The sequence below is a fragment of the Symphalangus syndactylus genome, chromosome 2 (genome assembly GCF_028878055.3).
Source record: "Symphalangus syndactylus isolate Jambi chromosome 2, NHGRI_mSymSyn1-v2.1_pri, whole genome shotgun sequence".
Lineage (NCBI taxonomy): Eukaryota > Metazoa > Chordata > Mammalia > Primates > Hylobatidae > Symphalangus > Symphalangus syndactylus.
In genome coordinates this window covers 75,556,658-75,700,836 of record NC_072424.2, presented here as the reverse complement: position 1 = coordinate 75,700,836, position 144,179 = coordinate 75,556,658, and the positions used below count along the sequence as shown (strand labels likewise).

Sequence of the window (144,179 nt, the reverse complement as noted above, 5' to 3'; positions counted from 1 at the left end):
AATCAAAATGCATACATTGCAGAATATTTTAATGCCACCCCAGTGGGAAAAAAGATGGAATAAAGGGATACATGTAATACTAACTATTTGACAATTTTCAAAGAAATTGAATTTGCTTTGGCTTTTTCAAGGGATGATTCTCTAAGGACAATCATGTAAGAATCAATGTAAATGGTCACTAAGGCTGTTTTTGTTCTGCATTTCAGGCTTAAAATATGCTAAGCAAATAGAGTAAGATGCTGAAAAAATATATACTCTATCCTGATTAATGGATGCTATAGATATCTTTTTGCTTTGTCTGCTTGGTTAGCTTTGTTTCAAATATGATACAGATCTCATGCTGCACGGCAGATCCAGAAATAGTCCATGTTCCTTTAAATTCAGTCAATGCATCATTTTCTATTACAGTGTGTCACACCAGTCTATGACTGTAAAGCATGACTTATGTGGATATGGACCAGTAGGTGAACTGGTCCCAACAAATGTACAATTTGAAGATCCAAGTAAAATAGTCTCATGAAAAAATATTTTTTAAAATAGAATCATAAATAATATACAAGACTTCTTAAGGGCGGTTTCTTACTTAAAAAAAACAATATTCCACATAATATTTTCAAAATCTCTAAAAAATACATCTTGACCATATGCATTTATATGATCTAGTTCTTAGAAAAACAGAAACTTTCCTATGTCAAACCTCACCTTTATTTTATTCAAATATTAGTTATGAAAAAATAAATAATGCAGGAGAGTCTCTTCACATCATTTATGTGTAACAAAACAATAATGGGAGACATTAAAATGGAGTCAGAGAAAAGGCTCTCAAAGATAAGAAATTGCGTTGGTTGTAAAAATCAATATTATTCCAGTGAGGCCATAAGGGCAATGTGAGCAAAGATATAAGACAGTTAAATTGCTACATCATTATTATTACCATGATCATTAATTAATATTTATTTTCCCTGATCTGCTAGGTATTGCAGAGAGTTTCAAGATGGACATAGTTTCAAGATAGATATCATTCCAAACAAGAGAGAATACACAACAAATTTAAAACAAACTTAAGGATACTATAAAGGAACAATTAATAAAAGATAGAAATAATAGGTGGCAATTTAGAATGTTGCAAAACTAAAGTTTTCTGCAATACTGAAATCTGAGTATTCAGAAATATTTAACCAAATCAAATATTAGAAGTGTGCTTAAATAAAATTGAGAAGAAAATGAGGGAGATTCCAGGAATAGAGGTAGTAGGGGAAGTAAGTCAGGGAAACTGGCAGTTTTGGTAAACTATTATTATAAAATTTCATACATAGTGTGTTATTCATGAGCTTTTACAACAGCCTTCTTTCAGCATCCAGATATCTCTAATCATGCCCCTAAAACCTCCCTTGCCAATTTGAGGAAGAATGTCAGATGTAGAAAGCCCATAAATTATGCAGCAAGAAGAAAAAATATACAAGCTGGAAGGGACACCAAATATTAGAATCTTAGTAATGCATATTTGGAGAAGAAGATAGCCACATTAATTCATTTAACCGTTTTTCATTCAATGAACATCAATTATCAACTATGTATTAGGAAGTGTTCAGCACATTCCAGTGCTGAGACATATTGAAACTTGAGGCAAAAGGAAAAATATGCCCTTCGGTATACACTTATTATTAAAGTATCTTCCCATATTTTGAACTCAGTGGGAAAAGTTAATGAAGTCTCTACAGTCACAAGCAAGATTATATACAAAACTCCACATTGCCCAATCTGTTTGCATGCCATGTTCAACCCTTGTAAACCTAACTGGTGAGGGTTGCAGCACTTGCAGGACTCAGGGACCATGGCCTGGTTGGAAATGACTGTTACCACAGTATATATATAATAACGTAGGGTTATAAAAAAAAACTTGTCTTATTTTAAATCTAAAATATTTTAAATTTTAAATTTTGGTATTTTATTTACCATGAATTTTTTGCATTCATTTTTATTTTTAAGATGTTGTATCTAAATATTCTTTATCTTGACTTTTGAATATTTTCGTGCTTACTTAAATTTTACATACCTTTGGCTTCCCGATAATCCAGATTTTGGGTTCAGACACAAATTATTAATACAAAGTAGAATACAACATGGTGTCTGCTCTTAAAGAACTAAAGCTGTAGTATGCATTTCATTTCCAAATGAATATCCACTAGCCTATAGCCTTTTTCCTCTCACTGTAGTATTTATTTTGATGTTCACTTTTACCTCTTCATTTTCATTATTTTCTATCTCCTTTAGTTGGATTTTTCAATTCCTGCACAATTTTTAAAATATTAAGATCTTTAATTATTCTCAAATAATTTCATAATACTACTTTGATATCTTAAACATAGTATTTAGAACACGAGTTAATTTTACTGATAAAGGCATCTACTCAGATGCCTTAAACATAGTATTTAGAACACGAGTTAATCTTATGGATAAAGACATCTCATTATTATAAGCATGAACTATTGTAAGGCAATACCTTAAAGAGCTTTTAAACTGTTGCACTGGCTCCTATGCTAAACAATCATAGATTTGTACAGTCCTATTTGCCTACCTACTTTTGCTACTTGATTTCTGTTTCCCTACTACCACTTTACTCAACACATACTTACAAATCATCAACTGTTGTAGGGGACGCCAAGCTAAGCATTACTAGTGATACACAAGACTTTGTAGTTATATCTGCACCTAAAAGTGCCCTCTTTTTTTTCTTTCTCATTTGATATTTTGAATCTGCAACCAGCCTGGAAAATGAATAAGCATAATAACGAATCCTGAGTGGGAGTCTGGGGACCACCTCAGAGTGGCATACATGGACTTCCATTAAATGGGCTTTGTGATTATTGCAACTGTTTTATAGCTTTGGGTAGCCCATCTCTGGATGTACAACTGTTTTTCAGAAAGTTGAATAATGAGTCAGTTATCGGGATGAGTGAAATTTCATAAGCATGGATTCTATGAATAGTTTATAAATTTAATTGATCATTTATGCCATTTCTACTATGTATGGACAACTACATTTTCAGAAAATGTCTAGTGAACTTAAGTTCAAAGATTTTTCATGAAGCATTCATTATTATAACCAAATATAATTCTTTTAGACTGATAGTTCACCATCTTTGTTATCTGTATTGTACAGCCCAACAATGATTTTTATTAAATTAACAACTGAAAGTAATATTGTAAATTATTTTCTATTGGTTTTAAATAAACTTATTCTTTACCTGATTTTTAAGGTGCTGATTGGTAAAGGTCTTGAGATAAATTTACTTTGCATAATCAATAGTAGATACTGTGATAGGGCTATGGTAAATGCTGATGATTTATTGAATATTCGGATGTGATATATTATTTCAAAAAAAGGGTATGATAAACAGTGAACATATTTGCTCTAACAACTGAATTAAACACTTGAATATACAATTCTTCTTTAATAACATGAATACTTTAATATTCAAGTCACAGAAGTTGATCACCGATATCTTACTCAACATATTAGACTTCAGTGAAGGAAAGAACTGGGGTCCTAGTGTTTACTGAATGTATACTGTGTACTTGGCGCAGAGGACCATACTGCAGGAGTTAACAGCACAGGATTCTTGGCTTGATTACCAGCTTTGCCACATACTAGTGGATGAATTAACCTCTCTGTGCTTCTGTTGTACCAGTCATTGGGATTATGATAGTAATGTATATCTCATAGAATTATTGTGAGGAGTAAATGAGCATATGTAAACAGCGCCCACAGAGGCAAGTGCTCAGAAACTATTAGCTACTGTTATTTTATCTATAATCTCACTTATTACTTATTTCAATACTTTGAGATTGATGTCATGCCTACTTTGTTTGGAAAAGGAAACTCAGATCCAAACATATATCATTTATCTGTCCCAGTATCCCTAAAACTGAAACTTACATTTGATTATTGTGAAGTGTGACTGTAGCTAATTCAAGGATATTTATGCAGTATCTTTGTTTTATGTTTTTATATTATTCAAGTTTCTAAATTGAGAGAACTGTAAAAATAAATAAAATATGGTTTATCTGTTATTTCTGACCATAGCCTAGAATTAATCAACTTTAAGCAAGGAGAAAAAAATATCCAAAAAACAAAAAAGAAATTTAGAAAAAGATAAAAAGATAGAAGAAGCTGATCAAACAGGCTTGCTTTCATTCCAAAGTTAAAAGTTCAAGAAAAAAGCGAGAGCATAGCTTTTATTTATATTTCTTGCTCACTTTCCTAATCTCACTTCTCTTTTCCACTGGTTTTCTTGTGACTCTTCATGTGCTGTTTGCTATGCATATTGTACCTCTCTTTTCCAGTATACCTTAATTTCTAGTCTAATGCATCTTATTGGTTTATATCATAACCTTAGCATCATGGCAAAAATGGATGTAATGGTTTCCTGTACAATAGGAAAACAAATTAACCCCTTGAAAACTGCCTCTTTACTACGTTAATCAACAATTCCATTACTAACAACTGCACATCCACGCATTTTAGTTGAGTGAGCATCTGTCTCCTGGTTTGTTTCTTGTCAAATTTACAGATTATTCTGCATAACTTTTCACCCTGAATCTCCACTCTACATGACACAGGTAAAAAAGCACACTGCCAAGTGCAACACTCTTTCTTTAGAGAGTGAGCATGCAGTGCAAATTCATGCCGTGCGGATCTGCAAAGCTCCTTGAACCTATGAACAGGTGTGAAAAATGTGGTGGCAATCTGGAAGAGCATCTTTTAGAAAAGCATTTTTTAGACTATTGTATTATGTAGGCAACAATGAAATTGTTTACCCACAAAACAGCCATTCATAATACTAATATTTTTAATGTGAGGATATAACTTTGAGAATTTAAGTCTATAAACAGTCTCCATTAGAGAATGCACAGGTAAGTAATTAAAAAGTCAAAATCAGAATACCAACAATAGCCACATATTTTATACATAAAAAATATCTGCCTTCTTCAGTTTGCCTCATGAAAAGAAATATTTCCTTGTAACAGCTGAAAACAGTAGAATCCAGATCCTGAATATTTAATAGAAAATAAAATGATATTTATTTTTAAGTGCATTCTACATTCAACACAACTGCATACTCACAACAAATCTATTGTGTTGCCCTGACATAGTTACTGCAAAGGTTTTTCCTTTGCTGTCCCAAGGGCCCAATTGATTTATCTGCCAGAAGCCTAAAGCCCAAAAATAAGATAGCTTTGAGTTTACAGAGGTCATTTTTCATTGTCTAAATAAAAATTTCTAAACAAAAATCTCTCATCCTGTTAACCGCAGGGTCCTTATCTCCCCAGAGGCTACAGCAACCTGAAAGAAGCCATTTCAATTCTTTCATGAAGAAAGATAAAAGCAAGTTTTCGATTAGAAAGCCAAGCAAAACCTTCTTATTAAATGGTGGTAACAGTAACTAGTTGAAAAGGCAAAACTATTCTAGAATGGAATGGGGCGGGGGAGTAGGAAATTATTATGCATGAGACAAACTTATGAAAAGATTGGGAAATCAGAGGCAGTGACATTGGAGGAGGCAAAAAGAAGTTTATGAATCCTTGTAACTTCTCACAGTTGTTTTACCCAAGTCCTTAATAAACTGCCTAGCTTTATCAAGCATGTTTTCTTAATTGTGTGTGCCTACTTTTATCAACCAACATTAACTACATGTCACAATAATTATGCATTCAGGCCCATCTTCTCTGATCTGTCATCATTCAGAGTGCTTATGCAGCACAGGCAGAGGTGGAATGTGGCATGTTATCCAGCTTTAGAATAATAGATTTTGTGAGGCTAAGCCAAAAGGAAAATTATCAAAAATGACTTTATAGACTAAGTTTTGATAACGAAGATAAACACAGACACTAATGCTGATGCCCTGGGAAATAAACCAGAGCCGTGAAAGAAAAAGATTCTGCTACTTGGAGAAGTCTGCAATAAGTGAAAGAGAATTTAAAAACATTGCTCATATTTTAACTTAATTCTTTCAGTATAATGTTGTAGAAATGAAATAATTTGGCGGTATGTTTTCACGAAAACATAAACTAGTTTATCTTCCCGTTAAAGAGCTGGGGTATCATTCTTAACATCTCTGAAAAAGAGACATGGTAGGGATTTGGGGGGAATACTTTAATTCAGTAAGCTTAAATTTTAAAGTCTTTTCAGTTTGTCCTATGAATGTATATCCTATTGATTATTTAGGTTTTTATTAATTTTACATCTTGATATAAAGAGAGATACCCCCACATGAGAATAAACACTCTGGCATAAGCTATAAAGAGTTGGGCTTTCCTTATCAGCCTGCTCTTACCCTAAGGTAGTATCTATGAATATAAATTTATTCCTCTCAGTCCAGGTATATATTTTGAAAAGCAACTGAATGTGCTCTTTATTCTGTACCACATAAAGAACATACTTTTCCTCCCTTCCCCCAAGAAAATATGAAAATAAGATTTCTATACATCGACTGTAAAATTTAATTGTCACAAAGCAGAGGTTATCCAATGAAACACTATCAGAAGGCATGGCTTCGTATTAAATATTTTAATGCTAAAATTATTTTATCTGACAGGGAATATCTAAATTTTTTAAAAGTTTACTTTGCAAGGAATTCATCCCAGTGGATTCAGACAAAAGCCATGTTGCTCAAAACCAGATAAAATATGAGAATATAACATAAGGAATTTTTGTTTGTGCCTGTATGTATGTGTGTGTATGTGTTAATAATGTATTGTGATGGCACTGTACTATGTTTTTGTTTTTGTCCTATAGTTATGATGGGTAAGTGTCAACAGTGGCTTTAAATATTTCTAGGTCAAAATTATCTTTACTATTTCCTATAGGCTAAAACTTTGAAGACCAATTTGTCACTAGCTCATGTGTTACAAAGGGATCCAGTATTGCCTCATAAGAAAACATGTGCCCATAAGGCCACCTTCAGGCAAAGTGTGATGGTTCTCTATCCAGTGATGAGTACTTATTATATGCCCCAAGTATTTCATATAGGTTACCAAACACAGGAGCAGTTTTACTGCTTCTTAAACATATGAATCTGCCCTCGACCAGAAATACAAAAGACTTCCTCCCTGGGCTTTCATCCAAGAGTAGAATGTTGATCTCTCAGATCTTATATGCCCATCAAAATCTAAACTGTGTGAACTATAATGCTTGGGGAAAAAGAAATCCCCAAAACTGAAGGCCATTCTCTCTCTTATAAATTATAACTTCTGCTTTGAATCAGAATGTTCCACAAGAGGGTATGATATATTGCATTTACTGGCCCCACACAAAATTGATGTCACTGAGTTGTGTATTGATGCCCCGATCCACTCTTTTGAAGGATGCATACAACAAACAACTCTATAAAATTCCTATAAATAAAATTGCAGTTCACATAGCAAGGTTGCAGAAGAGGTTACACCCTGCATCATCTGATGTTCTTCATATCAAGATTCACATAGGAAATGTCATTTAGAAATCAGTACTCAAAAAAATCTATGCTTCCCCTGAGAAACTATTACAGCTTATCTTTGTTGATACTAAGTTTTAGAAAACCAATTTTATCTATTTTATTCCCATTTTTCCTGTATTACCCATAATTTCAACTATTTTTGGGAAACAGGGTGTGACGTAAATAATAAAAGAAATGGTTAAAATGAATGAGCTCATATTACAAAAGTCCTACAGACTAACTAATAGGAACACCTGACTCACATTGGCTTGAGTAGCACAGTCATGTTCTAGAGGGAGGTGGTCCATGGCTAGTGCTCAGCAGTGTCAGAAGGACCAGGTTTGCTCCACCTTTCTGCTTTCTGCACTGCTTAGACTTTTTTTTTTTTTTTTTTTTTTGTCTCTGTGCTTGCTGACTCTTGGTTGTAAGATTGCTGCCACAACTCTGCATAATAAAACTATATTCAGAGATGCGATGAACAAGGAAGGACAGCACTAGCCACACGTGGGTCAGAAAGAAAGTATCACTAGATGCTCGCCCAGCAGACTTTTCCTCATGCCTCATTGGATATGATGAGAACTTATGGCTCCCCTATTGCTGCAAGGGAAGCTGAGAAAGAGCATGCTAGGCTTTCCAGAATTTACAGTAGGGGTGGCATGAGAAAGGGCAGTGGCATGAGAAAGGGCAGTGGTGTGTGGCTGGTAGATTATCCAGAACAAAACAAAACAAAAATTATGCTCTGCCAGTTGTTAAGAAACCTCAAAGGAAGTTTCTAAATACTAGTCATTAAGTTCAAAAATAATAAATTACCATATGAGTATGGCAATACTATAAAATAGCTAAGAAAGTGGTAGAGTTTTGTTTTCATAATCTGGATGGTTACTTTTAAAATGTGTTCATTGTGATGGCATTGTACTATCATTAGCTGACTTCTCAAGGCCCCAAATAACATGAAGTTCACTTTTAGGATAGTGGATGTAAATCCTGCATCAGAATGAATTCTTAATAATGTCTAACCATTTTGGCCAACTTCTTGTGAAACCTAATAGACCATCACTGTTTTTATACTGTGTGAAATGTGGCAAAGAATAAAACATCCAATCTGCCTGTATCCTTTTTTGTACAATGTTCCTGCATTATTAGTATTATATTTGATTTGTCTTTTCTTAGCAAAAATCTTTTCAAGTCACTTATTCCTTTCATAGGGGTTCATTTAAATGGGTAATATAATTCATAAATCCACTTACCTTCGCATGTAGAAACTGTAATATTTGACATTGATTAGTATGCATCAGGCATAATTCAAAAGGTTGTATTCATATTTTCTGATTTTGTCATCATAACAGCCAAACAAGATAGGCAATGTTAGTATCTCCATTTTATGGATAGACAAAAGGCTTAATGTGGGTTTAGAGGTTACTCACCTAGTAAGTTGCTGAGCTTGAATTCAAAACCAGGTTGGTCTGATCCCAAAGTCTTCTTTCTTAACCACTCTACCAATAAATCAGTTAATTGAGTAATCAATCAAAATTCAACCACGCACACTCAAGATCTAAGAAAAAGAAATTAAAACAAAACAAATACAATGTAATTAGTTTTTGTTTTTGTTTTACCCTCATGGATCTTATGCTGACAAATTTAAGCTAGAATGTTTTTAAATGCATCTTATTTGACCTTAAATTATGGTTCCAAACACTATTAAGCTTTTTGTTCTAACTCAGATGTAGTAATTAAAAAATAATTAAAATGCTACTATCTAATAAAAGGAAATTTTCATCCAGTCTGCTGTTACATTTCATTTGAATCATTACAAATAATCATTTTGTAGATATCATCAGCATTTCCAGATCATGTTATTAAGAAATAGGTTGTTTGGTTCTTATCAGTCTCTTATTTTCTTTGAGAAATTAGGTATTTCCCCTGTTTTACCATCAATCTCTAAAGTGATAAAGTTTATTTCTAATTATTTAGATTTGGGTGCATAATCTCATATAAATCGGGTTCAAACTTATTTGATGTAGGGAAAACAGTGAAAAAGTTCTCAGAAGCACGAACTGATGCTTGGGTATAGTTGTTACGGACTACAAAACACAGATGCTGTTTTACCCTCTTTTCCCCAAACCAGTCTATGTTTACATTGAATCACTTCCTAGAGCTTGAGAAGTCTTGTTTAGCTTTTTTTGTGTGTTAGTTTTCCAGCTCAATGTCATCAATTTTTACACTCAAACAAGTATGTGTCTCATTCTTGAGGTTTGGTGGCATATATTGCCAAATCAATTACATTCAGAATCATTATCCAGTCCTAATTTAGATAGGTTTGAAATTTTATTTAAAGGCCTTTTATCCATGCTACTAGGAACATCGAATATGTGATATGCTCTGCCAGATGGCTTCACCTTCAGTCTCACCTCACACATGTAAAAAGGCTTGCCTGGTACAGAAAGTGCCCAAACAAGTAAACACAAGCATCTTTCTGAATATAAATAAAATTATCTTATATAAAAATAATCCTTTCAATTGAGATACTTGTATATTCCTGAATTTTTGCCTGTATGACCCCTTGCAGGAAGTTCAACTCACTCCACAATTTATTTGCCACCCTTCCCAGTTAAACCTATTAGTACACAAACGATAGAACTGGCCAGAATCTTATAGGGAAGTTTAATATGGTCTCTGTCTTCAAGAGAATAATCATATAATGTAATCTAATTTTTACATCCTTTCAAGCATTCTGGGAATATAGTGATTTACATATGCTGTTAGGCCTGGAGGTTTTCAGGAAAGGATTCCCTGGAATAGGTGATGTTCTAACTGAATCTTATGAGTTTAATTTGGCCAGGAAAAGATAAAGAAAGCGTCTAGTCAGAGAAAAGATCCCCAAGACAGGTATGCAGGATGGTCAGGAAACAACAACCAGATTTTTATGCCAGAATATAAGGCATGAGACATACTAGTGGGGCCTGAGTCTGGAGACTGGATATAAGTGCCAGGTAAGGCCATTCTAAGAGGTTCAAAATGTACCATAGATCAAAAGGAGTCAACAAAGGGATTTAAAAGGGAAAGGGATGGTTTAGGTTTTAGGTCTGCATTTTTGAATTATTGCTCTAACTGCAATCATTGCCACTGGTTGACTAAGGAAGAAAAATGAGAGGCATGATCTCTCATTGGGAGAAGGAGATTCTCCTAATGAGATCTGCCTCCTCACATGCAGAGACCCTTGAATCTGTGAGTTCCTTGTGCACATCTAATTCTGGACTTGCATTCTACAGCTACTTTTTCCCTCCCCTTCATGAGCTAAGCTTCATATACCATTCTCTTCCCTATATCCTGATTTTACTTCCTTAATTCTACTATTCTCTAAGACTCCAGTCAACTCCTATCAACTTCCTTCTCCTGCAGAAGAGAAATAAAAAGAAGCAAATAAATTGCATTCTTCAATGAAACAGGCTTCAAATGCATAAAATTAATCATATGTTTACATATTTCACATACCAAACTATTCTAAAACCAAACAGCTACAGTGTGGCTCTATATAATTAGTTTCCTTATATTTTATGTTTATCCAGTGATATATCCATTTTTTGATAAAAATAATTTTCATAGATACATATACAACACCAGCCAATGACATAAAGAATACAAGTAAAAGTTATATTCCAAGAAAAAATCAAATGATTAATTCCTAAGTGTTCAAGTAGAACATTAAAAGAGAAACAAATAGTACTATACACATAGGTATGTGTGTGCACATATACACAACTATAGGAATAATTATTTTTCTATTTTAGGATATGTTGTTAAGCTTACTTGGTTGCTAGAAAGATCTTTATAAAAAGCACCCTGAAATAGCACCATGGAGACTTAAGACAAAAAAAAAAAATTCCACTACTACATAGCTTTCCGTGTGGAAACCATAATGCTCTTGATAGAGACCATCATGTATTGGGACATATACGCTGTTTTCTACTATTTCTTTGATTAGCCCTCATTCTTGCTCTTCAGGGTTTCTATCATAATACAAGAAAATAAAATTTTAAGCCCAGAAGGATTTTTACAGTAATGCAAGCTATTGATCGGTGCATTTTTTTCAACCAAAGCTTACTATTGCATCCAGATTCCTTACAGTTCCAATATGCCCAGTGGGTTAATATTAGGTAAGGTACAAGCTGTTAGAAAACTACTAGTACATTTTTTTCCACTCAGTGTTGCTACATATTTCAAGCTCCTACGGGGAAATAACGAAAACTTTCTTTGTTTTATCCAAACCTCAGAATTCACATATGCTTTGAGTGACAAAGGTCATAAAGTACTCATTCAAACCATGATTTTCCATTGTGGGTTAATGCTAAGTTTTTTGTTCTTTATTATTTTTTTATTTTTCATAATTTCAAGGTAGTTTTTCAGCCACATCCCCTGCCCTGCCTACCCCCTCTGGTAGTCCCAAGCATCTCCTCTTCCTATTTTTATGTCCATGTGTACTCGGTTGAAACATTTATTTTCAGGGTCATGATCATGCTTGTTGTCTCACACAGAATGACATCCTAAATAGCGACCTCTCCCACCACAGAAGACGGGGGGGTAAACTATAGACATTGCTATTGTCTTCTCTAATTGAGCATCTTATTTTTCCACAATCTGCCCCTTCCAGTCTCTGCTTGAACCTTCTTCTTCTGACTTCTGGTCTCAGGTCCTTTGGCTATTATAGCTAGATGCATCCTATGCCTAATCTCTAGAGACTGGCCTTCATTCAAAGGCAACTTTAGGAAAAGCTTAAGCTTCAGGGCCCCTCCTTTGCACAGACCCCTTCTGTGGCCCTGAGTGTGACCTAGCAATTTGCCCACAAAGTCTTTCTTTATAGTTATGTTGAAAAAGTTACAATTTTTATATTTGTTTGTTTTTCCCAAACAAGACTACCCCTCCCATATTTTATAAGCGTCAGGACCCACAAAACCCAGAATTACTTTTAACTTCAGAACTAAGCTGGCTTTTTGGTTGAAGTTCTCCTTGCAGAGCTGTTTTCTCTCCATCTGCACCAGCTGGGTTCTGCTCACTGAGGCCAGTAGGCATGTTCTGGCTTGGCCCCCCACTCTTCAAGACTTCTGGGATCACTGCCCTGCCAGGTTCAGCTCTGGGTCCTGCTTATCAGTGTAGCAGAATCAGCATAGGAGAATGAAGTACAGTAAATAGTAAAAAACAAAAATTGCCCTAAAAGCATATATGTGATTAAAATGCAAAATTCAAACCCCCAACATAGGATAGAAAACAGTTTATTTTCATCATCTGCTGCCAATTTTTCTGGGACTTATCCTAGAATCAGATGAAAACTGAGAAAAAGAAAACTTACTTTGAATGCCAAACATATCTAAATATCTCTGAGTGACAAGGTTTAGCCACAGATCTTGGGTCTTGAAAGTATGTTTGTTTCCACCTAAATGCCTGGCACCATCAGAGACTACAGAGCAAGTAGATGATGCTGTGCATGTGGGGCTGTCCACCTGCAGAATGGCAGGTGGAAAATTATTCAGGGGAAGGAATTTAATTCGTGACCTTTAAAATAATGACTCATTACCTTAAAAGACTTTTATTATGTCAGCATTAGTACTTCACTTGAAATTAATATATTTAAATCAAAAACAGTAGGTCTTATTTAACCTATCTTTAACCAAAAAGTACATTTTAAATAATTTATTGGGATTCTTTACCTTCCCCCTTCCCTTTTCCTCCTTTTCCTTTCCTCTTTTCTTTGTTTCTTCCTTTCTCCTTCTTTTCTTTCTTCCTTCCTTTCTTCTTTCCCTCCCTCCATGAAACTCTCCTTTTGTTTCTTGGGTGGTTTCCATTTGCTCATTTGCAAATCAAATAGTAACTGCAGAGTAGATTCTAACTCTAAATAGTCAAAGCCCTTTCTCCATCTCCTGGATGCTACTGACCAAAGCGACTTCAGGATTAACTCTCCTAATCAGGCAAATAAGTCAGGCAGACCAGCATTCAATGTTTGATTTGGCTCCTATTAGCTGCTACATGAATTTACCTGGACATAGAAATGAGATAATACATGTAAAGCACCTAGTAATGATCTGGGCCCTTAACAAAAGTTAGTTAATTGCATTCTTCCTCTCAACTTAATACTTTTCTCCTAAATGACCCAAGAAGAACAAAGTCATGGCATATACTGTATGCCCAGCCCTTAGGCAGCCATTTCAGTTCTTATATTTGGCCTGCAATTTGCCCAAAAAGAATGACTGAGATGGTTGGAAGCTCATTAACCAATATGCTGAATGTGTTATATGACCCACAAAAATTAGATTCCCACATGCTAACATGGATCTGAACCTAGTGCAAACATATACAATCAGGCAGATACTCTAGTATCAAGAAAATATGCAGCTGGGCAGAAGCTGTATTTACTAGGACATGCTTGTGATTTTCAAAGCAAAATTTTGTTACCAGTTTTCATTATATTCTGGACTATGTAACTTTATGGCATACACATTTATAAATAAAAGCATGAGAGCCTCTAAATCACTGACTTAGGCTGAAATGATGCCTCTAGGGTTTGGGATTATAAAAAAATAAAAGGAGACCTAGCAGGGATCATAAGGCAATATCCTACAGGAAGCAAATTGATACCTGGGATTACAGTAGCAATTCCTTTCTGGCATTCACGAAGGAACATATTTTAGATAAACAAATAGGCAGAACATTTTGGATCTCTGTAAATAGATCTGAAAAGTCAGGCAAGAGCCTTTCCCTATATGGGTGCAAATGACATCATTCATAACCTTTTGAGCAACTGGTGCATTTGGAAAAGCTGTAATTTGCAGATATGATATTAAAGTTGAACTATTCACTCTATTTTACATTATAGCCCTATTGGCAGGACATGAGAAAGTCAATCTATGACTATATTTTTCATGACTGTTTTTATTTTAATAATATAACTTTACCTGTAATGCTTCCATATTAATATAAATATATGTCTTTATGGACCTGAAAATAATAAATACTGATTTATGCCCATATCAGTCTTTTATTATAAATACCATGATTGCTGTTTTTTTTCTAATAGATATACACACACATACAAAGTTAAGTGCCACACAGAAGAGATACTAAATCATAGTTATTTTATATTTCTCAGTTACATATTCAACAAGTATCAGTGTGCAAAGCACTAAGGAAGGAGTTTGGAGGAGCTTGAAATAAAAAAGGACACATCGTGTTAATTTAGAACTAATAGGAGAGAGGAGATGCTACACAAATGCTTATAATGCAAGAGGAAACTTAGTTTGCTCCATGAAAAATAGACAAACACTGGGCCATAGGATTGCAAAGGAAGGCAGAAATATGTCCAAGACAACACAAAAAAGCTAAAAATGTCATTTAACTATTCCTAGAATTATAGACAGAATTTTGAAAAGAAAAATGTTGGTGAGATATAGTCTAAGAGCCTGGTTTTAGGTAAACTTGTATTTGTTCCTATCAGATAAAACTATATGAATCTAAAAAGTAGGATTAAATTCTAATAATTTACTTGACTTTAGACTATATAAATTTCACCAATTATTTGTAATCTGATGCAAAGATCAAAGTATGTTAGAGATAAGAAATAGTGTGAGCAAAAACAAAAAAATTACTAACTCTTTACTAGTTATTTTATTTGAAGCTCAATGACTAGAGATGGAAGGATGGAGTAGCTTTACTGACATCTTCTGGGAAAACTCTATGGCATGTCCAGGGAACACTGCAGCTTCAAGTAAGACCACATATACTCTATCCTATTTCGTGGAGCACTTACTTTAAAACATATAAAAATCTGAAACATCAATAACAAAGTATTACATGTTGGTTATAGTTTCTTTTTAGTGCATTTTTTACATTTAGTTAACAATGAAAACATATTATTTCGATTTTATTTGAATATACATACATCTGGATAGTATATAGGAAATAAATTGGTTGTGCCTGTTTGATAAAGTACATAAATTACTCTCCTTTTTATTCATGCCATTCCCTTTCATTATTTATAGTTATGCTCAGTGAAGAGAACAAATAAATCGTATGACGACACCATACAAACCTCTGTTGGAAATATTATGTGTTGGCATACACTAATCCCTTTCACAGGGTGAAGGCATTGCAAACAGCTCCTCATGCCCTGAGTTTCCACTGTGCACCTAAGGTCACTCCTGGGCATGTGTATAAAACAAACGTTACTACTGATGAAAAGCAAGCACTCAGGACCTGGAGAAAAGCACAGGGTAGGAGTGTTTGATACATGAGTAACGATAAACAAGAATTCTCACCTACTTAAAAATTAGTTGCAGGCCATTACTAAAACAACTTTCCCATCAACTAAGCATATGCTAATAACTCCTGGGTTTGAAAAATTACCTTAGATCAGTACCAGGATATTTCACATTCTCGAAGGTAATAATTCAAGTATCAACGAATGCAAGATATATCTGACTATACTCCTTTGCATAAGCAGTGTAAAAATATTCAAAACCAACAGAAAAAAATGCATTTGTATACTCGGTTCGAATAGAACTAGTGAATCAGGACCATGCAAACGAAACTTAGGTGTGAAGGAAACACATCCAGAGAGAAAAGGAGCAAGATGAGCAAGGACTGCAGGAGGATGGGGGAAGGGGGAGTTGAGGAGGACCAAGCAAATAGCCTCTTTTTACATTGAGATGGTTTTGAGAATAATAATGTGCTAGTTTCTTTCTTTCCTTTTTTTTAAATCCAAGTAGCTATTGAAGATTGTAATGATTTCATTCTAAAAAGCAATGCTGGAAAGGCTCTTCGGAGATTGCCAACTCCCACTGTGCAGAAACACTGTGTCCCTGCGTGCTGGTGTAATGGAGACAAACAAAAGAAACACTTCAAGAAAAGGGGAGGCAGAACAGGGAAGGCGAAAAAGCACAGAGAATGTGGTTCCCAGAGAAACAGTAAGAGTTTTAGCAATGACCAAAAGCAAGCGTAACTACCCCCAAGTTTGAAACTGATGAAAGTTAAATAAAAGGCTCAACAATTTAAGTAACATATTACATGATGATATTCTCAGTCAAAATAACAGTAACTTGTCATCAACCATAATGATCTAGTCCCAGTTGCAGTGATACCCACTCCCCACTTTAAACTGGCCCAATTTGATTCGATCTTTTCAGGCATCTATCTGGCCTCCTATCAGAGCCAATATATCTGTGAAAGATTATTAGTTATGGAAATGTGTTGCTCTATTGCTTCAGTCTGCCTGCATCTCTACCATTCTTTTCCTTTCTTTCGGCAAGATCAATGTTTTCAGAATCAACATATATAACTACACAACGAAAACATCCTAATTAGGATGAAACTCCTTAGTTACTTCAGTTCCTATAAAGATTTAAACAGAGTTTATTACTTCCAGATTCTGATCATTATAAAAAGGTCAATAATAATTACTGTTTATTTGCTTTCAATGCTCTTAATGTGAAAGTTTTTGAGATGGTGAAAACTAGTATTCATAGAAAAACTCAAGAGTCAACATTTTAGGAAAGGATTTAAGTTTGTTTTCCATTTCAAATAATTTTAATTACAATGTGTCAATTTTTAACCTACTGAAAGGAGAAGGAATAAGTTTGCTTAATGCCATTATTTCCATACCAGGAATTGATGCTTCTTTGATATCCATCATATATCTTTGCATCCTAAACCAACTTATCATCTCTGTGTTATTCATCTTTCTATACGGTTTATCTGAGGCTTATCTGAGGGATTTTTTTTTTATTGTTTGGTATGAGTACATTTTGTAAATGGTGCAATGCAAAAAAAAAGGGCATCTGTTTCTTATAGCTAGCAACTGACACTCTGATAAAAGAATTACACTGAATCTTTTTGATGGAAGATCCTCATATTTCTATTCAGAAAGCAAATCACCAAATCTGAAAACTTTGAGGAAAGGCATTTCAGGCAACAAAATGGGGAAAACATGGTAGCCAAAACCACAATACCACAAATGTTGCCAAAATTATTTTTAAGCTCCCCAATTCTGAGAACAAGGATCTTAAGCCTTATTTAAGGTTTTAGGTTTTTTTTTTTTTAACAGACATGATCTTGATTATGTTAGCATTATCACTGTGTTACAAAGCCTATTTCTAAGAGTTACCAACAAATAGAACTTTTATTAATTATTATATAAAATATTTTACTAAAGGGCACAAAATTTGGTTGAATAAAACTCTTTCATATAGGTCACTTACATAATCGTTATTTAAAATATACTTAATAACAAAGTAGCTATTAAATATAGCTGCTATATGAAAGGAGAGTAACAAAGAACAATATAGGAATTCTGTTCTCCCTGAGAGTCGCTATTTATGATTATTGAATAAAGAAAATCTTTTTTGCTTAAAATGATTCAAGAACTTGAAAGACCTAGCTGTTAACAGACATATCCATTCTTACACATTACACTCAAATGTTTCATTTTGATATCTCTTGTCCTTTTCGATTTAATTATTTAGAAGTAGTAGTACTAGCATATCATATATAATAAAATAGTTATTATTACATAATAGGGAATATTTTTGGAACATTTATCATGTTCTATACACTGTTATAAGAGCTTTAAATATACTGACATATCTAATTCTCACAACTTAAGAGATGTCTTTTATTATCCCAATTATTCAGATAAAAGGTTAAATAACTTGCCCAAAAGCAATTGCATTTTAACCAGAAGCCCAAATTAAACCTAGGCAGTTTGACTTGTGGATAACACTTCTAGTATTGATAACTCAATGCTTTCAATGCCTCAATATATATTCATTTGAATATATTCCAATTGCATTGAATTTTTTTTACAGTATCTCCAAGCAGATAAAAAAAAAAAAATTATATATATATATATATATGATTTACCAATAAAATTGTAATACACCATTCAGAGGAAATACCATGATTATCACACATGTATGTCCATTCTCTAGAAAGTAAGGCTTTAAAAGGTAGGCTGTAGAAAGAAAGGCAAAAGCAACTCTGACTGACTTCAAGAAAGGGGAGAAAAAGATGGAGGCCACCCCAAACTCCAAGGAAGGACAATAGATTTCAGCTATTTCCTTTCTTTTCCTTTTATTTCATCAACATTAACAGGGTTAAAAGAGGTTACTGTTTGTGTTATCCTTGTTACCTACTTCTTATTTTTAAAAAGGGAAGTAAGAGAAAAGGAAGTGTTGGTCAATTAAATGTTTGTTGATTATGGGGCATGGGCTTTTATTTTCCTCTTTCCTTGCAAGAGCCAGACAATTATTTTTTCTAGAATACCATTTTTTAAGAAAATACTTTAATAGCAAATGCTGTCTCTTTTCTTTCATTATGATGCTTAACAAGACAATCTAGGCAGGTGGCCACTCATCCCCAGCTTAGCAGTGGGTTGCGGGTAAACAATTAGTAGGTCAGCCTGAAGAAACAACTTTGCTAACAGGAGGGAACTCCAGATGACGATGGCCTATGGTGGTCTAACCCTCACAGGTAAGTCATCTGCCTATGGCCGTTCGTACCTGGTACTGAGTTTCTATTTACATCTAGGTTAGAAGCAGTGGAATTAGAAGTAAAGCAACCAGGACGGTGACACACAAAGTTGAAAAGACACAAGTTGTGTCCTCTAGAAGTTCACAACTTAGGGAATGAGTGAGTAGCAGAGACTGAGAGTTTACTATGAGAAGCTCTAAGGTATTGTACAAGTTATTAGGGAGGATAATGCCACATAATCCACGAAGGGGCAGGGACCGAGGCAGTGTAATCAAGAAGGCTTCACAGAAGAGATGACTTGTTTCTGGGTCTTGCAGAAGGTTTTGTCGTCAAGCCAACCCAAGAAAACAGGGAGAGGAATATGCAGAGATGAAAAACATTTCTTGCCAGAAGAAAAATAAAACAATCCAATCAATTTCACTTGTGCAGAAATCAGCCCTTAGAAACTACTTACAAACTCCAGCAGAGCAGAAGGTTTCTCATCCATTTCCAGCAAGTTTGTAATCCCACATGGGGCTCTCCTCATTCATTTAACGAGAGTATGAATATGGGGCAGTAGTGGTGAAATCACCCAGCAATGATTTTAACCCCTCAGCCTTCCTTCATTTAGTCACAGCACCTTCCTCCCATTTTGCTACTCCTCTGTTTGGAGTTCTGTTCAGCAGGGTGCTTGTGGCTTTAAAAATGCAAAATGTTTGCCAAAAGGAACAGTTTTGCCATGTAGCAAATGTTCATACTGTGTAATGCTAATTTATGTCCTTTCCTATAGTTATACAGGTTGCTATGTGCAATGAATTAAACATTAATGAAAATTATTTGATGATGCTATTAGGGAATATATTGAGGAAATAGATGTTTGAATGCAGGTGTTGCCACTCTAATGTGGTAACATTTTTTTTTTTCCAAAAATTGAAAAGCCACAGAAATGAAAGCATTTGGAAAATGCAACTATTGAAAAACTTAGCACGAGGAATTTTCTGTTCCTTAATCTAGGTACTAGATACATGGATGTGTACTATTTGAAAAAATTCAGCAGCTTTCAACTTATGATAGGTATACTTATATATTAATATGTTTAAGAAACTTTAGCATCAACAATGAAATATTTAATATATTCACAATGCAGAAATATAATCATACATTTTGGTTCCAAATCTAAAATAAAAGCACCAGATAAATAGAAGAAAACCCTTCTCCACACAGGAATACATTGTTTCAACTCTTGAAGAAATGGAATCAAACATAGTAGGAATTCTGGCTATATGATACTTGGGGGAAATTTGTCCCATATATATACTTATGAATGAAGTATGAAATACTATTTTTTAACTTGTATTTTAGCTCACTATGTTGCTGCTTTTGTTTGTACCTTTGTGCTTCTCTCTGTTTAAGAGAAGTGAACTGCCCTAGAGGCTGACAGATAGTTTATGTGGCATTTAACAATAGGGAGGTTCCGAAAGTGGCGATGAGCTGACTGACTTCATGGAATACTATAGGTGGGAAAATTACCTTGATGCTTTCTACTTGTGCTGATTTTTCCTTTTGCTGACACTTCTGATGCTCTGAAAGTTGCTTTGCTCACATCCTCTGCTACTGGTGTCAAAGCACACTCTCAATCTTCACATGCCAAGAGAGGAGGAAAACCTTATTTCAATGCCCAAAAGACTTAGCTCCTGTCAAAGATATTCATTTAACACTCACAGTTGGTCTATGGCAACTTGAAGATGTTGTCTTAAAGTGTAGGGTTGGTAGGGGGTGGGGTGGAGAGGAAAAGGCCTGGTTTTCTAAGGAAACCTTGTGCTTTCCATATCCTGAAGGCAAGTAATAAATGAAAAGTGCATTTTCACCTGTTATTTAGAAGATCTAAGCTTCTTCAGGAGGTAGGAGGTGGTAGCCAGAACAATAAGGCCATTTCAATTGACTAAGAAAAAAGACTTTTCAACAGAATAAAGTGTATTACTTGCAAAGCTTTCTCCTATGATTGTCACACAGTCTAATTTCTTATTTAGTCTTAGCCAGTTGCAGCTAATACATTTCATAAAAAAAATTATTGCCAGAGTTAATTGCAAGCCTACAATTTTCTTAATGTGTTAAGCGCTACAAATAGCATACCAAAAACATGGTCATTCCTAAATATGTATGGCACTTTATCCTAATCTATATGAAATAGGCACATGAAACTCCAAGTTATTTATAAAAAGGTAATCAAATATTTTAGTAAAGAGTTGCTATCTGGCTAAATTATGGACAGATGACAAGCCATCCTATTTACTCTGACCACATACACATTCATATCGTATGTTCATTTCAGGTCACTTTTTCATCTTCCTCCACCCCTATCCAACCCCAATATTCTTTATGATCATCTTGCTTGCACCATTTCAAAACCTATCCCAGAACATAGTGAGGTATGCAAACTTCGTTCATTGAGTCCTTTTTTCTTTCCTTAGACTATTTTTAAAAACTGCATATTTTACACAATAAATCCTAATTCAGCCAATACCAGTTCATTCAAATAGCATCTGAATTTTAAAATTGGCTCCTTTTCAGACAATTAGTCGGGGTGCCAATTTCCCAGTCAAATAAAATCATTTTCCCATTAACATTTTTGGTTATATAATCTGCTATACAAATATAATACTATTAAAACTCAATGTGCAAATTAAGTCCCTAGAATATCTCAGTTGCTAATTTGGTCAGATAACTCCAAGCATACATTTTGCTGTCATTTAAATTGGAGATTTTTCTGCTGGCTGATTGCTTTCCAAGGGTGAGAATGTGGCTGAAGAGCCCAGTGCATGTCTCAGATTTTCCACACTTCATACACATGGAAGCTGTCTTTGGGCTGGGACTCTCTCCTCTGTCTGTAGAGCATATTGTACTTGCAGCCCTGCCTTTCCTCCTTGTAGGCTGCCAGACACATTTGCCCAAAAAGAGTCACTCAGTCTTTGATTTTTTGCATGTAAGTTTGGCCTGTCTGATGTTGTTTGCACAGCCATGCCACATTGTTAGAAGTTGTGATTCAATGTGTCCTTGGAGCCTTTCTTTTGCCAGCCCTGCCTACTCCTACTCACAATGCCCCCATTTCGGCTCACTGTTGAGCAGCTGACTCAGGGCCTTAAAGTGAACCATCCCCCAGGTTTGCCCAGTTCCCATGCTTGCTGCTGTGCTGATCTTAGCTTCAGTTACAGGCCCAGCTGGGGGCACACTTTTAGTAATCCTGCTTTCCCATTTATGTCACATATGTCTTGCAGGTGATGCGGGAAGCTGCCTGCGACATCTGTGACAGATCCAGACCTCCCAACCATATGGAAGGTTGGACAGTACCAAACATTTGATTGGATCCAGAGTTTGGTGCCACATTTGACTGCCAACCTCCTAAAAGGCACACAGGCCGTCTTGAGTAGGTTTCCATTTCTTTGTTTCCCAGAGCTACAATTCAGAGTTGTTTGATTTCCAACCAGATCAGTAATACAACACCATTATCAGCTACAGGTTAAAGATGAAGGTTCTGTGGTATCAGACAAACTGAGACATAAATCCTGTTTATAATACTCTGGGGCACTGCTCTTAGATAAATTACTTGATCTCTTTAAGTTGAAGTTTCCTTATTTGTAAAATTATGATGGTAATTGTTTCTATTTCATGGAGTTAATAAAAGATACAATTATGAGAGATGATGCATGTAAATAGTTTAATACACACAAAATATACACAAGAACTCAATAAATGTTAGCTATTAGAATACATATGATAAAACTGGGTTCTTTAGGCATTACTATAGCATACATGGCTTGCAAAAGTTGTATGTTATATTTATTTGATTAGCTCTAAGTTTATTTCTTGATTTTATTGTAACTTTCATTGACTCTGTCTTGGAGAATGTCAAAAGATAAGTCTCCAATTCTTGCCCCAGTCTCTAGACCAAGTAAAATACTTCAGTCCATTTCATACTTCCTTCCAAAAAAGCATTAACATTAATGCTTCTTCCACCCTATGAAGGAAGACAGGAATGTCTTGAATGTCAGGAATGTTTTGAATGTCTCAATTCAACAAGATTTCTTGAAGTCACCTGGACTTCTGCTCACTGCTGGTCTTTCCCTTGTGTCTGTCTTTCTGCTACTCAATTCAGAAAATTGCAGTATAGAATTGGTTGCCCAGACCCTCATTCAGTTTCATGTTTGACCTTTGAGTCCGGTTAATTAAACCATTATCTTTAGTTCTGTTTCCCACACTGACTTGTCACTGTGATATCATCTAACCTCACAATATCCTCTAGTAGGAGAAATGAAAGAGATCTTAACAGGCATCTTGTCTTCCATGGAATAAATCCATTTCTGCCTTTTGAAGAGTCTGCTGAAAGACTTCTGCTGAAGAAGACCTTACTTGCTTAGTTGAAAATCCTTTCCAATTGATAAATCAATGCCCTTTATACAATCAGAGACTGCCTACTTGGCAGTCTACTATATTATATTGCTTACTATGAACAGAATACATCTTTGCACGCCTGATCTTCAGAATATTGAAAACAACTATAATGGTATCCTTAAATTTCACCTTTTCTAATTTAAGCATACTCAATTCTATCATTCTTCATGATTTCTAGCCCTCTCCCCATAGAAATGGTCTTTAATTAGTTCTTAATTAATTACAGTTTATATATGAACTGAAATTTCTTTTGTAGAAATAACTTGTTCCTTAAACGAGCACAGCAAAGCAACAGAGGAATTGAGTAAATTTTTTGTTATTGTTCATAAAACATTTTACCAAAGGCAGTGGTCCTATTCCTCTTCTTGCCCTAACTTGCCCTAAATTTTGCTCCCCAGGGCTCTTTTTTTAAATCAGCTTCCTATGAAGATTATAATTTTTTGTACTAGTTTTGGCATTGCTTTCAGAAATGTGTTATGTATTTGAACTCATTCTTGGTTCTAAACTCCTTATACCACCTCTTGTGTCGATATGCTTTCCAGGTGTGGGTAACACATGGAGCTGCACACTGGTAGCGTGCCACCTCTCTTGCCTTTCTCACTACAGCTTTTTAAAATTATGAATCAAAATTCCTTTTTTAACCCTCCATCATTTTCTAACTATATTCATCTTAACAGTCCCTGAACATGGAATTATACCCATATTTCTCTGAACGCTGAAATCTACTGACTGAAATTATATGGTGATCATATTTGGCTATGCATTTATGTAACTATTTAAAATTCTAATATAAAAATATTATTTTCTCAAAAGGTTAACATCACTTCTACTTTATGTACAAGTTCTTGTACAAAACAGTAGAATTTATCACACTGCTTCCTTACCTTTATGAGAAATTATGAGAGTGAAAACACATCAAATGTATTTTAGACTACTGGTATATAACAAATAGTGCTGTTCTTCATCACTGCCTCTGCCTTTGGACCAGTCTTATTATTGATAATAGGAAAGTTTAAAGCACACTTTCCTTCTGATCAAGCTGTCAAATTAAATGCCGATAACTGCTTCACTTCTGTTTCTCTCTCAAATAATTTCTACTTACTTCCTTCATTTAGACCTGTGGATTCATACACACATAGACAAGCATACACTCTCACCATGAAATACTACAAATTAGATTTTTTTGTAAACAAGTTCAGTGATCTACTTAATCATTAATCTCATCTGATCAATTTCAGCGATACCAAGACTTTTATTGCTTTTTCTTTATCATTTTACATTTATTTTTAAAATGTATATGTAAATGTATATGTAATGTATATGTAGATGTAATAAGGTATATGCATTTACATATACATAATAAAATGTATATGTAAAAATTATTACATATGTGTATATGTGCATTTATGTATATGTGACTTATGTGTATTGTTTTCTCCTTAGAATTACTGGGTACTTATCTTTTTTTTTTTTTAATTTTTTGTAAAGATGAGGTGTCTCTATGTTGCCCAGCCTGGTCTCAAACTCCTGAGCTCAAGAAATCCTCCCACCTCTGCCTCCCAAATCACTTGGATTACAGGCATGCACCACTGCACATGGCCATATTAGGTACTTTCTTGACACAGTTTTATAATTTTTATTAGTTTACCATACAACTAGTTAATGCTTGCTTCCATGACTTCATTATTCTATGTATGTTGCTTTTATTAAACTGAGTAGTATCCAGTTTCTTTAAATTTTGATTGGAGTTATTATTCTTTTTCAAATTTTACTTTATGTTCTTATTGAATCTACTTCAAAATATACTCTTCCTGATGTCTAAGAAATGTGTCACCTATCAGGTGGCAAATCATCTGCAACTGTCAGCCACAGAGCACAAAAATAATAATTATAGGTTTTTATTTCTCGAAAACTAGTATATTGTCCTTATCTACCCCAAATCAACGTCTCATACTGAAAGAAGAGATGAAAACATTACTTATGTCCTCAAAGCATTCTGTTTCCTTCCCAAGAAGACATATTGCATGACTCTTCTTCCAGATTTGTTCAATTATTTAACAAATCTTTACTGAGTGCCCTCTCTGTGTCAGCCATTCTCCTATCTAGACAGGCAGGTGAATCTGTTATAATAGGAAGAACAAGTCACCTAGTCAACACACTGCATTGAAATGTTGTGCATAATTCACAGACAAGACTTCAAATCTGAAACCAAATCCTACTTGGTATAGTCCGATACCTTCAGTCTTTACAAATGGCCTATGCTTCAATTCAGCCTACAGAATTTTCTCTGGAATGTGTTGGAACTATTGTTATACATGATCAGAAAGATGTATTCAAACTCTCCATCCATTCCATTTGGTTTGTTTAGCCATTTACATTTAATATGAAAACCGATATGGTTGGGTTTAATTTAACATCTTGCTTTTTATTTTCTGTTTGTTACATCTGTTTTTATTCCCTATTTCTTTTGTTACTTATGTTTGACGATGTTTTATGATCTCATTTTGTCTATACTATTTGCAAAATATTTGGCAAAGTATTTTGTCTATAGTATTGGAAAATTAGCTATACTTCTTTTGAAAAGTGGTTGCCCTAGGGTTGAAAATATGCATACTTCAGAGTGTTCCTTTCAATATTTTACAACTTTTTAAATAACTTAAAACTCTAACAAGTGTATATTTCCATTTCTACTCTTTTCATTTGTCTACTGTTAGCATGCATTTTTGCATGTTATAAATCACCCAATACATTGTCATTCCTTTTTTCTTTTGAAAACTCCATTATATTTTTAAACATTGTAAATGAGAAAAAGGACTGTTTCATTATCTATTTACTATTCTCAGGGCTCTTCATTGCTTTCTATAGATTCAACTTTCTAGTTGTCTGTCATTTTCTGCCTGAAAAACGTCCTTTTGCATGTTTTGTAGTGCAGGTCTGCTGGTGATGAATTCTCTCATCTTTCAACTTCCTGAAAAAAATATTCTTTTGCTTCTGAAAGACACTTTTACTGGGCATACAAGTTGATAGGTTGTTTTTTTCTCATAACATTTTTTAATATATCATTCCACTGTTTTGGCTTCTTTATGTTTATAACAATTCTTACTGTTTTTCTATAATTTTTCTTTGGTTGCTTCATCACAAATTGTCAGCAGTTTGATGATGACATTCATTGGTGTGGTTTTCATTAGACTTACCTTGCTTGAAGTTTGTTGCATGTTTTAATATGTGGGTTTATATCTTCTTAAATCAAATTTGAAATATTTTTAGTAATTACTTTTTCAAATATTTTTCTGTTCCTCTTTCATTCTAGAAATCCAATTGCACTTATGTTAGACTACTTCATAATGTCTCACAAGTTACTGAGTCCTTATTGATTTTGTTTTGTCTATTCTTTGTTTTGTCTATTATTGGGTAGTTTCTATTGCTGTGCCGTTAAGTTCACTGACTTTCATTTTCCTTCAGTCTCTAATATGTTAATCCCATCCTGAAAGTTTTGGTTCAGATTTTATATTTTTTCTTTCTAGTCATTCTTTTTGGTTCTTTTAATATTGTCCAGATCGCTTGCTTCTTCTCATGTCTAGCAATTTGATATCACATACCATAAGTTTTATATTATTGAGTGCTGGATTTTGTTTTATTCTCTTTAAGTATTTTGGATGTTGTTCTAGAAGGCAGTTAAGTTATGTGTGACCTAGTTTGATCATTTTAAAACTTCATTTATTAATATTTTAGAGTGGATCTCAGCCCACCATATTTCAACAGAATGATTTCAATAATGTTACTTTATGCTAGCTGATGGGAACTTAAACAATTCGCATCCTTTTATGAGGTCTAAAACAATTTTGGCTTAACATTTCTCAGCAAATTTTTGTCCTTAGAATTTGTTTTTTTTTTTTTTTTTTTTTTTTTTTTTTAGTCAGGCTTATATAGTTTTACCCCATGCATGCACAGGTTTGTACTGGACCATATTGATTTCTGAAGTTCTTTCTTGACAGCTTTTAAATCTCTCACACTTTGCATTGTAAACTGCAGCAATCTCAGCCTCCCAACTCTCCACTGTCGCTCAGGGATCATGATTCAGTACCCATTTTCCAATCTCTGAAAATAGTTGTCTTATGTATTTTTTCTGGTTTTCCAGTTATTTTAGGCAAGAGGATAAATTCAAACCCAACTATGAGTCTTAATAATTGTTACTGATCTATCTTCCAGCTCATTAGTTCTATTTTCAGCTATGTATATATGCTGTTAAAAACCTTCTATTGAGTTATTATAGCTCCAGAATATTGATGTTATTCTATTTATTGATTCCATTTTGTGTGAAATAGTCCAGAGAGTTTTTTCTTGAGAGTATTACTCAAAGATATCTTAAAATTCAATGTCTCAATTTTTGCATTTCATCATCTGTGGACCTCTTTCTTTCGGTTATTTCTTTCTTTCTGGGATTTTGTTGATTTATTCCTGTCTCCTAGCATGCATGGTAATTTTTCTAAATTGAAATTTAAATACAGAGTATGAAGACTTAAAAGCTCTGGATGACATTATAATATTTTCTTCAAGCGGGCCATTTCAGTAGGACAGATCATCTTTGTCTTATTAGGAATCAAGATGATTTGAGACTGGGTTTCAAAATTTGTGAAACCTTTCTTCTAGAACTTTACCCTTCTGGGTTCTCAAGTTCTAGGGTTTTGAGGGGATCCCTCCTTCTTTTCAGGACTTAACCTCCTATTTTTGTCTCCACAGCATTGTAAAATTACAGACAAGAAAACACAATAATTTTTAAAAATGCTTATTCTCCTTGATTTCAAAGCTTTCTGCCTTATAAAGTTTAGAAATCTGAAAATTCCTCAAGAGAAAGTGTTACTGAATATCAATTTCACCTCAATATCTTTTCCTTTTTTTTTTTTTTTTTTTTTTTAACAGAGTCTCACTCTGTCGCCAGAGTGCAGTGGCGCAATCCTGGCTCACTGCAATCTCTGCCTCGCGGGTTCAAGGAATTCTCCTGCCTCAGTCTCCTGAGAGGCTGGGACTAAAGGGGTATGCTACCATGCCCAGTTAATTTTTGTATTTTTAGTAGAGATGGGGTTTCACCATGTTGGCCAGGATAGTCTCGATCTCCTGATCTCGTGATCCATCCACCTTGGCCTCTCAAAGTGCTGGCATTACAGGCATGAGCCACAGCACCCGGCCTATTTTCCTTTTTATTAAGACTTTAGCCTTTCACAACCTGACTTTGGTTTCTCTACAATGCCTTTAAGCAGCTACTTTTTGCATCGTGAGCTTTTATTTCATTCTCCATGCAAAGCTTATTGTTGTAATAGGATTTGTTTTATAGCTCAAGAAAAAAAAATCAGTATATGTTTTATAGTCTTTTAGGCTATAAGATAAATATTTTTATACATGACATATCTATTACTTAGATTATTAGTTTCTTGTAGTCAAAGACTCTGACTCATTATCTTTGGTTGTTCAGGGACTGAATAATTATTAATGTTTTGGTTGCACTTTTTATCCCCACTCCAGACTCCACACATACAAAAAAAGTCCTGTCTTCATAATTCTCTTCTGAACTCCTGCATACATCTCTACTTGCTGTTTTCCTGATTGCTAGTATCATCCTTCTCTTCTATCCCATGATATGTCCCTGATCTACTTAAAACACTGTTTTAAAATACTTTAGGAAGTTTTTTATTTCCTGGCCCTAAACAACTGTGATCAGAGCATAATCTAACATACTATCAGACCTCAGCAAACATATTCTTAATGTTCTGTGCCAAATCAAATGCTTTAAGTGAAGTCAGTACTATATTCTCTTCCTCAGACAGACTTTGAGTCCCTTGACAGCAGAAGCTATCCCTTAACGTCTATTCCCTTACTGATGTGAGTTCAGCACCATGTACACAACAGAGGTTTGGTACATGTGGATTTGGTCATCTGTAAACCTCGAAAAGGAGACTCAATTATTTTTTAGTTGAGTGGGCATAACATGTTCTCATTTGGCTCTGATTTCCAAACCATTATAATCAGAAAACATGGATATTCAGTTAAAGCAGTGCCTTCCAGCCCATGACACACACTTGAAAAGTTACTGTGCCACTGAGGAATTCATTAAAAAATATTGCTAACTATTTTGAAAAGACATATTGCACATCAATCAAGATTTAAATCTAAAATATTAGGTCAAAAACAACAGAAAGAAAAATTAATACTCTTCTGAGGATGCAAAAATAGAAATGGATTTGCATTTGTTAATATAAAACTCCTTATTTTTATCACCTTGAGTTTGTTCTAGAAAACACTCAATAATCTAGGTTATTATTTTCAACATGTTTATCAATAAAGAAAGAATCCTGCCTTTCAATACTTTACCATAACATAGTTAAGAAAAATTCACCAATAATTTAAGCAAAATGGAGACTTTCCAATCACTTAATCTTACCATGAATGCTTGCATTTATTTTCCTATCCCTAGAATCTGTTCTCTAGCCAGAAGATATCTACCTTTTAATACAACTTGTTGGTAATCTCTGAGGGAAAGTAATATCCAAAAATGTTAGTCTTTATGTCTAAGTATTTTTAAGCATTGAAATTCACAGTAAATAAACCTTTAATCAGCAATAACACTTAAGAAACATTAAAGTCCACACATGGAGAGTAAAATATCAGCATCACTCTCAAACCATATGTAAATACTGGTTGAAGCAATTCCTACTACTTCACTTAACAATCAGAATGTTCTGGATCTACTGAAATTCTACCTTTTATATATCAGAATAAAAACATATGGATTTTTAAAAAATTACATTTGTCTTTAATGATTAGCAAATATGCCCTTTCTGACTGTCACTTTTATCTAATTCAGCATTATTTTCCTAGCATAAATCAAAAAATAACAAAAATAAAAGATGAAAACACCTGCACAAAAGAGTGTTCAGTCCAACTGGTAGACAAAAAGAGAGAAAGAAAAAGGAAAAAAAAGTAAACATGGCACAGTAGGAGAATAAAGCTTCTGGGGAAAGAAAGCAAAGCTGTGTGACAGATGGAAAGGTCTCAATGGATGAATGGTACTACTACAAATAAGTAGCAGGCAGCCAGAGGGAATCAAATAATGATTATGGAAGAAAAATGAGGGTTAAAAAAGATGCAAAGAATGTTTTGACTCAAGCTAAAGATTCTATGTTAATAAAATTTCCTATTTTTAAAATATATTTAATTACACATCCACAAAAGATAGAAAATAATTCATGTCAAATAGGGTAGACAGCTGACAAGTGAACCAGTGTGGACAATGTAAAAAGCTCAACATGTCCTTGGAGAGGAAGGAATGCATTCCACAATTTGTACTGGCATGCCCCCAAACCTGAACAGATTACTTTCTGACGATCAATATCTGTAACCACCAGAGGCCTGTTAGAGAGTTTTTAAAAAATCAGCTTCAAAGAGACTTGGTCCCCAGCTTACATTTTATTTTTGCCAGTGGGTGCTGAGGTAAGAGTTTTGGACAAGGCTCATTTTTCTTCTCTTTATAGGGCTGTGAATTGAATATGAAGCAACCTAACATGTTCTCAGGCTCTAGTCAGCCAGATTCTGGCCCTGTTTATCGATGCTGTAAAAGAGGACTAGCCTCCCTCACCAACTTGAAATTAGCCTGTGTACAATCAACTCATGATAAAAATTGGCCACACTTTAGCTGGGTTTCCAATCGTAGATGTTGATTCTTCAATCTGATTTTAACCTAAGGCCAAGTATAAGTGGAGTGTTTTTTTTTTTTTTTTAATTAAGCAGTGTTACAGTTACTTTACTTGAAAACTAGAATACTTTCTTTCTTCTTATTTATGTAATATGCTTAAATATTGGTGAATTGAAGCAATAGTTTTCTTAACATCTTTCTGCCCATAATGAAATAATTAAAAATCTATTTCTAACAGTACAGTGAATTAAAAACAAACAACAAACAAAACTCATAATTACCCTGTTTTACCAAGTGTAAAACACTTACTAAAATCTAGAACAACTCTTTCCAAAATATATTCTGCAGCACTGTCATTTGAGATCCACTCCTATTAAAAAAATTTGCACAATGTTATATTTGGGCATTCTATATATTCTACCCTCCTCTCAGCAACTAACAAGAGAGACAATCAAGTAAATTTGAGAGGTCTCAAAACAAATGAAACTATTTAGCTTTGTTTAGTCAAGATTTTCTCAAATTCATTTGAATCGGAAGCTATTTAAAATTCTGCAGAACTTTAAGGTACATATATCTGGAGTTGTTTGCCAAGATTCTATCTTGAGCTTCATTCATTTGATAATTTCTCCTTGGCTAAAATAATTTTTTCTAAGTGTTGAAGATGAATAGTACTCCTGAGAAGGCAGAGAATGAGATTTCTCCTACATCTCATTTAATAGCCACAATTTGCCTATCTGAACAGAAGTCCACAAGATAGAGTACAACGGAGCGGGAAGAGAAAAGCCTCCCTTATTGTAAAGCTGCATCTTACTTGACTCTGCTCAATGCTTCTCCACTTCCAAGTAACAGTATTATTAAAAGCAAACTCAAGGATGATGGATGAAAAGAACAATTTGTAGCCTTTCATCACAGAGTTCTAACATTTCAACATTGTTGGTAAGTATAGAGAGTAATGAAATTATTGAAGACTTAAATACAAGGATTAGGAAAGGTTCTGAAATGAGTTGCTGGAGAAATTTCAAAATGGAAAGCTGATTAATGCACAAAATGCAAATGAACTCTTATGATCAATAAACAAAAGTATATAATATCTGGATTGTGATACTTAAAGTAGGTAAATAATGAATCTGAGAGGCTCCATATTTAAAAAAATAAAATGGCAACATTTTATAAATTTTAAATTATTTATCCTTTATCTTTTATATCACTATTCCCAGTAGATGTTTCCTAAAATTGTGGGCAAATAAAGTAAATTACTAGAACATTGAATATGATATTTCATACTTGAATATTCCTAATGCAAATTATCATAATAAAGGTTCTGAAAAGGCCTGCAATGCAGAAGGTATTTAAGTTTTGCTTAATTGAATTTTCCTCCAACCTAATTGACTGAAGACCCAAGTTTACATAGTAAACCTATTAATGTCACAGGGCTTACTTTGGGAAATAATTAAAACTGTTTCTTACAACAGATTATGTTTATAAAGCTATGAAAATGTAGAAAAGTTTACAATGTTTGCGAGAGTGATGGATGGCAATATATTAAAGCAGTATTTCTCAAAGTGTGATCTAGGAAGTCCTAGGAATCCCTAAGATACTTTCAGAGAATCCATGAGTTCAAAGATCTTTTAATAATACTAAAATGTCATTTTCCCTTTCACCTTCATTGTCTCACAGATGTACAGAGACATGGTCTAGAGCCCGTAAAACATGTAATAATGTCATCACTCTGACTGATAACGAAAAGAGTACTTGGATATTTTGTATTTTTAAAATCTTTAGTTTTGATTTCTAATACAAATATTGCTAGATATAACCTACATTAACAAAAGCTTTTTGGAGTGCTCAATACATTTTAACAGTTAAAGGGGGGGTCCTAAAACCCAAAAGTTTGAGAACACTATTTGAAAGTAAACATAGGTTTGGGTGCTATTTTAAAATGGTGGGGAGCCTCCCATGGAGTCTAAAAGTTTACTTTCAAAGGTTACCTCTTGGGATTTTAATATCCTTTGGATCAATGAAAGAAGAGTTTCTATGTATGGTAAACTTCAGCATTTCCAATATGACAATAAATTATATTTGAGTAGAATTTAAAAAGTATTAGTATGAGCAAAAAGAGAAGTGCATTTTAGCTAGCTTTTTCTTTAGTATTTTATTTTGTGTCAGGCACTAAGCTGGGTAAATCTGAATGAACTATTTTGTACTCTGACCTTATGGTGATAAAATGTATATGACCTTAATTACAGGTATAAAAATGTGTGTCTAAACCTATAGCTCTTAAAAATAACAACTTACTGATGGGTATGGTGGCATACACATTTAGTCCCAACTACAGCTAAAGCAGAAGGATCACTTGAACCCAGGTGTTAGAGGCCAGCCTGGACAGCACAGCAGAATCCTCATCTGTAATAATAATAATGATAATAATAATAATTTGATGAAAATAATTACTTTTAAAAATAACAAATTTAAATGATGAATAAGAAAGTACCATAAAACAGACTGATTTGTCTTATATAATTTATCATTCTAGTCTGACTAGAGATGGTTTAGTAAGTTTTTTGTATGTTATTATTGTCCACTATTCTCAAACAACCTGCTTCATGGCATGAGTCCCTTATGGCTACATCCTCCTTTTAGACTAGTCATTTACTTGATGAAAATTAGATTAGAAAGAAGCTGTTCTACTAAGACTACCATCTACAAATTTCTTAAACATGTATCTGATTATTAAAATAAAGTCCATGTTTAGGAATTATCAGACAACCTGTGTAAAGCCATAGAAAGAGTAGTATCACATAAGAATTCTATTGGCTATATTAACATTGAGAGATCATTCATTTGAAAAATATTAAGTAAGTATGCCCTTGTATGCCAGGCACTAGGCTAGATTGTGAAAACACATTGATAATGCACATTATCAAGGGTCCTGCTATCATTAGGTTTTAATTGAGGACACACACACAAAATTAAGTTTCACGGTCATGCTACACTATTACCTGAACAGTTAGTATCTAATATTGGGACATTAGAGTAATATTCCCTCTAAATATGACATCTAATTGAGACATGAAGCGTTATGAGGAGTTATTGTGGCATAAAACATGGTGAAGAGTGTATAAATGCCAATAAGTAAAGAGAAACATGGTATGTTCAAAGAACTGACAGAAGTAACAACAGCAGGATTATGGAGTATGTGTGAAGGCAGGGGTGGGGGCTGAAAAAAAGGTAGACTTAAGGAAAAATCTCACCCTGCAGGTCATGTTAAGGAAGTTGGATTTCATTCTGAGAGCAACTAAAGTCATTGAAAGGTTTTAAGTAATATAGTAGCATTATCAAGTTTGGGTTTCAGAACAATCACTCGGGCTACTTTTTGGAGAATAATTAGGAAGAGGACAAGATTGGAGGCAAATGAATCAATTAGAAGAGACAAAAATCATACGACCTAAACTGAGATAAGAATGGAGATGAGAGGACAACTTTAAGATTTACTCAGAATGTTGAATCAATAAAAATTAGTGGTGGATATTAAAGGGAGAGGAAAAATGAAAGAACAGGCATGTTTTGGACTTGGGCCTTTGAGAAAGGAAAATAGGTAGCAGAATATCTAAAGAAAAAGATGAAGAGCTGAGTTTGAAGTGACTCTCAGAAATGCAGAAATGCTCAATACAGGCAATTGAACATTCAGATGTAGAACTAAGAAAAGATGCTCAAATCTGCAACTAAGAAATGTGGGCCTCACTGGCATGGGAATAGTAAGCAATGGAAGTATTTGAGATCTCTCTGGGAAACAGCGTGTGGGGTGAAAATAGGGGAGGGCCCAGTACTGAGCTTACAGTACACCAATATGGTAATTGATTATATGATAATAATTTTCTTTTTTTATCATTTCAGCTTTATTTTATATTACATCAAAATTACATTTCTGAAACTTTCTGGAGACCATAAAACATTCGCTCTCAAAAAATTACCCTCGTTGCCTATAGTATCTTCTCCATAGACATATTTTACCTGTGTTTTATGATTTCTTTTATTTTTATTATACTTTAAGTTTTAGAGTACATGTGCACAACGTGCAGGTTTGTTACATACATATACAGGTGCCATGTTGGTGTGCTGTACCCATTAACTCATCATTTAACATTAGGTATATCTCCTAATGCTATCCCTCCCCCATCCCCCCACCCCGCAACAGGCCCCAGTGTGTGATGTTCCCCTTCCTGTGTCCACGTGTTCTAATTGTTCAATTCCCACCTATGAGTGAGAATATGCGGTGTTTAGTTTAGTTTTTTTTTTTTTTTGAGACAGAGTCTCGATGTCGCCCAGGCTGGAGTGCAGTGGCACGATCTCGGCTCGCTGCAGGCTCCACTCCCTGGGGTTCACGCCATTCTCCTGCCTCAGCCTCCTGAGTAGCTGGGACTATAAGTGCCCACCACCTTGCCCGGCTAATTTTTGGTATTTTTAGTAGAGACGGGGTTTCAATGTGTTAGCCAGGATGGTCTCGATCTCCTGACCTCGTGATCTGCCCGCCTTGGCCTCTCAAAGTACTGGGATTACAGACGTGAGCCATGGCACCGGGCCTGGTTTTTTGTCCTTGCGATAGTTTGCTGAGAATGATGGTTTCCAGCTTCATCCATGTCCCTACAGAGACATGAACTCATCATTTTTTATGGCTGCATAGTATTCCATGGTGTATATGTGCCACATTTTCTTAATCCAGTCTATCATTGTTGGACATTTGTGTTGGTTCCAAGTCTTTGCTATTGTGAATAGTGCCGCAATAAACATATGTGCGCATGTGTCTTTAGAGCAGCATGATTTATAATCCTTTGGGTATATACCCAGTAATGGGATGGCTGGGTCAAATGGTATTTCTAGTTCTAGATGCCTGAGGAATCGCCACACTGACTTCCACAATGGTTGAACTAGTTTACAGTCCTACCAACAGTGTAAAAGTGTTTCTATTTCTCCACATCCTCTCTAGCACCTGTCGTTTCCTGACTTTTTAATGATCGCCCTTCTAACTGGTGTGAGATGGTATCTCATTGTGGTTTTGATTTGCATTTCTCTGATGGCCAGTGACGTTGAGCATTTTTTCATGTGTTTTTTGGCTGCATAAATGTCTTCTTTTGAGAAGTGTCTGTTCATATCCTTTGCCCACTTGTTGATGGGGTTGTTTGTTTTCTTGTAAATTTGTTTGAGTTCATTGTAGATTCTGGATATTAGCCCTTTGTCAGATGAGTAGATTGCAAAAATTTCCCCCATTTTGTAGGTTGCCTGTTCATTCTGATGCTAGTTTCTTTTGCTGAGTGGAAGCTCTTTAATTTAATTAGATACCAGTTGTCAGTTTTGGCTTTTGTTACCATTGCTTTTGGTGTTTTAGACATGAATTCCTTGCCCATGCCTATGTCCTGAATGGTATTGCCTAGGTTTTCTTCTAGGGTTTTTATGGTTTTAGGTCTAACAGTTAAGTCTTTAATCCATCTTGAATTAATTTTTGTATAAGGTGTAAGGAAGGGATCCAGTTTCAGCTTTCTACATATGGCTAGCCAGTTTCCCCAGCATCATTTATTAAATAGGGTATCTTTTCCCCATTTCTTATTTTTGTCAGGTTTGTCAAAGATCTGATAGTTGTAGGTATGTGGCATTATTTCTGAGGGCTCTGTTCTGTTCCATTGGTCTATATCTCTGTTTTGGTACCAGTACCATGCTGTTTTGGTTACTGTAGCCTTGTAGCATAGTTTGAAGTCAGGTAGCATGATGACTCTAGTTTTGTTCTTTTGGCTTAGGATTGACTTGGCAATGAGGGCTCTTTTCTGGTTCTACATGAACTTTAAAGTAGTTTTTTCCAATTCTGTGAAGAAAGTCATTGGTAGCTTGATGGGGATGGCATTGAATCTATAATTACCTTGGGCAGTATGGGCATTTTCACGATATTGATTCATCCTACCCATGAGCATGGAACGTTCTTCCATTTGTTTGTATCCTCTTTTATTTCATTGAGCAGTGCTTTGTAGTTCTCCTTGAAGATGTCCTTCACATCCCTTGTAAGTTGGATTCCTAGGTATTTTATTCTCTTTGAAGCAATTGTGAATGGGAGTTCACTCATGATTTGGCTCCATGTTTGTCTGTTATTGGTATATAGGAATGCTTGTGATTTTTGCACATTGATTTTGTATCCTGAGACTTTGCTGAAGTTGCTTATCATCTTAAGGAGATTTTGGGCTGAGATGATGGGGTTTTCTAGATATAACAATCACATCATCTGCAAACAGGGACAATTTGACTTCCTCTTTTCCTAATTTAATACCCTTTATTTCCTTCTCCTGCCTGATTGCCCTGGCCAGAACTTCCAACACTGTGTTAAATAGGAGTGGTGAGAGAGGGTATCCCTGTCTTGTGCCAGTTTTCAAAGGGAATGCTTCCAGTTTTTGCCCATTCAGTATGATATTGGCTGTGGGTTTGTCATAAATAGCTATTATTTTCAGATACGTCCCATCAATACCTAATTTATTGAGAGTTTTTAGCACGAAGGGCTGCTGAATTTTGTCAAAGGCCTTTTCTGCATCTATTGAGATAATCGTGTGGTTTTTGTTGTTGGTTCTGTTTATATGCTGGATTACATTTACTGATTTGCATATGTTGAACCAGCCTTGCATTCCAGGGATGAAGCCCACTTGATTGTGGTGGATAAGTTTCTTGATGTGCTGCTGGATTCAGTTTGCCAGTATTTTATTCAGGATTTTTGCATCGATGTTCTTCAGGGATATTGGTCTACAATTCTCTTTTTTCATCGTGTCTCTGCCAGGCTTTGGTATCAGGATGATGCTGGCCTCATAAAATGAGTTAGGAAGGATTCCCTCTTTTATATTGATTGGAATAGTTTCAGAAGGAATGGTACCAGCTCCTCCTTGTACCTCTGGTAGAATTTGGCTGTGAATCCGTCTGGTCATGGACTTTTTTTGGTTGGTAAGCTATTAATTATTGCCTCAATTTCAGAGCCTGTTATTGGTCTATTCAGAGATTCAATTTCTTCCTGGTTTAGACTTGGGAGGGTGTATGTGTTGAGGAATTTATCCATTTCTTCTAGATTTTCTAGTATATTTGCATAGAGGTGTTTATAGTATTCTCTGATGGTAGTTTGTATTTCTGTGGGATCGGTGGTGAAATCCCCTTTATCATCTTTATTGCGTCTATTTGATTCTCTTCTATTTTCTTATTAGTCTTGCTAGCAGTCTATCAATTTTGTTGATCTTTTCAAAAAACCAGCTCCTGGATTCATTGATTTTTTGAAGGGTTTTTTGTGCCTCTATCTCCTTCAGTTCTGCTCTGATCTTAGTTATTTCTTGCCTTCTGCTAGCTTTTGAATGTATTTGCTCTTGCTTCTCTAGTTCTTTTAATTGTGATGTTAGAGTGTCAATTTTAGATCTTCCTGCTTTCTCTTGTGGGCATTTAGTGCTATAAATTTCCCTCTACACACTGCTTTAAATGTGTCCCGAAGATTCGGGTATGTTGTGTCTTTGTTTTCATTGGTTTCAAAGAACATCTTTATTTTTGCCTTCACTTCGTTATGTACCCAGTAGTCATTCAGGAGCAGGTTGTTCAGTTTCCATGTAGTTGAGCGGTTTTGAGTGAGTTTCTTAATCCTGAATTCTAGTTTGATTGCACTGTGGTCTGAGAGACAGTTTGTTATAATTTCTGTTCTTTTGCATTTGCTGAGGAGAGCTTTACTTCCAACTATGTGGTCAATTTTGGAATAGGTGTGGTGTGCTGCTGAGAATAATGTATATTCTGTTGATTTGGGGTGGAGAGTTATGTAGATGTGTATTAGGCCTGCTTGGTGCAGAGCTGAGTTCAATTCCTGGATATCCTTGTTAACTTTCTGTCTCGTTGATCTGTCTAATGTTGACAGTGGGGTGTTAAATTCTCCCATTATTATTGTGTGGGAGTCTAAGTGTCTTTGTAGGTCTCTAAGGACTTGCTTTATGAATCTGGGTGCTCCTGTATTGGGTGCATATATATTTAGGATAGTTAGCTCTTCTTGTTGAAATGATCCTTTTACCACTATGTAATGGCCTTGTCTCATTTGATCTTTATTGGTTTAAAGTCTGTTTTATCAGAGACTAGGATTGCAACTCCTGACTTTTTTGTTTTCCATTTGCTTGGTAGATCTTCCTCCATCCCTTTATTTTCAGCCTATGTGCGTCTCTGCACGTGAGATGGGTTTCCTGAATACAGCACACTGATGGGTCTTGACTCTTTATCCAATTTGCCAGTCTGGGTCTTTTAATTGGAGCATTAAGCCCATTTACATTTAAGGCTAATATTGTTATGTGTGAATTTGATCCTGTCATTATGATGTTAGCTTGTTATTTTGCTTGTTAGTTGATGCAGTTTCTTCCTAGCCTCGATGGTCCTTACAATTTGGCATGTTTTTGCAGTGGCTGGTACTGGTTCTTCCTTTCCATGTTTAGTGCTTCCTTCAGGAGCTCTTGTAGGGCAGGCCTGGTGGTGACAAAATCTCTCAGCATTTGTTTTTTTGTAAAGTATTTTATTTCTCCTTCACTTATGAAGATTAGTTTGGCTGGATATGAAATTCTGGGTTGAAAATTATTTTCTTTAAGAATGTTGAATATTGGCCCTCACTGTCTTCTGGCTTGTAGAGTTTCTGCCAAGAGATCAGCTGTTAGTCTGATGGGCTTCCCTTTGTGGGTAACCCGACCTTTCTCTCTGGCTGCCCTTAACATTTTTTCCTTCATTTCAACTTTGGTGAATCTGACAATTATGTGTCTTAGAGTTCCTCTTCTCAAGTAGTATCTTTGTGGCATTCTCTGTACTTCCTGAATTTGAATGTTGGCCTGCCTTGCTAGGTTGGGGAAGTTCTCCTGGATAATATCCTGCACAGTGTTTTCCAACTTGGTTCCATTCTCCCTGTCACTTTCAGGTACACCAATCAGACATAGATTTGGTCTTTTCATGTAGTCCCATATTTCTTGGAGGCTTTGTTCATTTCTTTTTATTCTTTTTTTCTCTAAACTTCTCTTCTCGCTTCACTTCATTCATTTGATCTTCCATCACTGATACCCTTTCTTCCAGTTCATCAAATAGGCTACTGAGGCTTGTGCATTAATCACGTAGTTCTCATGCCATGATTTTCAGCTCCATCAGGTCCTTTAAGTGCTTCTCTGCATTGGTTATTCTAGTTAGCCATTCATCTAATTTTTTTCAAGTTTTTCAACTTCTTTGCCATGGGTTTGGACTTCCTCCTTTAGCTCGGAGAAGTTTGATTTTCTGAAGCCTTCTTCTCTCAACTTGTCAAAGTCATTCTCCGTCTAGCTTTGTTCCGTTGTGGTGAGGAGCTGCGTTCCTTTGGAGGAGGAGAGGCACTCTGATTTTTAGAATTTTCAGTTTTTCTGCTCTGTTTTTTCCCCATCTTTGTGGTTTTATCTACCTTTGGTCTTTGATGATAGTGATGTACAGATGGGGTTTTGGTGTGGATGTCCTTTCTGTTTGTTAGTTTTCCTTCTAGCAGTCGTGACCCTCAGCTGCAGGTCTGTTGGAGTTTGCTGGAGGTCCACTCCAGACCCTGTTTGCCTGAGTATCAGCAGCGGAGGCTGCAGAACAGCGGATATTGCTGAACAGCCAATGTTGCTGCCTGATCGTTCCTCTGGAAGTTTTGTCTCAGGGGAGTACCCAGCCATGTGAGGTGTCAGTCTGCCCCTACTGTGGGGTGCCTCCCAGTTAGGCTACTCGGAGGTCAGGGACCCACTTGAGGAGGTAGTCTGTCCATTCTCAGATCTCAAGCTGTGTGCTGGGAGAACCACTACTGTCTTCCAAGCTGTCAGACAGGGACATTTAAGTCTGCAGAGGTTTCTGCTGCCTTTTGTTTGGCTATGCCCTGCACTCAGATGTGGAGTCTACAGAGGCAGGCCGGCCTCCTTGAGCTGCGGTGGGCTCCACCCTGTTCAAGCTTCCCGGCCGCTTTGTTTACCTACTCAAGCCTCAGCAATGGCGGGCACCCCTCCCCCAGCCTCGCTGCTGCCTTGCAGTTTGATCTCAGACTGCTGTGCTAGCAATGAGCGAGGCTCTGTGGGCATAGGACCCTCTGAGCCAGGTGCGAGATATAATCTCCTGGTGTGCCATTTGCTAAGACCGTCGGAAACGCACAGTTTTAGGGTGGGAGTGACCCGATTTTCCAGGTGCCATCTGTCACCCCTTTCCTTGGCTAGGAAAGGGAATTCCCTGACCCCTTGCACTTCCCAGGTGAGGCGATGCCTTGCCCTGCTTTGGCTCATGCTCAGTGCACTGCACCTACTGTCCTGCACCCACTGTCTGACAATCCCCAGTGAGATGAACCCAGCACCTCAGTTGGAAATGCAGAAATCATTCATCTTCTGCGTCGCTCATGCTGGGAGCTGTAGACTGGAGCTGTTCCTATTTGGCCATCTTTGCTTGGGAACCATATGATAATAATTTTCTAACACATCAATATAATTCTCAAATTTTTAAAACATCCTTTATGTACAGCCAATTAAATTCAAAGATTTAAGAAAGGCTTCATTTCCCTTGCTTCTTACTTGTATACCCTCCTCCCCTAAGCATGGGTACAGAGCAATCTAGGATCTTGGCGTAGGTAATAGCTGATTCTGTTGAATGCTTACTATATCCCAAACTTATTACTAAGCATATTTTATACATTATCTTGCATATGTAATAGGTTCTATTACTATCTCTATTTTTAAATGAAGGCACTGAAATATAAAGTTGTTAAATAACTTGCATATGGTCACATAGTGGTGAAGTTATGAAGCTTAGAAAAAGAAATTGTAAAAGAACTGGAGGAATTCAAAGAAGAGTAGAAAATCAAGGGGTCCCTGTTTTCAAAGGTCTATTTAGAGATCCTGATATTTACATTGAATTGAATCCTGAATGATCATCACTTTTCCCATTTGTGATTAGACTGTGATGTCCAATGCTACTCTAGAAAGAGTTCCTCCTGGAAACTTTTGTTGTAAAGCTCTCCCCAGATTCCAAGAAATGTGGCCATGTGGTTCAGATGCCTGCATTCTTTATTTCCACATTTATTTCACAGTAGAACCAGTGTTACTTGAAAGTTCTATCCATTAACTCTAGATAGTCCTCCTTATACCACTGGCTAATTCCAGAGACCACTGGAATTCATAGTGAAAAGTGAAATATAAGTGAAAAGAAATGAAGGCATATTCTTATTTCAATGTACCTACTCTGTGATGAGAGTAAGCAGATACTGTGTATCATTTTGTGATCTGATTTTATAGTTATTTTCTACTTGTGTATTTGATATAACAAAGTGTTGTATGACATTATGAATTCTCTCCACGAGGTCATTCTCTGTTCACTGTATATAATTATCCTGGAAGCAGTCAAGTTACAAGAATCTTCTTAGTAACTCTAGACATTAGTTGATAATAATGTAATGTTTATACTTAAATAATTCTTAACCAAATATTGTATACTTAACCAAAATGTCATTTTAACAGAGAAATAAATTTTTAAGCACACAAAAATTTAAGGAGTATACTAACCATGGACTCCTCTTTAAAAAATACACTGTATTTCAGTTGACTAAGATTAATAAGCATAGATGCCTCAAGAATCATCATATTAAAGAAAGAGTGGTAAGATATAATTCAGTTGTAAAAAAAAAAAAAAAAAAAGAAGTAACATTTTAATGCCAACATCTTATTAACAAAAATTGCAGTGGGTAAGAAGAATATAGTCATAAATTTCATATTAATTTTTTTTATCTTTTAAGGTGGAGATGTAGGGGACAGTTGATTGATATTGTTTCTGACTTCTAGAAGAAGAAATTAAAACATGTAGATAAAAATTTCTAAAAACAAAAAAGCAAGAGGACCTAGTGTGATGGTTCACACCTGTAATCCTGCACTTTGGGAGACAGAGGCAGGAGGATTGCTTAAGCCCAGGAGTTTGAGGCTAGCCTTGGCAGTGTAGTAAGACCTCTGTCTCTACAAAAAAAACAAAAAATCATCCAGGGGTGCTGGCATACACCTATAGTCCCACCTACTAGAGGCTGAGGTGGGAGGACTGCTTGAGTCTGAGAAGTTGAATCTGCGGTGAGCTGTGGTCATGCCACTGCACTCCATCAAGACACGGTCTCAAAAAAAAAAAAAAAAGCAAGAATAAAAGAGTCAAGAGTATAAAAAAAGAAAGTCTGAAACATGTCAGAAGACAAACATATCAGATATGATGTGTAATGACAGAAAATTTTCTCCTTAGGAAAAACTCAAAAAGGATAGAAAAAATTCAGCCATATGATGTTTACCACAGACACATCTAATCAAAAATAGAATGATTTAAAATATTAGAAAAAATAAATATTCATCCAGACAAAGGCTAACAACAGAAAATTAGGAGTGGAGATGAGAAATAGGGCTACATTTTATGTTTAAGACACTAACCACAATGCATACACTATTGTTCTCTTATTCTGGAATTCTGAGGGTAGAGCAAGTAAGAAGGTGGATCTGAAGAAGCCAAGAAGACAGGACAAGAAAAGTTCAGTGGCCATCAGTTCAAACATTAGAGAGGATTGAAAATAGCTCCCTGGACTATAGTGAGGAACATGACAACCGAGAACCCCATGCCTCTTGTCCTTGATGTTCCTCTCTCTAAATTAGACTGCTGAAGGAGAGAAGTTCTGAGCTAGAACTACAATTCTGGTATTTATTGTATTATGGCCTATGACAGAAAGTCCAGTTATGGAAAAAAGTTCTATTTATTATTCACCTCAGTTTGTAAATTATAATTAATACCATCTAAATACTAGTCTAGATGTTGCACTGAAGGTATTTTTTAGATTTGATTAACATCTAATTAACATCTAATCTAATCTAAAAAATATCTTCACTGCAACATTTAGACTAATATTTGACCGAATATCTTGGAATCATGGCCCAAATATGACATATAAAATTATATATATAATCGACATATAAAATTAACCATTACGGAAAGCAAAAAGAATTTTGCAAAAGCATCAAAAGTCAATATAATAAAACCTAGTATCTCAGAAACTGAACCTCAGAATGAGTAGTAAAATAATAATAAAACATACCAATAACACTAATAGTTCCTTGTAATTGATAGCGGCAGGAGGCAGACAAATTCCTAAGCAGACAGGGGAGGGTCCCTGGTGAAACCTGACCTTCAAGCCATAGACAGCCTGAAGCCTGAAAATCAAGCTGCCAGTTCCAGGTAAAGTCCCAGAGCAGAGTAAGAACTTCCTCAATACCTTTTGTCCAATCAAATGGTGCTTTTTCCAGGCCTACCCACAGATCAATCAGCACTCACTCCCCTCTTCTGAGCCCATAAAAGCTCCAGACTGAGCCACATGTGGAGACTACCCGTCTTCGGGTAGAGGCTACCCACTTCAGGTCCTCTCTCCACTAAGAGTTGTTCTGTGGCTCAATAAATCTCTTCTCCACGTTCTCACTCTTCGGTTGTCAACGTAACTTCATTCTTCTAGGACACGGAACAAGAACCCAGGACCTACCAAAGAAGCTGTAACACTGTAGTCTTCCCACCTTCTGCCGGTGCCAGGTGGCTGTCCCACATGACAGGAAGCAGCGGTGGGGCTGGGTCAGCCCAGGAGCCCCGGGCTGGAGTGGGATAGCAGGATGGAATGAGCTGTAACACGAGCAAGCTGAAACATGTTCCTGGCCAGCCCACCAAGCTTAGGGTGGTGACACACATCCAATCACCAGAGTGTGAGACAACAGCTGTGACCCTCTGGGGGCCCAGACCTTGGGACTCCCTCAGACAGCGCTGGGACACAATGTAACACCCCCTTGGGGCTCCATGGTTGCTGGCGTCTCCAAGTTTTCAGGCACCACCTCGCTCCCCTCATCCAGATGCTGACGCCCAAGGCGGAAGCCACTTGAGGCACACCTGGGCCAGCCACAGCCTCCCACATTGCTCGCGCCTGTGCTAGTGCTCCTGGCTGTGTGCTATGGCTGGATCCCACGCCCACTTGCTCACACACTCTTTGCTGCTTCACGTCTGGCTCACCTGCAACAGGCGTGGTAGCTGGGCCAGTAGTGTGAGCTGAGCATAGCCTGACGGGCTGAGTTGGTGCAGCCAGCCCAGTGGTTGTGAGTGAAACTCAAGCAGAGGCCCTGCTGGCCACAGAGGTTTCTGGCTGGAGAAGAGGCACAGAAAAAATCCTGTGTCACAATTATATAGGATTTTTTAAAACTTTCAAAACATTTTCATAAGTTGGTTTAAAATATCTGATAATTAGATATCTAAGGAAGAAGTTCTAACCATTTCTTTGCATACGAACGCCAAGGCTATGCATTTAATTCAACTCGTAAGAATGTGTCTCGTCTTACTTTCATAGCATGAATTATGAAGGGAAAGGTTTATCTAATTGATCAGAGGTAGAAACATAAAGATATTAGATAATATCTCCAATGTCTCTTAGCAGAGAGGATTTAAGCCCAAATATTCTGTTGAAGAAGTTTTTGTTCAACTCCACCTCCCAGTTCTCTCCATGAAAATATCCAGACATTAAAGCAAGGTAGGCATGGAAATCAAGTCAACAAAGCATTTTTGAACAAGTATTGCATTGAGAATACAAAGAATAATAAGAAAGAAATGATCTTTCATCTTGGGAACTGTGTAATCCACTACAGGAGATAAGCGGGTAACTGGGTACTAGAGATTTGAAGAGGAAAAAATGTAACTTGGCCTGGGTGGGCTCAGAAAAAAAAATATTGGAAGAGATTCTGAGTGTTAATTGTAGGCAACTGTTGGAGAAATAGTTGGAGAAAGGTAGTGCCAGAAGGAAAGATATCTAGGCAGAAAGAATAGCATGAACAATGGCATGGTGAGTATAGAGTGAGAGAGTACAATCAGTTCTAGATGCCAAAAGACAAGTGGATGTACAGAGTGGGGAAAGTGAAGGCTGGATAGGTTTGTGGGTGGGGAATGGAAATTTTTGAGTGTTATAAACTGACAGAAAGTCAGTGAAAAATATGAAGAACACAGATTTAGACCTAGCTACTTTTTTCCTGTAGCATTGCAGAAAAGATATTTGCAGGGGAAAAGACTAGAGACAGGAAGACCATTTAACAGGTTTTGCAGTTATTATATTATGAGCAATTGTAGTAGCTCAAACAGATGGAAAGCACTTCTAATCTGCTGGCTTGTATACTGAACCCAAACTGAAGTTTCCCCATCACTCCTAAAAGCTGTCTTCCTCGGAGAAGGATAGGTAGGGAGGCCAGCAGGGGAATTAAAATAGTGAACTACACAATTTCAGGCAATAACTTACTGGTTACCAACATGATGATTTTGGACCTCACTAAGAAGTGAACAGATTCTCACAAGAGAATTATCAAAAATGAGCATAGAGCTGAACAATTAAAGCTAACTGATACTTGGTGAAACTGATTTGGTATAGACATTGGGTAGAAATTTTTAAATTATAAGTTGCATTAAAGAATTAAGAGGATAAATCATTCATAAGGTATCAGCAAACTATAAAAATAACTTTAGTGAAATAAACACATTCTTAATATAAAATAGGATGAGTAGCCAAATATAAATTTTAATAGATGCAAACATACCCATCTAATTCCTGAAATAGGTCACCCTATAAAACTGGTTCCCTGTAGTCATATTCTAGACTTAAAAAATTAAAAAAGAAAAAAGAAGCAAAAGGAGGTACTTACCACCTAGATTCAACTTGGCAGTCTCAATAAGAAATACCAAAATTAGTACTAACTAATTCAGGCTACTAACTAGAAGAAACATGAAAAATTTTGAGAGGAAAATACTTGTGTCTGCTATTGCTCCCCTGACAAAATGGGTCTGAAATGACATAAACAGAGCCACAGCAAAGTCTGAAGGAACTAAATAGGTACAAATAAATGGTCACTCCTGTCTATTTTATCATGGATTCAGCCCAAGACGAATTATGTGAAGTGTATTTCTAAGGAAGCTCTAGATTCAAGAGGGCATTAAGTTAGAAATCAGGTTAACAGTAAAAAGTGCATGAGTAGAATCCCACGTAAGAATCTCCTAATACTTTAAACTTTCTCCATGAGAAAGTGCATGTGCACATAAACTTCTAGGGAGCTAACAAATATTTCAAGCACAACCATGGAATCTATAATCTGTAACCTATAATCCAAATACTCCATATTAAAAACCCACAGATGTAAGCAAACTAGGACTAGAGGGGAACTTCTTCAACTGGATGCGGAATATCCACCAAAAACCTAGATTGTCAAAAGGCAAAAATATCTCCTGTCACCTCTCTTTTTCAATGTCTTACTGGAAGTCCTAGCTAATGCAATAAAACAAAAAAATAAAATAAAGGATATATAGACTGCGAAGAAAAAAAATTCAGTTGTCTTTGTTTGCAGACATGATTGTCTATGTATAAAATTCAAGAGTCAAAAACAACAACAAAAAACTGTAACTAATAAGAGATTATAGTGGGGTTGAAGAAAAGAAAACAGGTGAAAGAAAAGAAAACAGGTAAAAATCTATCAAAATATAAATAGAATTATATGAAGGAAACTACAAAACTCAGATGAAAGCAACCAAAGAACTAAATAAATGGAAATATGTTGCATGTTCATGGTTAGGAAGACTCAATATTGTCAAGATGTCACTTCTTCCAAAATTGATTATAGATTCAATGCAATCTCAATCATAATCTCAGCAATGATAAGCCAAAAGACTAAGAATACCCATAATACTGAAGAATAAGAACAAAGTTGAAGGGCAGCCACTACCCCAACTCAGGACTTACTATTAAACTGTAGTTATCAAGACAATGCTGTATTGGTAAAAGAACAGATAACACATCAATGGAACAGAAAAGAGAGCTCAGAAAGAGATCCACATAAGTATAGTCAGCTGATCTTGGACAAAGAAGCAAAGACAATGTAATGGAGTAAAGACAGTCTTTTAACAAATGGTACTAGAAAAGCTGCACATCCACATGCAAAAAGGAAAAATGAATATAGACACAGACCTTACATCCTTTCCAAAAATTAACTCAAAATGGATCACAGACCTAAATGTAAAATATAAAACTATAAAACTCCTAGAAGATAATATAGAAGAAAAGCTAGATGACCTTATGTAGGAACACAACATTTAGATACTATATCAAATGTATGATCCATGAAAGAAAAGTTGATAAGCTGGACTTCATTCAATTTAAAATGTCTGCTCTACAAAAAACAGTCAAGGGAAGACAAGCCACAGACTTGCAGTAAATATTTGCACAAGATTGTTGATATAGTTTGGATATATGTCCCTGACAAAATCTCATGTTGAATTGTAATCTCCAGTGTTGGAGGTGGGGCCTGGTGGGAAGTGATTGGATTATGGGGGTAGATCCTTCATGAATAGTTTAGCACCATCTCCTTGATACTGTCCTTGAGATAGTGAGTGAATTTTCATGAGATCTGGTTGTTTAAAAATGTGTAGCACCTCCCCCCAACCCTGCCCCCACTTCTTGTTCTTGCTTCTGCCATGTAAGATGTGCCTGCTTCCCTTTTGCTTTCCACCATCATTGTAAGTTTCCTGAGACCTCTCCAGAAGCCAAGTAGATTCCAGCATCATGTTTCCTGTACAGCCTGCAGAACCATAAGCCAATTAAACCTCTTTTTCTTATAAGTTACCCAGTCTCAGGTATTTATTTATAGTAATCGAAGAACAGACTAACACAATTGTTACCCAAAATATTAAAATAACCTTAAAACTTAACAATAAGAAAATAAATAGACCAATTTAAAAATGGGCAAAGACCTGAACAAACACTTTGCCAAAGAAGACATACAAACGGTAAATAAGCATATGAAAAGACATCCACAACCTGTCACTAGGGAAATGCCAATTAAAACAAAAATGTGCTACCATTACATGCCTAATAGAATAGCCCAAATCCAGAACACTGACAGTAGCAAAAAGCTAGCAAGGATGTGGATCTATAGAAACTCTCATTGCTGATGAGAATATGAAATGGCAGAGCAAATTTGGAAGACAATTCAGCAGTTTCTTACAAAATGAAACATACTTTTAACATACCATTCAGCAATTACACACCTCGGTACTTACCCAAAGAAGTTAAAAACTTATGTTCACTCAAAAATAGTTCATGCATTTTTATGGCAGCTTTACTCATAACTGCCATAACTTGGACACAACCCAAATGTCCTTCAGTAGGTAAATGGATAAATAAACTGTAGTACATCCAGAAAAGGCAATATTATTCAGGACTGAAAAAAATCAAGCCATGAAAAGACTTGGAAAAACCATAAATGCATATGATTCAGTGAAAGGAGTCAGTCTGAAGAGACTACAAACCACATTATTCCAGGCATATGACATTCTGGAAAAGGGAAAACCCTGTTGATAGTAAAAAAAGTCAGTGATTGTCAGGGGTTGGTAGGAGGAAGAAATGAATAGAAGAGGAGTATTAGGGCAGGGAAACTATTCTGTATGATACTATCATAGTGGATACGTGTCAGTATACATTTGTCCAAATCCAGTATATATAATGCCAAGAGTGAACCCTAATGTAAACTATGGACTTTGAGTGATGATGATGTATCATACTAGGTTCCTCGGTTATTACAGATACATCATTTTCATGTTGGAATGGCCATGTGGAGGTTGTGGGTATGTGAGACTCTCTTTACTTTCCGCTTAATTTTCTGTGAACCTAAAACTGCTTTAAAAAATAAAATCTGTTTAAAAAGAAAAAGAACCCCATAGTCTATAAGAAAACAAGAATCACTGGAACAGTTTTAGGAGAATAAATTGTAGGGCAGGTTATGGAATATAGTGAGTTCAATAAGCTAGATACTCTATATCAGAGGCCATGCTCGACTGATTCTCAAACCATAAGATATTAATAAGATAAGATGATAAGATAAGATAGACAAGATAAGATGCACTTGGATAGAGTAGTAGAACTAAACTAACTGAAAGAAAGTAAAACTTACAGGACTGACAGACTTTATAAGACCTGACAGGCCGGGCACGGTGGCTCATGCCTGTAATCCCAGCACTTAGGGAGGCTGAGATGGGCAGATTACAAGGTCAGGAGATCGAGACCATCCTGGCTAACACGGTGAAAGCCCATCTCTACTAAAAATACAAAAATTAGCTGGGCGTGGTGGCAGGCACCTGTAGTCCCAGCTACTCGGCAGGCTGAGGCAAGAGAATGGCGTGAACCCGGTAGGCAGAGCTTGCAGTGAGCTGAGATGCACTCCAGCCTGGGGGAGAGTGCAAGACTCCGTCTCAAAAAAAAAAAAAAAAAAAAAAAAAAAAAAAAAAAAGACCTGACAAAAGAATTTTATTACTCTTTCCAGATAAACATAAATCAAAGCCATATTAAGATTTACAAAAGAGTGAACTCAATAGTTGTCCTTGCATAGCATTCACTGTAACACTTTATAAGTAAATGTTTTCTTAAACCTTATATCAACCTGGTATGATATAGTTACCAATTCATTCCCTTTTACCCTCTGTAAAATTAGAAAACAACAGGTCTCCAGTCTTTCCTGAAAATTCTGTCATGTTATTTATGACATGTTATTTAAGCTTGCCTTCCACTTTCTCTTTTCTAGTTTGAATACAATACAGCCCTATGTATAACTTTGGTAAATGAAAGAAAATAAAAATATTTTAGATAAAAGATACCCAGAACAGCCCATAATAAAAAGGAAGATCATATATAGTGAGATAATTTACTGATTAAGAAGACCAAGTTTTTGATTACTGGAAAAGTTATTTCTTATTTCTTAGCACATAGCAAGTACACAAAAAATTTCTGAAGAATGAATTAATATACGCTAATAATTTGGAACTCTGCTGTATAAAGACATCATTATCACCATGGCTATAATCAGCATCACCACCATTATCACATTATGGTGTTGATGAAAAGAGTCAAATTCTGTAAAATAGTTAAAGAGGTTTATTCTGAGCCAAATATTAGTGCCCATGACACAGCCCCAGGAGGCCCTGAGAACATAAGCACAAGGTGATTGGATGACAGCTTGGTTTTATACATTTTCGGGAGACATAAGATATCAATCAATACATGAGTATATTCAAGGTATGCATTGGTTCAGTCTGGAAAGGTGAAAGGGCTGGGCTTCCGGGTCACAGTGGGATTCATGGATTCAAAGGTTTTCTGATTGGCAATTGGTTGAAAGAGTTATTATCTACAGATCTGGGATCAACAGAAAGGAGTGTTAAGATAACAAGGGCTGTGGAGACCAAGGTTCTTAAAGCAGATGAAGCCTTCAGGTAGCAGGCTTCAGAAAAAATAGCCATAACTGTCTCTAATTAGGCATAAAAAGGTGCCAGACACTTAGTTAACCTCTTCTACATCAGGAAAAGACCTAGAAAGGGAAGGAGATTCTCTACAGAATGTAAATTTTCCCCACAAGAGATAGCTTTACAGGGGCCATTTCAAAATATGTCTAAGAAATATATTCTGGGGTAAAACACTACAGTTTCTTTCATGGACTGCTATTTGTCTTGTGATGCTATACTAAATTTGGTATCTTATTGCTACAAAGAGTCTGTTTTGTCACTCTTAAGATCTCTATTTTAATGTTAATGTTGGTCAATTGTACCTGAATTCCAAAGGGAGGAGATTGTAACAAGGCATGTCTGAACCCTCCTTTCTATCACCCTATCACCGCCAGTCTAATTTACCAGGTTTACCTTGGAATGCCCTTGGCCCACAAAAGTGATCTTTTCAGTCATTTGGGGGGCCTAGATTTTGTTTTTGGTTTACTATGCAACTTTATTTCTCATTAGATGCTAGCGTCAACACTTGGCCTCCAACTCCCACAAGAGTTGTAGCATTTTCTCCCCATTGCAATATACTCTAGGGAAACCCATACTCCCAAGAAAAAAAATGGTTTTGTATAGCAAAAATTCTTGGGTTTTTGTTGTTGTTTGCTTGTTTTTTTGTTTTTATCTTAAAGACAGTGCTTTCAGTATTTTCTCATTAAGCATATATAATATTTGCTTTGGGCTTTTATAGACCATATCAATGTTAGGAAATTTCTTTTATTCTTCACTTGCTAATAGTTTCTGTTTTATGGAATCTTACCAAATGCTTTTTTTTGTATCTGAAAATATAATCTTGTAATTTATCTTCCTTAATATGCTGATATTTTAATTACATTAATTGATTTTCTAATATTAAATTATGTATTTCTGGGACAAATACAACATGCCTTTAATGTATGGTTTTTATACATTACAGGATTTGATTTGCTTAGGATTTCTGCATCTATTTCCAGGAGTAATCTGCTTATAATATTTCTTTCTTGTACTGATTTCTCTTGAACTAGTTTGATAAATGTATCTTAAAATGCTTGTAAATTTATTGATATAAAATTACTGATTAGCATCTTAACTTATTTTAATATCTCCTATGTCTGTAGTTATACCCCCTTTTCCATACTAAATATTATGTTATTATAAGGATCACCTCTTCTTATTTGACAATTTTGCTAAAGTTGGCCTATTTTATTCATTTTTTAAAAATGTTTTATTAAACCTTTCTAGTAAATATTTATTACCTATAATATTGATTTCTGCTTTTATTGCAATTCTTTTCTCCAATCTTTTTTCTATTGTTCTTTTTTCTAACTTATTGTCAGGCCTCTGGGCCCAAGCTAAGCCATCATATCCCCTGTGGCCTGCACGTACACATCCAGATGATCAGTTCCTGCCTTAACTGATGACATTCCACCACAAAAGAAGTGAAAATGGCCTGTTCCTGCCTTAACTGATGACATTGTCTTGTGAAATTCCTTCTCCTGGCTCATCCTGGCTCAAAAGCTCCCCTACTGAGCACCTTGTGACCCCCACTCTGCCCGCCAGAGAACAACCCCCACTTTGACTGTAATTTTCCTTTACCTACCCAAATCCTATAAAACAGCCCCACCCCATCTCCCTTTGCTGACTCTCTTTTTGGACTCAGCCCGCCTGCACCCAGGTGAAATAAACAGCCATGTTGCTCACACAAAGCCTGTTTGGTGGTCTCTTCACACGGACATGCTTGAAATTTGGTGCCATGACTCGGATCGGGGGACCTCCCTTGGGAGATCAATCCCCTGTCCTCCTGTTCTTTGCTCCATGAAAAAGATCCACCTACGTACGACCTCAGGTCCTCAGACCCACCAGCCCAAGGAACATCTCACCAATTTTAAATCAGGTAAGTGGGCTCTTCTTACTCTCTTCTCCAACCTCTCTCACTATCCCTCAACAACTTTCTCCTTTCCACTCTTCAATCTCTCCCTTCTCTTAATTTCCATTCCTTTCATTTTCTGGTAGAGAAAAAGGAGACGTGTTTTATCAGTGGACCCAAAACTCCGGTGCCAGTCACAGACTGGGAAGGCAGCCTCCCCTTGGTGTTTAATCATTGCAGGGATGCCTCTCTGATTATTCACCCAGGTTTCAGAGGTGTCAGACCACACAGGGACACCTGCCTTGGTCCTTCACCCTTAGCGGCAAGTCCCGCTTTTCTGGGGAAGGAGTAAGCACCCCAACCCCTTCTCTCCATGTCTCTACCCCTTCTCTGCCATTCTGGGGGGCAAGAAACCCCCAACCCCTTCCCCTTCACCCTGAGTGGCAAGTCCCGCTTTTCTAGAGGAGCGGCAAGTACCCCAACCTCATATCTCTGTGCCCCAATCCCCTATTTCCACACCCCAACCTCTTATATCTCTGCACCCCAATCCCTTATTTCTGCACCCCAACCTCTTATCTCTGAACCCCAATCCCTTATTTCCATGCCCCAACTTCTTATCTCTGCACCCCGATCCCTTATTTCCATGCCCTGACCTCTTATCTCTGCACCCCAACCCCTTATATCCACACCCCAAACCCTTTCCTGCTTTTCTGGAAGGTAAGAACCCCCAAACCCCTTCCCTCCGTGTCTCTACTCTCTCTTTTCTCTAGGCTTGCTTCCTTCACTATGGGCAACCTTCCACCCTCCATTCCGCCTTCTTCTCCCTTGGCCTGTGTTCTCAAAAACTTAAAACCTCTTCAACTCACACCTGACCTAAAACCTAAATGCCTTATTTTCTTCTGCAATGCCACTTGACCCCAACACAAACTCGACAGTAGTTCCAAATAGCCAGAAAATGGCACTTTCAATTTTTCCATCCTTTAAGATCTAAATAATTCTTGTCGTAAAATGGGCAAACAGTCTGAGGTGCCTGACATCCAGGCATTCTTTTACACATCGGTCCCTTCCTAGTCTCTGTGCCCAGTGCAACTCATCCCAAATCCTTCTTCTTTCCCTCCCGCCTGTCCCCTCCATCCCAACCCCAAGCGTTGCTGAGTCGTTCTAATCCTCCTCTTCTACAGACCCATCTGACCTCTCCCCTCCTCCCCAGGCTGCTCCTCGCCAGGCTGAGCTACATCCCAATTCTTCCTCAGCCTCCGCTCCTCCACCCTATAATCTTTTCATCACTTCCTCTCCTCACACCTGGTCCGGCTTACAGTTTCGTTCCGTGACTAGCCCTCCCCCACCTGCCCAGCAATTTACTCTTAAAAAGGTGGCTGGAGCTAAAGGCATAGTCAAGGTTAATGCTCCTTTTTCTTTATCCCAAATCAGATAGCGTTTAGGCTCTTTTTCATCAAATATAAAAATCCAGCCCAGTTCATGACTCATTTGGCAGCAACCCTGAGACACTTTATAGCCCTAGACCCTAAAAGGTCAAAAGGCCATCTTATTCTTAAAATACATTTTATTACCCAATCTGCTCCTGACATTAAATAAAACTCCAAAAATTAAATTCCGGCCCTCAAACCCCACAACAGGATTTAATTAACCTCCCTTCAAGGTGTACAATAGAAAAAAGTTGCAATTCCTTGCCTCCACTGTGAGACAAACCCCAGCCACATCTCCAGCACACAAGAACTTCCAAACGCCTGAATCGCAGCGGCCAGGCATTCCTCCAGAACCTCCTCCCCCAGGAGCTTGCTACAAGTGCCAGAAATCTGACCACCAGGCCAAGGAATGCCTGCAGCCCAGGATTCCTCCTAAGCGTGTCCCATCTGTGCGGGACCCCACTGGAAATCGGACTGTTCAACTCACCTGGCAGCTACCCCCAGGGCCCCTGGAACTCTGGCCCAAGGCTCTCTGACTCCTTCTCAGCTTAGCGGCTGAAGACTGATGCTGCCTGATCGCCTCGGAAGCCCTGTAGATCATCACAGACGCCGAGCTTTAGGTAACTCTCACAGTGGAGGGTAAGTCTGTCCGCTTCTTAATCAATAAGGAGGCTACCCACTCCACATTACCTTCTTTTCAAGGGCCTGTTTCCCTTGCCTCCATAACTGTTGTGGGTATTGACAGCCAGGCTTCTAAACCTCTTAAAACTCCCCAACTCTAGTGCCAACTTAGACAATACTCTTTTATGCACTCTTTTAATTATCCCCACCTGCCCAGTTCCCTTATTAGGCCGAGATATTTTAACCAAATTATCTGCTTCCCTGACTATTCCTGGACTACAGCTGCATCTCATTGCCGCCCTTCTCCACAACCCAAAGCCTCCTTCGCGTCTTCCTCTCGTATCCCCCCACCTTAACCCACAAGTATGGGACATCTCTACTCCTTCCCTGGCAACTGATCACATGCCCACTACCATCCCATTAAAACCTAATCACCCTTACCCCGCTCAATGCCAATATCCCATCCCACAGCACACTTTAAAAGGATTAAAGCCTGTTATCACTCCCCTGCTACAGCATGGGCTTCTAAAACCTATAACTCTCCTTACAATTCCATTTTACCTGTCCAAAAACCGGACAAGTTTTACAGATTAGTTCAGGATCTGCGCCTTATCAACCAAATTGTTTTACCTATCTATCCTGTGGTGCCCAACCCGTACACTCTTTTGTCCTCAATACCTTCCTCCACAACTCACTATTCTGTTCTCGATCTTAAAGATGCTTTTTTCACTATTCCCCTGCACCCCTCGTCCCAGCCTCTCTTTGCTTTCACTTAGATTGACCCTGACACCCATTAGGCTCAGCAAATTACCTGGGCTGTACTGCTGCAAGGCTTCACAGACAGCCCCCATTACTTCACTCAAGCCCAGATTTCATCCTCATCTGTTACTTATCTCAGCATAATTCTCATAAAAACACACATGCTCTCCCTGCTGATCGTGTCCAATTAATCTCCTAAACCGCAATCCCTTACAAAACAACAACTCCTTTCCTTCCTAGGCATGGTTAGTGTGGTCAGAATTCTTACACAAGAGCCAGGACCGCACCCTGTAGCCTTTCTGTCCAAACAACTTGACCTTACTGTTTTAGCCTAGCCCTCATGTCTGCGTGCAGCAGCTGCCACTGCTTTAATACTTTTAGAGGCCCTAAAAATCACAAACTATGCTCAACTCACTTTCTACATCTCTCATAATTTCCAAAATCTATTTTCTTACTCACACCTGATGCATATACTGTCTGCTCCCCGGCTCCTTCAGCTATACTCACTCTTTGTTAAGTCTCCACAATTATCATTGTTCCTGCCCAGGACTTCAATTCGGCCTCCCACATTATTCCAGATACCACACCTGACCCTCATGACTGCCTCTCTCTGATCTACCTGACGTTCACTCCATTTCCCCACATTTCCTTCTTCCCTGTTTCTCACCCTGATCACACTTAGTTTATTGATGGCAGTTCCACCAGGCCTAATAGCCACACACCAGCAAAGGCAGGCTATGCTATAGTACAAGCCACTAGCCGGCCTCTTAGAACCTCTCATTTCCTTTCCATCGTGGAAGTCTATCCTCAAAGAAATAACTTCTCAGTGTTCCATCTGCTATTCTACTACTACTCACGGATTATTCGGGCCCCCTCCCTTCCCTACACATCAAGCTCAAGGATTTGCCCCCACCCAGGACTGGCAAATTAGCTTTACTCAACATGTCCCGAGTAAGATAACTAAAATACCTCTTAGTCTAGGTAGACACTTTCACTGGATAAGTAGAGTCCTTTCCTACAGGGTCTGAGAAGGCCACTGCAGTCATTTCTTCCCTTCCGTCAGACATAATTCTTCAGTTTAGCCTTGTCATTCCCTTCTGTCAGACATAATTCCTCAGTTTAGCCTTCCCACCTCTATACAGTCAGATAACGGACCAGCTTTTATTAGTCAAATCAGCCAAGCAGTTTTTCAGACTCTTAGTATTCAGTGACAGACTAAAGGTCTTTTAAAAACACACCTCACCAAACTCAGCCACCAACTTAAAAAGGACTGGACAATACTTTTACCACTTTCCCTTCTCAAAAGTCAGACCTGTCCTCAGAATACTACAGGGTACAGCCCATTTGAGCTCCTGTATAGATGCTCCTTTTTATTAGGCCCCAGTCTCATTCCAGACACCAGACTAACTTAGACTGTGCCTCCAAAAAACTTATCATCCCTACTATCTTCTGTCTAGTCATACTCCTGTCCACCATTCTCAACTACTCATGCATACCCTGCTCTTGTTTACACTGCCGGTTTACACTGTTTCTCCAAGCCATCACAGCTGATATCTCCTGGTGCTATCCCCAAACTGCCACTCTTAACTGTTGAAGTAAATAAATAATCTTTGCTGACAGGATTATGCTGAATTTCCTTAGGCACTCTAATTAGATGTCCTAGGTCCTCCCAATTCTTAGACCTTTAATACCTGTTTTTCTCCTTCTCTTATTCCGTTTAGTTTTTCAATTCATACAAAACCGTATCCAGGCCATCGCCAATAATTCTAAATGACAAATGTTTCTTCTAACAGTCCCACAATACCACCCCTTACCACAAAATCTTCCTTCAGCTTAGTCTCTCTCATTCTAGGTTCCCATGCCGCCCCTAATCCTGCTTGAAGCAGCCCTGAGAAACATCGCCCATTATCTCTCCCTACCATCCCCCCAAATTTTCGCTGTCCCAACACTTTACCACTATTTCGTTTTATTTTTCTTATTAATATAAGAAGACAGGAATGTCAGGCCTCTGAGCCCAAGCTAAGCCATCATATCCCCTGTGGCCTGCACGTACACATCCAGATGATCAGTTCCTGCCTTAACTGATAACATTCCACCACAAAAGAAGTGAAAATGGCCTGTTCCTGCCTTAACTGATGACAGTGTCTTGTGAAATTCCTTCTGGCTCATCCTGGCTCAAAAGCTCCCCTACTGAGCACCTTGTGACCCTCACTCTGCCCGCCAGAGAACAACCCCCACTTTGACTGTAATTTTCCTTTACCTACCCAAATCCTATAAAACGGCCGCACCCCATCTCCTTTTGCTGACTGTCTTTTCGGACTCAGCCCGCCTGCAACCAGGTGAAATAAACAGCCATTTGCTCACACAAAGCCTGTTTGGTGGTCTCTTCACATGGACACGCATGAAACTTATAAAGTTGGAAATTTATGCTTTCTTCATTTCTAACATAAGCATTTAGAACTATACATTTTGGTCTAAATTGCATTTTAGCTATATCCCAAAGTTTTGATATGTAGTATGTTTAAAATAATTCAGTTGTAAATACTTTCTAAAATAATTCGGGTGTAAATACTTTCTAACGTTCATTAAAAATTACTTGGAGCTTTGCTTTTTAACTTCCAAATGTTTGGGAGTTTTGTAGTTTTTGTTGTTTTTTACTAATGCAGTTGCATTGCAATCAGAGTGTGGTCTTCATGACACTAATCTTTGAAATTTGTAGAGGTTAGTTTTTATGGCTTAGCACGTAGTCAATTTTCATAAATGTTCTAGATGTGCTTAAGAAGAATGCACGTCACAGTTGTTGGGTGGTGTACTTTACTGCCCATCCCCTAGGTTGAACTTGTACTTGGGCAGTTCAAATTTTAATATCCTACTAATATTTCATTTGCCTAACATCATTTACTCCAGTATTTAAATTATTTCAATAATAAGGTAGGCTTTCAATTTATCTTGCAGTCCTGCCAATTTTTTCTTTATTATTTTGAAGTTATGTTATTAAGTACATAACAATTGAAATTGTTGAGTGCCTGTGACTTGAATTTTTTGTCATCATAAAATGATTCTCTTTATCTGTTTTCTATTTGATCTGAAATTAATATTTCATACCAGGTTTCATGTAGTTAACCTTATCTGCTGTATCTTTTCCCCTACTTTGAATTGCATATTTGTCTATCTATAAATCTCCACTGCATCTCTTGTAAACACATTGAGCATATATAGTGCATACAACTGGATATTAACAGACTGCAAATCTTTTTCCTTAACTGGGGAGTTTAATATATTTACATTTATTTTTATGTTTTCTATGTGTTCTACACTTTCTGTGTTTCTTCTATCTCCCATTTGGCTTAATTTTTCTTTTGTAACAAAAGATTATCATGATAGGTAAAAGTATGTATGTTTTACAAATTAATAATAACTGGCACCCTACATTGAGTAATTTATACTAATATATATTATTCCATTTAATCTTTACAATAACCTTGGGATGTAGTTACTATGATATTCTGAGGTATGTTTCCCAACTTGGTTCAATTCTCCCCGTCTCTTTCAGGTACCCCAATCAGTCGTAGGTTTGGTCTTTTTACATAATCCCATAGTTTTCAGAGGTTTTGTTTGTTCTTTTTTTCATTTTTTTTTTCTAATCTTGTCTGCCTGTCTTATTTCAGCAAGGTGGCCTTCAAGCTCTGAAATTCTTTCCTCCCCTTCATTTATTTGACTATTCATACTTGTGGCTTCATTGCGAAGTTCTCCTGTTGTGTATTTCACCTCCATCAGGTCATTTATGTTCCTCTCTAAACTGGTTATTCTGGTTAACAGCTCCTGTAATGTTTTATCATAGTTCTTAGCTTCTTTGCATTGAGTTAGAACTTAGCTCCTTTAGCTCAGTGAAGTTCATTATTACCCACTTTCTGAAGCCTTCTTCTGTCAATTTATCCATCTCAGCCTTTTCCCAGTTTTTGCTGGAGAGGTATTACGATCATTTGGAGAAGAGGCACTCTGATTTTTTGAGTTTTCAGTGTTTTTTGTTGATTCTTTCTCTTCTTCATGGGTTTATCTAGCTTTGATCTTTGAGGTTGCTGACATTTGGATAGGGTTTTTGCGGGAATGTTTTCGTTGATGCTGTTGTTGTTGCTTTCTGTTTGTTTTTATTTTAACAGTCAGGCCCCTCTTCTATAGGGCTGTGGTTTGCTGGGAGTTCTCTCCAGACCCAGTTCAGCTGGGTCCCTCCTGCACCTGACGATGTCACCAGTGGAGGCAGCAGAATATCAAAGATGGCTGCCTGCTCATTCCTCTGGAAGCTCTGTCCCAGAGGGACACCAACCTGATGCCAGCGGGAATGGTCCTGTGTAAGGTGTCTGGCGGCCCCTGTTGGTGGGTCTTACCCGGTCAGGAGGCATGGGATCAGGGACCCACTTAATGAAGCACTCTGGCTGCCCCTTGGTGAGGGCGTACACTGCACTCGGGGGAATTCCTCTTATTGGGAGTGCCTGGATTCCTCCGAGCCAGCAGGAGGAAAGACTAAGACTGCTGATCCATGGAGACTGTGACCGTCCCTCCCCACTGAGGCTCCTTCCCAGGGAAATCAAGAGTTCTGTCTGTGAACTCCTGGCTGGAGTTGCTGAAATTCCTGCAGTGAGGCTCCACCCGGTGAGAAGGAGTGGTCCAGCCTAAAGAGGTAGTCTGGTCACCATCTGTCATCTGCTGTGCTGTGCTGTGCTGTGAGGAATTCCTCCTGGGTCCAAACTACTCAGTCTCCCCAGCACCAGCAGGGGAAAAATGGCTGACTACAGCTGTAGTGATGGCTGCTGCCCTTCCCCGTGGGAGCTCAGTCATCTCAAGCAGCAGGCAGAGGCAATAAGGACTGATGCCCTTCCCTCCGGGAACTCACTAGTCTTAGGCAGTCTGCAGCTGAGTGGCCGCTGAGACTCTGCACAGCTCTGTGCTTGGGACCCAAGGCCCTGGTGCCGTGGGCTCACGAGGCGGATCTCCTGATCCATGGGTTGCACAGATCCATGGAAAAAAAGTGGTTTCCCAGGTGGGGTAGCACAATCACTCACTGCCTCCCTTGGCTGGAAGTGGGAGCTCCCCTTACCCGTGCGGCTTCCGGGTAGGCTGTCACTCTACCCTGCTTTTCCTCGCTCTCCATAGGTCGTGCTAACCATCTAGTCAATCCCAGTGAGAAACCCGAATACTTCAGTTGTCAGTGCAGGATTCACTTGCCACTTTCATTTTTCTCAGTGGGAGCATCTGAATGCAGCTGTTTCTAGTCAGCCATCTTGGCCCCTCCCCTAAGGATTTTTTTTTTTTTTTTTTTTTTTTTTGTAGAAATCCTAATGATTTCTTTTCTTCCTTAATAGATTATCTTGTGTTCCTTGAGGACCTCTGCCATAGTGGTAGTCATAAGAGCAGAAAAGAATTAGAATATAAAAGAGTAGGAAGAAAGTATTATAAACAAAATGTAAGCTTTGCTTGAGAGAGAAAAGTCAATGGAAACTCCAAGGATTTGAGCCTGTAAGTCTGGGTGAATAAAGTGTTAGTAACAGACAGACACAGAAGAGCAGGGAATTACAAGTAAAAATGTTAAACTTTTTTGGAATGTATTGTGTTGTAGTTTCTGGTGTAATATCAATATGAAAAGTGGCAAACAATTGGAAATTAACACTTGGAATTCAGGTGTTGGTTGCTGGTTTGATTGTTTGGATACACCAAACATTCAAACTAAACTAAACTAGTATTTAAAATAAAAGAGACTGGTGGCAGGTGCCTGTAATCCCAGCTACTCGGGAGGCTGAGCCAGGAGAATCGCTTGAACCCAGAAGGCAGAGGTGCAGTGAGCCCAGATGGCCCGATTGCACTCCAGCCTGGGGAACAACAGTGAAACTCCGTCTCAAAAATAAATAAATGAATAAATAAATAAATAATAAAAATAAAGAGAGACAATTGTTCAAAGATATATGTTAATTAAAGTGAAATTAATTCATAGTTATTTTCAGTTTACCAAAGAAAACAAATTAGATAAGACCCTTTGGGATCACTGAGGGTGTAATGAAAAGGTGAAGACTTCAAATGGGTCATTGTCATCAATGAGGGACACACTAAGTTAGTTTAAAATACTCAGGTTGGAGCCTAGTCCCACAATGTTGAGCCTCAGTCTTATTCCTCTTTCTGGTGGATCAGAGTGAGCTATCATTTGAGAGTATGCAGTTTTGCCTCGTATTTTCATTAACAATTATAAATTAACCAAAATTCAGTAAGGGAACAAAGAGTTTACCATCTTTGGCAAATCACATTTTTTTTTTTTTTTTTTTTTGAGACTGAGTTTCACTCTTGTTGCCCTGGCTGGAGTGCAATGGCACAATCTCAGCTCACTGCAACCTCCGCTTCTGGGGTTCAAGCAATTCTCCTGCCTCAGCCTCCTGAATAGTTGGGATTACAGGCATTCCGTCACCATGCCCGGCTAATTTTTGTATTTTTAGTAGAGACGGGGTTTCTCCATGTTGGTCAGGCTATTCTCAAACTCCTGACCTCAGATGATCTGCCCACCTTGGCCTCCCAAAGTGATGGGATTACTGGCGTGAGCCACCATGCCCAGCCCCAAATCGCATTTTTTGAAGGTGGAATATTAAATGGCACAATACTCATAGATAAACAATATGAGCAAAGTACAAAATGTGCCAGCCGGGTGCGGTGGCTCACGCCTGTGATCCCAGCACTTTGGGAGGCCAAGGTGGGCGGATCATGAGGTCAGGAGATGGAGACCATCCTGGCTAACATGGTGAAACCCTGTCTCTACTAAAAATACAAAAAATTAGCCGGGCTTGGTGGCAGGCGCCTGTAGTCTCAGCTACTCGGGAGGCTGAGGCAGCAGAATGGCGTGAACCTGGAAGGCGGAGCTTGCGGTGAGCCGAGATTACGCCACTGCACTCCAGCCTGGGCGAAAGAGCGAGACTCCGTCTCAAAAAAATAAAAAATAAAAAATAAAAAATAAAAAATGTGCCCAGGATCCTCTGTCTTCTGACACTTTGTCTACCCTGCCAACTCCTTATTTTATTTGTGTCTTCATAGTCATTCTAGCCTGTTCTAATTTTGTCTTCATTTTTGTAATGAAAACTTTTGCAGGTCTTCAAGATTATATCTGGAACCTTCTTCTAGTTTGCCTTAAGTTATCCCTGTTCCTTAATTCCAAAATTATTATTGGTTTTCTCTGAAGCATGACAGTGGTTACTGGTAAGGTCAGAAATTACACAAAATATTAAATGCCCACTTTTCCTTTTAGACAAACATGAAGAACCATCACCACTGTCACAAACGTTTTAATCCTGCTGCATTGGTGAAGTGCTACTCCTTACCTCTCAGCTCCCATGCTACTTAATAGCAAGTCTGATTGCAACACCTCACATTATGAAGGTCTAAACAACATTTGGCTCTACTCTGCCTTTCTGAGATTTAAGAGAGGGACCTTAGCTATTTTAGTATGAAACTACAGTCACTTTCAGAAAGAGAGAATTTAAGCCGTCCTTACAGGGACTTTGAAAATGTCTGTAGAAGTATTCAGAGATGAGCACAAAGGATAGAGAAAACAAAATGTAAATGATGTTTCCCTTTAATTTTCATGTGGGTTGTATTCTAAAGCAAACAATTGTACATTGGATGACTTTTGTGGATGATGAGCTGTTTCCTTCTGTCTTTCACAAGCCTCTGTGACAGTAAGGGTATATAAAGCTCTGAGTGAAGATCTGAAGCTGTTATTAAAATGGAAATATTTAAAGCAGCCAGGGGTCTGTGAGAGTCTGTTCTGGCGATACATTAATGCATTCGAAAGGATATTAAAGCTTAACACAGAGGGGAAATATTTCTAATGGCAAAATGTAAAGCTGCTTAACAGAATTACACCTAGAACTCTGTGTATTAGGTCTAAAATACCTCTACTCTTATATTACTCAGGGTAAAGCTATATGTTGGTTTGAGTGCTTCTGCAGTTTTACAGTTTCCTAATTTCAGGTCTTAGTGTTTTTAAGTGCAAAAATTATGTTCTGGTTTATGCTTTTGTAGAGTCAATTGGTAGTGCTTCTCACCTTGTGTGTGAGACTTAAAGATGTGTAAAGGTTATTTTTTTACAACAAAAGATATGAACTTCTCTTACACAGATTATTGAGAAAGGCCCACCATGCCACACGGTAGAGTGCATGTCATGTCCGGAAGTAGAAGAGAAGAGGCTTGGTGAAAAACTAAGTCAGCACCAAGAAAGATGGCATGTTTATGTTTGTATGAATGATTGTGATCCTATTCATATGCAAAAAGTGGGATCCATTCACTAAATAGTTTTTCTTAAGAACACAAGATAAGAGGGCCCATAACTCACTGTCACGCTGTAGTCCTGACTTTTCTAAATACCCCTGAGTAATGGAGAGTAATTTTGATTCTTTTCATCCTTCATCGTACAACCCAAACTTGAATATCCCAGAGCGTTCCATAAAGAAAAAATGCTAGAGAAACACTGAAAATATGTCTCTAATTTTGCTTTAAGATGCAAAATGGTAAAACAGTATAGAAAATAAGGTGTCTGTCCTTGAGGAAATTACAATTCACCTGCAGACATGAAATACTGTTACAGTGTAAGAATACTGGTGATTAGGTGAAAAATCTAGATACTAGTACTTCTGCCTTATACAACACTATGTAGTAGAAATATTTTACCTGAGAAATAAATAAGCTTTAGATTCAAATTACAGATACTGTATTGCCTAAAAATACATACCATGATCTAATAAGATTATTGCATAAAACTACAGTATACTTTGGAAAATGTTGATCATGAGGCACAAGATGCACAAGCTTTGCTGAACAAATGATAAGTTAGGGAAAGAAGGGTCTGTATTTACATTTTTTAATATATACCATGTAGTACTTCCCAAATTAGGGTTAAAATATTTGTGCTATCCACAGACAACTTTAATAGCTTATTCATTCATTACTTAAGTCTTAAAGGAAGGCATTTGCTTTTCATGGTAAAATCAAGAAATAATTTTTAATATGTTTCATTTTGAACATGGGGTGAAAATAATTAAGAATTATACTGTATACTTGTACTTATAAGAATTATACTTATAATGTTGATTTGAATTTGTTTCCTTTTAGCACTTTTATCCATGTTGATCCTAGTTATGCCCTTCCAATTAAAAAATGTCTCTGATTACTTCATTTTATAAAGTTACTATGTCATAATAATTAAATCCTTGTGCTTTATAATCCCAGTAGAACTGATGTAAAACATGGTTTTCCCATTTGAATTTGCACAATTTATGTAGTTACTATTATTCCTATTTTATACTTAACAAAACTATGGTCATAAATTAATAAATAAATGCCCACATCAAAAAGTTAGATCTCAAATTGACATCCTAACATCACAACTAAGAGAACTAGAGAACCAACAGCAAACAAACCCCAAAGCTAGCAGAAGACAAGAAATAAACAAGATCAGAGTGGAACTGAAAGAGATAGAGACACCAAAATCCCTTCCAAAAAAAATCAACAAATCCAGGAGCTGGATTTTTTGAAAAAATCAAAAAAATAGACCATGGGCCGGGCGTGGTGGCTCTTGCTTATAATCCCAGCACTTTTGGAGGCCAAGGCAGACGAATCACTTGAGGTCAGGAGTTCAAGACCAGCCTAGACAACATGGTGAAATGCTGTCTTACTAAAAATACAAAAATTAGCTGGGCATGGTGGCATGCACCTGTAGTCCCAGCTACTAGGGAGGCTGAGGCAGGAGGATCACTTGAACCCAGTAGATGAAGGTTGCAGTGAGCCAAGATTGTGTCACTGCCCTCCAGACTGGACAATAGAGTGAGGCTCCATCTCAAAAAAAAAAAGACTGCTAGCTAGACTAACAAAGAAAAGAGAGAAGAATCAAATAGACACAAAAAAGATAAAGGGGATATCACCACTGACCCCACAGAAATACAAACAACCATCAGAGAATACTATAAACAGCTATATGCAAATAAACTAGAAAATCTAGACAAAATGGATAAATTCCTGGAAACATACACCCTCCCAAGACTGAACAGGAAGAAGTTGAATCCCTGAATAGATGAATAACAAGTTCTGAAATTGGGGCAGTCATAAATAGCTTGCCAACCAAAAAATGCCCAGGACTAGATGGATTTACAGCTGAATTCTACCAGAGGTAAAAGAGGAGCTGGTACCACTTCTTCTGAAACTATTTCAAACAATTCAAAAGGATGGACTCCTCCCTAGCTCATTTTATGAGGCCAGCATCATCCTGATACCAAAACCTGGCAGAGATACAACAAAAAAAGAAAACTTTAGGCCAATATCCCTTATGAACATCAATGCAGAAATCCTCAATAAGATACTGGCAAACCAAATCCAGTAGCACATCAAAAGGCTTATCCACCACAATCAAGTGGGCTTCATCCCCGTGATGCAAGGCTCGTTCAACATATGCAAATCATAAATGTAATTCATCACATAACAGAACTAAAGACAAAAACCACATGATTATCTCAATAGACACAGAAAGGTCTTTAATAAAGTTCAACATCCCTTCATGTTAAAAACTTCCAATAAACAAGGTATTGATGGAACATACCTCAAAATAGTAACAGCCATTTATGACAAACCCACAACCAATATCATACTGAATGGACAAAAGCTGGAAGCATTCTCCTTGAAAACTGGCATAAGACAAAGATGCTCTCTCTCACCACTCCTATTAAACATAACATAGTGTTGGAAGTTCTTTTGCCCTGGCCAGAGAAAGAATTAATCTTTCTCTGGATTGCTCTGGCCAGCGAAAGAAATAAAGGGTACTCAAATAGGACAAGAAAAAGTCAAACTGTCATTCTTTGCAGATGACATGGTCCTATATCTAGAAAACCCCATAATCTCAGCCCAAAATCTTCTTAAGCTGATAAGCAACTTCAGCAAAATCTCAGGATACAAAATCAATGTGCAAAAATCACAAGCATTCCTACACACCAACAACAAACAAGCAGAGAGCCAAATTATGAATTAATTCCCATTCACAATCGCTACAAACAGAATAAAATAAATGGGAATACAGCTAACAAGGGAAGTAAAGGGAAGTCAGCAAACTAACACAGGAACAGAAAACCAAACACCCCATGTTTTCACTTATAAGCGAGAGCTGAACAATGAGAACACATGGACACAGGGCCGGGGACACACATACACACGATGGCTTGTCAGGGGGCAAGGTGGGGAGGGGGAGAGCATTAGGAAAAATAGCTAATGCATGCTGAGTTTAATACCTAGGTTAAGGGTTGATAGGTACAGCCAACCGCCATGGCATACATTTACCTATGTAAGAAACATTCACATCCTGCACTTGTATCCTGGATCTTAAATTAAATTAAAATTTTAAAAAATACATAAAAGAAATGTGAAGATAAAAAACAAAAAGCAACCTTTTTTCTGTTTTTACATATGTTTAATAATGTATATAGTCTATTAACTCAGTAATGTGGGAGATTTTATATATATTATATATAAATATATGCACATAGTCATATATATTATATATATATAGCGAAATTTTTTTTCCAGCTAAGGCTGTCCAATCCAGAATGGTAGAAGACCTCTCTGCTTCTCAACTGGCTTTTTGTAATAGACTCTGACTGGTCTTTCAGTCCAACTCTCAGCTCTGATTGAAAATGGCAAGAAAATATTGATTGGACATCTGGTACTTTTTGGCCCCAGTCCTTTGCTCTTGCCATTTCCCTACCTAAAATATCCTTCCCTTTCCTCAGACACATTTCCATTTTATACCATCCTTCAAGACTCAGTTCAGATGACCCCTTCTTGATCTTCTGCCTGAAGTGACCTTTCTATCTTCTAAAAATCCATGGCAGGGATGTTCACACTTCTGCTATGACAAGCTTCATAGTCAATAGTGATTTGTTTTTATGTATTTGCCCAAGTAGTTAATCATAAGCTCCTTAGGGAGAAAGTCCATCTTTATATGCTTTCATACCCTTGACACAGAACAGTGCACATAGTAGGTACTCAATAATCATCTATTTAATTAAGTAAGTCATTAAAATTATAAATAGCAATCTCCTTAACTTCCTCCAAGTTACATTGCAATTTGTGTTTTCTTAAGACTACTTCTATTTTTAACTATAGTATATACTTGGTAAAGGATTTTACAACTCTCTAAATTAGCCCATGGTGATTACCCCTACTGTGCAATTTACCACTATTTTATTAAAGCAAGATTAAAGATAATACTTCATTGGAAGAAGTAACAGCAGCATTAACCTCTATTTACCTTGACATAATAAAGCTTTAATAAAACATGGGCAAATTGCATTGAGGGGGATAATTATTCTAACATAAAATTTAAAGGGAATTTAATTTCTTATTCTTGCATGTTTAGTGCTTTAAGATTAGTGTCACTAATGTCCTTTTTCTCGTTTATAGAGGATACATAAAAACATTCAACCCTCTCCAATTTGTTTTCTTATTAAATAATTCTGAATTTATATTCAAGTTCATAAACATAAGAGCATAATTTTAAATGTACAGTTTTTCAGAAGTAAATATCCTTATAGAATGTCAGGGCAGCAAGAGTTCTGTGGGAGGGATTTTACCCCAAGCCAAAAAAAGAAAAGCATCCTTGTCTAAATTTTTGAGTGTTGAATCAAGAAGACTCTTGTTTGTTTTATATCTTCTGGCTTTATTACATCAGACAAGCTTCAAAGGGGCAGAGCACATAGGATTGAAAAATAACACAGCTGCATTTTGCAATGGAGTGTTCTGCCTCTGCCTGTGTTTTGTTGTTCATGTAATACTTTTCAATAAACAAAGATGTCAATCAACTCTCTTTGCAGCACATCACATTTCAGATTTAAACCACTTCCGACACATCACTGCCCCAAGCTCACACATTTAACAGATAAAAATTCAGCTTTCTGTCAAGGCAGAATGCAGTATTGATTGTAGGTGGTATTTAGGCAAGAGTGTGGCAGAATAATATTGCCTCTACAGTCACATATAGTCCACTATAGAAGCATAACATAAAGTGCATTAGGCTGCTTACAAAATTTTTTTTCTAATGGCTCAGCATTGATTAATATCTATTTCCAAACACATTCCTAGGAAAGACTTCTACATGCAGCAAATTGTGAGGGTGGCAGAGGGGGGTTAGGAACACATGATAGCAATCATGAAAACTTTGATCACTTGATTTGATTCTAGTGCTTTGTAAATTAGCGTAATTATTCAAACATGCTTCATTAAAAATCATGACTGTACAAGTCCTTCAGTTTACCGATCCAAGTATATATCACGTGAGCTAAGCTTTAAATAAGAATACCAACTCAGTGCTAGGATGCTGTGAGAGATTTGTTCTTAAAATCAAGAGAAAGTGTAAAAACACAAATTCCAAAACCCAAATCAGGAAAAAAGAAATCTAGTAGGCACACCAACAGTGAATGTGGTGGGTAATATTTTTCTGTTTATCTTCACATCTATCTGAATGTCTCTTGAGGCCACAAAAGGTTAGATACCACGTCACTTCTTAGCTACTAGAAGATTGGCATACAATCCCTGTAAATCTCGAACTAATTACATTTGAATTTTAGGTGTCACAGCTAGTTTTGACCTTTGAAGGCTGGCAGAAGAAAAGTTTGACAGTTCTTAAAGTGTTCCCATGTACTAAAAGAGGTTGTTTCAAATTAATGAAAGAAAGGGAGAAGAGCTAAATTAATGATGCCAAAGATATTAATAAGGCTACTGTTATTGGCATACATTTAATTATGTATCAGATCTCATTTAATAATGATGTCAAATTCACTTATACTGCAGGTTACATAAGGAAAATACAAGACACTCCACTATTTTGGTTGTTCTATCAATATGAAGTACTAACTTAGAGACATGTGAATTATATTCATGGGGTTAAAATAGAGAGTATGGGGGGATTAGTTTTAAGTTAAACTAATCTTCACCTAAGTCACTCAAATTTTGAAGCACAATGGATAATGACTAAGGCTCCCTGATTTTATGTAGTACTTGTGATACATGGAGTTGGTTTAAGAATAGATTGTCACTTTCCACATCACTATTTTCTTGCTTTTGACAATTTATGTGGCATCATCAGACAGACATTTCAAAAAGTCTATAACAATTTTAAAGTACATTAAATTTTAGAGTGTAATGTATTTTCAAAATGCTGTATATTTTATTTGAATCTACAGCTTTATTGCTAAATATATTAAGGGCTACAGAATTAAAATGCAAACTCTCACTGGTGGCCTTTCAACACCACAAAAATAGTCATTAATCTCAGAAATGTTAAATTGATCATTTGCTCTCATTGTAGTGAAATAGCATCAACATCAGGTACCTGGGAACCTTTCAAGTTCACTGATAGTCTGGTGGATCTTGATCAGGTGCCTACATCAAATATTGTGTCCATGTCTGGGAGTAATTTGAGGGAGAAAATAGTGACAGATGACTCTCATTAGTCACAAAAATATAACAAATGTAAAAGTGACCAAAATCACTTGTACATCAAGTGATGTGATGAACAAGGAAAAAATCTAAATGCATAGTTCTAGGCAACTACAGTAATTCTTATGTCAGGTGACAAAATGTGGTCCACAATGTGTACCCAAACCTTTTTCTATCAATAGATAGGTTATGAATGTTAATAACTGACTATGAAACCATGAATCTCAGAGAATCTTCCTGAAGGGCTGCAGCCATTTCTCTGGAGTGTTTCAATCTTAAAGGATTAATTTACATCATCCATGTTATTAACAGTATAAGAGTAAACCTCTAAGAAACAAATACAAACTTCTACAAAACAAATCTGGGAATAGAAATTAGAGAATTATGCTTAAAACTAGTAGTAGTTAAATAATAATAAATAGAAAAAAGCTAAGACTTTAAATTATTTGAAGGCAGAGATCATTTCTGGTCTACCTTTATTATCTCAGGACTTATCACAACAGTTGGCTTTATATTTAAGTCTTGACAAATAATTGAATAATACTCATTTCATCCTTGTCATTTGTTCTGTTTTTCTGTGAATAAAATTTAAACATGATGAATTCAGGTCATAAGAAGTAGTTTAGCAAAGTTTGAGTGCAAGCTATAGGAGGAGTATGGGAAAGTGATGAAAATAATAATGTCTGCAGATAAATTATTCTCTCTGGCTTTTTATGCCATGTCAAATAATTCAGACTTTTTCCTATAAACAATGCAAACTTTTGAAGGGTTTTAAATTGGAGGTGACATGACCAATACTATGCTTTAGAAATAGCACCCTGTAGTGAGTATATAGAAGATGAATTTAAGCAGGGCAAGACTGATCAATTAGGAAGTTGTTGCATTTTTTAAGGAAAAAAAAGGTTACGTGCAATAAGGCATTAACAGCATGAATGATTTAATAAGCAGGGAAGGAGAAGTTGGTCAGGCAGAGTCAGAATAACAATAACATAAATAATAAATGATATTTATTGAGCATTTACTAGGAGCCAAACACCATTCAAAACACCTGGCCTGGGCGTGGTGGCTCACGCCTGTAATCCCAGCACTTTGGGAGGCCAAGGCCGGCAGATCACGAGGTCAGGAGATCGAGACCACGGTGAAACCCTGTCTCTGCTAAAAATACAAAAAATTATCCGGACGTGGTGGCAGGCGCAGTGGCGGGCACCTGTAGTCCCAGCTACTGGGGAGGCTGAGGCAGGAGAATGGCGTGAACTCGGGAGGCGGAGCTTGCAGTGAGCCGAGATTGCGCCACTGCACTCCAGCCTGGGCAACAGAGCTAGACTCCATCTCAAAAAAACAAACAAAAAAACAAACAAAACACCTGGCCTGTAGTAACTCATTTAAACTTCACAACAGTTCTATGGGAGAGGAATTATTATTATATCCCTATAAAGATGAGGAAATTCTACAGATTAGGTAACTTGCCAAAGGTCACACAGCTGGTAAGTGGCCGTAGTGGGATTCCGACACAGGATACTTGCCTCCAAGGCCTGCCTCCAAACTATTGCTTTATGACTTGTAGATTTCTAGGCTTACGTGACATGGCAGATAATCATGCTATTCCCACACACAATGGGAATATGCGAAATACATTTACAGCATGGTTTCCCAACCTTGGCATTATTGACACGTTGGGCTATTTTTTTTTTAAATTATTTGAGGAAACTGTCCTGTGCATTGTAGGATGTTTCCCACCATCTCTGACCTCTATGCATTAGATGCCAGTAGCACATACCTCCACCCATAGTCAAGGCTATGTCTCTAGACATTGCCTAACGTCCCATGGGACCTCAATCATTCTCCTACTGAGAACCACTAATTTATTTTTTTAAAAAAGAAAAAAACAATAAGTTCAGATTTTGTTACAGTGTCTTATAATGAGTTTTAGTTCCTTCATCTAGGTAAGTTGTGATGCCCAGCCAAAAGCTAACTTTATAAAATTAGAATTCAAGAGAGATTCTGAGTGGAGCCATACATCTAGCAAATCATGGTATAGTCAATAACTGGATGTGATTTTCAGGGACAATGTGAGATCAACAGAGGGCAAATATAAGCCTTAGAGGCACAAACATTTAGAAGATGAGAAGAAGAGGAATCCTAAAAAACAAAGGTGAGAAGATGTAGAAAGGAGAAGAAAATCAAGGGGAGGAGACAGTTTTTAACAATGTTGAATTTTGCAGAGATTAAGTAAATAAAGACTGAATAACACTAATTGGATTTAACAACTAGTATGATGCTGGTGGCTGCTACTGGGACCATTTATAATTTCTTCCTTGAAATTATATTCTTCTTTTTTTTTTCCCTCAATATTTCTTCTGTGACTTCATATACTCTATGCCTATACTCTAATTGGTCAGATCTCAAGGCCTTCAAGAATCAGCTAGTAGCTCTGCCCAGCTTCAGACTAGTCTTCATGACTAGCAAAGTCATGTGCTTTCAAGAATACTATTTCTGTTGGACAGATAATCTATGTCTAGCCCAAATGCTAATGAAAATTTGTGCTGGATATCAGATGGTCATTAGCCTGGATGATCACGTCCTTCTTGCATAGGGAGTTTGAAGATGAAATACAGAGAAAGAGATCAAGAGGCCAACAGAGAGGTGAGAGAGGCATCAGAATGGCTGAGCAAGAAGGAAGAGGGGAGGCCTCATTCTTACAATATCCCCCAATTATATGAGATCATCTGGGCTCTATTTTTCTAACAATCTGAAAGACACACACATACAAACTAGTTCCAGGAACGGGGCTGCAACAAGGGACCCTCGGGTGGAATGTGAACTGGTGGTGGCTTAAAGGCAGTTATAAGGTGGGAAGCAGTGAGAGCAATCACTTCTGTGAGTAGTTATCTAAAAGTGATTGGTCTGACAGCTAAGACTGTAATACAAGTGAGCCGGGCGCGGTGGCTCACGCTTGTAATCCCAGCACTTTGGGAGGCCGAGGCGGGCGGATCACGAGGTCAGGAGATCGAGACCACGGTGAAACCCCGTCTCTACTAAAAATACAAAAAATTAGCCGGGCGTGGTGGCGGGCGTCTGTAGTCCCAGCTACTCGGAGAGGCTGAGGCAGGAGAATGGCGTGAACCCGGGAGGCGGAGCTTGCAGTGAGCCGAGATTGCGCCACTGAACTCCAGCCTGGGCGACAGAGCGAGACTCCGTCTCAAAAAAAAAAAAAAAAAAAAAAAAAAAAAAGACTGTAATACAAGTGTTAATAAATGCCATGTAACAGAAGTTGGGCAGAGGGTGGCATCTGTTTTGTGAGCTAATTTCCTATGGCTGACCTTACCCAGCAGGTTCACTGCCCTCAGGTCAGAAACTAGATAAGGGTATGCCATAGCACTTAGGGTCATTGAAAATAATACCATCCTGGAGTCATATCAACCTATGAGCCCATTATTAGCTGTGAAAAAGCAGGTAATTAAAAGCTTTTCCTCTTATTTCTGTGCACATTGCAAGTAAGATGCCTGGTGATTGATGCATAAAAGTTGTTCCTATGGTTTAAGGATGTATAGGTAGTGAAGTTATTTTATACGTGTGTATGTATTTTGGTGTAATTTTTTTTTTAACTTTGAGTGACCTTTGTTGAGACAAAGGCCAATTCTGGTTCTAGATTTCACAGCTAGACAATGGAAGAAAACACAGGGCTATTGTACGACTGTGGCTTGTAGTAACATAGTCAGTATGCTAAGACCTGTTCTTGAAACCATAATATCAGTTAACTTTAGAGCCCCTTGTTTGTAAAACCACATGATAGCTCCACAAAGTTGAATTTCTTCTAGAAACATGAAAAAAAAATCTAGGAGGTATGTGAGAAAACTTGGGTAGAAGTAGGTTGCCCCATGAACCCTATGGAAACCACAAACTGTTCACCACCCTTCAGGAAGATCCCCTGTGGAAACCCTCACACAGTATTCATCACCACTGTTTGTCACATTGCAATATGTAATCCATAAGGAAGGTGTGATTGCACATGAACCTGTGGTTTAGATGCAAAATGGCATTAGAAAGTAATTTCACCCAGAATGACTTTCAGAAATAGGATGCACCTAGAGGTGGCAAATTATGGCCTGCTGATGGACTGCCTGTTTTGGCAAATATATTTTTATTAAAATGCAGCTACGCTCATACATTTACCTATTGTCCATGGCTGATTTTCCACTACAGTAGCAGGGTTTAGTAGTTGCAACAGTGTCCAAATGGCCCTAAAGCATAAAACATTTGCCATCCGATCCTTTCAGAAGAAAGTCGTGACCCTTGGTGTAGACTAGAGATTTCTGACTGAAGCAGAAGAGAATAGACTTGTCTGTGTGCCCCAGGATTGGGAGATCTGGGAGTAATTTGTGCTAAAATGACTGGTTAATGAGGTTTTCACCAAAGACCCCACACGTTTTACAGACCAGGACAGACATCTGCAGATCTAACTGCTTTATCTCTTGTCTAAACCTGGTCAGCCAGTTTTGGCCTGAGATGTCCCACATCAAAGAGCCAGGGAATCACTAATCCCTGGAATAATGTAGCCCAGACAGCTGTATGTTTTGTTTTGTTTGCTAAGATTACTAATTGTGCTCCAGGTGAATAACCATTAATGCAGAAAAAAAGAATTTCGTGGTAAAATAAGTTTGGGACATGTGGGCATGTTTAATTAAACAAAGTTAAACCAGTTATATATGCCATAATTTTTCAATCTTTAGTAGGCTAAAACGCCTTGTGAATCTATGAAAAGAAGAAAGAGGTTAAGATGTATTCAACACTTTCCTCACAGTATTTGTAAAACTTAAATTTCTTAGGTATGCACTTTGAGAATTCAAAGTGAAAGAAAGAATACAGACCTGTTTGGCACTCTCTTATCATAGGGTCTTTACATATATTGTTTCCTCTTGGAACATTCTCCCCACCCCCACCACCTCTATCACACACACTTTCCTTGTTAGCTCCAAATGATTAGCAAATTTTCAGTCCACACGCAATTCTGCCATGGCCATCCCCAAATTATGTCAGATCACCTATTTTACATGTCCATAGGATCTATAACTCACAGCCTTATCATTGGTATATATTTAAGTTTATTTGGATGATGAATTTATTAATGGCTTTCTTGCTCAACAGAATCCCAACTTCATGGAGATCACCACCAAATTCCTATCACCCGTAACAGTGCCTAATAGCATGTGATAAACGTTCAATAAACATCGATTGAATGCGTGAATGGGTCTATAATGTGCATTGAGCAACACAGTGCTGCGATTAGTCTCCATTGGAAGCTTGAGGACTCACTTAATTAAAAGCTGACTGACAAAAGATGATTCTGATAAATTAAAATCTTCCAATTCTGAGTTTTTCACAGCCAGGAAGGGATTTGTGTGTGTGTGTGTGTGTGTATGTGACCATAAAGCTACTCACCTTGAGTACAGGCTTACTCAAAGCAAAATAAAGAACTCTAATTGACCCAAGCTCCAGTGTAAGGCACTCATGACTTCTCTGCTTTAAGTATCTGAGGCAGACAGCCATGCTGGAGAGAGCATATGTATGTATCCTTAGAATGAGAACCATTGTGAAGTCTCCAGAATTTTGAATAAAGAACACAGTCCCTGAGGGGCCACTCTCCTTCTGAGAAACAGATCCTTCTGTGTTGATGAACTTCTGTGTGCTCTAAAACTAGACGGAGATGTGTATTATATGTATTTAAGGTACCTATGAAATATTTTTGTGAAAATGCCTAAGATCCATAGGTTTTAAACTTGGGAAGGCAGTCTCAGATGGAAAAATCTATTGTAAAGCCATGAGTGTGGATACAATTGCCAAGGAAGGCACAAGTAAATAAAATCGTAATAATAACAATAATAAAAGCAGAAGAACAACTCTAGAGAAGGTGACTTTGAGGGCAGGTGACAGAAAAGAAGATCGAATCCAAAAAGATCCAAAACAAATAAATACGATTAGATGTTACTGTTTGTTAAAGCTAGCTGGTGGAAACGCAGATGTCTGTTACATTATTTCTTACACTTTTAGTTTGTTTCAAATATTCCAAAACAATGTTTGAAATCCCTGAGAAGTGACCAGAAAGTCAAGAAGTAAAGCAGGAGGAAGCTACTTAGTTGAATCCAGGGAAGGATGGCATTTCATATAGGCTGAGGTCAACGATAAAATGCAGGGGTCACGCAAGATAAAGATTGAAAACTGTCAGTTGTTTTGTCAATTGAAAGATTATTGTGACCTTACTGAGAACAGCTTCAGAAGACACGTGGAGCAGATGACAAATGTTATTTGGTGTAAGAGTAAAAAGAAGATGAAACAAGCTGACAGCTAAAAGTTGTTATCCCAGCTATCAATGAGTAGGGCAGTAGTTACATGCCATCATCAGGATTTAGGTCTTTTCATCTTTCTGTTACATCCTCATCATTTTGGATTTTGCCCTCAGGCTTGCCCCTTCATACTCCTAAATGGTTGCATCAACTTCAGGCATTTAGTCCTCCATCAACAGCATTCAGAAGCAGAAAAAAAGGCAGAGCAGCAGAATCAGGGGAAGATGTTTTCCTGCCTATTTCTTTTTGAAATGAGAAAATTTTTCCCAGTATCACTCAGGAAACTTCCCCTCATTCTTATTGGCCAAAATAGTATCATGTGCTCAGCCCTAGACCAATCATCAGTAAGGTAGTGGGTGAGACTACAACACAATTGAAGACTGCGCTCCCGGAAACTACAGATGGGCACCTTCCTAGAAAACGAGACAGCAAAAGATGAGCACCTGGTAAAATGTGGGCTCTGTTATGCTTGCAAGAAGCAAGAGAGTGATCGTAAAGAAGGGAGAAGTTCGGGAGGCGGAGCTTGCAGTGAGCTGAGATCGCGCCACTGCACTGCAGCCTGGACGACAGAGCGAGATTCTGTCTCAAAAAATAGAAGGGAGAAGTTGAGTTAGACAGTTAAGGGTGTCGGCCACAGATTATCATGGAAATATCTAGCAGACAGAGAGAGGTCGAGGTGCAGCAGGGAGAGAAGGGCTGGCTGCAGGTCTCTGGTTAAGGAGAGGTGGAGCAAGGATGGCAGAACCAGGACACAGTTAAAGAGATCAGTCCTGGACACAAGGAAGTCCCAGTGCACTAAAAAGGGAGGAGGTTAGACAGAAAAGGGGAAAGTGAGCATAAAGGTCAGATACAGGTAACTTTTAAGAGTCCAGATGAGTTTGTTACAGGTGGAAGTCAGCAAATATAACAATGTGTGTAAACAGCACAAGCTGTAGGTTGCCAAAGCTTGATGGGAGCACTGGTGAGAGTCCAGGTCTCACACAACTTGTAATTCCCAAACAATTAATGAGAGATAATTAACTCTAGATGGATTTGAGTTGACTGAATTAAATAGGATTATGGAAATATGAGATAAGAAAAGCATCTTCTGTGTCAATTTGGCCTTAAAACATCTTTATAGCTACATATGTATTTACATCATACTAATATATACAAATTTGCATGCTTATCAGCATAACATATGTTGTTACATGGGAAAAAAAAAACTTCACATAGAGCCTGTCATACAGTAGATCCTCAATAAATGTCCATTTCTGATTTGCATCCTACTTCTATACCGGGTCCATTAAAACGTCTAATCATATCCAACCCAATTTGTATACCTCCCCAGATTTGCTTGGCTCCATCTGTCTCCTGGGCACTTGATGGCTTGCTCTGTGGAGAGCCCCAGCCAGCTGGTTCCACTTAACCTGGATGTGGACTGGGCTCAGGCATGGCTTTCCCTGATGCTCTCCATAGCAAGTGGGAAGATGCAAACCCTCTACTGGCCTGACACCCAGTCTTAGATGAAGTGCAGTACCCAAAGTCCTAGGGCCAGGCCTCCCTATTGTCTGCTAGGAGGCACTGGATAACACCACTAGAAGGGAGGGGGTCTTAAACATTCACAGCTCCTCAGAGTGTCTCAAAAGTGGGACTTGAGCTACAATAGCTCAGAGTGCTAACCAGCTGGGTTATATGGTTGAACATGGACCAGTGAGAACAGAACAGAAGGATCTCGGAGATAATTTATTTTCATTTTGCACATGGCCCACTGACTCTTCTCAAAGGCACAGTGGTTCTCTACAGCCTGTCCTGAAAGGCCCTAGGATCGATCAACCAGCTAACTGGGAAGCTGTTGCCATCTTGGTAATACAGAATGTTATATTTGCTTTCCTCCTTTTCTATCCTACTCCCCTTTTCTGCCTCTTCATGCTGTTCTGAGATTTCATACCAGCCCTGCCCCTCCCTTACATGGTTAACAAGTGAGCTTTTCTTCTCAGGCTCTGTTTTCTAGGGAACCCAAGCAAAGACCCAACAAACAGCTGGATTGCTGACCTGTTCAGCATACACATCAAGAGTGTGAAACAATAAGGCTGTCTGCCAATTCGCAAACACACAACTCCAACTGATGAAAACTGTTCAAATATCCCTTCAGCCCTTAAAAGAATATTGCACACTTAAAAGGAATAACATAATCATTTCAAAGCAGTCCATGAAATATACCTGGCAAAGGTCTGGCACAAACTAGGCACTCCGTAAATATTCATTAGGTGTATTATTCATAGATTTCCATCCAATTTCAGGGAGAACAAGAGGCAACATGGAGAGAAATAAAGCATTTGTTGTCCTTTGAGCATGTGCACATTCAGGAACAACTTAACATCCTCAATGAACTATAAGAAGTGTTTCTGGGCCGGACGCGGTGGCTCACGCCTGTAATCCCAACACTTTGGGAGGCCGAAGTGGGCAGATCACGAGGTGAGGAGATCGAGACCATCCTGGCTAAAAATACAAAAAATTAGCCGGGCGTGGTGGCAGGTGCCTGTAGTCCCAGCAACTCGGGAGGCTGAGGCAGGAGAATAGCATGAACCTAGGAGGGGGATCTTGCAGTGAGCTGAGACTGTGCCACTGCACTCCAGCCTGGGTGACAGGGCAAGACTCCGTCTCAAAAAAAAAAGAAATGTTTCTGGCCGGGCGCGGTGGCTCACGCCTGTAATCCCAGCACTTTAGAAGGCCAAGGCGGGCGGATCACGAGGTCAGGAGATCAAGACCATCCTGGCTAACATGGTGAAACCCCATCTCTACTAAAAATACAAAAAATTAGCCAGGTGTGGTGGCAGGCGCCTTGTAGTCTCAACTACTCGGGAGGCTGGGGCGGGAGAATGGTGTAAACCTGGCAGGCGGAGCGTGCAGTGAGCCAAGATCACTCCACTGCACTCCATCCAGCCTGGGCAGCAGAGCAAGACTCCACCTCAAAAAAAAAAAAAAAAAGTTTCTGTGTTCAGTACTAGATCACATGGTGGGGACTGGGTATGGCAATTAGACTATGAGTCTATGGATAGAGACTCAAACCTCAGAGAGAGTAGCCTAATCCAGTTTGGGTGTGAAACAGCACAGGCCACTGGAGATCAGCGAGCCAGACCACAGGTGGCTGCTGTCAGTTCAAAGGCAGATGTGCCAAGGATGAGAAGCTCCCATGTAATCCAGGACTTGTCAGCCCTCAGACAAGTCATCCATAAGTCCACCCTGCAGTCTGTGGTTGTATTGTGAATATATACTTGAGACTGTCATGTGTGTTATCTCGTACTTAATCCTACCAGTTGTGGAGTTAAAGCCTCAGTGTTGTAATAAATATTATACACAGAACCACCTCTAGTTTCAGTATGAAGGTGAGATGTGTGTACAATTCTAATTTACTCTAGAATTCTCAAAATGCAAGTTATTTGCATACAACTTCTAATACTTCACAATGGATAACAAAGTGTGTTTTCCTTAAACATGCTTTAATTACAAAATTAAATAACTGATGAGACCAATTCCAAACCTTTATAAAAGTTGAAACTTGAAAATCATCCTAAATGATATCTACCTCTAATAATGTGGTTATTCTTTTTTTTGAGATGCAGTCTCACTCTGTCGCCCAGGCTGGAGTGCAGCGGCACAATCTTGGCTCACTACAAGCTCTGCCTCCCAGGTTCACGCCATTCTCCTGCCTCAGCCTCCCCAGTAGCTGGGACTACAGGCACCCGCCACCACGCCCGGCTAATTTTTGTTGCATTTTTTAGTAGAGACAGGGTTTCACCATGCTAGCCAGGATGGTCTCAATCTCCTGACCTTGTGATCCACCCACCTCGGCCTCCCAAAGTCCTGGGATTACAGGAGTGAGCCACTGTGCCCGGCTGGTTATTCTTTTAAAACAACAGTTCAAACATATCTAACTGCTGACAGCATTTTTCCCAAAAAGCTGGTGAATAATAATTTAATGTTATAGTATCCTAAATAATAGTAATCACATGTATTATATTCATTTTGCAAAAAAGGAGGCTGAGTCTTACAAGGTATAATTTTTTTTTTGCCTCAAATCGTAGAACATTACATGTTGAGCTAAGATTTTTATACCTTGTCAATTATTATTACCCCATAACATACTCTGAGCAAAGGAGGATACTGTTTTAATATGTTCAATTTTAATTCATTTACTCATCAAATATTTATTTAGCACTTTCTACCTCTGAGTATTTTTCTTATACATACCATCACATGATGACATATTTCATAAAACTCAGAAATCTGCACCATTAACCTAGAATTAAGAAGAGCAGGTGTTACTATTAATATTGTACCTTCTTATTCAGCACTTACTATGTGTTATCGAATGTACTACTGATATTAGACAACTTAACCCTCAGAATAAATTTACCTTATATAAATTTGAACCAGGGCTCTCAGAATTCAAGCCTCTGATTCCATTCATGACCTATTTTATAGTGGAGAAACTTAGAGCTAAATAAAAGTATCATTTTTTGCAAGTCAAAACTTGAAAGAGTAAAGAATCAAACCCAAATTTTGTAGCTTCAGAACTTAGTATTTAATTTTAAAATGTTAGATTTAAAAACCCTCAAATATAGGACTAAAGACCAAATTATAAACAGTAGTAAAGAAAATAAAAAGCACTGCTATGATAAATAGATGTAGATACTTGTAATCTTTTATTGCAGTTGAATGAATGAATGAAGACACCATTATATTCTTTGAACATGAATTTCATTATTGAAAAGCTAATGCAGAATGGGGAAAGAACACTTTAGCTCACTCCCATTTTCTTGTTTTACTACTTCAGCCATAGTTCATTCATACCAGAATCGAGGTCATAAGCAATTTCTTCTAATAATGTATTCATTCAGATATTTTGAAAAAAAGAAATCATAATACACAAAAATCCCGAAAATGAGAAGATTAATATCACTCACTTTTTTTGTTTTCATTCCCAAAGTTTAAAGAGCTCAGAGTCACTTGCAAGATGGAAACCAACTGCTTAAAATTTTGATGCCATCTTAAAGACTTTCAAAGAAGATGCTAGGATTCAAAGCCTCCCTTTGAAGTTAAAAAAAAAAAAAAAAAAAAAAAAACAACCCACAAGAAGATTGGTTTTGTCTTGCATTAGTGATCTTTCTTAAAAGTTACTAAGGTCTAATTCTCTTTTCAGTCTAACATATAAGTGTGTGCTGCATACGGTTCAGAACCGTATCACGTGCAAACCCTCTTGTGGGGACTTTACCAAATGCCTTCAATTGCATTTATGGGGGAAAAAAAATTCGTAAACAGAAAGAAACTTGAAGATCATAACAAAAGTAGGATTATTTGAAAGTTATTGAGAAAGAGCTACCTCCTGATCTACTGAATATATTGATGAGGTGCTTCTTTGACTTTGTGCCCTTTCAGTGAAGAATCGGCATAGCTATTCCATTTTAATCTGATAGCCCCTTAAAGTTCAATGTTATAGTTACTAAAATATTTTCAAGCTCTACTATTCCAAATTATCCTGAAATCTCCTCTCATACACATGCTTAGTATAACTTCTAAACCCTGAATACGACATGTAAACTCCATTTTAATTTGACCCTTGTCTCCCTACCCTGTCTCACCCTTCACCACTTTCGTCTCCTTAAGTGTTTCCTTTCTCCAAGCTAAAGCTATAACTGTTATTTGCAGATGAGGAAATGCATCAGCTCTATTACCCTCTTGCATGTATATATTTGCTCCTAGTGACTGTCCCTACACCTCTCCTTCCCTGGCCAATTCTGACTCCTACTCCACAAAAGGATGAGATGCCTTTCTGAATGCCTTTATAGTAAGTACTCTTTGCATATCTCCGTGTATGCTCTAGCCACTGTGCTGACCAGTTTATGTGTATTCTCATAGTTAATCTTCTGAACAACTCTAGGGAGTTGGTACTGTTATTATCTCAATTTTTCAGACTTAGTAACTAAGTACATTTCCGAAGGACTCACAAGTATTAAGCATTAGATATGAAATTCAAGCCCAGATCTGACTGATTCCAGATCCTTTGCTCTTAACAAGTATGTTATTCCTAAATGTCATTATAATGTGTTGTGGTGCTGGCTGAAAATTCATTGCCCTCATCTTGAACACAATCATTCAACACATGTTCAATAAGACGTGTTCATTAGCACATTATGGAGAAAACTTTTCAAACACCTTGCTGAAAAAAAGACAGCTCATGCCAATAAAATTATTTTAGTCTACCAATAAAATGTTTTTTTATTATTTATTTATTTATTTATTTTTGAGACAGAGTCTCGCTCTGTTGCCCAGGCTGTAGTGCAGTGGCATTGATCTCGGCTCACTGCAATCTGCGGCTCCTGGGTTCAAATGATTCTCCTGCCTCAGCCTCCCAAGTAGCTGGGATTACAGGCGCCCACCACCACGCCTGGCTACTTTTTGTATTTTCAGTAGAGATGGGTTTCGTCATGTTGGCCAGGTTGGTCTTGAACTCCTGACCTCAGGTGATCTGCCCGCCTCAGCCTCCCAAAGTGCTAGGATTACAGGTGTGAGCCACTGCGCCTGGCCAATAAAATGTTTTTATATGCTCCTTATGGTTCCCAATTAATGCTTTCTTTTTCCGAAGAGATTAGTACCATTCAATTTAACAATGAAGAACAGAATTCTGCCAAATACCATCATCAAAGTTTGCAAGCTGTGGTTTCTACAGTTAACATTCTCGTCCTAACACCCTTCTATCTTCTAAAAACTAGATCGTTTTCTTCCTTCCTTCCTCCCTTTTCCCCTCTCCTCCTTCCTTCCCTCTCCCTTTTCATTTCTCTCTCCCTCTTGTATCTCTCTTAATTGGGTCCTTTACCTTTCTGACTTCTCATAATTCCTAATAGATAATGTTTCTGTCATCCTATCATGTTTTCAGTATCCTAGCATGAAATGTGTTTCTCTAATTTGAATAATTAATTCACATGTTACAGTTGGATGTGCTCTTGCATGTTTGTCCCAGTGGTAAGTTTGATTTTCTTCCTTTGTGTTACTTCTCTCTTTGTCATTTGCATACCACTTTTCTTGATGTAGAATGTAGCAATTGGAATTGAATAGTCCTGTTGTTTTTCCTCAGCTTCCTGAAAAGAAACCTAACCCTTTTTTGCTTAGCTCGTTCTACACCCAAATAAAAAAGTCATTTTAGTTGTAATTGGTATTTGGCAAGCTTTGTACCAATCTGTTTTGGGCACTTCTGATAACGTTGTTTTATTTCCCAATCATATAACTTATTGAAAGAGATTAATCCATTTAAAGGACCCAGTATCTCTCAACTATCTTGTTAGACACACAGACAGGTCATTTCAGGTCCTGGCTATAACACCCAGAGGTGCAGATGGCTACTGATTTTTCAGACTTACCTTAGCTATGCAGACTTTGTCCTGGAAGCACCAAAGACAACATGCCTACAAATTCACTTTATTACTGTTTTTGATGCCTTAGGCTTGATTCTTGAATTCTCATTTCATACCAGAATTTATTTACCAACATAAACATGCACATCTCAAAGTCTTCTCTTTATCAGGAAAGAGAGCAGCAAACCAATCTATAGTGTTCCCATTGGCCTTAAAATCAGAACACATCAGGAGTGCCTTGTTAGATGAATTTAGCAGCAGGGAAGCCTGCAGCTCATCAGCTTTCTGTTTCTCAAAAGTAGGTACTTACTGCAGTCAAGAGGAATTATTCCTGAGGATTTCTGGTCATGGGGATGTTTTCATTACCTTTAAAAAATGTCAGAGTAAGACAAAAGAAAAGTCTTTATATTTGTTTTGCTCTACAGTATTTCATTTGATTTAAATGCTCATTGATCTACTCTCAGATTGTATTAATTAGTATGTGAAAATTATGTTCAAATAAAATTCAAGTTAATCGTATTTTTATTCATTCACTAAACATACAAACATTGAGACAATCTACAGTGACCCTTATAAAAGACATGTAGGTTTCTGCCCTCAAGGAGGAGCCAACACAGTGATAAAGAAAGACATGTTAATGAAATATGATGAAGATTTTAATTGAAAGACTAGAGAAAGGACAGATGTGATCTTCCTAGAAGTGTTCAGGAAGACTTCATAGCAGAATGACATGGGAAAAGAGAAAGGAATTTACTGTGAGTGGGTACCTAAAACATTCTAGACCCCGAAAAAACACTAAACAAATGCCATCTTATTTAATCTTCAGTATTCCTTTTATATGAACAATCTTTCCCCCATTTTTAGATGAGGGTAAGTCTCAACTTCCACATCTTGTGAGTGACAGAGGTGATACTCAAAATCTATCTGATTCCAAAGAAGATGAAGTTCCCTACATTATGCTGCCTTTCAGGGATCATTTGAAGTATGTGGTAAGGGATAACTGGGCAATTTTTAAAAGAACATACCTCAAAGGAGTTTTCCAGACAATTCTACCCAGAGAGACCAACACGATAAAAAGGAAAGTATGTAAAATATTACCAGAGAAAAATAACTTCTGATGTGAAGCATAAATAATGATAAATTTGCTCCGATCAAGATCTAAATGAGGAATAATTACCATTCTCTCTATGTTGTATACTTCTCCATAAATCTCCTTATCTACTTCAAATTTTAAAGACATATCTATCATCCTAATGTTTCTAAGGATAAAAATAACAATAACAAATAATGGCACTTTTTTGCCCATCAATGATAGACTGGTTAAAGAAAATGTGACACATATACACCATGGAATACTATGTAGCCATAAAAAGAATGAGTTCATATCCTTTCCAGGGACATGGATGAAGCTGGAAACCATCATTCTCAGCAAACTAACACAGGAACAGAAAACCAAACACCACATGTTCTCACTCATAGGTACGTGGGAGTTGAACATTGAGAACACGTAGGCACAGGAAGAGGAACATCACACACTGGGACCTATCGGGAGTGGGGGGCAAGGGGAGAGTGAGCATTAGAACAAATATCTAATGCATGCAGGGCTTAAAACCCAGATGATGGGTTGACAGGTGCAGCAAACCACCATGGCACATGTATACCTATGTAACAAACCTGCACGTTCTGCACATATATCCCAGAATTTAAAGTGTAATAAAAAAAAGAAAAAAATTGCATTTTTTAATGTGTCAGATAGTCTCTAAAACCTGAACACATTAATTTCTTTATAAGCATCTTAATGAAGTATATATCATCATTTTTCCCATTTTAAAGATGAGAAAATTGATATATAGGAAATTAAGTAACTTACCCAGGGTTTTACAACTAGGAAGTAGTGGGATTGTGATTTGAACATAAACAATCTACTCTTTTTTTTTTTTTTTTTTTTTTGAGATGGAGTCTCGCTCTGTCACCCAGGCTGGAGTGCAGTGGCCAGATCTCTGCTCACTGCAAGCTCCGCCTCCTGGGTTCATGTACAATTTACTCTTATCCACTGCACAGTAACGCATCCTCAGTTTTAGTCAACAATTCAAGTGTCTTAAGATTAAAACAGTTATTCATATGAGAAAAAAATTAAAATGGAACTATATATAAAAATATGGAATGCTGTGTAGATGTCAGAGTGGCTTGGCTTTATCATCACTGATTTCATCAACTGTGAGAGTTCATTCAAACTACCTTTTGCTAAGCAAAAACCACTCATTAACTGCTCTATTTTTTTCTCTACTTGTACTTTTGTTTTATAGAATAATGTTTCAAAATTAAGATAGTTGTACTCACTAACTAGAAACATTCAAAAGCCACTTATAGAAATATAATCAAATGACATGTCAGACAATAGAGCATCTCAACTCTTTAAGACCTTTCTCAATTTCTTTGAGTGAGATACATGTGAGTCATCAAAGATTAAATAGTCTAGGAGTCTGCTACTATTTAGGAGGAGTGAGCACCTAATATCAAACTTCCTGCATTCCTGCATATAATAACCCTACATTTGATGTGGGCGAGGGTGAGGAACAAAAGGGAAAAACAAACAAGCAGAAATAATCCAGACTCTGGAAAGTAAACAAAGCAGAGGTATTGGATAAGTGAGTTAAAATTTGGAGGAAGCCACTGGCATAGAGTGCCTTGTTTTTTGTAGCTTTGCCCTGAGGGCAGTCATAATTCTACCCATGGAGGGGAGTGGCTAAAACTCTGATATAAAACTGACCCTTTTTTGCTGGAGGAGCTAGAGAAAGGGACATGTGGCAACCAGAGCCATCAGAAAGTAAGGGGGACCTAAGAAATGAGAAAGCCAGTGATCAAAGCTGTCTCTGACCACAAGTGGGAAGTTTAAGTCCAATGAAGTTAATTGCTTTTCAAAACAAAACAATAGCATTCTTTGAAGAAATGCAACAGAATCCAGAGACTCTAAAACATAACATGCTAAACATCCAGGACACCACGTGTAATTACTCTATACCCACAAAGCTAGGAAAATGTGACAATCTCAAGCAAAAAGAAAATAAGTAAAAGCCAATTCCAAGGTGATCCAAATGTTGAAATCATCAGGCAAAAACAGCTCAGCAACTATTATAAATGTGCTCATTGAGGTAGAAGAAAATATGCCTGTGATGGATGAAAGAAAACTTTAGCATAGAAATACAAAACATAAAAATAAACCTAATGAAATGTTAGAACTGAAAAAATATATCTACCTCAACAATAGGAAAACATATAACCTTAATAGAAAATGGTCGAACACCTGAACTGACTCCTACCCACAGAAGGAGTCAAGAAGATACACAGATGGCAGGCAAATAAGCATATAAAAAGAGAGTTCACATCATGTGTAATCAAAGAAATGCAAATTAAAACAATGAGATACCATTACAAAACTGTTAGAATGGCCACAATTCAGTACACTGACAACACCAAATGCTGACAAGGATGCAGAGCAACAGGAACTCTAATTCATTACTAGTGTGAATGCGAAATGATATGGCTATTTTGGAAGACATTTTCCCAGAAAACTAAACATACTCTTACCATACAATCAAGCAATCACACTTTTTGGCATTTACCCAAACAAACTAAAAATTTATGTCCACATAAAAGCCTGAACATGCGTGTTTAAAGCAGCTTTATTCATAATTACCAAAACCTGGAAATAGCCAACATATCCTTCAGGAGGTGAATGGATAAATAAACCGGTACATTGAGAATGAAATGTTATTCAGCACTAAAAAGAAATGATGTATCAAGCCATGAAAAGGCATAAAACCTTAATGCATGTTACTAATCAAAAGAAGACAATCTAGAAAGGCTTCCATCAATATGATTCCAGCTATATTACATTCTGAAAAGGACAAAACTGAAAACTGAAAAAGATTAGTGGTTACTAAGGGTTAGGGAGGAAAGGGGAATCAGTATACAGAGCATAAAAGATTTTTAGACAGTGAAATTATTCCATATGACACTATAACTTGGAAACATGTCATTATACATTCTTTAAAACCCATAGAATGCATAACATCAAGAGGGAACCCCAATGTAAGCTATGGACTTTGGGTGATGATGTGTCACTCAATGTAGATTTATCAACCGTAATAAATGTACTACTCAGGTGCAGTGTGCTGATAGTGTGGGAAGCTATGAACGTGTAGGGGTAGGAAGTATATGGGAACTATATATTTCTTCTCAAATTTTATCTGAGCCTAAATCCACTCCAAAAAATATATTGAGTAGGAAAAATTATACAATATCAAATAAAAAATTTACTGCATGCCCTAATACTAGAATGCAGAGACAAAAAAGAATTATTGATCTTGAAGATAGATTAATAGAAATGATCCAGTCTAAAGAAGAGATTTAAAATAAAAACAGAAAAATGTATAACATATTGGTACTTGGAGTTACAGAAGAAGAGGAGAGAGAGAACAATGCAGAAAATATTTGAAGAAACAAAGGCTGAAAATTCAAATTTGGTAAAAGCCATAAATTGAGATTCAAGAAGCTCAGAGTTCCCACAAAAGAAAAATTATACCTAGACAAATTATGTCAGACTCTTGAAACTAAATATAATGAAAATTATCTTGAAAGCAATGAAATTAACATGACACATTACATACAAGGAGATACCAATTCAATGACTACTGATTTCTCATCAGAAGCTGCGGAGGGCAGAAAAGTGCCAAATAGGGAAGAAAAAATAAAAAGCTGAAAGGGGAGTTTTGCATCTAGCAAAAATAGCTTTGAGGAACAAAGACTAAATGCAGACATTATGAGATAAAAAAAATTGAAGAGAATATGTTGGGCCCAGACCTACACCAAGAGAAATGCTGAAGAAGTTTCTTAAGGTTAAAGGGAGGTAATATCAAAAGAAAAGTGGATCTTCAGGAATAAGTAAAGAACAGTAGAAATGGTAAGTATCTGATAGAATATAAGTGATTAATTTTTTTCACTTTAAAAAAATATAATATATAACTGTTTGAAATAAAAATTATAGTGTTTGATGGAGTTTATAATATATGTAGATGCAATTCATATGACAGTGATAGCATGCAGGACAGTACAGGAAAAGATAAATGTACTTATACAGTTGTAAAATTTCTTTTATGTAAAGTAGAAAATATTATCTTGAAATAAAGTTTAAAAAATTATGAATATATATTTTAAATTCTAGTAAAACCCCTAAAATGGAGACTTATGGGTAAAAAGCCAAAAGTTAAATTATATAAAATTATAAAGGTATTGAAACGATCCAAAGAAAAGGCAAAGAAAAAGAGACCAAAAAAGAGGAAACAAAGCAAATGATAAAGTGATAAACATCAATCCAGCCATATTAAACTGCATTAAGTAATAACATAGCCTTAAAAATGTTAATCAATTACAAATAACAAAACTTTGCAGTGGAAAAACCCAGCAAACACTTAGCTAATCAAGTGATCAAGTTAATATTACAACATCATGTACCCCTGATACCTGCAAAGAACAAGTCAACTTTTTGTCCAAAATACGGAACCTCAATTTAATAATGAGGAAACATCAGACAAATCCAAATTGAGGGGCTCTTGCAGAATAGTTCACTAATACTCATCAAAATTAATAGGCCACGAGAAACAAGGAAAGACTACATACAAAACTCACTGACTGGAGTACACAAAAGGAATTAACAACTAAATGTAATGAAGGATTACTGACCAAATCCTGGAACAAAAAAACACAACCAGCAATAAAGCTTCTGAGACCGAATAAAGTTTACAGGTTAGTTGAGTGTTACATCAATGTTAGTTTCTTAGTTTTTATAATATTATGTATACATATGTTAACATTAGCAGAATCCAGGTGAAGACTACATGGGAAATCACTGAACCACTTTTCCACTTTTAAATTAAAATTATTTAGAAATAAAAAATTTTAAAGTATTAACGGATTAAACACTAATTAAAAAGCAGATATTATCAGAATGAATAAAAAAGCAACAATATGCTGCTTACAAAAGACATACTTTAAAGTTTTGTATGTTATTTAAAAAATAACACATTTTGTGTGTTATTTAAAAAAGATACACATGCAAATAATATAAAAAGGCAGAAAAATCTTTATCAATATCAGATAAATTTACAAAGTATTAACAAAGATAAAGAGAAACATTTCATAATGATAAAAATAATTTCAATGACTGTAATTGTTTATTACTAACATAAACTCAAAATAAGTAAATTTATCCACATCTTAGTACACAATGTTAATATGCAAAACTCAACTGTATTTTAATATACTGCCAATGAATCACTGGAAAATAAAATTTAAAAAATTATTTACAATCACATGAAATATAACATAATTAGCAATAATTAGAAACAATTTTAAGAAAATATGTACACTATATCTTCACTCAAAACTATGGAACATTGCTGAGAGAAATTATACAATATCTGAATAAAATAAAAGAGAAACTATGTTCATGGATTTAAAAAACTCAGTATTTTTAAGATATCAGTTCTCCATAAATTGATCTACAGTTAAACATTATGCCAATGAAAATTACAACAGGTTGTTTAGTAGAAACTAAGAAGCTGATTATAAAGTTTATGTGGAAATGCAAATGGCCTACAATAGCCAAAACGATTTTTTTAAAAGAAGAAAATTGGAGGACTTATTTGACTGATTTGAAGGCTCACTGCAAAGCTACACTAAACAAGACCGTGTGATATTGGCAAAAGAATAGTTTTTGTTTGTTTGTTTGTTTGTTTGTTTTTTAAGGAAAGGTTGGGAAGGGAATGAGGGATAAAAGACCACAAATTGGGTACAGTGTATACTTCTCGGGCAACGGGTGCACCAAAATCTCACAAATCACCACTGAAGAACTTACTCATGTAACCAAACACTACCTGTTCCCCAATAACCCATGGAAATAAAAAAAAAAAGTAACTAAAAAAAGAAGTATTTGTTTTAAAAAAGAAGATAATAGAGCAGCAGTTCTCAAATTCTGTTCCAGGATTTAATTAAAACTATTTTTCTAATAATGGTAAGATACTGATTGCCTTTTCACTCTCACACTCTCATAAGTTTACAGTGGAATTTTCCAGAAGGTAAATGATCTGTAAAATCTCAACAGATTTAATGTAGAAACAGACATTAAAGTATTTTTTAGTGTAAAACAATGCTCTTTTTCTCATTAACTTTTCATTCTGAAATATATAAATATTTTTACAAAGTTATGTTTTTTATGTTAACATGTATTGGGCTTATTATTGATTTCTATGCAAATTAATAGATATTTATTATTGAGCTCTCATTGAGATGTACAAGGAGATTAATGTTGTGCTCATGCCTACTAACACAACATCCACTCTGCAACCTATGGATCAAGAAGGAGTCATTTCAACTTTCAAGTTTTACTGTTTAGGAAAGACGTTTCATAGAGCTATAGCTGCCACAGATACTGATTCTTCTGATGGATCTAGCCAAAGTAAATTGAAAACCTCTGGAAAGAATTCACCATTCTAGATGCTACTAAGAGCATTCATGATTTATGAATGGAAGTGAAAATATCAATATTAGCTGGACTTTGAAAGAAGTTGATTGCAATTCCCATGGATGACTTTGAAGAGTTCAAGATTTAAGTGGAGGAAGTAACTGCCAATGTGGTAGAAATGGCAAGAAAACTAGAATTAGAAATGAAATCTGAAGGTGAGACTGAATTGCTGCAATCTCATTATAAAACTTTAAAAGATTGGGTGTTGATTTTTAATGGAGGAGCAAAGAAAGTGGTTTCTTAAGATGGAATCTACTTTTGGTGAAGACGCTGTGAACATTGTGGAAATCAAAACAAAGAATTTATAATATTCCATAAACTTGGTTGATAAAGCAATGGCAGGGTTTGAGAGGATTGACTCCAATTTTGAAAAAAATTCTTCTCTCGGTAAAATGCTATCAAACAACATCACATGCTACAGAACAATCTTCTGTGATAGAAAGAGCCAATAAATGCTGCAAACTTCTCTATTGTCTTGTTTTAAAGAAGTTGCCATAGTCATGCCAGCCTTCAGCAACTACTACCCTGATCAGTTAGCAGCCATCCATCAACACTAAGGCATGATTCTCCACCAGCAAAAAGATTATGACTTGTTGAAGACTCATAATCATTAGCATTTTGAGCAATAAAATATTTTAAATTAAGGTATGTACATTGATTTTTTTAGACATAATGTTATTGCACACTTAATAGACTATAATATAGTGTAAGCCTAACTCTATGTGCACTGAGAAACCAAAAAAACATCATTGACTCACTTTATTGCGTATTTGCTTTTGTGAGGTGGTCTGGAACTCAACCTGTAATATCTGAGGTATGCCTGTAATTTTGAATGGATCATAGACCTGAACATAAAAAAACAACAACGATAAATATTCTAGAAGCAAGTATTTTAAAGATATGTGCCATCTGGGGAGGCAAAGATATCTTAGGGAGGACACAGAGAACACAAACCATAAAACAAAAAAAGATAAAATTTATTAAAATTAAAAAGTGTTGCTCTTTGAAAACTACTTTTACGAAAATAAAAAGGCAAGTCACAGAATGGAAGAAAATTATGCAATACATATATTTGACATGGAACTTATATCTAGATTACAAAAAAATTTACAACTCAATAATAAGATAACAGCTCAATAAAAATAAGCAAAATATTTAATAATACTTTACAACTGAAAATATTGAGTAACTAATAAGTGCAAGAAAAAATGCTCACCATCATTATTCATCAGAGAAAGGCAAATTAAAGCTGAACTACCACTTTACATTCATGAAAATGGCTAAATTCAAAATTTACCCAAAATCCCAAGTGTTGGTAAGGATATGCAGCAACTAGAACTCTATACTACTGGTGGGAATTTAATGTGGCATAACCCACTTTGGAAAAATGTTTTTCAGTTTCTTGGAGTTCAAAATATTCATACCATTTGACCCAGCTATTCCACTCAGGTATTTTCACAAAGAAATAAAAACATGTTTACACGAAGTCTTATGCACAAATATTAATGGCATCTTTATTAACAATATTCAAAAACCACAAACAACCCAACTGTCAATCAGCAGCTGAGTGGTTAGGCAAAATGTGATTTCAAACAATGAAATACTACTCAGCAATAAAAAAGAAAGGAACTATTTATATATACAAGAGATTGAATCAACCCCAAATCACTATCTTGGGTGAAAAAGCCAAAGGGTGTATATTGCATGAATCCACTTACATAAAATTATTTGAAGTGCTAACTAATCTACAGGGATAAAAGAAAAAAAAAACAATGCTTGCCTGGAGCAGTGGGTAGCAAAAGAAATATTCTGCAATGGGACAACGGGATACAAGGAACAGCATGGGGATAATGAAAATGTTCTGTACTTGACTATGGAGGTGAGTTCTTGGGTGTGTACCACTGTCAAAACTGATAGAATTAGATGCAATGCATTGCATGTAAATTGACATAAATTCCAAAAAATTAAAAAATCTATAAGTGTGACATCTAAATAAATTCTAAACTAACATTTATTTGTACATACACATTGGTTAAAGCTACATATGCATGCCATCAGTCAATTTACTCATTCAACACATGAGTCTTATGTGGAATGTATTGAAAGAAAAATAAAATCTGGACTATTTATATTCTAAAACTGGGAAGAATGACACAGACAAGATGAGGCCTTATTAAGGCAGTATGTTGAGAGAGGATAGCTTATCCTATTATTTTTCTATGCAATGCTAGGACTGTAATTATAATTATCCAATGGTCTCCACCAAGTTCAGATACTTCTGGGTTTTTTTTAACCATTCTTAATAGATTATGTTAATTCAGAACTACACAATGTAGAAAAGTGGATTAGTTGAGAATTTTTTTAAAAAGTCAGTCACATTGTGAAATGAATTAAGTACATTTACCTAAGAGTAAACTCAGGCAAACATACCAATTATTATTACATGCAATCTCATCATAAAACTTTAAAAGATTCGGTGTTGCTTCTATAAGCAACAACTATATATATATCTATCTATATATTTATAATAAGAAACAATCTTCATAAAAAGAATTTATAAGCCGATCAATCAGTCATTAATTTATTAGAAGAAAGTCTCTCTCCCTTTTCTCTTTAGTTTATCATTCTGTTATTTTGCCTAGATCTTGCTTGGTGGTTGAACCACTCATAAGAGAAAGTATCAGGTCTACAGACAATATTTCACTCACAGCAGCATGAATAGTGTAGAAAATCAGAATTTTCTTGGAGAGTGTCGAAGGGGTCACCAGGATGAGAAAAGTCCATCAGGGGTCACTACTATGAGAAAAGAACATCAGTGATGAAAGAATGAGAACAGACAACAGTGGTCTGGCCTGTGTATTGAGTGAAAGGTAGATGAACAGAATCAATTCAACATCTAACCCTCAAAGAATAATCATTGGGACACCTTTTTACAGAGATCAAACTGCTCATACTATGGGCCATGTAGCTCAAGGAAAATGCCATATTAGAGTGGAGAACCTGATTCTCCTTTGTTTTTGCATATCCTTTTTGGTATTCCTTGCTGTGTATGGCCCCAGTAAATGAGTTCTTCTGTTTAATCAAGTATTACATAAATTGCAGAGACATTTTACTTTGCAGTTCCTCAAAGTTCAACTAAGTCTTAATCAATTAAAATGTTTAGTTCTCACTACTGCTATTTTTATTCACCTTTTTTAATCTTTTTTTATATTATACTTTAAATTCTGGGATACATATGCAGTACGTGCAGATTTGTTACATAGGTATACACATGCCATGGTGGTTTGCTGCAACCATCAGCCCAACATCCACATTAGGCATTTCTCCTAATGCTATCCCTCCCCTAGACCCCCAACCCCAACCGGTCCCAGTGTGTGATGCTCCCCTTCCTGTGTCCATGTGTTCTTTGTTCAACTCCCACTTATGAGTGAGAATATGCGGTTTTTGGTTTTCTGTTCCTGTGTTAATTTGCTGAGAATGATGGTTTCCAGCTTCATCCATGTCCCTGCAAAGGACATGAACTCATCCTTTTTTATGGCTATATAGTATTCCATAGTGTATATGTGCCACACTTTCTTTATCCTGTCTATCATTGATGGGCATTTGGGTTGCTTCCCAGTCTTTGCAATTGTGAATAGTGCTGCAGTAAACATACATGTGCATGTGTCTTTATAGTAGAATGATTTATAATCCTTTGGGTATATATCCAGTAATGAGATTTCTGGGTCAAATGGTATTTCTGGTTCTAGATCCTTGAGGAATCACCACACTGTCTTCCACAATGGTTGAACTAATTTACACTCCCACCAACAGTGTAAAAGTTTTCCTATTTCTCCACATCCTCTCCAGCATCTATTGTTTCCTGACTTTTTAATGATCACCATTCTAATTGGCGTGAGATGGTATCTCATTGTGGTTTTGATTTGCATTACTCTAATGATGAGTGATGATAAACTTTTTTTTCATGTTTGTTGGCCACATAAATGTCTTCTTTTGAGAAGTGTCTGTTCATATCCTTCACCCACTTTTTGATGGGGTTGTTTGTTTGTTTCTTGTAAATTTGTTTAAGTTCCTTGTCGACTCTGGATATTAGCCCTTTTTCAGATGCATAGATTGCAAAAATTTTCTCCAATTCTTTGGGTTGCCTGTTAACTCTGATGACAGTTTCTTTTGCTGTGCAGAAGCTCTTTAATTTAATTAGATCCCATTTCTCAACTTTGGCTTTTGTTGCCATTGCTTTTAGTGTTTTAGTCATGAAGTTTTTGCCCATGCCTATGTCCTGAATAGTATTGCCTAGGTTTTCTTTTAGGGTTTTTATAGTTTTAGGCTTTACGTTTAAGTCTTTAATCCATCTTGAGTTAATTTTTGTATAAGGTGTAAGGAAGGAGTTCAGTTTCAGTTTTCTGCATATGTCTACCCATTCTTCCCAACACCATTTATTCAATAGGGAATCCTTTCCCCATTGCTTTTGTCAGGTTTGTCAAAGATCAGATGGTTGTACATGTGTGGCATTATTTCCGAGGCCTCTGTTCTGTTCCATTTGTCTATATATCTGTTTTGGTACCAGTACCATGCTGTTTTGGTTACTATAGTCTTGTAGTATAGTTTGAAGCCAGGTAGTGTCATGCCTCCAGCTTTGTTCTTTTTGATTAGGATTGTCTTGGCTATATGGGTTCTTTTTTGGTTCCATATGAAATATAAAGTAGTTTTTTTCTAATTCTGTGAAGAAAGTCAATGGTAGCTTGATGGGGATAGCATTGAATCTATAAATTACTTTGGGTAGTATGGCCATTTTCATGATGCTGATTCTTTCTATCCATGAGCACGGTATGTTTTTCCATTTGTTTGTGTCTTCTCTTATTTCCTTGAGCCGTGGTTTGTAGTTCTCCTTGAAGAGGTCCTTCAAATCCCTTGTAAGTTGTATTCCTAGATATTTAATTCTCTTTGTAGCAATTGTTAATGGGAGTTCACTCCGGATTTTTGGTGTATAGGAATGCTTGTGATTTTTGCACATTGATTTTGTATCCTGAGACTGTTGAAGTTGCTCATCAGCTCAAGGAGATTTTGAGCTGAGATGATAGGGTTTTCTAAATATACAACCACATCATCGAAACAGAGTCAATTTGCCTCCCTCTCTTCCTATTTGAATACCATTTATTTCTTTCTCTTGTCTGATTGCCCTGGTCAGAACTTCCAATACCATTTTGAAGTCTTGTGCTGCTTTTCAAAAGCAATGCTTCCAGCTTTTGCCCATTCATTTTGATATTAGTTGTGGGTTTGTAATAAAATAGCTCCTATTATTTTGAGATACACTCCACCAATACCTAGTTTATTGAGAATTTTTAGCATGAAAGGGTGTTGAATTTTATCCAAGGACTTTTCTGAATCTATTGAGATAATCATGCGGTTTTTGTCATTGGTTCTGTTTATATGATGGAATAAGTTTATTGATTTGTGTATGTTGAACCAGCCTTGCATCCTAGGGATGAAGCTGACTTGATCGTGGTGGATAAGCTTTATGATGAGCTGCTGGATTTGGTTTGCCAGTATTTTAGTGAGGATTTTTGCACTGATGTTCATCAGGGATACTGGCATGAAATTTTCCTTTTTTGTTGTGTCTCTGCCAGGTTTTGGTATCAGGATAATGCTGGCCTCATAAAATGAGTTAAGGAGGAGTCCCTCTTTTTCTATTGTTTGGAATAATTTCAGAAGGAATGGTTCCAGCTCCTCTTTGTACCTCTGGTAGAATTAGGCTGTGAATCCATCTGGTCCTGGGCATGTTTTGGTTGGTAGGCTATTAATTACTGCCTCAATTTCAGAACTTGTTATTGGTCTATTCAGGGATTTGACATCTGTTAACCTTAAATGTAAATGGGCTAAGTGCTCCAATTAAAAGACACAGACCGGATAAAGAGTCAAGACCCATCGGTGTGCTGTATTCCAGAGACCCAGCTCATGTGCAAAGACACACATAGGCTCAAAATAAAGGGATGGAGGAAGATTTACCAAGCAATTGGAGAGCAAGAAAAAAGCAAGGGTTGCAATCCTCATCTCTGATAAAACAGACTTTAAACCAACAAACATCAAAAAAGACAAAGAAGAGCGTTACATAATGGTAAAGGGATCAATGCAAAAAGAAGAGCTAACTATTCTAAATATATATACATCCAATACAGGAGCACCCAGATTCATAAAGCAAGCTCTTAGAGACCTACAAAGAGTAGTAGACTTCCACACAATAATAGTGGGAGACTTTAACACCCCACTGTTAATATTAGACAGATCAACAAGACAGAAAATTAACAAGGATATTCAGGACTTGAACTCAGCTCTGGACCAAGCAGACCTAATAGACATCTACAGAACTCTCCACCCCAAATCAAAGAATATACATTCTTCTCAGCACCACATCACACTTATTCTAAAATTGACCACATAATTGGAAGTAAAACACTCCTCAGCAAATGCAGAAGAATGGAAATCATAGCAAACAGTCTCTCAGACTACAGTGCAATCAAATTATAACTCAGGATTAAGAAACTCACTCAAAACTGCACAACTACATGGAAACTGAACAACCTGCTCCTGAACGACTACTGGGTATATAATGAAACTAAGGCAGAAATAAGTAAGTTCTTTGAAACCAATGAGAACAAAGACACAACATACCAGGATTTCTGGGACACAGGAAAAGCAGTGTTAAGAGGGAAATGTATAGCACTAAATGCCCACGGGAGAAATCAGGAAAGATCTAAAATTGACACCCTAAGATCAGAATTAAAAGAACTAGAGAAGCAAGAGAAACAAATTCAAAAGCTAGCAGAAGACAAGAGGTAACTAAGATCAGAGCAGAACTGAAGGAGATAGAGATAGGAAAAACCCTTCAAAAAATCAATGAATCCAGGAGCTGGTTTTTTGAAAAGATTAACAAAATAGATAGACTGTTAGCCAGACTAGTAAAGAAGAAAAGAGAGAAGAATCAAAGAGACACAATAAAAAAAAGATAAAGGGGAGATCACCACTGATCCCACAGAAATACAAACTACCATCAGAGAATACTGTAAACACCTGTACACAAATAAACTAGAAAATCCAGGAGAAATGGATAAATTCCTGGACACACACACCCTCCCAAGACTAAACCAGGAAGAAGTTTATTCACCTATTAAACATGTCCAATTTGTCTCTTTAGTAGAAGGGACAAGAGAATCAGTTTAACTTTGTCAGCTCTGCAAGTCTGAATTGATCGGAGTAAGGAATTGCTGCCAAGAGCAGTGGATGTCTCCATATTCAGAGCTGTGCATAAGAAATAAAGAGTGGAGTGGAGAGGGCTGTCTGGCCAGGCACAGTGGCTTATGCCTGTAATCCCAGCACTTTGAGAGGCCGAGGTAGGTGGATCACCTGAGGTCAGGGGTTTGAAATCAGCCTGGCCAACATGGTGAAATACAAAATTAGCTGGGAGTGGTGGTGCATGCCTGTAATCCCAGCTAGTTGGGAGCGTGAGGCAGAATAGCTTGAACCTGGTAGGCAGAGGTTGCAGTGAGCTGAGATCGCACCACTGCACTCCAGCCTGGGCAACAAGAGTGAAACTCCATCTCAAAGAAAAAAAAAGAAAAAGACCAGGAAAGAGAGTACAACTAGGTCATCATAACAAGAAGGAGGTCCATAAACAGAAAGGAGCTGGAATCCAAAGCCATTGGATCTGAATATCTGAGATTAGGTGGTGGGTCATTTCAGTACAGTGCCAGATTAGTACCTGAAATTGGATTTGTCACCTCCTGCATGAGGCAAGACAGTGTGTCAGGGACACTAAAAGAGCCAGCAGTAGAGATCACTGCAATATTGAAAATTATGGAGATCTTATTCCCTTCAGTGTACATTCTGCAAATGTCAGCTATACCCACTGCTTTCTCTTTTTTGCCCTCTGTCTACCTTCCCTGAACATCACTGACAGTTAAAGATGAAAGGTGTAGAGATTTATCTGGCTTTTAGCTGGAGAAAGGAAAATCTCCAGGCCAAGAATTATTTGGAAATGCCTCCCCCACAGTATAAGTATAATTAACTCTGTGATACTACCATGCTGTTACCTGTTACATCAATCATCCTTCACAGCTACAGTAAAACATAGTTGTGTATTTTATTATCCCATATCTTTTTTGTGTAGACTTCACCATAATTTGGTGATGCTCTGCCAGTGTTAACACATTGCTCCTTAAAATGTCCTGAAAATTTATTTTCAAAATATGAACTCCCTTACCCAAGTTTAAAGACACTGAGTGCCTGGTTTCGTTATTGGAGTTGTGATCATCAGTATAATCATTTAGTATGAGGAACAAGGTATAGCTAAAATTTTTCTTCTCATGCTTCACTTTTTCTCTTACCATATTCAAAGCATAAAAGTAGAGGCAATAATAAAACAATAGAGTTTTTTTTCCCCAGGAATTGAGTTCTCACCTCTGAATGGTTGACAAGTGACTTTGGGAAAATGACTTGGCCTCTTTCTGTATCCTTATGTTAACTGGAGGTAATAATATCCAATCTACCTATTTCACAGTATTCATATGAGGATATCAGAAAGTAGAGATGAACATACTTTGAGAACCTGAAAATATGAGAATAAGATATTATAAAATAAAATTTAAAATTGTAACAGTGAATTTGGTAGAGTTCACATTACCTGAATCATTAGCAAGTTAAACACATGTATTGCTCATGTTTAACTTATTCTAAAATTACTTAGGAGATAATATATGTCCTCTGATTATATTTGACATTATTTTTAAAGGATACTCACCAAAATGTAATAACTTAAGTATGATTATTCCTTATACGGAGTAGAAAATGATTCATATTTATCTCACCTGCTAAAAATTTTATTAATTTTTAACACAGTGTACCAAAACAAAACATCCTGGTTTGTAAAAAACCGAGGTATATTTAAATACAGGGATCTAAACTATAGAAGTTACCAGTTGATGCTACTTGGCTGAGATTTCTGCCATTATCTAGTAAGCCAGTCCTGTAAAGATCATGTCACTCTTGTGTCACTATCTTAGAGGATTGAGACAGACAGAATGATTTAAATCAATATAATTACTGCACTAGGGTTCAAAGAAAGCGTGTCTTGTGCCTCCCAGGACATGTACTCAGAGCATGTCTGAGGAGGAGATGAAGTTTGGTCAGCCTTGCTGACAGGCTACACTTTGGTTGACTCTTTAATCGTGTTTTTGTTTTGCATTTTCTTTGATTAATTTAAGGAGGAAGAGAGGAAAGAGAAAGACATCTTTTTCTTCTGTGTGTGTGTGTGTGTGTGTGTGTGTGTGTGTGTGTGTGTGTGGTTCTCACTCCCGTTGCCCAGGCTAGAGTGCAGTAGGGCACCATCTCAGCTTTCTGCAACCTCCACTTCACTGGCTCAGGTGATTCTCCCACCTCAGCCTCCCGAGTAGTTGGTACTACAAGCATGCACCACCACGCCTGGTTAATTTTTTGTATTTTTGGTAAAGACAGTGTTTCACCATGTTGCCAGGCTGGGTTTTTGTTCTTTGCATCAACAATTTGATTATGAATAATTTAGTAGAAATAATATTCTGTGATTAGTTTTATCCCATGTATGATTTTAGTATTTTTATTTTCTGTGAATATTTGAATAAAAACATCCCATGTAAACCTTCATTCTACTGTTTTCTCTCTTCTACACTCTCTTCCTTTTATCCTACCCCAATCATGTTAGGGCAGCATCATGGGTTGAGAGCAGTACTGCTGTTAGCCTGGAAGCCCCTGGATGAGTTCTGATGTGTGTGTTCTTGGGAAAGTCATTGATCCTTTATGGGTGAAAAATGATGTTGCATGTGCCAACGTCCAAGGTCCTCTCTAGTTCTAAACAGAGTCAACTTATTTTTTTAAATCAATCCATGTGATGATTCTCTTTTGGAAATATCACTATTCCTCTGATTGTGTCAATTAACACCCTCCAGTAAAGTTTTTGTGTGTCTTAAGAAATGTAGTCAAAATATAGCTGAGTGTCCACGGAAGGCTTAGCTAAAGAAAAACTGAAAATTCAATACTTATGAGGAAAAACACTTACTAGTGGCATGTAAATTGATACAAAATCACTTGATTGAGATGAAAAGCTCATTATCTTTTTTCAAACATTAAATTTGCAGGAATCTGATTAGTGATTTATTATCGAGAAGCTGAGGCTCAATGTATATAATATTTATCTTTACAATAATATTTCGGGGACTCCAGCAAGTCATCAAATGCAACCCACAATATATTTTATAATTCCATCATTAGCTCACTGAATAATATCTTTTGTAATTTAGCTTAACAAGCACATTTGTGAAGTATCATGTAGCCTTCCAATGCTCCAAGTAGAAGAACCCTCTTAAGGTAGATTTTCTGGGTTGTGAAGGCTCTCCATGTGGCTCCCCAACAGATTATAGGGCTTCTTTATAGGTTAAAATGTGCAGTGATCCTGGTATCTGCAAAAGTAAAATATCACATATCACAGTACTCTAGGTACACTGTCACCGTCTCCTAGTTGCCTTTGCCCTGCTTTCCATTTAGTTATCTCTGGCTTTCTAGAGCTCTTGAACTTGAAAAAGGTTAGACAGCACACTGCTGGAGCAGTTTGTGAGCATCAGCAGATTTAGCTTGTAATTTCATTGATCTATATGGGCTCACTGTTTGCAAACCAGCTGCTGCACTGTTTCCCTACAGTTACTGATCTCAGTAGCATTGATTTTTTTCCCCCTTACATTAACATAGCATTACTCCTTTAATGGGCAATAAATGACTGGATGTAAATACAATCAGGGCTGCAACAACAAAAGGAAACCATCAGACTCATTTTTATTTAAGATATTCTTTCCATTAATATTTGCCATAAAATTATAACGCAAATTATTGACAAAAGCAATGCAATTTTGATTTTAGTCCATTTTGTTCATTTGTAGATATGTGGTGTCTGCCAAGTGGTCTTCTCTTCCTAATGCATTAGGCAAAGCAATACAATAACGGTGCTTTTATGGATACTGTAAATTTGCACCATTACCTTAGTACAACAAAATTCTATTCATGAAAGAAAGTAGAAAGCAGTACAAAGGTTTACACTTAACTTCACCTATGCTGATAATGAAGGTGTCTCAGATTGTGTCAGCTGGCTAAACGACACCATTAAAATCTTGGTTGATTTCAATAAAATTAGAAAAATATTGACTAATCTCTGATATTAAAGAACCCAGTCTATATCACATTAAGATGTAACCCTTACACATCTTCCTGCTGTATGTTTAAAGTGGGTGTCTGTGTGTGTATGCAGGGCGAACACTATTTAGAAATTATTTCTGAGAGTTCCTTTCTGGAATTTTGATAACTGTGGAAGAGGATATAAAAAGCATGCATTTTAAAGTTAATTACACACAGATATGTTCTAGGTGGTGAAGGACATGAAAAGAGCCTAAAAACAGATCACTTCTGGTGATCAATTTAGTTACTTTAAAGAAGCAAATCACCATTAAGCCCAACCGATAATTTCAATTGTAACAAAGCAAAGTCAACAATATATTGTATTTCATAAACTGTAGAATTTTGACTTGTTTCCATTTCTACTGACAATACAGAAATAATCTCTCATATCCAACACGATCTCTAGTACTAAGTCTAATGTTTCATTTTTTGTTTGTTTTCAGACGAGCAAAAATCTTTTGGCAGCAACTTTCTCAGATCTTTTACTCCAGGATGCTGACAAGTATGATTTTGAATTTTTAAGAAAATTGTTCTGAATCTAAAGCCTTCTAAAAAATCACCTATGTTTAGCCACATCTTTATACATTTTTATTTACTTTCTCAATATTCTTCTATGAGTTTCCAAATTTCACTGAGGTTCAGGTGCTATTACATCTCAAATACGTGAAAATAACCATTTATTTTCAGCAATAATTTTTATTGGTGCTTTGTTCATTGGTTTTCTTTTTTAAAAATTATGTGTTACAGAAAGATGATAAGAGTATTGATCTGAAGTAAGAATCACCAGAATCAATGATAGAGTTGGCAAAAAAATCTAAAACATCCTCAGTACCTTCCAATGTAATTCTTACATTTAAATGGTTTTATTACTGTTTTATTGTTGTCGCTGTTACTTACAAAAACATTTCTCATCTCTTTCACTCTCACGTCTTTTTCCAAAATTATGCCATTGTCTATAGCTCTCATCAGCAGTCTGACCCATCTCCAAACATAAGACTTGTAAATGACTTTGGCATGAACAGTACATTATTTTTATGGTATTTATTGTCCAAAGTCTCACTTGTAAACAATAAGCTGCTGCCAAGGGTCTGTCATTGTTTATGGGTGATTCTGCTACCTGCAATACTTCTGCACTTCCTGCAATACTCATCTGTTCTGCTGCCTTCCATGTGCCAATAAATTTTAAAAGATTTATTTACTGTAAATGAATCAAATTCTCCTCATTTCTCTCTTGATGGTGAAAAGAAAATAAGGAGAGTGAGATTTTCTCTCTTTCAATTCTACAACTCCAGATTTAGAAGGGAAAGGAATACTTAGGAAAATGAAATCCCTCTGTAATAATTTGTGGAGGTAGGAAATAAACAAAAATGTTTTATGTAAATGCGCTTTCCTTTTTAGAATTTTATATAATCCAAATTTTATATATTTTTATATATATCCAAGTTTATTTATATTATCTTTATGAAAATACATTCTAGCCCAAATTTTAGGTGATCCAGTAAAGTGTCCAGAAAGTTTTTAATATTTCAAATATAGTAACTATAAATTTTATCATTCAGTTAATGTGTAAAGCTATTTAAGACCACACTGAATTGTTTGTTACAACTTTATTTCTCTTCAATATGTGACAGGCTTATTTCCAAACTGCAATACCATAAATACAAAATTATATAGAATCTTTAAGAAACTAGGCTTTCTGGATTAACTTACATAACAAACCTACTAGTTACCAGAAACTATTTACTGAACACTAGTTGTAAGTTAGAAATGATCAAGATGTGCCCCCAGCCTCAGCTTACAGTCTAGCAGAGTTACATATGGATATACAACTCAATCTAGTTTTTTTTGCATAAAACTTCCTAGAACTGAGGAGACACTTCTTTCTTTATTGATTATAGCAGACAATGGTTTATGGCCCCCACATCATGGACACACAGAATAACTACATCTCTCAGGTCCCTTGTAGCTAGCTGGGGACATGGATGATGAAGTGTTGCCAGAAATGATGGGTTTGCTTCCAGGCATGACTTCTAAAATATCTCATGCAGTCCTCCATGGAACTTCTCTTCCTTCACCCATTAAGTAAACAAATGAAGAGGGTCTGTCACAGAGTTCCAAGAATACTCCGTGGTGTGACATACCAAAAGAAAGTAGCATGGATGAAGAGCTTCCAGGAGAACCTCCTGACCCACATTGTCATGAGTGGGAAACAATATTTTGTCATGTTAAGACTCTGAGATTTTAGGTTTGTGTGTTCCAACAGCTAGCATTTACTACTCTGACTCTTAATAATTCTCAAAGATCATTTTGTAACTCATTGTCCTGTTTTGTAATATTAATACAAAGGCATACATAAGCTTTAACAAGGAATGCAGGGCTTTGGGTCCTTAAGTTAAAGAAGACTCAGATTTCTCGATTTTATGAATTACTTCCTCTTGTAGATTTTTCCTGACCATATTTTCCTAGGTGTAGAGCAGGGGTGTCATTCTTCATTGAAAATCATGTAGCTGTCTCTGGCTTTAATATTGTGGATCTAAAATCTATATAATTAAGCTGAAAATTATTAGCTACCATTTATATAACACCAAGTACCAGGCAAAACTTTAATCATATGCAAACTTCATTAAAACGCTGTAAGGTAGATATTATCGTACTTATTTTATATCTGAGGAGATGGAGATTTACTGAATTGAAATAAATTACCAAATGAGTAAATTCTAGCACAAGTATTTGACCCTAAGTCTGTGAATGCTCAAGCTATTAATTATCTTAAGCATATGTAGTTAAGTAGTATCTTTTCTTAGAATGGCTCAAATAATAATATGTGACAGGATATTATCTTATGAAGCTTATATTGACTTCTGATAGCCCTCTTCACTTTTGTAGGGTATATTTTATTTCTTGACTATGTTCTTGATAGATTATAGTTCCAGCAAGATGAGATGTATTTCCTTATAACAAATTTGTAATAATGTCTTATCTAATATACATGGCTATAATTTTTTATATTTTAAAATTTTTATTATAGAAAATTTTAAATATAAACAGAAGTAAAGAATATATGTAACCCCAAATATCAACTATACAGTTTTAGCAATTATCAGATAATGGCCAATCTTGTTTTATAAAGCCCCCCACATTCCCCAGATTACTCTGAAGCAAATCTCCAACATCAAAATTATTTCATTTGTAAGCAGAATAGATACTATCTTTTAGATAATCAGTTCTAAAAGATACAATTCTTAAAAATATATAATTGCAGTGTTATAATCATACCTCAAAGATATTAAAATAATTTGTGTAGAAATTCTTAAAATGTATTATTCATGTAATTACAAAATAATATATATTGCATGCATGTTGTGTTCTAGGCCTATCTTCAGATGTTCACATCTTTGAATTCTGGTCAACACATTTAAACAGGTTTGATTCTGTACTCAAATTACACACCTAATTCTTTTGTTGTTGTTGTTGTTCCAAGCAGCCTCCAGGTTGGCTATTACTTAAAAGTTTGTGGTTGTTTGTTTTAATTATTATGAATTTTTCATCCATGCCATTAAACATTTACACTTCAAATTATTATCAATAACATTCCTATTTTACAGTTATGTACAACTTGCTTGTTTACAATCTCTGTATTACCCACGATGCAACAGAATTAACTAACAACAAGTTATTAGATTTTTCCTATTAACGTTAATATTCTAGGAGTAAAAACTGGAGTTAAAAGATAACTACTAATTGCCAGAATTCAATGAAGTTCCTTAATAATTCCTCGAAAGCATGGCCTTGCTTTTGAACAGGAAGTTAGGATTCTTAATCTGTTTCTGGCATCCTGACTCTGACTTGTGTATCATTTTCTGCATCTGTGCCTCACTATCCTTGTTGTTAAAAGAGGAATAACAAGATAATAATACACATGCTTGTGTGCTACACAGAAATCTTGTGAAAATTAATACTCAAAAAGGACTTCAGAGCTTAGTGAGACAAGGCACTTTAGAATATAAACACCATGCAATTATTACTGTGAGCTAGAAAAATGCTCACAAGAAATAGCATGATTATTGTGGCATGCATTAAGCCAAATAAGAAAGCAGGCTACTGGGGAATCCCATCGAAGATAAAAATTACTTTGACCAATCCTTCCTTCCCTCCAGCCACTGAAAGAAATTATTTTTATAGCCATGTTAAAATGGTACCCTAACTTCCTTTCATTTTGCTTAAAATCTGTGATACAGGAATTGTGCTTAAATGAAATTTCCATCAGCTTTTACATATTAAAAAAGCAAGTGCATTTTAATGCACATATTGAACATTAAATCATTTTTTGCTGCAGGTTATTGCAAGTAAATAGTAATTGTAAAATAGATTCTTTCTGATGAAATAAAATGAAAATAGACTGCTAAATGTTCACCTCAGATTTTCGCATCATTTCATTAACAGTTCAACTAGGAAAGGTACTTTTATAATGATGGGCAGGAAAATCATACTCATCTATTTGCATCCATACGCATATATTGGTACACTGACTCTGTTGCCTTAAAATAACAGAACAGAAATATATGAAATGCTTATGCTCCTTAAAATGATTTGTGAGAACTATTTTATTTAACAATTATCTCTTTATTCACATATCAAACACCAGATTAATTAAGAAATGTGACCAAATTTAAATAAGAATCAATTTGCACTTCCACGGTCATCTTATCTTTTTAGGAAACAGGAAATAGAAAAATAAAAATCAGTAAAACAGGTTAGATTCTTAGTGGACTAGCCACAAACTTCTGTACTATTTTGTGTCAATGGTAAACTCAAACCCTTTCCATCCCCATTTACTTTGTGTATCTTTATAAAATATTTTTCTGTAGGTTCAACTATTTCACATTTCCACATATGGCTTGCCCCAAAACCTAAATTAAAGTAATTATGCACTTTAAGACATTGGGAAAACTGTAAAGATTCAGACTGTTTTATACAAGAATAATAAAACAGCAACGCCTTAAAAGGACACTTTCAGCTGTTGCAGACAGGGAGCAGAGAATGCTACTGCTGAGGTTGCATTGCCACCTATGGTTGCTATCTGACAGTTCCCAGGGAAAAGAAACGTGCTCTGTCCTCTGGGTGTACAGTGGCACCTGGGCACTATGCTTCTAGCTTTAGCTCAGTTTAGAATAAACACCTCACAGCATGCGAGCATTGATTCAAAACCTAAATTTGGGAAATATATATACTTGATTTAAATTCTCATGAATGCAGTAAATTAACAAAATTTCACAAACTTCATCACTTTAATACATATTGTCAACCTTACACAAATTCTCAAATTATGGTAGTCAACATTCCTTTAAATAACAAGCATTTCGATACTTACTTTCAATTATGGAGATCTCTGAGGAAAACACTCCTCTTTGCTGACCTCAAATTTTACCACTTGTCAATTTGATATCTAGAGCTAGCACTATGATGCAAGTTACATTGTACACACTCTTATGTTTTCACTTCTGAGCTACATGATGAGCTTGATGGGAGCAGAGGCTGCTCCTCATGTCATTGCACACCCACACACTGATGGCAGCGTGCTGGGCTCAGAGAAGCGGATCTATCAGGTAGAGCTTATTGATATGTCCTCTTGACTTTATCTTATGACTAATTGTCTTAGGTCCAGTTCCCTAGGAGCAGGGCCTGGGAAAATAGATTAAATGTACATGATGTACTGAGAACGTGATCTTCAAGAAAAGCTTCTGAAGGAGGGAGAAAAACAGGAACAACTGAGCAAAGATGTGACCTCAGGCCAAATCTAGCATTGGCCTGCCCCTCAACGTGGATGGAAGGGGGTGTCTGAAGCATAAACTGTGCCACACAAATGCCTCTCCTTGAGGCTGAAGGGCCAGCCAATTGTACCCCTTATTATTCAGTCTTAACAATGCCACCCCTGGATGGTGGGAGCTGTAAAACCTCCTAGGTGAGGCAGCTCCCTCAGCTGAGGGCAAATCTCCAGAGAAGGGGACAGCGGTGAGCTGCGGGTAGCCCCACTCCCCACAGCTAGGGGACAATAAAAGGGGCCTAGTAAAGGGGATCTGGGCAGAACATCTAAAGCATCCACTCAAATGCACTTGTTTCTTACATCAAGTTTACTGTATCCAAACACAGATTCTCCAGGCTACTGTAGTTACAATCCTTGAGGAAACTTACTAGTTTCTGCATTGGTTCTGTGGCAAAAACTGATACCCATCATCTCCTTCCATCACCCAACATATGTTCCTCTCTCTCTCTCTCTAGCAAGTCCACTAGCTGAGGTAGCCTACCTCATGGTGTAACACATAGTCTTATTCCTGAGGATTGAGCTCCTATTCTGATGCCCTTACTAGGAAGGTCATGGTTGCTGTACCATTCACAGGTACAAATGAGCATAGGAAGATCCAGAGACAGTTCCCTACCCTGCCCAGTGGATCAGCTGAGCGTCAAACAAGTTCTTCCTTCCTCCCTAGCTTTCCTAACTCCCAAACAAGGAAAGGGTCTATTATTCCTAAATTGTATTTGATGGTCTTCTGGCACACACTGCCTAAAGCTACCAAGTGGCATGTGTACCTTTATATTACAAGTACAGTAGTAGGAATTTTAGTGTACAGCTTAATCCACAGCTGGAAGGAAGCCACTCTAAAAACACAGATGTCTAGACTCACAGGGCTTAAGGTTTCAGGATCAGGAAGCACAAATTCTCCAAGTGATTACTGGAAAGTGATGGTGAATGGAGCCACTCCCACTTTCACCACTTTGTTCCCAAACCGCATATATTATTAGTTTGCTGGGGCTGCCATAACAAAATACCACAGACTAGCTGGCTTAACTAACAGAAATTTATTTATTTTCTCACAGTTCTGAAGAAGAAAAGTCCAAGATCAAGATGCTGGCAGGATTGGTTTCTCCTGAGATCTCTTTCTTTGATTTGCAGATGGCTGTTTTCTCTCCATATACTCACATGGCCTCTCCTTTGAGTATATGCATCCTTGGTATCCCTTCCTTTCCTTATAATGACACTATTCATATTGGATTATCGCCTTATGTAACCCTACTTACCTAAGTAAAAGCCATATATCAAAATATAGTCACATTAGGGGTTAGAGCTTCAAGATATAAAAGGGGGGGAACACACAATTCAGTCCATAACACTATGGATCATACCTTTTGCTAACATAGCACCATACAATTGATATTGGTGTAAGATGTATACTACATTCTAAGAATAATGCCCCATCTTTTCAAGGTGTCATGTGCAAACTGGTGCCTAATCTGCATCTTTTAAAGGCCACTCAAGCATTCTGCAAGGATAGCACTAGATGCCGTAGTTGATGAGACCAGTAGGCCCTGCTGTGGTTTGCATGCAGTTTGTTTGTCCCCACCAAAACTCATGTTAAAATTGCACCCCCAATATGCTGGGGTTGGGACTAGCTGGGGTGTTTGGGTCATGAAGGTATGTCCCTCATGAAAGGGCTGGTGTTGTTCTCATGGTAGTGAGCAAGTTCACATTCTAGCAAGATGGAATTAGTTCTCATGGGACTGGATTAGTTCCCATCAGAGTGGGCTATTTTAAAGATAATTATAAAGCTTGGCATGGTGGTGCAACTCTAATATGAATAGCTGATGCATTACACTTCCACTCAGGTGTGGCCTTAAGAACAACAGTGAAGGAAGGATATCAACCAATAGGAGAGCTTTGAGAAGATCTCCTAGTTATTAACTTGTGTAAAGAGGAAAATGGTTTGAGGCAGTAACATTTATCAATGTTTGGTCCTTCTTCACATGTGCATATTCTTCTTTGACCTACTGCAACATGTTTTGATGCAGCACAAAAGCCATGTTTCGTGTGCAGCCTATTGGACTGTGAGCCAAATAAACATCTTTTCTTTATAAACTATCCAGCCTTAGGTATTATGTTATAGCAACACAAAATGGACTAAGGCAGTCCACAGAGTCATGTGCTCACTTCTCTATCTCCTTTGCCAAAAAAAGATTGTACTGGTCTGAGATGTTATTATGCAGAATATCATATCAGCAAATCAAACACTCCACAAGTCCATGAAAAATTATATTTGTCAAAGTCCTATAGGAAAGAAAAGTGAACCCATATGTGTTAATCCTGGTAAGGATAAATTCTGCCCTTTTCAAAATGGAAAGGGTCCTACAAAATCAAACTTGCACCAAGTGGCTGATTGAGCTCTTTGGGGAATACTCACATGCAGGACACTTAGCATTAGTTTCTGTTGCTGACAAGTTGGGCATTCAGCAGCGGTGACTGGTTACATAGGCCTTGGTAAGATGGAGCCCATATTCTTAGGCATATACATGGAGTCCATATCTGTCCCGTGGCTTCTCCATTCATACACCCATGGTGCCATTATTGTCATAGTCAAGGGCAGGAGCTAAAAACAATCAGCCAAGTCATCCTGTTTATTTGGTTATTTAGCACCTCTTCTACAATGAATCTGCTCCAGCATGCAATGAGAAGAGCTTCATTCTTCCTTTCCACATCCGTAGATCCACCTACATGTCTCCTCTTAAACCTCTTGGACCCTGATCTCACAATATTGCTCCTTCCAGATCCCTTGACTAAAAGCTAGATTATTTGTTACTATCAATAAATCCATAAATGTTGTTGTCTCAAACCATTTCTTTCTTTACGCAAGTTAATAATTTAAAGCTCTTCCTATTGGTTAGTTTCCTTCCTTCATTATTTTGTTTCAAAGCTACACCTGAATGGAAGTGTAAGGCATCAGCTATGTATCTTAGGATCATACCATGGTAGCAAGCCACTGTATCTGTGAACCAAGCTCAAGTTTTATTCCCCTCTGTCACCTGATCACAGGAAATCTCCTTGAGGCCTGTCACAGGTTAGATTCCCCTAAGAGTTGGCTCGGTTATGGAATTTAGAACACAGAGTGTTTATTAAGGAGTCTTCTTGAGAGCAACACTTGTAGAAGGGAGAAGAAGGAAGAAGGATTGGGGAGAATAATTCAAGCTCTAATTCAGTCTTGACCAACTCCATGGGGATTTCCAGATAAATATCTCTGTAGATAGCTAAAAAGGCCCTGCAGAATTAGCTTGCATTCGACCAAAGTAACCAGGCATTTATATCTGCATTGATTCGTAAAGGGAGTGACCATGAGAGAGGCAGCTCTCTGTAGCCGAGGCAATCCCTGAAATATATGAGAGCAATGGTATCCAATTCTGTACAGTGTTTTCTTCTATCTAGTTCCAGCCTACAAAGTATAGCCAATATGAGCTTCTAAATAATGATGATATCTCCTTCATAAATGTATTATACACTAGACTCTTCTAAGAAAGGAAATCAGCAAGCAGGTCTTCAAGATATATACAATAAATCCTTTCTAGAATGCCCACTTTGCTGAGCCTTTGGTCATTTCCACCAGTCTGTCACAGTAATCTAGCATCTCTACTATATTAAATGTAAGCCATTGCTTTTCAAGCTTCCAAGATACTTCCAAGGAGTGTCTTAGAACTACTTTTGGTTGTTAAGGTTTGTATCACAGGAGGGTCCCCCCATATTAATATGCTCTCCCTTATTTAACTTTATATTCTACCCCACAATCCTAATCCAACACCTTTAGAATCCACTCTCAAAAATGCTTTCTTAGTTACTGCTGTAATTGTTAGCTAGTCTTGCAACTCTGAGCGTATAATCCATCCCCTCCTTTAGGAAGCTCCACATTTTGTCAACTGTGTTAGGCTAAGATAGTGATCCTAGTTGCTGTTTATGTGACCAAGAAGGGAGAAGGAGGCGGATCCAGAAGTACTTAGTATCATCCTGTAAAGCATCTGCCTGCCTCATGCGAGTTTTCTCACAGTCTTCAACCAAGAGGTGGCAGAGGCATTATCTTTCAACAAGGGGGACCACTGTACAAACCCAAAAGTTCCAGGGGAATCTGAGAGTCCAAGGATTACATGTACAGCAGATCCTCAAATAACATTGTTTCATTCGATGTCATTGTATTGTAACATTGATAAGAAAAGCAATCCATTCTGGAATTCTGGCCAGAGCCACTGTTTGTGTAGTTTGTACATTATCTCCATGTCTGCATGGATTTCCTCTAGATACTCCAATTTCCTCCAACATCCCAAAGATGTACACATGAGTTGAAGTGGAATGTCCACATTGTCCCAGTCTGAGTGTGCGTGGGTGTATGTGTGAGTATGCCCTGCAATGATGGGATGGAGCCGTGTCGAGGGCTCATTCTTACCTCTGCCCTCAACTGCCATCATAGGCTCCTAACACCCTTGATCCTGAACTGGAACAAGTGGGTTGGAAAATAAATGAATGAATGGAACACAAATTACTATCAAATAAAAATTCTTCCAGTCTATGATAATCACATAAATGCACAACAATAAATGACGCAGGGAGAAAGTGCCCATTGAGCCCACAATATTTATTTGCATTTGAACTGTGTGCTGGCAAGAGGTGCTCTTTGCAATTTTTGCCTTGCAAACATTTATTCCTTCATTTAACCCATCTCCACCATGATCACCATCACTCACTGATTCACCAAAAAAAATAGGTAAAGAATTATCTTATGTGTTTTTACTAATCTTTCTTACGTGTATGTACTGCTCACACTTATGTCAGTGTTTAATATTAGGAGTGTTTGGGGTCTTTATTTAGAAGTTTGGTGATTTTTTTTGACCAGAAATATTCCATAGGAACTTAACTCTTGTTTATATAAATTAGACTATGGTAAAATTTGTTTCATTATGCATTGTTGTATTCAAAATCACCATTTCCAAAAAAATATCAAAAACATTAAGTGAAGATTTACTCTATATATACCCAGATAACCCTATCCCAAGTTTCAGTGCCCTTTTCTTTACTTTTCAGGACTCTGAGTTTGGCATATAAGACTTCCCATGGTTGGGAATTATGCTTTCTCTTTAGTTCTGTGACTTTTATAATTAAGTCCTATGCCTGTTCTTCAGTTCATCTGCCCTCCAGCTTTAGGAACTGAAGGTCTCTTTACAAGCTGCCAAAGAGGCCCTCTGACTCTCATACTTGGCTTTAAATTGGTGATTGATTGCCCTGAGCCTGTTATTTCATCTCTTTGAAACACCATAGGCATTCAGAAATAGCCTCTGAATTCCATAGACCTTAAAATTTATATTTCTCTTGTACCTCTCCAATACCAGAGATTTGGCACAAACCAGTGCATCTTCTTCTGCCTATAACCCATCCAAGTTGACCTCAGTGATAACCTTAGCAATTGCACCGTGGCTGCATGTCAGAAGCTACCACCAGTGATAGGTCATTGGTATAAGCCAGCTCTCAAGTTTCTAACTTCAGGATGCCATTCTTGAGGTCTACTTTCTAAGATCACTTTTGGTAGAATTTTAAGCCAGTTTCCCTAGAAACAAAGCCTGATCCAGGGTTTTTAGAGCTTTATTGAGGAAGATGTTTTCAGGAGTGCCTCTAAGAGTGAGCATAAAGCAGGATAGGGAAGAAGAAAGAGGTGATCAAGAATGTGGTCTCAGGTAAAGTGTACTCTTGGGCTGATCCATTTGTATTGTAGGGAGTCTGAAATATAAATCCCACTGGAGTGCTGTTCCCTTTTGTGGCAAGAAAGCTAGAATTCTATAGCCCTGTATATTCCAGGCATTGTTTACATACCATTCCTAAAGGAGGAAAGAAGTGTCACAGCCTCCTTGGCTAGTTTGCTTCTAATAGCTAAGGGCAATTTTTAGGGCGCAGTGGGTGGAGAGATGAGGAGTTAGGAGGTGGGTGGATGGGAACTCTGATACATTTGCAAATAGCATTGCCAGCAGCTGAGGGACAAGTGCAACAACCCAGGAAGGGGGACCTAGGCAAGACACCACAGCTCCTACTGAGCTCGAAAAATCACTGACTCTAGCATCAGGAAAATCATTTAATTGGTGATCCCAGATAGTTTTTTAAAAACAGATTAATCCAGAATCTGTTTGGGCATAGAAAAATGGTAGATACAAAAATGTCCACAAAACCAAAGATCTATGAAGCAGCTCCATACAATCACATGGAAGAATCAGAATATCTGTACAGAGGAATTCATCAGATGATATCAAACTTGGGACTAGAAGTTGACCCCACATGACATTCTGCTGGAGAGGACATGTAGGACAAATTCATTCAGCTGCCAACACAACTCTCTTCTCTCCTTCAAGAATGGCTGCCAGCCAGCAGCAACTGAAATTCTATCCAAACACAGAGAAAGAACTTTTAAGGTAACAAAATCAGAAAGTCAAGTTCTTAAAAAAATTGATTATAACATTTGTTTCATCCAAGAAGACAGTTAAAAAAACCTTCTTTTGAAAACATCAATAAATCATTAGTATCTAAAAGAGCAAAAGACCTTATTACAACATCACAATTCTATCCACAGGGTAATTCAATTACTGAGTCTGTTCTACACCAAGCAAAGTCGAGAGAGCATGTTCCCAAAATATTATTACCTTTTCTTTTTTATTATTATTATTACCTTTTCTTTATACACATTTACATCTCTGTCTAGTGTTCCAGTCCTTACACCAGCCCAGGAGTTTGGTGTTTCTTTGGCATGATTAAAATGTGAAACACCTCCATCAGCAACATCCCATGATGCCAGCCCATGTTTAACAAGGACATTAAATATTTTCACCTTCTTTCTCCCCATTAAACCTTAAAGGGTCAACATTCCATTTCAATAATGATTGAGTCTACACATTCCCTATAAAATATCACTGATGTGATGAAAAAATAAAAAAGCAAATTTAAAAATGAAAAAATAAAAAAACAACTTTTAAAAGATACTTGGCATTGCTAAAATACAGAAGCTATCAATGGTCAAGAAACATTAATTTTTCTTTTCTGGAAGTTGTGAAAGAGAATGACTTAGATTAAAAGAAAAACTGATTGTGGTTGACTGGCCTGTTATTCAACATTAGCAAAGGAGAAGAACTTACAAACTGAGTAGTTAGGTTTCCCCAACAGAACTCAGAAAATCCCCAAGGTCTACACAGTAGGACATAAAGCAAAGACAGTTCCTAGAGGAGGCTGTCTCCCAGAAGGGCGGCCCATTGTTTATCTTTTACTTCATGTGATGCACAGTCTGTATGAAGCTTGTATTTTACCTTGGTGTTCTTCAATAAGAGAAGCTGGGTGAGTAAAGAGGGAATGTGGGATTTACAATACCCCAGCTAACTGTAGATCACTTCAATAAATCCAAAAGGAAAGAAAAAATAAATAAAACCTAGGTAGAACTGTGACTTTCTCTCACACGTGAATTTTCACAATTTCCCTCCTTTGTCCATTCCTACTGGAGACTGCACCTTTGCACTGTTTTGACATCCCCAAGTTCCACCAGCAGGAATTGGAGAAGAGAATATGTTGAGGAACACGTGTTGAGAGAAAATCAAAGGACATAGAAGCTACTTGAATACCATCAATAAATAATTTTTCAAATATAGAATACTAAACCATTATTATTATTATTATTTATTTTTTTTTTTTTTTGAGACGGAGTCTCGCTCTGTCACTCAGGCTGGAGTGCAATGGCGCGATCTCGGCTCACTGCAAGCTCCGCCTCCCGGGTTCATGCCATTCTCCTGCCTCAGCCTCTCCGAGTAGCTGGGACTACAGGCGCCCGCCACCACGCCCGGCAAATTTTTTGTATTTTTAGTAGAGACGGGGTTTCACCGTGGTCTCGATCTCCTGACCTCGTGATCCGCCCGCCTCGGCCTCCCAAAGTGCTGGGATTACAAGCGTGAGCCACCGCGCCCGGCCAGAATACTAAACAATTATTAAAAGAAATGAGTTAATACAAATTAACTGAGATAGAAAAATCACCAAGGTATTAAGAAAAAAAAAGAACAGGTAGGAAAGAGTATCTGCAGCATGGTTACATTTTTATTTGAAAACTTTAAACATGTTTACTAAATATAATGTATAGTATAGATGTAACATATAATTCAGGAATGGAACAATATGTAACAAAATGTTCATCGTAATTATATACAAGTGGTAAGATCATAGGGAATATTTTTACTCTTTATATTTTTCTCTATTGTCTAAATATTTACTTTTTTAATCAGAAAAAAAATCAATACAAATGTTTCCCTTCTTGGTGGCAGCTTACCATATGGAACTGATAAAAATGTTGATGTTACAATGTATGCATGTGGACTCTCTTCAGTATGTGTTCTTTTTCTGTTGTCTTTGCAAGACAATAGCTTACATAGAAGTTGAGAATCCAATAGAAGGAAATTCTGACCACTAGGCAAGGCAGGATTTTGCTTCACTCTTGAAATAAATGGCTCCCCATTCAGACTATATATTGGTGTACTTCTGGCAAAAGCACATATCCAAGGACAACGTCAGTGTGATGGTCCTACTTGTTTTATGTGACTGTGTTAAAGCAATTTACATTTTGAAGTTTGGTTACTTGGTTATTTACATAGCACAAACTTCAGACTTCTATTTCTGGTAATGGTAGATTAAATAATTCCTACTAACACTCCTGCTAAAGACACTAAAAAAGCTGGATAAATATTCAAATACTTGAATGCTTTGGAGAGCTCTGAAGGCCAAGATCTGGGAGAAGCTGAAACCTAGACAAGTAAGCTTGGCAATTGAGCCTACTTTTTCCTTAGGGACATCTGCGGTTCCTGAAAATTTGGCTGAAAGTCTAAGGAGATGAGCAGCTCTTTTGATAGGAGTCAGGGTGAATTACAAGTAGCTTGCTCTCTCAGGGACTGATGCCCAACTTTGAATCATCTTGATCCTTGAGCTTTGGTTAAGGTGATCCCAGATTGCAAGTTTCTCTGGCTGCCTGACAGAAGCAAAGGTAAGTCCTCTCTGAAAAACTATAGTCTCATCCTATGCTTCACATAACTTTAAAATTTTTCATCTGCAATAATTTCTTTCTGTATTTCTTGTAGCATGAATCTTTGGTACTTCTGCAGTATAAATCTGCTGATGATAAAGGCTTTCAGTTTTTCTTCGATTGAAAATAAATTCATGTCACTTTCATCCCTAAAAGATACTTTTTCCCTGGAATAGAATTCCAGGCTGTTCATAATTGCAACTCAACATCTCGAAGATATAATTACACTATTTTTTGTTTTCCATTGTTTGTACTATAGCATCACCAGTGCTCAAATTTCTAGGTATCTTGAACTCTGAAATCTATGTATAATATTCTCAGTAAGTCAACAATAAATGGATTAATTAGGCTTCTATATTATGTCTCTATTCAATGCCTCTACTCCCTCAATATCCACTTATTTATCAGTCCACTGCAGAGTAGCTTCTATCCCTAACTTCTGGAACTGTTCTCATTAGGAACAACAGCATCTTTGTTACTTTTTTTTTTAATGCAGCAATGTTATTTTGTTGTTTGCTCAGAAGGATTGCCCATAGTCAATGACATTTTATGTTGGATTCTCCAATGGCATATTCTTAGTTTTTATTTCTCTATGTATATTCCTTCTGTCTCAACTTTTCAGACTTGTTTTCCCCTTGCAGCCACTTTGGCAATATTCCGAGCCTTTTACTTCTGCAATGCCTCACAGTCTTTGCAATCTTTTGGTCCTTTGTACAGTACCTTCCTTACTAAACCATCCACTCCTCCTATCTTGTAAATTCCTTTGTCAAGGTAAGTTATATTTATTTTGAATCTCAGATTAAATGCCATTTCCTCTGGGGGCGGGGGGAACCTTTCCTATACTCCCAACACTAGTTTAAGAGCTTCTGTTCTTTTTGCTGTCAGCCACATAGTTGTAGAAGTTATTTTTATCATTAACTGTTGGTTTAATTATATTATTTCTCACTAGGATATCAGCTTTATGAGGGTAGGGACATCTTGTTTTTGGTTGAGTCTCCAGGGTCTAGCACATAGCCTAGCCTCCACTAGGCACTCAGTAAATACTTATTAAATGAATAAGTCTGTCCTATTCTCCCCTTTTTCCATCAACCATGGTAGTGCCTATATTCAGCTTTCATTACAGAATTTCTGCAGTAGCCTCCAGACACATGTCCATATCTTTTCCTCTCTCACATTTCAACCTACACACTGTTTTCATATCAATATAGTCTACTTGGCTTTTACATACTGTTGTTCCTTCTCTCCTTTACAAAACACATATGTCTGGACAATCTTATTTAATAACCATCTATACATTTACTAATGTACCTCCAAATATACAAATAAATACAAACAGAAACACACACAAATAAATACAAACAGAAACACACACGCATATATATATATATATATATATATGCGTGTGTGTATATATGTATATACAAACACACACACACCTTCTAATTAATGTTATAGCTACATATTTATTATGTATTGAGATTCATAGGCTTGAATATAAGAGGTAAGCACTTAAAATATGTAAGATAATGAGTTACATTGTGGGCAGCATGCTGTAGTTATATATTTGTAGCAGAATTGTGAATTTATGTTATATTTGTTATATTACAAATCTGTGTTTATAACACAATGCCCACATTATAATATTATTTTCCTTATTTCTAAGTTTCTCTCTGTTATCTTCAATTCTATGGGTCTCAATGCCTCAAAACATGGATAATGATAAAACTTCCCATTCTAATTATGAAATGTTTAAGTATCTTTCTTTCCTCTTAATTTCAGTTATTTCACAGAAATATTGGCTACTCTGTCAAACACATAATTAATCAACTCTACCACACCACTAAACTTTCCCTCATCTTTAAGATACTGCATCACTGTTTGGAACTATATTCCCCCAGAATTTGCATGTTGAAGCCCTTATACTCAGTATGACTGTATTTGAAGACAGGGCTCTTAAAAGCCCTTCAATTACTTTAAAAGAGATAATTAAGATTAAATGAGGTCATAAAGGTGGAGCTCTAATCCAATATGATGGGTGTCCTTATAAGAAGAGGAAGAGATACCAGAGCTGTGTGCACACAAGGGAGTGGCCATGTGAGGACACAGTATGAAGGCAGCCAGGGAGAGGCTCAGAAGAAACCAACCCTACCAGCACCTTGATCTTGGACATTCAGCCTCCAGACTGGAAGGAAATAAATTTCTGTTTTTTAAGCAACTCTGACTCTGGTATCCTGTTAAGACAGCCCTAGCCGACTGACACCATCACCCTCCGTGTCACCAAACAACTCAGTCATTCTGAATATGTCCTTCTCCCTAAACACCTGTATCCAGATTTAGCTAAGACTCTTCTTCTAAAATATGATTTAATATTATATTTTTGTCTTTATCTTCACTGTAGTTACTTAGGTCCCAATTTCTTCATCTTCCTGAACTATAGTTGTGTTGTGTCTGTTCTCTTTTGCCTCCCATCTTTGTCCCCTTTTTCCTTTCCTCAACCTACTACCTAAATCATCTTTCTACATAACAAAAGTGATTGCATCACATCCCTCTCAAAAACCTCTAATCTGCATGAACTATAAGACAAAGGACAAATGCCATTTTTGAGGATACATGGTCCCATGGACCTGGGCTCAACTGAACTGTCTAGCATTTTCTCCATCACTGTTCCTCCAGCCTTGAGCCATACAAAAAAAGGCTGCAGCATAACTAAATTTCTATCTTGGACTGTTACGTTTTCTGACTTCTCTCTTGATTCAGTGAAGCCTTTACAACACATCTGGGCAGAATAAGCATTCCCTGCATTGTCACCATCACTTTTCTTTTTTTTTTTTAATAAATAACTCTCTGGTACATTCATGAAATGAAGCGAGTATGTTTACATGACTATTGCACTAGATTATGAGTCTTTTGAGAAAATGAACAGCATGTAATTTATGTTTGTATTTTGCATACTTAGCATTGGGCATGACCATAGTACTTATTTGTCAATAAGGGTTTAATAAATCAATGGGCAAAATAATAAACTAACGGCATTCAAACATAACTCAAATTTTTTGCTTAAAATTCTTTTAAAAATCTATTGGTAGCCTAAGCAACATAGTGAGATTCCATCTCTTTGAAAAATAAATTAAAGAAATAAGATGGATGTGGTGACATACAGAAAGCTAAGGCAGGAGGATTACTTGGACCCAAGAGGTCGGGGCTGCAGTGAGCCATGATCACACTACTGCACTCCAGCCTGGGTGACAGAACAAGACCCTGTCTCGAAAAAAAAAAAAAATCTCTTGGTATAGAACGAAGTTTGGACTTCAAGACACTTTCCTCTGGACAAAAAGATTTTTCTCATTGTCATTCTTCTGTTTGCAGTGTTTCCACATTTAGTCTTAGTACAAATATTACCTCCCACAAGCTAAAAATGATTTTGTTTAATTGTGTGTTCTTAACAGAATGGCTTTCTGCTAGTAATATAGTTTTTTATTAGTATGTGCTAATATCGCTTTTAGACTTTAAGCTTTTTAAAGTAAAAATCCATATCCATATCTCATTCGCCTTTAAAGATTTAATACCTAGTCCTGTTCATGTAGCAGACACCCAATAAAAACACTGTGACATCTACTTTATGAATGCTCACTGAGTATACCTATTGCCTCAAACATTTTTTTCATGAGTCTTCAAAAAAGTCTATTCATACACCCACGACGTGTGTATATTTATTTATTTATAAATGAAACATGTACAGATATACTATAATTTCAATAGATTCAAAAATTTTAAATTTTAAAAGATAAAAAAAATGAAAGTTCTCATGTTTTTCCCCACATACCAATGCATCTGTTTGTATAAACTATCGTGGGGTAAGCCCTTCTTTGGAGACCAGTGACGTAGACATGATTCCCATTATATTATAACAAAGAATTATTAATAATCTGTACTAGTACTGCTCTAGTCATCTAGTGTTATTGAGAAAGGAGAAGTCAGCATAGTTTATTTTCCATGTAATAAAAGCTTAACACATTATAGGTAGGAACAAAATCTGGCTAGTTATCAAGTTATGCACTGAATGCTTACCACAGGTCAAACACAGGGTGACAGGTGCTTTGTCTCCATAATCTCATTTAATTCTAAGAGCAATCCTGTGAAGTAACTTTCATAATACTTACTTAATAGATTTTTAGAAAGATTAAAATGTTAATGATGGCACAGTCGGGAGTTACAGACCCAGGATTTGAATTTACACTCCTGTAACCCTAAAGCCTATATTTTTTCTAATATACCAGGTCATAGAAACATTTATTTTAATTTTAACATTTTTAACTTAAAAGGCCATATTAAAATGATCAAACATCAATGTAAGTTTATAATTTGTAACAAAAGTACCACTCTGGTAGAGGATGCTAATAAGGGGCCGGAGGCGGTGGCAGCTATGCATGTGTTCTGAGAAGGGTATGTGGGAAATCTCTGCACCTTACACTCAATTTAGCTATGAACCTAAAACTTCTCCAAAAATTAAAGTACAATTAAAAAAATTCAACATTTTCTTTTTTTGTTAAACTTGCAGGCTGAATTTGTCTCTCCATTGTCCCTACCCTGGCCCCGTGGTCTCTGCTGTGAGAGTCCACACAGTCCTGGCTCACAAACATGATCTCCAACAGTGGAAGGGTCCTGATACCTTCTACGAGATTTACAGTGTCAACTCGGCCCTATTGTTTTACAGGTAAAATAAAGCATGTGCAGATTCAACACTGCTTTTTGCCAAAATTAATTTCTGAATCAAAAATTAAAGCAGAAAATACACTTTCTTAAAAATCTATATTCCTGTAACTTTTCTCATTCACATCTTTGGAGCTTTGAGCATCTGTTAAAATTGGTTCTATTATTTCTGCCTACCTAATCTAATAAAAAGTCATCGCTTTTCCAGCTTTTACTTCTTCTCCTAGGCCACTTACTCTGGACATCGTGATGTAATACCTTGCTGTGTTCACAAAAATCTAGTACAAGGTCTTAAAAATCTTTGTCATTAGAATATTGTACTTCAGAAAATATAACATTACGTCAAAATTTTCTTCAGATTATTCTCAAAGATCTACTTTTTAGCATAATTTTAGGCAGAAGCGCATTAAATTTGTATACATGTCTTTAGAACTACAATGATATTTAAAAGTCTTATTAGAATTTCTGAAGAAATATGCTCTGAAAAATATACAAGGACAAAAATGTAATAAATATTACCTTACATTATCAGAATTCTGCAAGTGTTTAACAAAAGAATACCATGGCCATCTGCAGGTAGTTTTATAATAATAAAATTATTTTTCATTGAAAACAATAATAATGGTGGAATCAGATAGAAAAATAATTTTATAGTTTTAGATGCCTTCATTTCTGATATTTTACAGAAATGATGAAATTAGCCTGTATAAATAATACTCTGTGCAAACTTAAGGACATTGAGTCTCTAGCATTTACTGTGGTAAATTTTGACAAATAATGGCAAATAAGATGAGTTTCCTACTTTATTGAACAATTGTTTTAATTATGTTCATAAAAGACTGAAATCTCAAAATTTGTTCTGCAGCTTCATAAATCCCTTTATTTTATAATAGTATTTTTCTTTTGTTTATACTATATCTCAAACACTAATTAGAAAACTCAGATAATTTTTTACATTTTGCTTAAAATATTTTGGTTTTAAATTAGTGTTTGGAAGAGACTGTTGTCTCCTTATAGCTATTCTTCCTTCTTCTAGAAAGATAACCTCCACATTTAATCTGAGCACATATGTACAACTTTCTGGCTGTGTCTGCAAGGGAATGAGCATCTATACACCTCCTTTCTTTTTGCCTCCTCCCACCAGGTGGTGTGCAGAATAGGTGGTGAGCCATGTGGAAGAGATGGCAGAAAGAGCCTCTGGTCCTGATCTGTGAGACTTCATACTGGCTGTGGACAAACTCTTCTACTGATGTGAAAGAATAAGCCTCATCCTACTCAAGTTATTCTATCTGGCGCTTCTTATTACATAATCCTTTTATTTTTATTTTTTGCCCTTAAAATTATTGGTAAAGAGATGGGAGCTTATTTTCCAAGTGAGAACAATATTTATTAGAATACAGGTTTGTAGCAAGTAAGGACTAAACAGATTTTTGGACTTTAGAATAGAAAAGTGAAGAAAAATTGAGTAGCCACATTTATACATGCATTCTAAAATTTTCTCATTAAACAAATACTAATATGGTATTTTAAAATGCCAGGTTTCTTGGCATGGGTTGCAAGAGGGACTAGGAGTAAGGCATAATCCTTGTCCTTAAGCATATTATTCTCAAGTTGAGAGCTCCTACAAATTGCTAAGCATTAACCCATTGATTAATTCATGTGTTTACTCATTCAAATGGCAGCGAGGGCACAACTGTGTCATGGGAGTGCAGAGGAAAAGTGGCCTAATTCACTTTGGTAGCAGGTTAAAAAAAAAATCTCCTCTTAGGATTTAGTGCCAGAGTCAATTTTGGAATACAAGATGGAATTAGTCAGGAAGGAATGCTAGGGAGGCACAATCAAAGAGCTTTGGGAGAGGAATCATGGCCATTTGCATTGTTATGGGGTTTGTTGTATTTAGTTTGTAGTCTAGAACAAAAACAGCCAGAATTGAAACTAGCAATGTCAACAAAGGAATATTATGAATGAATGAATGAATATTAGAAATCTGATTTTAATTATCAAAGGTTTTATCTGAGTAGTTACAAGTTCATAACTGATGATTCAAGTAACACAAGAACTGAAAAGTCTCTGTTGCATTGAGAGATTAAGTAGAGTGTGTGGGGGTGGACAGGATGGCAGAGATACGCAGAAGGGCATCACAAAACCAGATTGCCGCAAGTGTTGGCTGAGGAGTAGATGAGCACAAAAATGAAGATAAGAAAGACCATTTCAGGAAGGTTGGCTGTGAAGAGCAGAGAGAGAAACTAGTAACTGAAGGAGAGTGCTTAAGGGGTGCTCATCAGAATAAGGCCTCAAATTTCCCTGTTAAGGCAGCATAACACCCTGAACCACTCAGTCTTTCATTGAAATAAAGTTGGTATTCTGGTGAGAGGATGGATTCTGCAACACAGCTTAGGTCTGCTGTTATTAATATGTTTTAGATACAACATCCAGTTGTAAAGTGCAGCCCATTCTTTGCAATTCTGTATCATGCCTTGCCTGGGTACTAAAAGGAATCTTTTTCATAATGGTAGACATGCCTCAAGAATGGTGCTACCTGGAAATAATAATCCAGACCTTTCATCTCTGAATTGTACTAGTGTAATGTGGGTATAACTCAGCACAGCACTTGAAGGCCTGCAACTGAATGGTTGTTTCCTCCCTGACTCCTTTCTCCATAGCTCCCACTCCCTGCTGGTGTCAGTAAACTATGGCCAGTGAGTACAATCCAGCCTATAACCTGTTTTCACATGGCCCTAAGTGAGAAAATGGTTTTTACATTTTAAAAAATCTGAAATAAAGAAGCAAAAGAATATGCCACAGGCAAGTATGTGGCCCACAAACCCTGAATATATACTATCTGAACTTTTACAGGAAAGGTTTATCAACTCTTGCCCTAGAAAATGATATAGGGTCATCATACAACTTCTTCTTTGTGCTTTTTCCTTTCATGGTCTCTTCTATGCTGCTTTTAAGAGGATCTACTGCTTAATGGTCTCTAAGACTTGTCTCCATTTCTAATCCCTGTCACTTTATTGACTGCTTGCTACTCAATTCTTCTCTTCTTTCCTGTATTACTTGCCCTCCATCTCCTTTCCCTATTGTGTCTGCTGAAATTCTTGACCTCAATATAGAGGGACTTGACATTTTATTGTCAATACAAGAAAGTATTCCTTCTGAGGTGACAAATTACAATGTGTCATATATGTAATCTTCAAGTACTCATCTTAATTTTTGCTGTTTCTTCAGGTAAAGAAAAAAAGAAAGGTGTTTTTTTTTTTCTTATTTCATACCCTTCTTCCTTATCTAGTTACCTTTCCTCAGTCCTTGTTCTTAATATCGCTCCTTTTCTCTTTGACTTTCATAATTCTGATTAACTCTAGTTCACTAACTTGTTACTGATTATATCACCTCCAGGAAATTGAAGCAGTCCTCAATTATTTTCTGCTTGAATTTTTTATTTGTTTGAAATGTTAAATTTAGCCGAATAAGTATTTTTTTTTCCAAAATGGCTCAACATTATTTATTTTTTTATGTTAAAATGTACAGAGTTTTTTTGAAAGTACTTGCTAGAAAGGGGAAAAAAAGATATTACATACAAGGAGAGGAAGGGAGGCCGGCTGGCCCAGGAGCGCGTGACACGTGTTCTAAACCACTTCATTTTTTTAAAGATGAGTTGAAGCTACAGAAAATGGAACTGGACATTTTTTCAACATCGGTTTTCAGCTCATGTCAGATAGTCAGCTTGGTAACTGCCAATGATCAACATAAAAAGAGCCAGCACAACAGCTTTGCATGTTTTATCTCATCATGGCCCTTAAAATGATAAAATGCACCTAACCTTTTCCTCATTTTGCAACATTGGACCCTCCACAACACAATACAATCTGCAGACCTATGAAGAACTAAGTATGCATGTAATAAGGTTGTAATTTCTCTCCAATATTATCACCAAGTTATCTTCACATTTTAAATGTTTTCTTTTAAAATTTTCCATGGTATGTACATCATTTTTTTAAACTTATTTGCATTCAAAATTAAGGGTGCTTTTCTCAAACTTTTTCATTATTACAGTCTTATATAAATGGGAGGGCAATGTGATACTAAAAAGTCCAACAAAATAAGCATTATGAAAAAAATCTGTTGGGCAATGTTCTAACATCCACTTAATCCATAAAGACAAGTTCTGTCAGTATTGATGTAATATAGAATATATTCTAAGTTATGCAAGAACAAAAACTTCAAGCCTGAATGGCAACAACATTTCTATGTAATGAGTCTGTTTACAGACACCAAATTTAAATATCTTGTGGTTTTTACTGGTGTCTTTTATAGATTAAATCAAACCCTAAGGATGTAATCAAATTAAAAGGATTAGTGTTCATTAATAAGATGGCAGTAATATTTCATCAAAAGTTTGCTAAGTCTCTCTCTGCAAAACCAATAGATAAAAGCAGGCAGTGCATAAAAGTGCCTGTCTACTGCATTAGAACATGACAAAAATAATATTTCTTAACATTGCCAAAGAACCATCTATTTCTGAAGATCATACCAGTTTCCATTGCATAGGCCAGTAAGGGTCATTAAACACCAATGGGTCTCAGTCCTTCTTCAGAGTCAATGACATTGTAGACTTCACTCGGGATCTCATTTTCCTCCACACAAGGTCTGCAGGGCAAAGAAGGCAAATGAACTATGAAAAACATAATCACTGCTTTTACTGTTGCTTTTTTTGTCATAAAAATTCCATTTATTTAAATTCCATTAAAAAGCACATTTGGCTGCTGAGAGCATAAATATACACTTTTATTATACTTAGCATTTTTCATTTAAAAAAATCTGTCATTTGTTTAGATAAAAATGTTAAAATATTTCCAAACTACCTGTTTCAGCTAACCACTTTCTATGTTTGTTGCATACAATAAATGCTGGAAAAACAAGTGATTTGGAATGCAATTCCAAAGCTATGTATATATTTCCCACTAGAAGTTATCTGCTTACACTGATCATTATCCTTACTATGTCATGTGCCTGCCACTTATGACTTCTCCCAACATACATCTCTTAGAAGAGTGATTTAAATTACTTGAGCTGTAGTGGAAAACATTTTTTAAAAATCTCATTTTTCCAATTGCTCTGATGTATTTAATAAATCATTAACTGAGAAAGTGACAGCACTAGAATTCAGGGAAGCTTTTTAACACAATGTTCTCCTAAAGACAAAACTATAATTCAGATAGTCACATCTGCTTTGCATCTTGGGGGATTACCAAAACCAAGTATTGGAGAAAATAATCAAGCAATAACATTAATGACATATCTGTCTTAGAAATACACATAAGCTTAGTAAAATGATAGGTGAGATAAACACTACCAAACAGTAGAAAAATTCTTATTTGTAAGTATACACAAAGCTTATAAACTAAGAGTATAAATTTATCAAGAATAGGAATTATATCTAATTTTGGTATAGCTCTAGACCTGTGCCAATAGGTTATTTGGGAATTATTTGCTGATTTGCTTCCAGAATCTCTCAATGAAATAGCCAAGTAGAAGCATTTGCATAAGAAGACGTGTTCAGAAATGTTCTCTACAGCATCATTTGCAAAAATGAAAAGCTGGAAACAAATTAAATTGCCATTAATATGAAATTGTTTAAATCATTTTATATTCACACAGTAAAATATTATTTAGCAGCAACAGTAAATAAATGTGATCTACAGGTATCAACTGAATACATTTCAATCAATTCAAAAATTGTAAGCAGAGTGCAGAAGGCTATGTACAGTATGATATCATTTATATAAAGTTTTAAATCATCCCAAAATAATTTTATACATCCTTTTAAAATGATACATATTTAGGATACAAATCTAAGCACACATCGGAAGGCCTCTGAAGAAGGCAGGGAAGAGAATCGTTCTAGGAAGGGGTATAGAGGAATTCAACTCTAGTAATGTAGTCCTTTAAAAAACTTAGAGCATTTACGACAAAATTATAAGTCTAACAAATCTAGATGGTACGTATATGCTATTCATTATATGTGTCTATTTTCTACGCATATTTGTACATATGTGTATCTACAAGCATTTATGTATATATTTTCTCTAGACTTAAGTTATAATGACAAAACACACATACACAAACAAAACCAGTGAGGCCTAGTTGTTATAAGATGATCTGTGCACTTTGGTCCTACAGTGTTTACTTCTTCACAGCAGGGTGGAACCACTAGCTCCAAAGCCCACTGGCAACAAATGCACATTTTTACACATCCATTTCTTTCAAATGTAGTCCAGATAAGTAGATTTTTGGCCATTTAGAGCCTGCCTGCTTTGCACAACCCCACAAAACTGCACCTAATATCTGCTAACCACAGATAAGATGAACCCTGGGTCTGTAACAGACCCCAAGCTTCTGCTGCCCTTAAAAGCTTTCCCACTCAGAGTCTCTCCATCATGCTGCTGAGCAACATCTTCTAGACTGACGCCTCCTTCTCCAAACCTCGTCTTCCCAAGAGTTCCTTTTGCCTGCCTCTCCTTTAGCTTGGTGGCCCCCTAATTATTGCCTTTGGGAAGGCATCCTGCAATAAGGGACCTCCCCCATATACAAAACCACCAAAGCACCACCCAAGTAATGCTTGCTGTGTGCTACTGCCACCTCATGGTCACATCTTTCTGCTTAATCAGCTTCTAAATCCCTTGAACTCAATACACCAGTTAAAAAATAAATAAATAAATTCAGACTAGAAGTTAGAAGACCTGAATTCTAGCTAGACTTAGCTCTCCACTTTCACTCCTTAAGTGGTCAGAAGGGCTCAAATGATGTCAATCTAGCTAAACGTATTTAGTCTTTTGTCAAGAAAAGGACCGTTATTTCTCCAAAAATGACTATTACTTGTGAGTTTTCAGAAAAAATGCCAGAATAAAACTTTTGGATGGCCCCTTAAAGAAATGACAGATCATCCAAGAAGAAGGTAGCATGGTAGTTGCAGAGGTGGCTGGAAAGCCCCAACCTGCCCTTGGTGCTGTGAAGCCCAATGCCCTCTACCGCTGCAAGAACACACTGTAAAGATCATAGGGACAGCATTTGAAATGTGTATAATACAAAATGAAGTAGGAGAGAAGAAAGGGAAGTTTTATCAAATCATTTAATTTAAAAATACTAAAGCAATGACAATAAAAATGGAATAAAAAAGCATAAAGCAATTCAAGAAATATAAATTAATAAAATCGAAGGGAATTGTTAAAATAAGGAATGAAAAATATCTATGCATAGAAAAATATGGTTATCATGATCCAATTGTATATTTCACATGTATGTTCATCTACATTTATGGAAGAATACTTAATAAAATGTGAAAATGAAACTGGGATCAAGAACATGTCCTTATGGTTTTCTGTACTATTTGAATTTTTTTTTTTTACCAACAGTATGTACAACTTTTATGTTTAAAAAATATTTTAAAGACAAAACAAATATCAAAATATTTCAGATTTTCAATGTAATTTGGGAATCTAAATTTTTGAATAAAATTTCCAGTTTATGAAAATACATTTGTAGTCAATAAAATATTAGAAGGGTATATTTGTCCCAATGTCACAAATTTTGACCTCTGCTCTATATCCTCACAATTCTTCCACATATCATTGGAATACAGAAGACTGGGAATGTTATATCTTGCAACATCTTACAACAGATAGGATGGATAGAATGAATTACTTCCTGCCAAGATTTGACGTAAGTTAACATTATAATGGATTGAATCAGAAAATCCCCTTGTTTTGTTTAACTCAAAAGAGAGTAATTATTTCAGAGAAGTAGATTTCAACGTAAATACTTATATCTTCATTCTTGTGTCCCATTCAGTTACATTCTTAGGACTATCTTCGAGAGAGTATCTAAATATTCTGTGAACCTACACTGCTTAACTTTTCAGGAAATTTTTCTTCGTTGTTAGATTCCAGCTCATTTACTTAGTGCAAAATTTTCATACCCTTCTCCATAACTGATTCCTGAACACGTCGACCTGCACTAAGTCTATGTGGGTGATGCTGAGACACAATCAACAACAGGTGCTTTCTTCATCTTGCACGTCCCTGAAGAGCACCTGCTGTCTTCAGAAATGATTTAAGTGACCCAGGCTTACAGCATCCCATTGGAACGATTATGGTTCTTATAACTGAAGAAAATTGTATGAAAGCTACATCTTCTCTGTTGGATTCAAATTCACAGAACTGCATAGCAGAGATGCAGAGCTCTAAATAGGATGTCTTATAGGAAAATGCCAAACTGGCTCCAAGTGATGATTCCTTTTCAATTTTTGAAAATGGTAATGTTAACCATTGCATCATTACCTATTATCCTTCTGCTAGATGCTTTATAGAAAAGCTATACTTTGGAAAGTAGTATATTACCTCACAGTCCTACCAGTTTTTTTAACCATAAATGTGCATACACAGCTACTTCGCAACTAAATGACACCAAAAAAAAATTTAAAAATAACAGCACATATACACTTTTAATTTTCTAAGAAGTTTCTTTTACTTTTTTTTTGGAAAGTAAATGTGACAGATTAAAAAATATAAGTTGGCCCAGGAACTATCTTTGAGACGGTCATGGAGAATAGTCTGCTATAGATAATGAATCCACAGCCAGAATACAGTTAGAGGTTTGGAAACCTTGCCAATAACAAGCTGGTAAGGGCTTGCAGACTAACCTCAATGCATGCAGTTTTCAGGCATATAATAGCTGCATGGTTAGAAGCCACTTCACTGACTCACTGAACTCTATTCTCCGTTTCCTTTTTATGCCAATCTCACGGCATGTGTTAGAAAATATTTCCCTTTAAAGATACACAAACTTACTAACTATCCACCTAAGAGTGTACACAGATTTGCATCCAACCACAAACTCCTACTACAGGATATTATTAAAGTTTTTTAAAAATGTAAAGCAATAACAAATTTTCCTCACTGTTAAAGAAAATAAAATTCATTTGAAATGATACTTTTTGTATTCTTTCTTGTTATTAAACAGTACAAAAACAAATAAAAAAATGTATTCCTTTACAAGTTTTCATGTGCTAGTCCAGTGGTCAACAAATTTTTTCTGTAAAGGGCCAGATGGTAAAAAATTTAGACTTTGCAAATATCTGTCAAACTATTAACCTCTGCCTTTGTGGCAGGAAAGCAACTATGAATAAATGAGCTGTACTCCAATAAAACTTCATTTAAAAAAACAGGTGCAGGCAGAATTTGGCCTTTGATTTCTGGGTCATAGTTTGCAGGCTCTAGTGTTGCTATATAGCATGTTTTTATATGACAGACCCTACGCCTATCAAAATGAACATCTATAACAAGTATAAAGGAAAAATTATTCATTTCCTACTGAAGTAAACAAGCAATTAATATTTAAACTAGGGCACTAAATTCCAGAAGGAAAGTAAAAAGTGGTAAGAATTAAATAAATGCCATTTTTGTGAGGGTGTGAGACAGGGTCTTGTTCTGTCTTCCAGGCTGGAGTGCAGTGGCACAATTGCGGCTCACTGCAGTCCCTCTTGGGATCAAGCAGTTCTCCCACTTCAAGCTTCCCAAGTTGCTGGGACCACAGGCTCACACCATCACACTTGGATAATTTTTTTTTTTTTTTTTTAATAGAAACAAGGTCTCCCTGTGTTGCCCAGGTCGGTCTCAAACTCCTGGGCTCAAGCTATCCTCCTGCCTCAGCCTTCCAAAGTGCTGGGATTACAGACATGAGCCACCACACCTGGCAAATAAATATATTTCTTTCCAGCAGCTCTATTTTAGGTCTTTCTATTTACTTTCAAATCTTTTTGTTGAGTGTTTTAAAAATAGTAATTGACAATACAACTTGAGAGAGGGAAAACTAACACTGCAAAGGCCAGCACTGCTGACAATTGACTTCTTTGCTAGGTGAATTGGGCATTGACTTATCACAGAAAAACAGAAATGAATTTTTTCAGTGAAGGCCCTAGAAAGTGTGCTTTTAATGAAAGTTTACTCAATAAAAATAAAATCTACTTCTTCCAAAACTGAAAGTCCAAAGTAAAAGCTTTCTAGAAGAGATTTCTAGAGTGCACAAATATTGGCTTAGCTCCATAAAACCATAGCACTGTCTTTATTTAATTACCAACCCATGAGCATTCTGACAGCCCCAATGCAGTGCTTAGTAAGCATTTTACCCACAGACAGCTTGCAGATGTACAGTAGTGCTAAAATTACAATACTTACCATGACTTGTTCTGTCAACCAACTTTGGAACTGGAGCTTACTTGTCTCTGTAATGAGCTGTCTGATGTTCCATCCATTTTACCTGTAGCAAACAGGAGTAAATGTAACTAACCAAACGTTGGTATATTAGTAAGACACAAATAAAACTATTCTTCATTTGCAAGAAGCTTTCAGCAATGAGAACTCACCATACATAATTTACTCACACTTGCACTTTTATGCAAAATAGCATACATTTAATTTTTTCCTGCATAAATTAAAATTTACCCCAGGCAATATTTCCTCAGAATTTTCTCACAATCTAGAGATCTGACTAATGTATCAACTAACATCAGTAAAGAGGTAAATGTACCATCATGTGTCATTTGTAAATACACAAAGTAATTTAGTAATTTGAACTTTGTCGCAAGATGCACAAATCCTTTACAAGCTAAGTTTGCATCATCAGATATTAAAGTATTAAGCTGTATGACTGAGAATCTTTCATGATATTAAAACACAATAATTGAAAGATATTGCTGTATTTGTTTATACATGTAGAAACTGGGGTGACATAAGATCACATGATTAAATTATTAGCTTTTAGATATCTGCGAAAAGGTTTTTTTACTGATCAGGTTTATTATACATTTCTTTAAAATTCTTTCACTTCGAAAATGCTAAGACAATACTAGTCAATATGTAGATGGAAAAAATGTAATATTCAGAAGAATAAAAAGACTTTTACAAAATCTGCACAAAAGGTTTGTATAGAAAAGGAGAAAAAGCCAACAGGGACATATTGTGAAATGAAATAACTTATTTTTGAATTTTTTACTTACCTTTGAAAATTGCTTATTTTTTATCATTAACCTTTAGTAAAAACAAGTACAGTGTCTTTAAAAGGAGTTTCAGCTCAAAAATTGTGACTGAGCTGGCCTCTAGGGCTCATAGTAGGTCTCAGTGAAGACCTATTAAAATATGGACTATGGTGTGTATATGTAATTTTTTTTTAGCACTGGTTCCACATAAGAAGCCTAGTAAGTAGCATACAACAACCTAAATTTCCGGCAGTTAGATTGAGTTTTATTAATAAAATCAGATTCTAACAATTTGTGCAATGCTCCAGCAACTTGTGAATTGAAAACATGGTAAACCAAAGGAAACAAAAAAAATTCAGAACATAAATGTCCCTTTGTCCTATAAATCTACCAAATGCCCCCTCCTGACCATATTATTACCATTGTGAATGAATGAAACTGGACTCTATTTCTGCACATATATAAGCGTATATATGTGTGTGTTTAAATATATAAAAGTATAATAACAAATAAAAATGTTTTAGAACATTAGAAGAATTGGTAACACAGAGGCTAAGACGCCTCAAATCCTCAGTGTTTTTGTGTATATATATATATATGTATTTTACATATATAATCATACATATTATATGTATGTACACATTTAGATAACCCGAGCCACAGTTAAAAATTAAGTTTCTTAGCTTTATACCTGGTTTATAATTCCTTCATTCATATTTCTTTATATTCCCTGTATTTTGTTTGTGAAGTTAATCCAAACAGACATAGCATGTGGGATTTCTTTTATTTATTTTATTTTATTTTATTCTATTTTTTGAGACGGAGTCTCGCACTGTCGCCGAGGCTGGAGTGCAGTGGCGCGATCTCGGCTCACTGCAAGCTCTGCCTCCTGGGTTCACGCCATTCTCCTGGCTCAGCCTCTGAGTAGGTGGGACTACAGGTGCCCGCCACCACGCCTGGCTAATTTTTTGTATTTTTAGTAGAGACGAGGTTTCACTGTGTTAGCCAGGATGATCTCGATCTCTTGACCTCGTGATCCGCCCGCCTGGGCCTCCTAAAGTGCTGGGATTACTGGCGTGAGCCACCACGTCCGGGTCCATGTGGGATTTCTTTTCTAATGCCCTTAACCCATATTTGGTGGCAACGGGGCAGTAGGAAAGTGCATGCGGCCGTAAGGGGTTTCTATGCCATCCTCAATAAAATCATTCAGTCATAAATAAACATGAGTGAACTTCCACCATTATACTATCCTAATCACTTAGCAGGCTAGAGGCAGAGTCTCATTGTAGCAAACATTCACACACACAGCCTATATACGAAAGCTTTGCTGCTGGACAGGGGTCTTCCAACCTCTCAAAAAAACGTGTGTGTGTTTTCTTCATAATAGCAACATCAGGGACATCTTGTCTTCTAATTGTTTATATATTATCTCCTAATCACCTCTCCCAGCTCTTAACTCACAGCAAGTTGCTCTAGGACTGGAGGGAAGCTTGAGAACATACAATAGAGAGATCAAAGGATTTAGAACACTAAAATTTATACACACACACAAAATGTTTTAGAACATCAGAGGAGGTGGCAATCCAATAGTTATTAACTTTCCAGCTTAATAAATTTTTTTCAGATACTTTAAGACAGTCAAAATGATTAGACTAGTTGTTTGATTGCTTGTATATCTTAATGCAGAATTTACGTTTTGCTTTTGTTTTGTTCTACCAGATAAACATAGATTTTCAAGACTGTAAAGTTGACATGAGGCTTAGTGATGTTTTCATTCAACACCTTCATTGTGAAGATAGACAAACAGACCTAGACAAGGTCTAAGCCCTCCAGCCATTTTAGCAAAGTACACACAGCAGGTCCATGGCAGAAGGCCTCAGTGGGCCACTAGGTTAAATGTCCTTTCTACAAAATGACACAGTACTGGCTGAGAAAACAGGTGAAGTCAAACAAATTTTAGGCAAAAATCATCGCAGAAATTCTTTATAAGAAAAGTATTTTGTATTGTCAGGTGCTATAAGCTTAGACCTTAGACTTTGCTAACTACAACCCAAGCTCACTGGACCACTGAGAAAAGTATTCATTTGACATAATAGCTTTTTTAAAAAAATTGAAGCAGTGAAGATTGGTTGAAAGTAAAATTTTGAGCAAATTATTGTCAGGGCACCCATACACATATGGCTTTAATGTCTACTTTCTGTGGTGGAAACAGAGTACCTGAAAAGAGACACTTATATTTGCCATACTAAACCTTTCTATTAATCTAGTAGCTGGCATTTCAGTCAGCTTATGTCAGGAAAATTTATGTTCAACATTTCATTTTTCTTGCTGAGATTATTGCGATATTCTAACATTCTCTTGCTTCCAGTATCTCCTACATACAATTTCCCCACACATTGCTGTCACAGCTGTCTTCCTACTCTATAAATTTGAACTAATCAATTCTTCCCTTAAAAACTTTCAGTGTTTCCACATTGTCTATATATACATTTTAAAAAAACTCTCTTCTTTGGTGACACATTCAAATATCATGAAAATTGCCCATGTGACTCCAGAGTCCAGAATCAAATACTTCCCCATACACACTGAGATCATCCAAACTATTCAGTTACCAAATATCTCCAATATCTTTGCTTATCCTTTTCCATACAGTCAAATACCTATTGAAGCAATTCTCTTCTTCAATATATAATTGTCACCTTCTCCTTTAAGCACTCTTTGGTTTTGAGCCAGGAGATTCATATCTGTATTCCAATATTAGCTGGTGGTTTGAATTTATTCTCCAGCATTTAAAACCTTCTTCTTTGAATTATATTGATGCATTTGCATATATTTCACTCAAGTTTAAAATATTTTATGAAAGACTTCCTGCTTCATGTTTATACAGTTAAGCAAACTTTGGCCTCCTGTAAGACTTTTATGAGACAGCACAGTAACAAGTTGTTTCAATGAATACTTTTTTTTCCCCAATTTTCCCTCTTACTAAAATCTATATCTATCCCGTATCTACCAGGAGTATATGAGGAAAAAGCAGGAGTATAGAAAGAGTAATTTATAAATAGTTAAGCTGTACTTCCAAAGCACTGCCTAAAGGATTTCCTTATTTCCAGTCTCACATCATTCCAAATCAACACAATGCTATCCGGTTGGTCACTCAAAATTGCAGTCTGATTATTGTTCACGTGTTACCCATCTTTGAATTGTAACTTTAATATTATTTGAATATATGTACATTTTTACCTATAATATAACATTCTAACTCCAAAACTTTGCATGTGGGAAGTGGCGTCTATCTGGACAGTCTCATCTCCTACCCTTCCTCCATGTGCACCTTTGCCTGGTATCCTGAATACCTCAGTGCCTTTAAACATGCCATTCCTCTGTCAAGATTGGCTTTGCCCAACTTCTCTTCCCGTCAAATGCCAGACTTTATATCCTCTGAGAAGCCGCCCCTAGTACCTTCAGGAAAGTAATGTGTGTGCCCTCTTCTTATAGCATTCTCTGTTTGATTTATTGTGTTCTCATTGCATTCCCTAATTGATGTATTGTTTTGTAACTGCTTCTATGACTGTCTCCTCTGAAATATTGTAAGCTATTTAATGGTAGGGGTCTTAGTCTCATTTTATTGCATATACAGCTTAGGGTCTGGCACATAGTGGGAGAGCAAATAAATATTTTTAAGTGGACAAATACAAGAATGAGCACCAGATTGGTAAGAAAGCACAAGAAACTTCATTCTTCTTGCCTGGGAGGAGAGACCCGGTGTGGTATAGCCTGCTTATCCAAATGTCTTTCTGAATGAATTATAAAACCTTAGTCTACCCTCATGACACCAGCATCTCACCCTGCTGACTAACCATGATGGTGACCTCATGTCAGAACAGTCTGGAATGTTTGGGAACATTCCAGCAGAAGTGAAGTAAACCTGGTTCTTGAAATCATATGCCTTTGCTTGTTAAGTAAAATACTAAATGTCAACATTACCCTTCTAACTGACATTCAATATTTTACTTAACAAGCAAAAGAGTACAATTTCAAAAACCAGATTTACTTCATGTCTGCTCCTCTGATCACCAAAAATATCTCTTCCATTAATTTATTTATCTCTGTTTCTAATGATTATAAACCAATAAAGAAAATATTGGTGTTTGTAATTTTTCATATAACAAATTAGAGGCATTCACATAGTCCAAGACAGAATGTTAACATTTTTTCTCATGCAGCAATGTGAAATTATCATCAAAAGCATTTACAAACTGCTAATGATTTTGTGTTCCTGTGCAAATAGAAATAACATGATTAACCAAAGTCCCTACATATATGATACTGAGAGGTACAACTCAGGTCAAATGAAAAGCAAACATTTGGATAATTTCTTTAGAAAAGTTTCTTTTCCCTGGGTTTCATCTGTGTATCATATCCATCTTTGTTTTGCCCCCAATATCGTGTATTTGATAGAGAATCAAAAGCGGGCAGGTATACTGACATTCCACTTCATCATTCAGGGGCTTCTAGCTTTCTAGCTCTATTGTAAGTGTTCAATGTGATTCTAATATTCATTTTTAGAAATGTCTATTCAAATTTTAGACTCCTAAAACTTTCCCTAAAGTCAAAAAAATAAAAAAAAAAAGTCTACGAAAATGCTTTTTTTTTTTTTTTTTTTTTTGAGACAGAGTCTTGCTCTGTAGCCCAGGCTAGAGTGCAGTGGTGCAATCTCAGCTCACTGCGACCTCTGCCTCCCAGGTTCAAGAGATTCTCCTGCCTCAGCCTCCCGAGTAGCTGGGACTACAGGGATGCACCACTACGCCCGGCTAACTTTTTTTGTATTTTTAGTAGAGATGGAGTTTCACCATGTTGGTCAGGCTGGTCTCAAACTCCTGACCTCAAATGATCCACCAACCTCAGCCTCCAAAAGTGCTGGGATTACAGGCATGAGCCACCATGCCCGGACACTTCCCTTATTTTCTAAGAGACTGAACAAGTAATTTTGGTTGAAAAGTGACTATGTTATATACATATAACATATATAAGTGTGCATGTATATATATGTATATATATATAGCAGTTAGAAGGCATTTTCCTTCTCACAATTAGTTTAAAATAAAATTCCTTTATCTTGTTCCCCCCCAAAAAGCCGAAAAAGTATAATACTGAAACACAAGACAAAACACACAGAAAAAGGGGGAAAAAATTAGACTATGCCCAGAGCCTACTTATGCCATGTCCACAATCTGCTGAGGCTTTTTTGAAAAACATGTTTTTTCTTTCAAATAAAGATAAAAAGAAAAGCTTTTAGATCATGGGCTATGGGGGGGGAAGAGATAATGTCTCTTGTGCTTTGATGTTACAAGTAGCTTGTCATTATAGAAGAGTTCTTGTAATGAAATAAAGGTCCTGGTAAACTGAGCCTGGATATTAAATAACCAGCTTCCACACAGAAGCTTTCTGATACTCCTGTTCCTGAAACTGCAGAGCAAACATGTGCATCATGAACAAATTGCAAAGCTTATTTAATGTAGAGACTCTACTTGATAGTTTTTGATCAACTTGATAACTTATATCAAGTTATCTACTTGATAACTTAACTAAAAAAGGAAAGCATGATTTCCGTGATCCTCAGGGAGCTTTGTTTAGAAATGTTTCTAAAATATCAACTGACAAGAAATTAGGATAAAATTGTCCATTCATCATTAAAAGCAACATATAAAATTGGTTTCAAAGTACTGTGCGTTCTCTGTAAACAGAAATTGTAACCTATTGAATAATATTCAAAATGCCAATGTGTTGTTACCTTTTGTTGGTTTTAAATTAGAGGTAAATACAGGTGAAGTTTGAAAAAATATGTTAACTGTATGTTAACAAGTAGCCTTTTAAACTGTGGCATTCTGGGCAAAATAACTATTTAAAGAAATTTGCCGTATATCCTTTAGAAACATAAAAGTTTTTTGATAAAATTACTTAGGTATATATGGAAAATTCAAACAACCAATAGAAGTATAAATGAGAGATTATAAAATTCACACAAGATGTATACCACCCAGAGACTGTCACTGTTTGCCAAATTCCCTTCCAGACCTCTTTATAGACATATATAAACATGGGCATATACAGAAGGGGCCTCGTGATCCACCTGCCTCAGCGGATAGACAGATGGACATAAACAGTCCTATATTAAAATCATGTTAATATGCACAGTACTATGTGACCTGTTCTTTCTCTCAGAAAAAATTCACAAACATCTTTCCAAGTCAATTAAAATACATTTTTAACAGTTAGTACAGCATTTGTACCAAGGCTTGTTTTTCCAATTTCTCTTTTTTTATTTAATTAAATTAAATTAATTAATTAATTAATTTATTTATTTATTTATTTTTGGGACAGAGTCTTGCTCTGTCACCCAGGCTGAAGTGCAGTGGTGCGATCTTGGCTCACTGCAACCTCTGCCTCCCAGGTTCAAGCGATTTTCCTGTCTCAGCTTCCCGAGTAGCTGGGATTACAGGCACGCGCCACCACATTTGGCTAATTTTTTATTTTTAATAGAGATGGAGTTTCACCATGTTGGCCAGCTGGTCTTTAACTCCTGACCTCAAGTGATCCACCCACCTCAGCCTCCCAAAGTGCTGGGATTACAAGGATGAGCCACTGTGCCCGGACTATTTTTCCAGTTTCTTGATGATGGACATCTAGGGACAGTAATTCTTTTATAGTTCAATAATAAAATATTGTTTATATATAGATTGATTTGTAGACCATGTCTTTCCAAAAGGAACTTATAGTGGCTTACAAGAAAAATATAAGTTATAAAAGAAAAATTATTTGATATCAAAAAATACAAAAGAGAAACAAAAGGAAGAAAAAATACAAAACTCTCCCGAGAAGTAATGTTTTGAATAAATTAGTCCTTAATTCAGGCTTCCAAATTCATCAGTAAAATACCTAAGGCAAAACAGAAAAATTCAAAATGAAAATAAATACTAGAAACAAGAATCAACAGCCACTGCCAAATCTGGATAGATTCTCCATTGACTTAAAACCTAACTGAATTAGATTTAGTAAAACAATGGCTCACAAATATGGCTACAAGTGGCGCAAGAAACAGAGTAGATATTCTGACCATAAAGAAAACAACATGCTACTTCTTGTGATAGAATACCTCTGCAAAGACACATAGCAAACTAGTAACAGTGATTGTCTTTACCTAGGGCAAGTGGAGAATTCTGGCAATACAGGACGCAGGGGGAATTTACATTTATTACATGTTCTTTTACGGCTTTAATATTTCTATTACAAAATACAAAAATACATTTCCTCATTAAAAAGTTAATTACAATGTCTAAAACTTTTTCGGCCCAATATGGAATAAGTCCATTTAAAAACTATAAAGTATTATCTTAATTTTAAGTAAAAATATGGTATTTATGTATATAAATGAATATATTCATATGTGAGTAAACTCATGATTTATTTTCTTCTATCTCCTTTGAAGATTTTCTTGTTTCTAGCATGAACATATTGTTGTATAAGCAGAAAAGCTCATACTTAAAAATAACTCAAGAAGTAATTTAAACAAGAAAGAGAACACTAAATGTAAAAACTATGATTCAATCACAATTCTTTTCAAAGCAAAATATAAACTCTAATTAATCATTTCACTATTAAAAGAAAAGGAACAAAAGTAAATGAAGTTAATTTGAGAAGTTAGCCAAATAATTTTAAAAGTCAACGGAAAACAAGGGAACCGAAAGAAAATAGAAAGAGAAATTTTAAAAACACATAACCATTTTTAAAAAATAAAGCTATGCTTTAAAACATTAAAAAATCCCTTAATTATAATCAAGAAAAAGTGAAAAGTCAAACAATGCTAGAAATTAAAAACATATAAAGAAAGCAAAATCTCTGCTAATAAATCTTTGAACGTATCTCCCCCATTCCCCCTTATCCAGTCCACCCATACTTGTCTCTTTGCTTTTCCTTGCATATGCCAGGCACATACTTGCATTTGCACTTGATTTTCCTCCTACCTAAAATTGTTTCTCTGGACATCAGCAAATTCACTCCTTTAAGTCTTTTTCCAATGTCACCTCCTCAGCGAGGCCTTCCCTGACTACACTATTTAAAATTGCACATATGCATGCACGTACACACCTGACACTTTCTATCCCCCTTCCCAGTTTAATTTTTTTCTTGCTCCTTATGACCATCTAATATAGCCTATGTTTTACTTATTTATATTGCTTATTATCTTTTTGCCCCCCTCAATAAGAATAGGTGTAAGTGAGCAGAGATTTTTCTGTTTTTCTTACTGTACATAGTAATGCTCAGTAAATATTTGTTGAGTGAATGAATAAACAAGTTTTAAAATCTTGAGATAAAATTGATGTTCTGGGCAAATACAAAGTATCCAAATTAGGGGGTAAACAAAGTAGAAAGCTGAATTGGTCAGGAGAAATTAACAAAGCTATAAAATAATTTCATCGCAATTTGGTAAAACTTTCATAGTCCTATGGTTTCACCATTATGTTTCTTCAAAATTTCAGAAAGCAGACAAATCTCTGTCTACACATATCCAAATACGCTGAAATTCGGAAAGAACTATTAACATATATTTGTGTATATTTACATGTGTGTACATATGTTTTATATATATGTATGTACACATATGTGTGTATACACACACATATATATGTACACACACATACTTTCATGTAAGTATAGTGAAAAGATGATATATTAGATATACAGATTTTTATGTGAGATTTTTAACGGTGAATTTATAATGTAAACATACTTTCAAACATGTTTTTTTCCTTAACAACATAAAAAACCTTTAGAAGTCACTAAACGTTTTTGGAAAATATTAATTTTTCACAACAGTGGTATTCAATACATTAATGTAACATAAATTTAAGATTAACAAGTTTTGTTAGCTTTCTATTTTTATCTTTCTATTTTTCTATTAAAATGAAATCTGAAATAAACATTTTTATTAATTTATTAAATGTTTAGTGATTGCCTATAATGAGCTAGAGACAGTGTTTTAGCACAGGCGGTGGAGGGAAGAACAAAGACACAGACCCTGTCTCTGAGACCTTAGAATATTTATAGATGGGAAGACAGAAATTATGCAGATACTGATGAAAATAACCCACGTAATTATAATTGTGATAGTGTGTCATAGGAGGGGTTGAGTGAGAATATAAACCACTACTGGATTTGGAGGGAAAGTCCTACTGAAGAAGTGACATAATTGAGACCTGAAGGATGCCTAGGCAAAGGATTTGTGTACTGAGGACCTTCTGTGCTTTGCATAAATCTTTCTGTACCTGACTAGTTCCTTAGGATAAATAACTAGACATTAAATCACCAGGTCAATGGAAATAACCATTTGTACACTTTGGGATACATACAATCAAATTCCCCAACACTGCGTTTGCTTTAAGATGTAATCTTACCAGTAAAGTATGAAAGTGTCTATTTTACTGTTCTCTCACCAGCACTGGGGTATTGCGTTTTGACCTTGATTTTTAAATTACACTGTGATATGATAACAATTATAGAAAAATAATAAAATATGTATACGTATAAATAAATAATTAATGAGTTTTGAGATCCCAAATTTCCACCATCTAGAAATTACTACTTTGAACATATATTCAAAACAATACTTCATGTACATATACACATTTAAAAGGTACTGTTGTCTTTGTATTATAGTTGTTTTCCACTTACTATAAGCATTTTCTAGAATAATAACTATGCATCTACATTAGCATTTTCATATATTGAACAGGGTCCCATTGTTAGACTACAGTAGGTTTAACATATTCTATATTATTATTTTTCACTTTTATGTTTAAGTGAATATTTAACTGTACATTTTAAAAACATTTTTATCTTACTTGTGTCTTCTTGGGATTCTTAAATCAGTGGCTTAATGTATTTCAGTAGTTCTTGGAAATTATCAGCCATTTTCGGCTTTCTCCTCTTGTTCTGGGCCTCAAACATGCTAAATCTTCTTACCAGGTCCTCTAAGTCCCTTACCATTTTCTAAATTGTCCATATTTTTGTCTTTCTATATTTTATTCTGGATAATTTCTAATACTCTACCTAGCAGTTCAGAATATATCAAACCTACATAATTTGCTAGTAAACCCATTCTTTGAGTTCTCAATATCAACTTGATATTTAGTTGTTACAATTTCACTTGGCTCTCTTGCACACTTATCACATCACATTTATAGTTTTCAGATTTTACTGAAATTTTTAAACTTAGACTTTACCTCCATTAATATAGAATTTATT

At 36.5% G+C, this 144,179-nt stretch overlaps 1 long non-coding RNA gene across 1 annotated transcript; it reads right to left on the bottom strand.

The window, feature by feature from the left end:
- Positions 1–31,413: 31,413 nt before the first annotated feature.
- Positions 31,414–100,577, bottom strand: LOC134732787 (uncharacterized). The gene is made up of 5 exons (XR_010116317.1): positions 100,437–100,577; positions 84,711–84,766; positions 81,240–81,288; positions 33,400–33,507; positions 31,414–31,474 (listed from the first exon to the last, which is right to left on the bottom strand). It is a non-coding gene; the product is annotated as an uncharacterized lncRNA (long non-coding RNA).
- Between the last annotated feature and the right edge of the window lie 43,602 nt (positions 100,578–144,179).